We start from the raw sequence: 144,179 nt of genomic DNA on the forward strand, positions 1-144,179 counted from the left end.
TAAAAATCTTCATCATTAAGCAGATTAATAAAAATAATAAAAATTTTGCTATATGCTGTCTTCCAAATAGCTCTTCTCGGTCCTTTTTAATGAATATTAAATCAACAGAATAACGTTAGAGTAAGATGCTGATACCCGTTCGTAATTTCAGTCTTACTGAAGAATAATATAATTATTAATGTGTTTATCTATATGTTAACATGAGTTACAAGACAGACTGCTTAACATTTAGCAAACGTGATTTAGAGGATAAAAATGTGTACTTTTAGGCAATTTATCAAAATTTACAACTATAATTTTAATTAATCTCTCTCTCTCTATATATATATATTTATACATACTATATATTGAAATAAAACTCATTCGACATGGTTGTATAAAAAATGGTTTTGTCCATTATTGCTATCAAAACATTAACTATATTAAAATGCAGCTCAAAACAGCGAACTCAAAAACTGACTAAAATACACCGATAAAAAAGTATTAAATAAGAAATAAATCGTAATAATAATTCCAATATTCTTTATCAAGTGTTTGTAATATTTATATGCTACAAGGGAAAAATAGATTCAGTTTAATCAACTTTACTTAAAAATCATCCGTTCAAAATGGATATTCACAGACCAATGCGAATGTCAAATACTTAGTTATATCATTTGTGTAAACAAATAACTGTCTGTTTAATTATTCCTTAATTTGGCTTTTTTTAATTCAATAAAAATTTATTCATTTGCCTTTATAAAATGAAGGCATTTGTTTGAAGGAAATTAGATCATGAGTTCACTGAATTTTCCCATCTGCAGGCATGGGTTAAAGTGTAATTATCAAGTTTCGCGTGGGAAAAATGTTGATTATCCCATAAAAAAGAATCATTATCCATCAATCACTCGCATTATAAGAATGAGAAATATGCATTCCCTACAGCTTTTCTAACTGTTTACCAAGTTTTCTCTAAAAGGTAATTAAATTCCGTTAATCCTACAACTTTAGCACATATGATACTAGATAAGAGCGCATCTGCTTACCACCACCCGGTGGTTTTGTTGCCGTAAGCAAATTGGGGTAGCCTTTCAAAAGCAGCAGAGATAGATAAGTATATGGAAGTGGAAAAATCAATTACAGAACTGTCATAAGTATCTATCTTTCTTTTTTTATGCTCATAAAAGCATCGGTTATTGCGCTATCTAAGAAATACTTTTCTGCAAATAAGCTTTCTTTGAGAAACTACATTTAAGCAATTTTATTTTGATGATTAAAATGCTAAAGAAAAAAGAGAAAAATATCAAAATAATGTTTATTAAAATTAATTGATAAAAAAAAAACCTTCGCTTTTAAATAGAATAGTAGATGAATAAAAATTTTACAAGATGCTGTATTCCGGTGGATATCAAATCAAAGAATGACATTAGGTCAATATACAGATATGCAATTGTAATTTCAATCTTACTGAAGAAATATATAGTTGTTCATATATTTATCTATACTTTAACATGAGTTATAAGACAGACTGCCGCTTCCAGAAACTGAAAATCTATCAAACATGCTTTAAAAGATGAAAGCGTGTGCTTTGATGCAATGCATCAAAATTTCCAGTTATAATTTTAACTAAACAAAATGTTGATGTTTTCCTCTTATAATTCCCAAAATATATTATTGTACAAAAATGATACTAACACCATTTTCCAAACTTAATATCAAAATCCTTTTATTGATCTCAATTTCATTATCATACAATTGTCTTTTTAATATAAATAAACTAAAAAAATATTTTAGAATGTATTTCTACGATAATTTTTATTATTGTAATAAAATTCATTTCATTCCCAAGACTATCAAAATTTAACTAATCAATAAAGATGAATTTATTCTTTTGTCATTAATTTAAACTTGTTTTTTCTGTCACTCAACATTACGCGTTTGTTTGTATGCAATATAGTGATTACAAAAAAAAAAAAAAAAAAAAAGCAGTATGACAGCAATATTATTTGATAACAATAATCTTTGAAAAAAAAATGGAATATTATGTTTGCAGTAGTAGCTGAAAAATCTACAAAAGAGGTAAACAATTCCTTATGACATCTTGAAACAACACAATTTCTTGTACCCTTCAAGATATTTTATTTGTTCAATAAAAATGCTTAGGTAAATGAACACAGCCATATTCGAAATTTTGTTAAAATACCATTTTATCATTCAGATTTAGTATTTAAAACTTCAAAAAATACATTTGGAAATTATGAAATTTTCTTCTGAAGCATTAACCAAGGTTTCTTTTATTCGCAAAATAATTATCTTTCTTCAAAAGTAAAATTTTCTTTTAGTGCGAGTCGATTAGTGATGGTATTCAGGTATCTAATTTTAAGGATAAATATCCACAATGGTTATTTATTTTTCAATTAATTGTATTCATATAAAAAAAAACTGTATGATCTTATATGCTAATGTTATAAAGAGGCAGAAAAAGTATAAAGATAAAAGAGAGAAAGGGAGGGAAGCATATAATTTTTTTTATTTCATAAAATTTTTAAAAAATTAATAAAAAAACAAAGAATAACACATCATACATTTAACATACTTAATTTAAATTCTTTTTAGTTACAATGAATAATAATGAGGTAGACGATTTTTTAAAAAGTAATTTTAACTAAATAAAAAAGAAAGATTTTTTTTTTTATTATTTAAAATGATATTGGAAACAAAAGTGAAAGATACTGTTTACGGTTTTTTTCCTTCCAATTTTCAGGCTGTGGTTTAAGCATTAATAAGAATCATGTTTTAGAGGTAGAATTTGAATTTTGAGAGGAGTTGTATAGATTATCAGCTTTGATACAATATCTTGAGAATATATTATTCATATATTCCAATTGTAAATGATTGTGCTTTCTCTTTGTTCATTAAGTTTTTTTTTTCCTGTCAAGTTCTCTTTAGAAGTTCCCAATTATATGATACATATCCAAGTTCAACTGCTCTTTCATATGCTAAAAGATTTCTTTTTTCTTCTTTTGTGAATACAATGGCCCAGGAAGTTCTTTCAGTTGCATTTAAAATGTACAAAACTACTTTGATTTTTAAAATACTGGTTTCATACAAACTCCTTCATCAAAACAATGATCAGAACATATTTTGTGATCCTTCTGAAATTATTCATTCTCTGTCCATCCTTTTTTCTGTAATGAATAAAATCTGTCTTCAGTTGATTGCCATCTATTTTCTTTTATTGATCCAATTGATATATGTAAGTTAAACCACTCAGACAGTTTTAATCTACTTGTGTCAGTAGTTTAAAATTTTTACTGAAGGTGAATTGAATCAATATTAAATTATTTTTGGAAATTAGCCTTTCTTTACGTTTTTGTAATGGGGACAATGGAAGTTGATTTAAAGTCTCCAAGTGACTAAAGTCATATTCTCCAAGTTATTAAATTCCTATTGAACAAATGAATTTGCAGATAATTTGATTCAGAGATTATGATTATTTTTATTATTGATTCTAAATTGTAAATAATTTTTTTCAATTTAACATAAACAGTGTTAAAATTCATTATTCCATTGTAATTATTCATTACTTTAAAACAAAAAAGATTATTTTCCAATTTTTTTTCCTAAAATATTTTTTTTCTATATCCTCATAGAAATTGTCTTTTTTAATAATTTAGTCAAAACCTTAATTCTAAAAGATAAAGTAGGTATATAAACTATATAAGTTTTATAGATTTTAAGGATTTTCATCATCTTTTATAATTTTTTTTACACAATATCTCAGAACTATTCATCACTTGGTATTTATCCACTCATTTGAATCAGCTAAAACAATATTAGTATAGCATTTTTTTAGGTGGAGTAAATGTTTATTTTGTTAATGGTTTGGTTAACTAATATACATTTGTATATTACAATAATGAATGCTTGTGAAGCAAATCATTTTTATTTCATGAATTATTATTGAAAATCAAAATGAGAAGAAATAAAGTTTCAAAAAACTAAGAAAAAAAAAATTTCTTGAGAAAATGTAGGTGTTGAATAAAATATGACTTAAATATTATGCAAAAATTAACAAATGATATTTTACAATTTAATTGAAAATTCTATTGACTAATTTAGAATACACTAATATTTTTATATTAAATTAAAAAATAATTTTTATTTTTTGAAATTAAAAATTACATTCCAAATTTTCTTTAAGTTTTAACTTCTGTGCATTATTATAAAAGTAGAAAATTCAACATTTAGAACAAATTTATCCATGATATTAGAATTTTTAACACAAATTTTCTTTTATAATATTATTACACCAATCGTATAATTAGAAATAATTGATTCTATTACTTTTTCAAATTTAGTTTGGCTACTTTCAATCAAAATTCTGATTTTTAGTATTAAAAGAAGAATTAAATTGCTGTATGCATAAATAAATATATTAAGCATTTATGAAAAAAAATTAATAAATTAGAATAAAAAATATATGTATTGAAAAAGTACTTTTTAAAATCATGTAATATTAATCAGCTTATGCATATAATTTTTAATTCAATATAAATCTTATTTTAACAAAAAAAAATTAGTTTTTATTAAATAAAAATATTGAATATTTTGATGATTCATTTGAGGATTTTTGGTTATCATACTTTTTTAACAGAGAATAAGCCATATTTTATCAAAAACTTAGCTAAAATTATATATATATATCTTTACAATGCATATTTTTACAAGTATGAATTATTCAATTTGAAAACAAATTTTAAAGAGTTCATCATGCACATTATCAACATTAAAAAAAAAAAAAAAAAGAATGGACAAAATTGCAAGAAAGAGATTACAGATTTTTATTATTGCAATTTTTAGACCACAAAATATAAATGCTTTATTGCTACTATAAATACTAGCAAATAACAAAATCAAAGCATGCCTGCAGTTATAAAAAATGTTTTAAATGTTCTATAACACTAATTTATTACTTAATTAGGTAAAAAAATATATATATAATTTTTTAAAAGCATCATTTAAAAAAATTTTTAGCTAATTTTTAAAAAAACATTTAGCTTTGTACAGCAACAAACAAACAAAATATGGGCATTAAAATTAATAGTATAAAAAAAACTAAAATACTTTCCAATGAATACAGCCAAATTGCAAGAAATAAAATTAAAACTACATCGAATTTGTATTCCGAATAAAGCATCATTTTTAACTTCCATCAAGAATTTAAATGAAACTTGTAAGTTCATTCCATTACTTTGTGAAAACTTTAAATTTCATTTAACAAACCAATAAAAGATAGAATTTAATTACGAGTTAACATATTAGTTTCTTGCCATTTAATTAATTATAAATAGAAGGCGCCTGTAGAAAATTCAGCTTTCCCAAGTACTCACTGTTCTCAGCAACAGTCAACATTAATTTCTGTTCAAAAGTTAGATTCCTAAAACTTAATTATGAGCAAAAATAAATAAATTATAACACGGTATTATTCTTTTATTAAAAAAGATCGTGCATAAATAAGGTCTGCCTTCATCATATATCCAACCGACATTCGTCCACACTCCACCCTATACATTCCAAAAATGCGCTTCATTCTTGGCGGGTAAATAAATTTTCAAATGTTGGCGAAAAAAGCTTTTCCGTAAGCAACCATACATCGATTCCCCCATTTCCATCACTACCGGAATGAAATCCGTCCTCCAGTGCTGCTTCCCCCCACTTCTCCCCCCCTTTCAACTTCAAATGGGGGGTTCAAGCGTCCTCCGGTTAACGAGTCTCGATAACAGACATTGTAGCTATTGCGATTGAGACGCTAGTATAAATGCCAATAACCTACGTCTTTTAAGTTTCTCCGTTTGTGCTTCTGCTGAGTCCTGGAATATTTTTTTTTAAAAAAAAGGAACAATCATGTCTGAGGAGAATGTGCTGTTAGAAATTGTTATAGGAACTTATGAAAAGTATTTACTTGGTTACAAATTGGAGATGAATCAAGATGTGAGATTTTTTTTTTAATATTATGTTAATAAAGTTGCAAAAATGAAAAGAGTTGATGATATAAGGAGAAAAAAAGAGATTATTTGTCGAATATATTGTGTTAATATATTGATATATTGTCTTTAACTGTATGAATGAGACTAATACTAATGTAGATGATACACATGATTTAAAAAAGCCATCAATTAAAACGAATCAATGATTTAAACTGTTAAAGTGAACACTATTCAAAAGTCTCAACAGAATAATAAATTAATTAGTAAATGCATTTCGATTATCAACCACCTTATGGATCAGATTTCGTTCCATACTGTTTTTGTTTTTTTTCCAACTATGCTGTAAGAATCATTAAAGTGATTACTCTATGTCAAATGAAACGAAGAAACCATATCAATGAAAAGTATAAAACACGGCAAAAGGTATTCTAAACAGTTATAGAGTTTAAATGACAATATCAAAATTAATGAACTTTATAAATGATGAAAATAAGACATTTTATCAAGTAAGGGATAATTAAATAGTTGGCATGTGAAAGATTTCCAAGCCCTGAAATATAACAGTTGCATTGAATACCTTGGTAATAGTTTTTTTAGTAATAAATAAAAGGGACCAAGTCTGGTGTTCTAATGTATAAAAACAAAATGTGTTTTCCTATTTGTTAATTATCACATAGGATGTTAGACAACATGTTTTATTTTCTATCTCAAGTTTCTCTGTATTTGTTAATACGAAGATTTTGTAAATAAAAAGAAAAGTATAAATTTTTCTTAAGAACCTGTTTGTGGCTTACAAATTAATTGTTTTCTAAAATTATTCCAGCATTAAAATGTTTGATCCTAGAATTTGTGATACTTCTAATAAAGATTCTCAATATCAATATTTGGAAATACCATGAATATTTTGTCATAGAGCACTGCTCAAATGAATATCTTTCTCTCATTTTAGTGTATTCATTTCTAAAATGACAAAGAAAATATTATCTGATCACCTTTGTTTTAAAAATTTTATACTAAAAAATTTTCCTTTATTTGCATTTGATATTATGGTATATCTTTTTATTAAAAGAATATGTATTTGTCTTATGTATGTATCAACCAAGAATTTAAAATTTTTTGTATAAATTTTCATATAAAGTTATGATTATTTTTTAATAATTGTGTTTCTGAGAATCATATTATTTCTTGGGAAGAAAATAATAATAAAATAACTTAAAATTCTTTTTTTTTGGTTGATTATTTAACAAAGAAGAAGGAAGTGTTGATGGCTCAGGTATCAGTTTTAAGATGTGCCATAAAAACAAAATATTTTTGTTTTTGTTGAAGTTAACAGATGTGATGAAAAAAGGGAATGGGATAAAAATGAATGCAGTGGTTGAGGCACCTCTTATTCTCACCATACTACCAGCTTTTTTTAAAATGCATATTGATAATTAAGAATCTCTGTGTAGTATATTGTCAACATATTTAAAATTATGTTATTTCAATATTAAAATTTTAATATTATCAATTACATTTTTGGTGCACTTATTTTTGTTTATGCTTATGTTTTTATTTATATTTAATCTTATTTTTATGTGAAAATTTCCATTAATTTATTTTGCAGCAATTTGCCTTAAGACCAAGTTTTGCAACCGAAGCCCATTTGCTACCTGTGAAATGTATTGCATCTTCTGAGAAATATTTAGCTTCTGGTAGTGTTGATGAAGCAATTCGATTGTTTAACATGAAGACCCGTAAAGAAATTGGTGCACTACTTCATCACAATGGTAATGTTCTATAAATATAATAGTATGTAATTATTTTAATGAATATCTACATGTGAGTGCTTCCTCATTTTATTATTAATGGTAATTCTATTTAATACAGTCTTTATTTATATAATACCAAGAAACATGGCTGCAAAAAAAAAAAAAAAGTCTTCCTAAAAATGAATTTATAATCTGGAGTTCATTATATTTCTTATTAATTTTAATTTATTACAAAGGTGAATGTTTGTGTATTTTGATATTCTTGCAGCCTAGAGCCTTGACTTAGAACTATCAAACTTGGCACATATATACTTCTGAATGGAGAATCTTCATCTTAGAGCTTTTTAAAAAATTTATATTAGATTTTTAATTAAAAATTCAATAATTTTTTTTCCATGGTAACTTCCAAAAATATCACAGCACTAAAATGATTTTAATATCTTTAAATTAAAAAAAATTATCTTTTTAATGATGATAATGTTTTTATTGCCTAAATTTGTTTCTACATTTAATGAATTTTCAAATAATATTTTAAGCATATTTTCTAACAAGAATCATAACAATTCTAAATGAATATTAATAATATCATAAGTGATCATGCAAAGGAAAAAAAATTCTGAAGGATAATCAAAGTTAATGATAAAAGTCACTATTAAAACTGCAGTTATATTTTTGTTTTTGTTTTACAATCCGAATTACTATCCTGTTCTTAACCCAAATCATTATTGGCAGATTTCAGGAAAGCAAGCTATAAATTTACTTTAATTTGGGAAGAATCTGTAAAAAGTTTAGTTCTATATTTGAAATATTATTAACATAAAAAAATACCATTTAAAATTTTAGTTAATTAAAAATTAAGCAAAATTTTGGTGTTTTCCTATGATAACATCCGAAAATATTACTGCACAAAAACAATTTTTATATTATCTTAAAATTCAAAAAATCATCTTTGCAATTATCCCAATTTTTATAGCTAAAAATAAAAAATATATTTTTAATCGTTTTTTAAACAAAAAAAATTTTAAGTATATTTTTCAACAATGTATTTCACACAAAATAAAATTTAACCTGCGCGAGCATGTTACATGTGCATTGGAAAAATTAGCTTTTTCTCAATGCATTATTAAAAGATTAATTAATTTTTTCAAATTAAAAAAATTAAGCTAATTTTTTCTATCAACTAAACTTAAAAAAGTATAATTTTTTTTTATCATGCATCTGTAAGAAATTAAAAAAAATGTATCGTAGTATTTTTTAGAAAGATAAATTTAAGAAATTTTTTTCTATAAACTTTTAAAGTTTCTATATTATTAATTTAATAATTCTGTGGTGCATAGTTTATGTATCTTTCACTGTAATCAGATCCTAATACTTAAATTCTAAGAAATATTGTTTGAAATAGCTATCTTGTTTAATTAGGAATGATAAAAAGAATAATATTTATCTTTTTGTCTATAATGAATACATTCATTGAAATTTAATGATATGTTAAGGTGAAGTATAAATTATATATATATATATATATATATATAATATTCCTTTATTATTCAAGTGCTTTACGGTAGACAATATTTTTTGTTTTACCATCTTCAGATAAGAAAAATTTCTGGCATCCATCATACAACTGGCTATGTGAAAAACATGGATTTTGTAGGTTCAATCCACACACTTGAAATGGTTGATTTTGCACCTAGTTAATGGTCATTGAGAATGCAATTCGAATGAAGAACTGTTATCATTGAAATCAAAAGACATATTGGTGGGATTAATGGGAATGTGTGGAATCAGCACATCTTCTCTGTTCAATTTTCTGTTAAGAATAGTCGCGTAGATAACATTGTCTTTTGATTCTTACTGCTTGTTTATCTTGAGATTCTGAAGCATGTGAATTTGCAGTTCTTAAATGATCTGCTTCGTTACTTGCTTGTCGTCTCTTGTTTGTTTCAGAAGCTCGAATTTGCTTAATTCTACATGCTTCACTGGTAGATCTACTAAGTGACAATTGCCTGGCTTGGGAAATCCCCCCCCCTGAATCAATTAGCATGATATATACTTGTATAACCAAAATATCATTTGTCAATTCACTGAATAAATAGAAAAATTACTGTTTGCACTGGAAAATTACCATTATATATAATTTAGCTTGATCAGAATCAATAATAAAAATTCTATTTTATATGTTTGTGATAAATTGTGAAGAATATGTGCAGTTCACCACAACCAAAGTATTGTGCATGCCGAACAACAATATCTTGTATATATGACTATTCATTAACCAAAAGAAAAAGTTAGTGCATGCACTAAATATTTTCAATTTCATTTCAATCACATTGATTGGCATCAATGATAATAATTTTATTTTGTGTGATATATGTGCAATTAATTCCGAATGACATGTGTCATTTGTGATTTATTGTTTGCCTTTTGGTAATTTTACAATAATGTTAAATAATAGAAACATATGAAACTATCTGTGAGCAAATTTTATTTTGCTCAAAATAAGTGCTAATATTTGTACTAAGCCTATCACCTTCGTGCCAGTTTAAGCAATAAGATAGCAAAGTTTTATCACAATTGGATGAACAGTGCAGCAGTGCATAAATTACAAACAAAAGCAAATTCATTTTTATATATTAGATGTAATAATTGTACTAAGTAATTTGTGAATGACAGACAAAATGACCCAGACAACTCAGGAGTTAAATCCTCTCTTTATTAATTTAAATGATTATGAAATAATTCATTTAAAAAGCACAGATAAATTGAATTTATTATATACACACAACATATATTTTTTACATACTAGCCGCCTTTGGCGACCAGCCGGTTCGCCAATCTTAATGTTCGTTAAAATTTTAATAATTAAATATTTTATGCAATTTCTACTTTAATAGCTTCTTCATCAAAATATTTTAAAACTTCAAATTTTGATTATCATATAATTCATTCATAATATTATAAAGGCCTTCAGCCATAACATAATATGTATCTCTCATTTTCTGTTAGCACCCGTAGAATTTATGCTTTAAATTAAAGTGGAAATGATTATTCTGCAATTAATCTGCAAAATATAATAATATTTTTTACTGAAACAAAGCATTTTTTTTAATAATATGATTACTGAAAATAGAGTCACTCAGCGTTTAAACTTTATGCGCACTAAAGAATATCTTTTTAAATTTATGTAATATCTCAAGAGTTGGTCAACAAAATTTTCTTAGATTCATTATGAGCAGATCGATTAATTAACAATGTTTAAATTTAAATGCATCAAACACTAAGAAAATAAAACGAATCGTTTAAAATAAACGGATGAAAACGGTAGAATTTATGCTTTAAATTAAAGTGGAAAGAATTTATCTTCAATTAATATAATAATATTTTTTACTGAAACAAAGCATTTTTTTATAATCTGATTACTGAAAATAGAGTCACTCAGCGTTTAAACTTTATGGGCACTAAAGAATATCTTTTTTAATTTATGTAATATCTCAAGAGTTTGTCAACAAAATTTTCTTAGATTCATTATGAGCAGATCGATTAATTAACAATGTTTAAATTTAAATGCATCAAACACTAAGAAAATAAAACGAATCGTTTAAAATAAACAGTTGAAAACAGGTTTTAAAAAAACTACTTAAAAAACGATGTACTTAAAACTATAAGCATATACAAAAAATATATAACTAACATAAATACAATTTACTTACAAAAGCATGCAACTAATCCAAAAATAATTTAAATCATCCATTGATAACGTTGTCATGGCAACAATCAGAACAGAATGCACATGCGTGAATTTTCTTCGCCAGTTACGTAACGCAAATACGTGATTTTTTCTATGCCAGTTGGGGTAACGCTATGCGGATTAGAAATTTTTAATTTCCTTTATTCTGTTTTATTTTAATTCAAAAGTACTTCAGAATGAATCTGAAAGATCGATTCATTAACAATGTTTAATTTTAAATGCATCAAACATTAAGAAAATAAACAGAACCGATTGAAATAATCCGCCGAAAAATTTTAACCCTAGCCTCATTACTGTTGGGAGAAAAAAAACTGAAGCCTTTCTCGTTTGGCGCTGGGGATAATGGAAGATTTTTTTGGCGGAAAAGTTGGCGGTGGGGAAAATGGAAGATTTTTTTGGCGGGAAAGTTAGTTTTTAATTAATAATTAAAATTCTAATTAAAAATTCGAAAAAAGAAACCCCAGGTGCACATTCCCAACCTCCAAGGTATACATGTACCAAATTTGGTAGCTGTATGTCAAACGGTCTGGCCTGTAGAGCGCCAACACACACACACACACACACACACACACACATTGAGCTTTATTATAAGTATAGATATGTGTGTGCTTGTAAAGAATATATACAGAGGCGCAAAAAATTGAGAGTACACCTTACTTTTACTTGATAAATCCGACTTTCAATATAAATAACAAATTACTGGGAAGTTCAAACATGTTTTTATTTTTACACATAACAAATAGTTTAATTTAGAGTAAAAATAAAGAAAAATCAACAAAATTCTTCTAAATTGAAAAGTTTCAGAAGCATTTTAAATAAACATATGCAGAATTTTGCTTCAAAAAATTGAGATTACACCAATGAAATTCTTGTAATATCTCGCATAGAAAGAACGTGTCACTATTTAGTTGCATGTCTTTTGGCTCTTATGCTGGCCTCTAAACGTCATGGTACCGATTTTACCAAATTTTGGTGGTATCTGAAGATATTTTGCCCCATTCTTCTTGCACCACTTGTTTTAAATGGGTTTTGTTTCTAATTTTGTGTTTTTGAACCATTTTTTTCGTGTATGGCGTCGAATATCTAATGGCATTTTGCACAGTTTCTGTACTGTGCAAAATGCCATTAACGTCAAAATATGGCTTCTTTTTCATTGTAAACAGCAGTTACACACACCACCATAGTATCCCGACATGAATGCTATTGAATATTTGCAGGCCATACTTGAAAAGGTGGTTCAAAAACACAAAATTAGAAACAAAACCCATTTAAAACAAGTGGTGCAAGATGAATGGGATAAAATATCTTCAGATGCCACCAAAAATTGATTGAATCGGTGTCGTGACGTTTAAATTCCATTATAAGAGCCAAAAGACATGCAACATAATAGTGACACTTTGTTTCTATGCGTGATATTGCAAAAATTTCATTGGTGTATTCTCAATTTTTTTATTCAAAATTCTACATATGTTTATTTAAAATGCTTTTGAAATTTTTCAATTTAGAAGAATTTTGTTGATTTTTCTTTACTTTTACTCTAAATTAAACCATTTGTTATGTGTAAAAATAAAAACATGTTTTCACTTCTCAGTAATGTGTTATTTATATTGAAAGTTGGATTTATCAAGTAAAAGTAAGGTGTACTCTCAAATTTTTATAGCCACTGTATATGTAATCATGGAACTTGTCATTACGTAATTTCTGGAATTAGCTACATGTTTTAAGCATTTTTGAAGTAGAAATTAACTTTGTGTTTTGACTATACACATAATTTTATTTAGTTAGATTTCAAACACAAATGACTTATCTTGCATTTTTTTTCTACATATCTTACCTTAGTCATTTACTCATCAGGTGTTGATAATTAATAAAATTGATCTTGCATAAATACAAATAAACATATCTATGAATCTTTAATTAGTGATTGATTATCCCAATCCTGAAATGATATGAAAACAATTTTTTTAATGAATGAAGAATGAAATTTAAGCATATTATTGAACATTTTCGTAATTAAATGGCAAGTTTTAAGAATTTTATGACATTTTTTTAACAAAAAGTAAGTTGAAATGGCCTTTTTAACTCGTGCACAAAAGAAATTTTGTATATTTTAGTCTGCTTATAAAAGATAAAGAAATTTTAATAATGTACTTCTAATTGAAAGCTAATTTATAGTAGAATAAATTTTAACTGATAAAAATGAATGCCATTTAAGAGTATATATAAAATTTGTTTTTAGAAAGTTACTTAAAAGAATTTATTTATTATTGAAAGAAATTGTTGTTATATTCTATAGGAATAAAATAATTAAAATTTGTAAATAAAAAACTTTACTGGTTTTTATGTTTTAAAATTCTTGTTTACATGCATATAATTAATCAACAATGTAATTATTAAACATAAAATAATAGATCTATTTGTTTGTTTGCTTAGGAACAATAACTTGTTTAGAATTTCATGATTCATATCTGCTGAGTTGCAGTGAAGATCACTCGATTTGTGTTTGGTCTACCAGTAGCTGGCAGTGCATAAAAACACTTCTTGGTCATGAGTAAGTCAGAATTTTCTTATTTGGCTTATATAGTTCCAACATAATTTTGGTAAAATTTAATTATTTGTTATGAAATTTTATTGAATAAAATTCAGTATATAAGCTTATAGATGCAAAATGAAACAAAAACATTTGTTTTATAAATTTTAAAATAATGAATAAGATTTAGTCATTTTCTTAAAGTGGAACATTGCATTCTGATTAAGTAATCTGAAGTATAATAACCAAAGATTGTTACTATTAGAAATTTATTAGTACTGAATATTAAAGTGAATCAATGACTTAAAAACCTAAATGGGCTTTTATTTTAAAAATTGAATTTAGTAATAAAAAGTTCATCATATGTGCAAGTAAGTTATCTAATATCTAATTACAATTGAATGCCAGTTTTATTCTTTGATTTTTCCTACTTATAAATGATACTTGGAAATGTGCATATTATTTTCTAAAACCTTTCCAGCAAAACATCCTTCTGTAAGTTTTGTATTGGTTATAATTAATATATTTTAGTTTTTAAATAACTTATTCAAAATGATTAAAATTATGAAAAAATATTTTGTTTTTAATGAATTTTATAACTTTAATAATTATAGAGACAAAATTCAACTCAAAAATGTTTTTCTCTGTTCCATCATATTTAAACAAAGTTTGATAATACTAATGCTTACTTCTTCAGAACTACTTATTTTTCATCTAGCTGATATTTATGTGTTACAATAAAAGTGATTCATCAGTTTGATTGATTATTATTATTAATAATAATCATAATAAATGAATTACATTAACTGTAACATGTACAAAAAAACAAAAAACATCACAAATGAAGACATAGTTACTAATATATATTTATAAGTTTTCTAAGAATATTAAAAGAAAAGTTCCAAAGCAAGCAGTTAACATTTCCCTTAGGAAAAATAATTGTGCTGATGAATCCTCTGCAATATTGCTTTTTATTTTTAATATTTTTATACATTTGATTTTATATCATTTTTATTTTTAATTCAAACTTTTTTTTTTTTTTTTCAGAAGCACAGTTAACTTTCTTGCTGTTCATCCTACAGGTAAAATGGCTTTATCTGTTGGGAAAGATAAGACTTTGAGGACATGGAATTTAATTAGAGGACGATCAACATATGTCACAAATATTAAGAAAAGTTAGTATTTTGCTTTCTTGATATTATTCCAAAAAATGAAAATATATTAATTATGGTAACTTTTGAAAGTACTTCTTAGTAAAGACTGAATATTTCATTATTGGGAAGGAGACAATTAAACAATACTTTCAGAGATAACACATTTAAAATACAATTTTTAAATTAATCCTTTAAGTTCACTATTATTACTATAAACAGATGTGTAAAAAAATATAAATGAAAAAACATTGCTGACTTTATAGCAAAATATTCATCAAAATTTATTCGTATATTAACTAATGGCTGACTTTTTATGGGTTTCATCCAATGATATTTTTAATTTATTCTGGATAATAATACAGTTTTTGTAGTTTTATTAAAATATAAATGTTAAGTTTTATAAAAGTGCTCATTGAAACCCTTGGGATGCTTATGTAATTTAAATTACATCATATTGTCACTTTATATTAGCCTTCAAGCAAATTTTCATTGAATAAAATAAAGATTAGGCTAGAAAAAGAGAGTGAAAAATATTGTCTGTAACAGGTGCTTCAACTTTGAATAAGATTTTAGAAACTAACAGCTAAAAAATTTTTTGACGTTCCTTACTGAATCTCCCGTTTTATTTTGCTATTTTTAAGTATATTTATTTATTCTTTATTAACAAAATCTTTTTTATTAGTTTTAGAAAAAAAAATTAATAGTAAAAAAAAATACATGTCAGAAAATTATATCAAAAATCATAGAATTTTTTATTAATGAATTAAGGATAATTGTTATTCAATATTAAATATTCCTATGTTTTTTTTAGCCCACTTTAAAACTAAATGCTGGTAAATATTCTTTTAAATCAACAGTCATATACCTCATTATACATTATCTTATTTTGTGGTTATCCCTTTATTTATTGAAATGTGAATGAATGAGATCTTTGCCCCTCATGTTGCTTTGCAATAACTGGTTCATTTTTTATGAACAATTACAGAATTTGAATGAGCAAAATTATAATTTTCTGACACTTCTATTGTTGGTACCTTTTTTTTAAGCTTATTTCTCTAAATTATACTGATTGTTTGTGACCTTTCTTTTTTAGATGCTCTCAATTTTATTATTTAATGGCGGAAATAGATGATAAATTTAGATAGAAGAATCAGTAAACTAAAAATCCATTTTTCAAATCTCATTTTACAGTAACTTGATAAATATTAATACTAATTGAAAAGTTCAGATAAACTTCCAAACTGTGTTATATATAATGAATATTCTTTCAAGCTTTGCTTTATTTTTCTGCCATAGCTGATTATTATATTTTACATTTATAAAACTATCATACATTTTATAAAAACTTCATTTTTCCAATGACTGTATATGATACAGATTAAGAATTTCTATGTATTAGAAAATAGCATTCATTTTTTATTACAGTTTTTTTTTCTCAAAATATTACATATATTTTATTATATGTATATACTTTTGCTTATTGTAACATATTTATATATTATATATATGGTGCATCATATTTATAAATTACAGGACCAAATGTTATTTCAGAATTTTTTATTTGATTTTTTATAATTTATAACTGGACAATTAAGAATAAAATTGTAAAGAATACTAAATTTTAAAAAATTGTCTTCCATTCTACTCTTAATATATATACAATTTTCCATTTTGCTTTTTATTGTAATTCAATTTTTATCTATAACCTTTAATAATGACTTATATTTCAGTTGCAGATATTGTTCGTTGGTCACCAGATGGTTCTTATTTTTTAGTTTGTTCTGGTAATACCATTGACATCTATTCAGTTGAGGTATGTTTTTATATAATATACATGGAATTTGATTTTTTTCCCCATAGAAAATGAAATAATAATCTAAGACCAATTTAGTGAAAATTTCTTATTTTTAAAAATTACAAAATTACCTAATACAAATATGATTTTAATCTACCTTGAAATATGAAAAAATGAAATCGAGAAAAGGAATATGTGTTGATGTAAGTGTTATTTCCATGCGTCTTATTTAAAACAGGAAAATTTATATCTGTATCAAAGTTGCATGATAAATCTTCAATTTTACAGTGGTAAATTAGCAGTCTAGGTATCTAACAAAATTAAATTTCATGGCAATTTGTTAGGACTAACTCCATATCACATTTATCTTTTCATAATTGTAGTGGATAAACAAAATAAAAGAGCATAAAATTTTTTAAAGTGTGTTAAAATATTAAATTTAGAAAATCAAAACCATTTTAAATATTCTTTTATCTAACAGTTTATTTTTATTTTTATAGAATGCTACAGTTGTATCAACAATTGACTTTCAACAAAAGATATGTGATTTTACCTTTGTAAATGTAAGTTAAATGTCTTTTTCTTGATGAAAAGTGTTTTCTTTTTCTTAATCAGACATGTAATCCCTGTAATTATGCAGGGTGTGTTATGTCATAAAAAATGCGTACATTTGAAAACCATTTTTAAACACCTTAAAGGTGCTTAGTTTTTAAGAACTTCTTAAAAAGTGCTTAACTTTCTTGAGAAATACAAAGAAAACTTTTTGTTTCCTTTTATATTGTGTATGAAAAATCGAAAGCATAGTCCTAAATAGATCTTCTTTGTTGGATCTATTAAGAAAGGAATCTAAAGTGAAATAGATTTAGGGGGGCCAACATGCATTAAGATTACACTTAATTACTTACCCCCCCCCCCACACACACACTTCCTCTTTCTTCAACAATGTACATAGTTGTTTATTGAAACCGCTATATGAAAGGAACAGTACAAGATACATACTGTGATATATTTGTTATGACTAGAAAAACATTCAAACTTCAGCAGAATTCAAAGACATTGAAGAATTTGTTTTGTAATAAATATATGTTTAACATTTTTATGTTGTTAAAGAAAAATACATAGATCACTCTGACTAACGAAAAATAAGAATTTAGCTGGATGACTTTGGTATATAATAAAAATATATCAACCATGGGAGAAGTGGTACTAAAAATAATTATAGTAAAGCCTTTTTAATCTGTTACACATTCAATCATTGTTCTTGTTAATATGTTATTTTGTAGCAATTTCTTGAACAACTTATTAAAGGGACTTTACTGTACTGTATTGAATTGTAATTCATTGTGGTTATAAATCGCATTAGTTACTTGTATAAAATCCATTATGGTGAAATTATAGCCTGAAACCATAAAAATATTAAAAATCCTTCTAGATCTGGTATTACAAGTTTTCGAGAAATAAAAAAAGAAAAAGAAAAAAAGAGGGGAATTATTTTTGAACGATTTTTGCTTTTCCTCTTTTTTAACTCTTAGAAATCCACCCTTTCCCCCTTTGAAATCTTTCTACACATATGGACAGTTGTTGTGATTACAGAGCAACATACAGCATAAAACTTTGAAGTTAAGGATATGGCATTTAGTACGAAGTTGCCTCTTGGTTATTAGAAGCCTCCTAAAAAAAGATTTTTCAAAATTCAAGTTTAATTAAAAAATAAAAATGGTGAGTAGTGCAGGTGAAAATGTATACTTTTAAATCTTATTTGTTACTGCATAAAAGAAAATCAAATAAAACATTTCTTTATACTGTTATGCTTCTGCATCCATGTTGACATTTTCAAAAATGATGTATTCATCCAAATTGAGGAATAATTTGTTCATTTTTAAATGTTGAAAAAAGATTCAAAATTTTTTTTTATTGTAAATCTTATAAAAATATAAAAGTTGATTTAGCTTTTTTTTTTTTTTTTTTTTTTGCTGATCATTTTTATGTTCCTGTTAAAACCAAGAATTTGTTTTACAATAGAAGATATTTTGCTTCTGCAGTGTTGCAGAAATAAATATTAAAATTATTGTGTTATTGCAGAAATAAATATTAAAATTATTGTGTTATTGCAGAAATAAATATTAAAATTTAAAAAGTATGCATTTGAAAGTTAATTATTTTGAAAATTACAATAAAAAGAATTCATTATTATAAAAGAGAAAACAGCATATGCTTAAGAAATGCATGAATGTATAAAGGTGCTTAATTTCTGCAGCAATTTCTCATTGCACACCCTATTGTATTTATTTATTTTTTTAAAGTTCAGATGATTAAAAAAATTCTTCAATTTTGGAAAGTGAAATAAAATTGCATAAAGAACATATTTTATTGAGTGATTAAAATAAGTTTTTATTCAAAAACAGTGAGAAATTTATAATCAGTTATGAATTCTCTTTAAAATATTTTTATGATACTGAATTTCATTTAAATATAAATTCCTTTAAATGTATAGTATGGTTGTTTGACTGTACCATATTATTATTTGATTGTTATATTTTATAATTTTTTTAAAACATTATTACTATTATTGAATAATAACTATGCAATTTTGAATATTAGGATGATTTGCTTGCTGTAGGAGGAGAAAGTGAACATATTAATTTCTATGACATAAAATCTGAAGAGATGCGTTTTAAATTAAAAACAAAGGCAAATAGGTAAATATATTTTCAAATAGAATGCATTTTATGATTCATTTGCTTCCTCTCCCTCTTTTCAATATTATTATTTACTTTTATGAAAGTTATACTTTGGAATTGACAAGTAATTTTATTGCACATATTTTAAAGATACTTTTTAAATTGTTCTACACATATTTGATATATTAAAATTATAAAGGAAATAATTTTAAATTTTTATCTGTAAATATATCTTAAAAAGGTTTCTTATGTGTGTTTATAATAATATCCAACATTTTAAAAAATGTAAAGATTTTAAAAGCAACTGTTTAAATGAAGAATTTAGCTTAATGTGCTGTGTATCTATTGATTGAATTAAAAAAAATTATGTTATTATTTGGGCAGTGATTTTTAAATATATTTGTTCTACCTTATTGCTGTTACTTTTTTTAAGAAATAGTGAAAGTTATCTTATATTCTATGAATTATATTTAAAGCCTCAATTTTATTTCAAACCTAAAATAAAACAAATAATTTTCGTGATAAGAGGAAATCGCAATTCCATATAATCTTTTATAAGCAAATTGCTGATGAAATTAAATAAATGAATAAAATATATTATAAGCTAAATTATGTATTCTTTACTTCCTTTCCATTTGTTTAGTAGAAAAACAAAGAAAAATTAATAGCTACCAAAAAAATCAATTAAATGCTTGAAAAAGTAATATTTACAATTATATTAATCAGATTTTTATATTCAAAGTATCTATATTTATTATGGCTCCATACCTAACTTTTAAACTATTAAAGATAAGCATGGACTTCAAATTAGGAAAATTCTCAAATTGAAATAAAGAATTCATTCCATTTTATTTAAATGTATAGTTTACAAACAAAATAAAAGAAATGAAATGATTTTTTTTTTGAAAGAATTATAAAATCTAAATTTTTTATGCAGTCTCCCTTTTTATGCAGTTTGTTCTGCTGTGCATTTATTGATTCAAATAAAGTATAAATCATCATTTAAAACATTTTTTTTCAATAGGAAATATAAACCTAACTGTAATGGTTTAGAAATGAGATATTGTATTCTTCCAAATCAATGCTTTTATTCTGATGGTATTATCCTTATACATATATATTGCATCCATAAATATGTGCAGGTTTCAACTTATTCATTGTTTTGTTAACTTATTTTCTATTTACCAGATTTTATACTTATCTATTCCTTTAGTCACCAGAAAAGATCCATCGTATCGGACATCAATACTTCCTTGACTATTATTATAGAAAAATAATAATAATTTTATGTTTTCAACTCCCTGCAAACAAAATTTGTGTTTTACGTCATTTGTTTGATTTTGATATAAGGAATTTCGCCTATTCCTGTTTGATCACATGAGATGCAATAAGCATTTGATGTGCAGAAGAGCACGGCAAGTAACTTAATAGTCTTGCCACAAACTACCACAAATTTGATTTTTTTTTTTTTTTTTTTTTTTTTTTTTGGAAAAAGGCAGGTAATCTTAACAGTACAATTGGTAATCTCTTTATATTTGTATATAGTATGTTTTTATGGCTGTTTTCATTGTTGTAGGCATGTGTTCCACATATGCATTGTATTGCTGGTAATAGGCTATATTTTCGACACATACTATATTAACTCTAACTTACTCTACAATTCCGTAATCTGTGATGAGTTAAAATTGAACTCTGAATCTTGAGATCCAATTTTTATTGAAATATTTTGCAAATTTTATTATTTGATATCTTGGTTAGAATCAAAAATTATTTAAATATCTGGAACATTTTCGGCAGTAATAACTAAATAAGGCATACTGATGTAAAGATAAGATTGCCAAGTTTATTCAAAGAAAAAAAAGTAAGAATTAAACAATTAATAAAAAGTGTTGATTTTAGTGATCTGAAAGCTTTCTAATTACTACTAAAAGGTCAATATTTTGTAATCTTATTACTGTTCTTGAAAAGCAACAAATGCTATTTAGTATCTTAAATAAAAATCCAAAAATATATTTTAAAATCTTCTTTAAAAAAATTTGCAAAAAGTATAATGGTCAATTATGAGATCAAGCCAGAAGTTCTAAATTTTTATCAATTTTAGAAACATATTGCTATTGAAATTAAATGAAGCATAAAATGATATTTACAGTATGCTAAATATTGCACAGTCCACTATTTATTGATTTTTTTTTTTTAATAATGCTTCAATATGATAATTTTTTATAGATTTTTTTTCTTAATAATTAGCTCTCAGAGTAAAATTGTATTTAGAAATCTATATTGCTTAAATTATGATAGCTTTTTTTGTTAAATATATCCATCTGTTTGGCCAGAGTTTTAACCATTTTCTCAATCACAATATTTTAATTTCTTCTCTCAGTGTAGGTTTGAGATTTATTCTCTTTTCTTGTATACTGGCAGAATTTCTCAAACTCATACTTTGTCTTTATCATAAATTGTCGAAAACAATATTGAAAAAACTGTTAATTATTTTTTAATATTTTAAAATTAAGATGCCATTTTAATATTTTTATATCAGTTTTTTTCCCCCGAATCAGAAGAATTATGATGTACATTATTTTCATTATTACTTCACCATTCAGATAATAAGATGCTAAACTATAAATGGCATTCTGTTATTCTGTTTCCATTTTAAAATGTTGACTTAAGATTGTTTATGAAAAATTATAAAATGTTTTTTTTTTTAACTTTAAGATAAAATAAAATTTATTGTAACTTACTTAATGGAATAAAACAGATTAATTTATTTCTGAGATATATTGAAGGAAATGATTTATTTAGACTTAAAATAAGATACAATCTAAATTGGGAATCTAATGCAACGTGTAGCAATTTTGTTGTACTGTGCAACAATTAATTAGTGTAATTGCCTTTATTGCTTTTTCATTTAATGCAAAGATTATGTATTGTAAAAATTATTTATTTCAAGCCTTTTTTTTTTAATTATTAAAAAGTAAAAATACAGATTATTTTATGTTTCAGGATTAAAGCTCTAAAGAGTGTGAGCGTTAGTGATGAGACATTTCTTGTATCTGCATCTAGTGATGGTTGCATTAAAGTATGGCATATGGATTTAAGTCAGGTATGAAAAGAAATTCTTTGAAAATTACATTTATTTTAAAAAGTTTTTTTTAAATAATATAGGGAGCAACCTCTTTTTTTTTTCTTTCTTTTTTTTCCTATGAAAAATGTACAGTTCAGTTTAATTTTCACTGCTTGTTTGAAACTCAGTAATGTAAAATTCTGCTAATTCAAAGCTGACTACAATAAAAGGCTGGGATTAAGAAAAATGGTCTAAAAATGATGATAGTAAGAGAAAATAGCAATTTTTAAATTAGAAAACTGGCAGATTTATTTTAAAGTTTGAACAGAGGATACAAAATGGATAAATAAACAGTAAGAATACTCAACAAACAAGCAACATGCATCTCTTTAAATTCAACAGTTGTGCATTTAAGCTTTGAATTAAGCAATACAGTTTGCATCTAACATATTCACTCTTTGAATTTTAAAAAATTGTTATTCTTTTGGAATACATTGTGCTTCAACTTAGTCCTTGGTTGAACAAAAGGTCTAAATATTAAATGTATCAGCATTTTGTTTATATATTGAACTACTGCTGAAATATGATAATTTGAGGAGTCACAATATATTTAGTATTAAAAAATTATTCATTTAAAATCACTGAGGATGCAAGATACCAATGTATTTCACTAAATAATATTTCAAAAATGCAGACCGTTTTTGGTTTCAAATTGACCAAAATAAAATTGAAATATTAATATCTTAATAGCATATTGTTACAAGTTCTGTAAAGTGAAAGTATTTTATTTTCTTGGCAAAATTTTTCGTGACTGGCTTGGCATTATGGATTTTCCTAGAAAATTTGGGAATCTCCTTAGTATAAAAACCTTGCTGCAATCACTGATAAAGGAGTTGCTATTGTACTTCATTAGTGAGAGTGATGCAATCATCACTATTTCTGATCAAGACGGAATTGTTGAAATTGGCTAAGTATCTTATTCAGTTTAGCAGATAGTGTCTTGAGTTTTCCCCCCATATACTATGCTAGTGGAACTCGTGTATAGCAGTTGTAATCTGTTGAAGACTGGATTTTTTTTTTTTTTTTTTGTCTGATCGACTGTAAAAACTTGTAAACAATTACCATTAATAAAATTTTATGTCATCTTAAAATTCCTTTTGATGTCCCTGTCCTTTTTGGCAATATCGGATTGCATGCATATTTTATTCTCAGACACATATAATTCAACTTTTTATTCCAAATCATGTTGGAATTACTTTGATTAGAAACCAAAAGTTAGTATTTATGATTTCAATAAACGTCTCCCTATATTTTTTTAATTAAAAAAAAATCTGAATGTGTATATGTATTTTAAACTAAAATATGCATCTAACCTTGTTCTCATTTCAAAAAGAAAAAAGTTATAGTACTAATACATTTGATTATTTTTTACTATGCTAAACATACTTTCACCTTGCAGAGTGAAATTTGCGAAATGATCTTTGCTATCCAAATTTTAGAATTGAATTAATATTAAAATTTTTGTTGTTCCTTACTGCCAGCATCCTGGGAAAGTCATCATATAAACCTGAAAAGACTCATAGACTTTTATACAAAAATCATCAAATTCTAGATTTAGAGTTGTATGATTGGCTAGCTCTGTATTACGGTAATAACTAAGGAAAGAATAAATGAAACAATATAATTTTATTTATTTAAAAATCATGTATGGCATCTTTGATTTTTGTAAATTGTAAACAGTTTTTCTTAGATTTCATTTTTTTTTCAAAATGTTAATTTTTATTATCCTAATGACAATGCTTATATAAGTTTGTCCAAGTTTAAATGGATATAGAAATATTGGAGATGAAGACCAGGAATAATTGCTTTTATAATTTTAACTTTAAAGTGAGTTGCTTTCTGGTAAATTATTGTACTACTGGGAAATGTAGTCTTTGAGGGAGCAATGTTGCAATTTTTTATAATTGAATGTTTGGGTTTTGGCCCAAGTTTGCCAACTTTGTGATGACTTCACAAAATTTTGTTTTCTTTAAAATTGGGATATGTTCAAACAGTATCTAAAGGTGTTGCTGCAATTGCCAACCATAAGCATTCCTACTTTTTCAGGTCACAACAAAACTGTTGAATTTGGCAAAGAATCTGAGCTGATTTGTTGCATAGATTCTTTTCTTTCTTCGTTTTTTGTGAATGAACTAGTATGTTATAATTGAGTCTACTGAAAATTGAATTATTATTGATTGATGAACTGGAAAATATTTGGCAATAATTATTGTAAATGAAATTCTGCTTATGTCTTTAAAATCCATTGAATTCACAAACCTATCGAAACTGTAGTAATATTAATAAAAAATTGAAAGCATCAAAAGAAAGATTTTAAAATGTTAGTTTCATATAAAGAAGAAAAAAAAATGTGTGTGCCTGTTTCCTTCCATTTGTTTCAGTTAAATATTCCTCATCCTTTATTCAGTTTAAATATTCCTCATCCTTCTTGATTAAGTATAAGAAATGATGTTCTACATTGGATTTTTCAGTCATGAATATATTTGATAATACAAATATTAATTGACTGCTTATTTTTCAAAACTAATTATAAATGAAAAAAATACAGTTAGTTTCTGTCAGTTTTTGCCAAGAGTTTTTATTTTTTTAAGTCAGCTGAATAATTTTCAGTCTAACTTATATATACATTAATATACAGATGCATAAATTTAAAAGTTTGGTACATTTTTTTTTTTTATCATGGAAATTTGTGGACTTTTAAAATTACTTCAAAGTATTAAAATCTTATCATTATCAAATGCTTATTCATTTTATGCTAAATAAAATTGAGATTTCGTGTTGGGTTGTTTTCCTATACATGTTGCCTTATTGACTGTGAAATTTATAAATGAATAATTTCTGTACTCACCTATCATGCAAAACTGCAACTGGTCAAAATTCATTATGATATCCTCTCTTGATTCCACTCTCTTTGTAATGTAACTAATATTTTAAAATTTTAGTCCTTTCTTTTACTACGATAATTACTTTTTTCTCCTTTGTAGGATGAAATGAAAGCTCGAAAGGTTGCTAAAGTAAAGACACAAAGTAGACCAACTTGTATGGCAATTGTCATGGGAAATTAATTAGGCAAGTGCAATCATTTATATATTTTTGGTAATTTTAATTACTTTATATTATTGATTTCTGTATTCTTTGGAAATCTGTGATGACAATGTGCATAGCATCATGAAAAGTGTTTCTAGTGTGAAAATCATTTTTAAACACCTTAGAAGATCTGATCTGAAATATTACTAAAATTTATCGGTTATGGACTTCAACGATTGCATTTCATAATATGTTACTTATGTGAATTTTGAGTTGAATTAATGGATTATGCCATTCTATTTTGATGTACTTTCTTAGTGTTTTGTATTTCAAACTGAAAGTAGAAAATGGTGCCAGTGGATCTCAAATTTAAATAGGGCTTACATTCAGCCAGCTATAATCCATCCAGTAATACCATGCAAGTGAAAAAATTATATAATAGTATGCACTTGTCTCTTTGAGACAAGAACTTATTGTCCTCTTTCTCAGCGCATGGGCACTCCTCCATTTGTGCATGTGTGACTTACTAGAACTGGCTGAGTTGAAACCCATGATTGAAAAGTTGGAGTCGGCAAGAGATTAGATTAAACGGAAGATGTCTGTGACTTTATTGAGCTATGTTATGGGAGATAAAACTTTGCCGAAAATGGTGGATGGATATGCTGATGATATTGCTTTACCAGAAGTGAATGTGAAACTTGAACTGGTTGATGTAAAGGTACTGCTATTTATTTATATGACATAAATTATGACTATGTTAAAATATGCTGGAACAGCAAGATATTCATGTTAAAAGTTAGTCACTGTTTTTGACTAGTCATTGTTTGCAGCCTGCATTTTTTCATTTGGAATGGAAACGAATTAAGAATATTGCATCATTTGTAAAAGATAATCAATATTTTCATTAAAGTAAATGAAGAATTGCAACCTATTTTTTTAACTGTACTTTATCGGAGAAGTGTCGTTGTTTTGAATAATTTCAATGCTACCACAGGAATATATAGCTTTTAAGACTGTGTTTCTGGACAAGACAACGCCAGAAATTCTAGAGGAAATAAATCAGAACTAAAGGAATGGTCAAATCAAAAGAAACCTATAAAGAATATTATCTCTTGAATATGGACTTGCCGGACATAAACGAATAAATTGTCTTTAAAACAGGAGCAATATTTTCCCATTATTCACTGATATATCCATGCCAGTGTAATTTCACAAGATGACAAAAGTTGGATAGCTAACTAACTCTGGATTATTTTATTTAATAGCAATATATTCGAAAGTTACAAAAAATTTACTGTTCCAGATGTAGTCAAAGCTGTAGAAGGCAAAAACTTTTTTTATATGGTTCTGAACAAACTAATGTAAAGACCCTAGTCGCTGATAAATAGCAAGAAAATTATTTAACAGATGTATGGTATGTACCTAATTTGAAATGCCTTATTGTTTTCTGTCTCTCATGCTTTAAGCAAAGGACTGAATGGTGAATTTAATTACTTCAATTAATTTTACTTCAATAAAAATGATAATCAAACCATTGCAATATGTCAAAAATCAGGAAATAGTCTGTTTTTGATGGAAATGCTAGTAAAGAATCCTAGAAACTATTCTTATTTCAACTACAAGTGGTTTTTTTCAAGTGATGTATGAAAGATTGGTTCATCATGTATGTGACTTTAATACCTGTAACTGTATCTCTCATGTTTTCATGCATCTGCATCATGTTTTTGTATATACTTAGCCATTTTCAAATTATTCTCATTTCAATCTTAACTAGGCGGCAGCATCTTTTTGTCTTGTTATACATTGAATTTTCAGACAAAGTTTACTTTATTTTTTTATTATTATTATTTTAAATTGTGTTACAATGCAGAAGTGGGGTTAGCTAACCTGCTTTGTAATAATGTCATTTTTATCAAGATTATGACTTACAATATATTGCATTTGAGCTTGAAGAAGAAATTCCGAGGATCACTGGAAACCTTGCTTTCAAAAACTTAATTTTAAAAAGTAACAACTACAATGAGGAATTAATACTCAGAATTTTATCTAATTTGAATGATGAAAGAAAATCTGCTGAATAAACAAAAAGATTTGCCACTGAACACGAACTAGTGATGAAAGAAGCTATACGACAGCATGAACTAGTGATAAAAAAGCTAGAAGTTGACGCTCAAATTTTAGCAAACAATAATTAGTTGACAAAACCAAAAGTTGAATGGCAAGTGACATTTTGATCCCGAAATTGATGTTATTGGTTTATTTTAAGTACATTTCGAAAGTAATGAATAGAGTTAATATGGTACCTTCATTGTGGATGGCATGTTTGATTGGAGCTCTTTTGAGTGAAATGGTAGAACTCATCATGAGAGAACCATAAGAATTAGCTGAAAATTAATATGCGTCAAGGAATTGCTACGCTACATTTTAAATTAAGAGCTGAGAAGTTTATACATTGTTTTACTCTCGTAAAATTAAGGATGGGAAAAACTTGGCAAGAATACTTTTATGAACTCAAAACTTACTTCAATGGCTGGATAAATGGATTGAAAATAGAGACAGCAGAAGATTTAAAAGGCTTAATAATTTTGGACTATATCAAACAAAGTGCGCCATCAGATGTTTAAGAATAATTCACAAGTGAGTGGTCATTATTAAAATCGCCTATTGCATTAGTTGAAAAAAATTGATGAATACCTTGAATTACAGGATCAATTCAGAAGTAAAACTGAAATTTTTTCTTCTTGATGGCAAACTCACACTAAAAAGACAGATTCTGCTCAAATTAATTACAGGATTCGATTCAAATATTTGTTACAATTGTTTTGAAAAAGGACGCTCTTCACATAATTGCCCAAAACCAAGACAACCCAAATTTTGTACTGCTTGCTGGACTGAAGGAACCAAGGATTATCGGAAAACATTCTATAGTTCGTTGATAATTATTTCATCATCAGTACATGTAGAGAAGCATGTGGCTACGAAAACTGTTTGGTCATACTATGTTTCTACATCAATGTTGACATTTTCAGAAATGATGTATCCATCTAAATAAACAGGTAGTTTATTAATTTTAAGAAATATTGAAAATAATCAGATTTTTATTGTTAATCTTATAAGAGTTGACTTAATTTTTTGGTATTGATAGTTTTTCATTTCGTAATCTTTTTTGTTTTTGTACAAAACAAGACATAATTTGTTTTACAATAGAAGACGTAGTGCTAATACAGAAATAAATATTAAAATTTAAAGAATACACATTTAAAATTACTTTTTATAAAAAAAAAATTCAATATAAACTATGTATTATTATTAAATACAAAACACATGCTTAGAAAATACGCAGGATTACATAAGCATACATGTACAAAGGTGTTAATTTTAAGAGTTTCAGTTTTAGATGTGATTTCACTATGCGTCCAAAAGCTGAAGTTCTATTTCATCACAAACTGTTTCTAATTGTTCCCGATATTCAGGGAATCAGAAGAAATCCTCAACCAAGATACCATCAACCCCATGAATCATGAGAAACTTTGCTGCAAATTGCAAATTAAAAAAAAAGTGTGGCATCAATGTATTTGTAAACATTGCTAATGACATCACAATCTGCTCACAAGTGCTATAAAAACTTTGATATCTTAATTTTTGAAAGAAAAAACATTTCAAGTGATAATAGTGATGTCAAGAATATGGATCAAACCCCACCCAACAAGACAGAAACAATCAAAGTCTTGGAGAAAGTTTGATGGTACTTAACATCCATTCAAGATGCAATGCAACAGACAAAGAATTTAAAGCCTTCAGTATATTAGAAAAGAAAATTATTTCTAGTAATCAGCATCTTCATTAATCAACACTACTGGATTATTTTCATACACTTGCATGTATTTATTTCCAAAAATACTGTTTTTGTCACCGAAAATATCCCCCCCCCCAAAAAAAAAAAAATCTCCCATTTTGCCTAAATTGTTCCACCACTTAAGTTGTCAAAAATATTTCATCACTTGAATGACGATTTAATGAGGTTTTACTGTTGTAATAATCTTAAGATATTGATTTTTAAGAAACGAAAAAAAAACAAACTGAGATTGAATATTTAAATTATCTTTTATTTTTTTTTATGTTTGAAAAAAAAAAGAATTTTTAGTGTTTTAAAAAACAATTTTAAATATTAGTTAAGCAATGGTAATTATTCTAATTAATATGAAAAGTTTAATATAGTCCAGTTTTGTTAGTTAGTCCAGAAGAATAGCATTACCTATGGTATTAAAAATCAAACATAGCTTGTTGCTTTGAGTAAATGATTTAAGATAGAGCATTTGACGTGAGAAAAAAAACTTTACAAACAAAGGATATTTTTATAAAAACTTAAATTACTTAATTTTTTTAGATGATATGGCAATTCAATAAAATAAGTGCATAAATTTCTTTAATTAAAAGTAAGTTATTTAAAATAATCAACAATTTTTGTTATATAAATTTGCCATATGTTGCTTATATTTATTTAAAATCTGTTAATGATATCAGTATCAGATTTTTATTCCCTCATATTATTTTTTTAATTTTGACAATCTGCTATTTGTTACAATTATTTATTACAATTGTTATAGCATAATAATTATTATTTTCTTTTCTATTTTAGGTTCCCATTGGAAATGTTATGTACATAAGTTAGCTAGCTAGTTCTAGTATGTATGTTAGCTAGTTCTTCAATTCAGTAGGGAGTTGAAAATCCGTAGTTTCTAACCACATTTTTGATGAAGACAGACAACAATGCAAAAGTGTCAAAATTGAAAATTTTATTCTAATGTTTTGCTTAATGGTTCGAAAGAAATGAAAAAGACTGAAATCCCATGCAACGAGCTCGCGATCAGCATGCTCGATTTGCGACTTTGAAAAATGAATACTTTGAGCAGGGGGAAAAAAATCCCCATAATCATCAACAATATACTTTCATATATCATACTGCAACAATATACAATATCAATACTTTCCTTTAAAAAAGCTTCGATTCCAAAGGAATGCTAAAACCAATCGGAAAACATTGATAGCAATGTTGTTAAAAGAAGGGATTTGAAAAACCGGATCACCGATATGACAGATGTCTGAATCTTCATGGTAATTATATCGAATAACAATATATGTGTGCAAATTGTAGCGATAAAGTCCTCACTATTCATGACTTTTTTGCAACCCTTCGGAGACTGAAAAAAGATTCAAAATCTGCAACGTAAAATGTGTTCTGTCATAGTATTCGATAATATTATATATTTACAAGCAATATAGCAATTAAAATCCACCTAGTAAAAAAAATAGAAATTTTTGCCTTTTTTTCATGAAAATTACAATTTATTGAGGCAGAAAAAAATGAGGGAAATCGTAAACTATCACGCTTACAAATTTCATTTTTATCAAATTTGTTGAGATTTTATGCCATATGGTGAAAATTCATTCTTCATCAGCACTGTTTTCATTGTTATTTAAGATTTCCTTAGAACATCCTTAGATTTCCTTAGAAAATCCCCATAGTTATCAACAATTCGTAAAGGAAATACTAGAAGTATTAGAAATCACCGAATGTGTTTTTTTTTTAAATCATAAAATGTGTCCTTATTTTAATGAATGTATAAATGGAATGACTTTTACTATATATATGTAAATAATCGTTGTAAAAACTTATTTAAATTAAAATTTTCCTTCTTACATTTGTTACTATGTTGTTCAATCCCCTGCATGGAACCATAAATGGAGAATTAAGATTAAAAACCATTCCATCTCTTAAGTGAAATTCTGAATTATATTAAAAATTAAATTTACCTTAATAATTAGGAAGTTGTAAAAAGTCTAAACTGTTTGTACTGTAAAATAATAATTCATTGTATCTTGTAAATAAACATTTTCCATCAGAAACCATTTGTTTTTTATTATATGTAATAAAAAATGTACCAACTTATATAATTACAATTGAAATGATTATTATGTTTCAGTATTAATTATGTCTGCTTAGTGAGCTTAAAAATTACATGAAACTTTTATTACTGAATCATTAATGTTTCTTAAAGTTAAGGGGGAAATAACATTATAGAAAACATTTTTAGCCTTCCTTGAGTCCTCTTTTTTAATTTTTTTTTTTTATTTCAATGTTTAAAAAAAAAAAAAAATTAAAGGAAGAAACTATGATGTAATTTATTTTACACCATATTAAAAATTAATGTCTCAAAAATTTCTATATTTTCAACTTTTTTTACAGAATTTTAAATTTTTAGTAGAAGTATATCTAATATTTTTATATCTAAAGAAAATATATAAATAAGTTAAGAAAAAAATCCATTAAATATATTTATGCCTATTGCGATCAAAAAGTATTTATTAATTTTGTTCATTTGGAAGAATATTAATGATATGCATTTTTAAAAACTTTCTCCAATTCTTACTGCAATAGAAGTAAATTCACAAAAGACCAAAAAGTTATTTATGAAAAAACAAATATTTGCCTATGAATCATATGACATTCTTAACTTTGTTCTAAACGTCTCTTTTGTAACTTGAAATGATGTTTTTAATTTAAACTCAGTTAAGTTTTTTTATATTATGGCCCCTAAAGAGATATCTTCAAATATGAAAGAGGAGTACAACTTTATAAAAGACATAAGAAATTCAAATGAAAAATACAAGATGGTTACAAAGTCTTTTTCTAAATATGAAAAATTATTGCCAAAAAAATATGTCATAATTTGACATATTTGAAATTTGCCTTAAAAATATGAAGAATTTTAGAACCAAAATAGGGAATTTTAAATTTTTTAGTTTTTCCATCTAAATAAAAATGCTTATATTTCTGAATACTGCAAGAGTAAAAAATACAACATTCATTACTCTTAAGCTACAGAAAACTCATCTTTTTTCTTCTGCAAAGATCAATTCAAATCCCAAAGCAGAGGAAAAATACTTAAAATAGAATAGTGAGTACAAGCTACGTAAATGCTAATGAAGCTATTAAAATTGAATGTAATATATTAACAGTGTTTTATATTTGAGAAGAATACTACCAACAAAAATACTTGAAGGCATGTCAAAAAATGTTGCTATTTTAAAAGCTGCACCTTGTTTAAATCCATATTTATTGAAAAACATTGGTATATTATATGAAATGCAAGTGGTTCATTTGTTTCAACTTTTTAAATTGAAAATACAAATTTCCACTGTATGTGCAGAACATGCAAAAATCAAATTTCCATGAAAAATCTAAGAAGTGAACACAAAGAACAACTTTATTAATTTAATAAAGAAATTCGTTTAGATTATGTCTATTCTACTGTTTTGAGGTCCATTGATTTTTGTGACACTGCAAAAATAATTTCTAGTATTGTCATATGGCAATGCAGTCATGAAAAGTATCAACAATGATATGCTAGTTGAAAATCTGAAAGACGTTTTCTTTAAGAACTATGTACGATACTATAAACTTTTATGGAGGTATCTTAAATGTTCCAGTCTCAAAAGATCGGCTTCAGTATGCAAGATTAGCATATGGAGGTATCTTAATTATGTATTATGAAGCTTTATAAAAGCATAAAAAAAAGTTTAAAAAATGTAAAGAAGCTTTACAAATTTAATTATTGCAAAAGGAAAAAATGAAACTAATGACTGAAAAAACTTTAGAAATTGATGCTTAAATACATAAATTGACTTTTTTTTTTTTTTGGAATTATAATAATTCAAAAATAATAAAAGATGATCTGCACGAGTTTTTTGGTGGCAGGCATTTTTAAACAGTACTAAGTATAATCAGCAAAATATTTTGATGTTGACAATGGCTTTTCACGTTATCCTACAAGTTTTCGATGTGAAACTGACATATAAAGTAGAAAGATGTTTCATGTAATGTAAAAACTTGATATAGCTATATACTTACTAAATAAATTATATTAACCTTAAGTAAATTTAAGAAATTTTTATTTAATGATACTAAATAATATTTTGCAATCGGAATATTATTTAAACTATCTGTATTTCGAGAATATATTTTGTCTAGTTTAATATTATTTGCATAATTAATCTTGTAATAAAGTGTAAGGAAAAAATCTAAAGTAATAGAATCTAGTCAGTGAAGGCTTATAAGTCCCAAATTCCATCCTCATAATGGCAAGTTTTTCTGTTTGCCAGTTGATTGATTGACCGCAGAATAGAAATCTTATATTGCTGTTTTGTTGAATTGTTTGTTTTAAAATTCAGTTAAATAAAATTATATTTTTAATTTTACCATTCCTTTCTTTTCATCGTTTTATTCCTAGCTACTTTCTAGCAAACTCATTTAATTTTTAACATCCCCATATTTTTTATTTAAAATATGGATATCAAAATTCAAAAAGCTATATTATGTTAAGATTTCCAGGCTTCTTGTAATAAGTAAATACCATAATCTCTCCACTCTCCCATTTCATGAATGGTAATTTACACTCCCTATTTATAGAAGGAAAATGAGAAACTATAGTGATTTTGTAATAAAATTATATGACACTCTTTTTTTTTTTTCCCCCTATCTCATTGGTAGTTAGAGAAAACTTATTACTCCTGAGTATTTCATTTTACAAGAATTATCTACATTAAATATATCCAAAATCTTCTATACATTATGTAAATGAAACACAATATAATTTATCCAAATTTTTTCATCAATTTAAATCTTTTAGCTTGGTAATTGAAAAGGCATTCCAGATGAAGACAAATGATAATTTAAACTGTTTCAACTGAGATTTCTTAAAAAAAAAAGATTTGAGAGAAATTTCAAACACACACATGCTTTATTTTCTTTATGCATTAAAAATAAAAATAGTTAATTACATAACTGCATTTACAGTAAACACAAATGTATGCTTTAAACAATACAGTTTTTCTCATACATATAAGTAAATATGACACTTTGTCGACTATATACATACACACATATTTTGTGTTATAATTTTCTTAAAGAAAATATGTATAACTGATTAAAATATATATTTTTGATATTTTAACTTAGACATTCAAATAAAAATTAACTATAAATGATAAACTGAACAATGAAATGATAAACTGAACAGTTTATATTACAAATATTCTACTTGTAATATAAACTATTAGTTATTTTTATTGCTAATATTTAATTAGGTACATGTTCAATCCTAATAGCTGAAGTATTTTACTCATTCAATGAATATAACTATCTCCAATATAAAATGTTAAGAAATTTGACTGAACTGTAACATTCAGTTAATTGTCAAATATGGTTAATTAAAGATTCATTTGTTTTCATTGATAATCAATGCAGAAGAGAAACAATATAAAATTTTATTTCATGATATAAATTATTAAAAAAAAAAACTTAGCACGGATTAAAATATTATGATCTTATAATGCAGTTTATGAAGTCAAAATGAAGCAGTGCAATATGGCAAATATTCTACTATCAAGGCACAAGATATCGTTTTAACTTGTTGTACTGGAATAATATTTTAATAATTCCTTTTACCATTTAAAAAAAAACAAGAAAATGATACATTTATCTGTACAGGCAGTGTATATCTACACATAATTGTATAGCAATAAAATGCAATTCAACATGTATCATAATTACATGAATATGACAAAGTAACAAAATACTATGGGAAAAATATAAGCTGAAGTAAATAAAGAGATTTGCTATATTTCACACGAAAGAAAGTACATATTTTAAATGCAATATTTTTTATTTATATTTAGTGTATCTTTTTTTAAATAAATCATCTAAGCATTTCATTCACAACAGCAATGCTAAAATTATAACTTTATTAAAATAAATGAATAAACTGGATAAAACCAATGTTTTGTTTTATTTTTTACTCTTTAATATTATCAAAATTGACATTATGAATTCAATGCACATTGGAAAAAAAATCTCCACCATGTATGCGACTTTATTTGAAACATAACTTTATCTGACAACCATTCAAGTAATGATTTATGCTTGATTTACAGAAGTGACATTTTTCAAAATAAATTCTCATAAAAAATTTTCAATAAAATGTTTATACATCAAACTTTCAGTTGGTCATGCAATTTCATTATACCTAGCCTGCATGGACTTTCTCACTGCATCCTTATACGAGTCACTTGCAGTAGCACCATAAGATGAACCTTTCATTCCTAATCCAGCAGATTTTACTCTGCGTTGCACTTCTATTATACCAGACATCCCTTGCCCAGATTTGCCAAGGCCCTGACCTTCTTGCCAACCCATAGCTTTCAGCATTTTGTTTCCTATATTATCACTGCCTATTGCTTCAACTGGTTGTTCAGCTGGAAGGTATGATTCTTTTCTCTCCTTCAGATATTTTGTTTTCAAACGACTAGGTGGTGGAATATCTGGTTGACCAAATTTTTCTCGTCTCTCTTTAGCTCGATCGCGATACCCAGATTCTTTCCGTTCAAGTTCTTGCAACTGTTTTGGTGTTAACTTGGTAAGTTTTAACATATCAACATTTTGCTTATGCAAATCAGACATCTGAATATGCTTTCCAAGGACTTCTTTAGTGGGAAATTGTCTTTTGCACAAAAGACAGGCCAATTTGTTCCAGTCAATAAGTTTAGTCTCTTCAGCCTTTAATAATTCTAAAGCTTTAGCTCCTTCATCTTGGGATTCAGTTTCGACCTCAGAATCACTTTCACCACCATAGGCAGCTACCAATCCACCTGCAGAAGATTCTTCTTTGTAGTCAGAAGAAAACAGTTTTCCATTTGACGATTCCATTTCAATTAATCTTTCAATTTCTACAGGGATTTTCTTATCTGCATTTGAATAACTTGTACTAGCAATTTCAATCAATGGCTCTTTTGCTATAGATTTTAAAACAGGATTTGTAAACTTAGAATTTTCTTTCTTTTGATTGAGAGTTTTAGCCCATTTTTCCATATCTTTTACTACTTTTTTAGCAATTTTCACCTTATCATGAGAGTTAGCTTTCTCTTTAGGTTTAGATTCCTCTTGGTCTTTTTTGTTAGTCAAAACAGGAGCATGAGCAATAACAGGTGGGCTTGATATTACTACTTCTGACATTGATTCAACTCTTGTAGCAGGAGCTTCAATCACAGCTGAAGTTGTTACAACATTATTTTCAATGGTTGGTACAACCATATAGGTTTGTTTCTCTAAATCCCAATATAAATATTCTCTGGTTGTTGAATTATAATAATATTGTGAATTAGGATCATAATAATACCCAGTAGTTGAATCATAATAATAACCAGATGTTTCATCATACTGGTAAGTAGAAACATCAGGAGTAGAATTTTTTTGAAATCCTTCACAGTATCCAGCATTGAGACTTTGAACAGATTCCATTTGTTTCTCACGAATCACAGAATCCGAGAATACACTCCTATAACTTTGATCACAATTTAAATCTTGATTTGTCCACTGAGCTGCAGCTAATGCTGCACAGGCTGCATTTGCACTTGATGCACTATTTAGAGAAGTTAATGATCTTCTAGAGTAAGAGACTGTCACACGACGACCATCAACGAAAAAATTTCCTGACATGTTTATTAAAAGATCATAAAGTTGCATTGCTTCAGAAATGGAATGCAACTCTACATAAGCAAATCCTCTTGAAGTATTAGTTAAAGAATCTTTTGCAACTTTTAAATTTTTTATAGGCAGCACAGTTATTTGACCTAACATAGACAGAACGCGTTCTTCTGTAGTCAAAATATCAAGATTGCGAAAGAGTAATGTGCTTGATGGAGAACTTCCAACTTCCTCAAATCCTTCACCATTCATATCCCTTGAATCAGATTCCTCTCTAGGAGCACGACACTTAAAACACACATCTCGCTTACGAAAATTGTTCAGTCCACATTTAACACAGGTCCAATCAACTCTGTTTGACATGATACGATCAGGAGCATCCCTCGGCATGAAATAATGAAGAGTAGCTCTCATCTGGCCAAAGTAAATAAGACCTTGAGTAAGTTCTTTCCATCTGACAGCATCAGATAACATCCGAAATTCTACAAAAGCACAAACTTGAGACTCGCCAGTAGATTTTCTCCTTTTCAGAACAATATCAAGTGGATACAAAGTAAAGCGATTTATCTCTGAGCGTATGTCCTCTTCTGAGATATGCGGTGGCATGCCTTTTATTAATATTGTACTACTGGGAATATCATCTCTAAAATCCTGTTTATTTTCAGGCCAATATCTGTCCCTGTCTCGATCTTTTATACGTTCTTTCGTTCTGTCTCTGTCACGATCTCGACTTCTATCACGATCGCGACTTCGATCTCTATAACTTCTGCGATCATATCGATTATCACTTCCTTTGTTTCTGCTCCGATATCCATCACCTGAAGAATCTTTTAAATTTCTGTAATCTCTATCGTGCGATTTACTGTGATCATCTCGATCAGATCTTGAATCACGTCCACGATCATGGCGAGAACGATCCCGATCATAGTCTCTCGATCGAGATCGACTGTCAGTTTTTTGACGATTATGATCCTCGTAATCCACACCTGGAGGTGGTGGCACAGAAATGTCACTAGTTGTTCTATTTTGAAAATTATAATCCATATTGAATTTTAAATGCTATAAAAAAGGGAAGTTAAACATCCAATAGTTGGTCGTATTTCAAATACTAGCCATTAATTATATCTCGAAAAAATTCAAGAAAAAAGTTTCTCATTCAGTTCCAGTATTTGTTTATTCATAATTCTTAGGCCTTGCCATAACAAACTGCAACGTTTGTATATCATGGAATATAAGCAACTTACTTTTCAAAATCACTATGAAATTTATATTTCAAATCTTTAGAGAGTACTTTGAATACTGAAACACAAATAAAAGCATCAACAACGTTAATCAGACACATTTTTCTTCATTTCTCTGTTTTAGTTTACTACGATCACATCTCTTCACTTCAAAATCATCTTCATCAGTTCCCAATATTTCTATAAGTAATTCATTGCGTAGGTGTGTAAGCCAAGTTGAATAACGTGGACCAAAACATTGATTTGTATACGAAGTAAAAATTAAAAAATTTTCAGAACTTAATTTTCTTGTAAAATCCTTCATGTTCCAAAAACATAGATAAAGTAAAAATTAATGAAATAAAATCATTAATGCAAATATCATGCAATATACAGTATTGTCTTAACTCAAGTACGACAATAATTAAAGCACAAGTTTTTTTTTAAATTTTATTTTAAGAAAAAAGGAAGGAAAAGATCAAGAAGATAATCACTACATCAAAATTTTCTATTTTCTATGAAAATTTAAATTTATTTATAGAATTTAATTTTATTTATAGAAAATAGAATAGAATTACATAGAATTTTAAATTTACATAGAAAGAACAAAAGAGATATAATTCTTGTTGTGAGAGAGTGTTTCTTCTAAGAAAAGATTCGATCGAAACGAGAAATTTTTCTCGTGAAATGCAAAAGGTTTTTAAATAGGATCCGCGCCTCGAATCGTAATAGAAAGCCATCTTTCATTAAAGGAATATTAAATGAAAAGCTTTTAAAAAAAGATTTCAACATATTATATTTGGACACAAGCATGTTTTGAGCCGTTCGAAATAATTTAGAAAATTAAAGAGGTTACTTTAGATTTGCAATTCAGCTAAGAGAAGGTATGTCTTTTGACGTGACAGAAAATGATCGGATTAATTTACCGAAAGGGTAAGCTCCTCTAACAGGCATTTTAGGAAAATTGAATGTAGTAAGATCATAATCAAGGAGATATTGAAGAAGTTTGTTGATGTCTATTGACGATGTGTAGTACTGGCATTAAGGAAATGTTACATCAACTTATATCACTTCATTTGAGGTTAAATTATCAAACTTCTTTACTATCAAAAATATACTTTATTCATCTCCACACATCACGCATGCCAGTCGAAGGCGAACTCTGTTCCGTTCGCTCTGACTCGTATGATTATGTCGCCGTTTTGCCATGCCGTGATCGGTGGTGAAGCAGCGAAATACGTCACTCTCCGTTAGAAGGAAATGACAGTAATGCGATGTTTACACTCGGACAGTTATAAGACGGCCAGTAGGCAGCGCATACGGAAAGAGACTTATTTACATCTGCCACAATTTCATAAGACTTACAATTACTTGCCATGGACCGAACAGCAATTTTCAGTGTTTCTACAAACGCGCTGCCTACTGGCCGTCTTATAACTGATGGAATATAAACCCGGCATAAGAGCGAATGGCTTCAAGCTCATTGCAAATCTTTAATTTTGGACGAAAAAAAAAAAAAAGATCTGACCGAAATATTTTTGATATGATCTAAAATATATAGTAGATGTGATCGAAAGCTTGCTTTGTGAATCAAAAGCTTATACTTGATCAATAAACTGCTCTGTTAAGCCGTATGAGTTGAATCAAATGAAACATGACGATGATTTGAATTTACTTGATATTGCTTTGATGTGGAAATCGAAGGTTAATGCATTGCTTTTTCAGCCGTATTCACTAACACAATCTAACCCTGAGTTGCAAGTTAAAGAAGGAGAATAAAAATAACTCGCAAGTAAGAAACAAGTCTTAATTGTGGTTTGCATGACTTTGAAATCCATATAGTTAATTTAGAGTTTACTTACACATCTAGATTCATGTATCCATTCATTCAGGGAATGAGTTAGCAGAGTGTTTAGTTTTTATCTAGTGGTCGAATATGCCTTTTTTTTTCAGTGAAAATGAGACAAATATATTTATTTGAATGAACTTTGATTCTACAATCGACCAACTAATTGCTCTAACTGCAATGATGAGTTTTAATGATTGTGGGTCAATGTGTTCAGTCATAACTGCAGTTCATCAGCAAATATTGCTAAGTATCAGTGTGGAGTCATAGGAATATCATTGAAATAGAAAAAAGTTGTAAGACTGAAGGTAAAGGCTATATTTTCTTATGTGTCGGATTATATATAGCTCTAAAATCTCACGTATCTTTCAACTCTGATGTTGGATTTTCTGGGTTCCTTCCCTTGTTCTTTTTCCATTTTTAAAAGTTTTTTTGTAGTCGAGTAAGATTCTACCATTTTATTTCCTCTTTTTCTTGGTTTTGGATAAACACTTTTACAATAATTCGAGCAATCAGAATTACTCATTTTTTTTTTAAAAAAAAATCTAAACGATGATTTTTCACTATTGAATGACATAGAAGAACTCACCAATATTGACAGATATTCGAAGTGGTAAACCCAAAAATGAATTTTTTCTGGACTTATGTTAAAAGTAGTTCGAAATAATCAACATAGTTGTCGTTAATAAAGACAGTAAAATACAAATATCTCGTTCGAACTCTTTTCAAATCCAAGCATTTATCATACAAAGCACTCAAATATCACTATTATGAATAGTGATATTCATAATAGCACTAATGCTATTATGAATCAACGCTATCTTCTTTTCCTGAACTTGGATCCTGTTCGTGCTGCTTAACTTCTTACCCTCTAAAAAGTTCTAGATATCTCAGGTGATGTATCTAGTACTAATATTAGAATTAGATACATCACTAGGTATTAAAACTATTATCAGGTTTCGATGTGATATGGGAAAATACCCATACCTCCCAATTCCTCATTCTTAAATATCAACGAAAACCTGTCTGGAAGAGAGGTTTCTAGTAAGAACATCGTCATGACCAATAAGTGAAGATCTATCAAATGAAACTCATCGTAGAAGCTTCACCGATTCTTGTAATTATTTTTGGAATCTGTTTTCATATTCTGTCAAAATCTAGTTTATACATCAGAAAATCAATTCATTCATAGACCAACCCAGGTAATTTGTAAAAGGTTTAAGTTGTTTTTGTTTTGTTCATCTAACTGTATTAAACTCCTCAGCTTACCACTTTTGTGCTGTAGTTCCCGTTGATCCATGTCAAATGACTGTAAAATGCAGCAAAGGCGTATTCCCCCATATCTAAAGCATCGAAAAACAACCAATTTTTGAGTTAAAATGTAAAACCATTTTACAACAGAAAAAACTATATATATATATATATATAATCCATCGTGCTATCTCTTCAAGAAAAAAACTGAACGACAAATCTATTGCTTTTATAAAAATGATTTAAAAAAAAACAAAAAACCTGCTCCAAAATTTTGTTGAATTTGATGCATCAAATTGGAATTAATATCAAATAGCCAAAATCTTAACGTTAAGAAAATGTGTCGAAAAAGGAAAATAGGATTGTTCAAATTCAAGATCTATTTTTTTTTTTTCTTTTTTAAAATGCATCCATTTTAAGTCTAAAAATGCACAAATAAATAAGAACATGGGGAATATAATATACAAGTAGCGCATTTTTCATGTCTTATCAAGTTTTACATAAAATAATAAGTTTGTATCTATATTTACAAAATAATTTCTTTGCCTTTCTTATCGAATAACATCATCGTATTTTTTCCGTATTCTATATTGCTCGTGTCAGATCTGAAGTAATTTATATTCATATACGCAAGCTTATTCTTCTTAGACACATCCGAATTACACATCCGAATTCCATGTCTAAATATTATATTAAATAGGTAACTACGCTTAAAATAAAAATGATTCTGAGAGAAAATATCTAATATTTTTTTAAATTATTTATTCCTGATTTCTGAAAAGTTTCTTTTATAAAATCAATTGAATTAATTTCTATGTTCATTTTATATAACCTCCATTAGAAGAGCATATCTTAGTTTATTTAGCTTGACATGTCACTCAGGCGCAATCGATACAAAGATGAATGCGTCTTTTTTTAAGAATGCTTTGTCATTGACTACGACAAAAGGCACATGAATGCGAAACAACCGAAAAAAAAAATCAAATAGTCCCGGTCTTAGAAGCGGAAGTGAAGAAAAAGAAGAATCCATGATAAATTATTTCATCAAAAGTTACTAGCTTGAACACGACGGAAGTTCTAATATTCATTATGATACCGCTATCAAAGACAAATAATATTTTCCCCCACTTCTGAATTAGAAGAGTTTATAAGAATAATCAGACGATTTTTTTAAAAAAATTTCTCTTGCGTCGACTGTGTCATATACATGAATTCTTTTCGTATATTTATATACTGTAAAATTCTTATTCACTTTCAAAAAAACTTTTTCTTAACTTTTAGATATGTTTTATATACAAATATTATCATTTTCCATTCATTTACTAATTATTTTTGACCTTTTCGATTAATTCATTTCTGTTGTAATTGAAATATTTTATATTAACAATTAAAAGGAGATCTTTAAGATTAAGAATTTTGTTAAATGCGAACTTATTTCAAAGTAGTCAATCTTTATTGGATAAGGTTCTTAAGTCACCATTCAGGTGACAGTAGTGCTTTGCCGCTGTGGTTATCATTGCTCTTTGTCATATATCAGCAATGGAGCAATTGACATTTGCAGTGATATAACAACTTTCTTTTGTACTCAATTTTCAATATATTGAGACCAAAAATACACAAAGAAAATTTTATAAATTTCTATAGTGATAGTGAATGTTTCGAAAACAATTCTTCAACTGATTTTGATTCTAGTCATGAAATCATCAGCGACATCATAAAATTTTATTTAGGTAAACTTTAGTCCGAAAATAATTATTTCACTAATTAGAAATTTACATGTAAGTGAAACTGCGCGATATGCAATACCAACAACAACAGACAATGAAGTGCGATTAAATGTAAAACTACATATATTGCAATCTGATGCAATAGGAAAACACAATAATTGCTTAGAGTGTTCTAATCCTAAGTTGTCTGGTTTAAAGCAACATTAGGATTATTTTGAGACGGACCTCGTAATTTTGAATTAGTATTTCACTATGGAGAGCGGTTAGATAACGAGGACGACACCTGAACTGGCACCCTCGTCTCCAAACTTCTGGATCACATTTCCTATGGTGCCTGGTGGAAGAAAAACAGCAGCATATGTCTGTGAAACGTGCAACAGAAAACCATTCCTTCACTATGGAGATCGTTTAAAAAATATCATACAATAAAAGCTTATAATTATTTGAACTCATATTTGTAATGCTTCTTCAAAATATAAATAATTTCCAATAAAAATGTTATTCTGCTAATATTGAAAATGTTTCGAATATTTACTGAAATCAGTTACGATCTAATAAGAATCACGTATAAAAAGCTAGCATCCAATAAGAATTTAAAACGTATACCTCGTTAAAATTCGATTAAATATTTCCATGAACATTCTACAACAAATTTCAATGCTTTATATCTACAACCTTTATTTCGATTTATGTACTAAAATCTAGAATGATATATATCTACATTTTTTTCTAGAATTAGATCTCTGCGGAATTAAATCTGAAAAATCTCATAAAAAATAGGTTTACGTATTAACAATCTTTTGATAATCAGTAAAGTAACAGAGAATTTTTTTTTTTTTTTTTACAAATATCCTAGAAATTTTTAACAATGAGAGGAAGAGTCAATATCTGAACAAAAGAAGAAAATTAAGAGGGTGAAGAATTTTACTGAGCTAATTAATACTTAAATTTTATTTAACTAAATGTAATATTAATTATTATGAGTTATTCTGAATTTAAATTAGAGAAATTGTGCTTGCCCCACCGGTCGGTAAACCTCTGCGATTGTGTGTCAAATGCGCACACTCATTACTATAATGAGTGCTCAAGTATTAAAACAGTTGTTACATTACAAATTTTACATTTGTTTATTTATATATCAATTATTATATATTATTATATCAATGCCAGTGTCATGAAACGAAACTTCCGTGAGAAATTGCAGATAGCCCTAATCATTGTTCTCTTGATAACGAGCGATTCACACCCCCGTATTACAAAAGCGTTGGAAGTAATAATAAAATGAGAAAAATCTGTTTCTAAAAATTTATGAAATAAGGAACACGTCCATAACCTTGCTATACAGAAGACTTTATAAAAATTATAATTTTATGTGCATAATATTAATTCAATCAAACAAACTGAGATATAATTTTCAGTTTAATGGAGATTTAATCTTTATATTTTATTGTTTAACTTCATTTCTTTACATCTTGCTTTATTTAACATAATGAAACAAAATATACAGAAGGCATATTAAACTGAATCTAAAAAAAAATATTGATATTTAACTTTTTAAATTGTTCTTAAAATGTTTCTACAATACACTGTCTTTTACTGTGTGCTACATACCTACTAAATGATGCTTTATGAAAAGTTTACATTCGTTTTAGAGGGTTAAACATAGGAAAGACTGTTTCATTCTGTCATCGCAGAGAATACTATATTAATGGACAAAGGAAGCAATATGGATGGTTGTTATATTCAAAAAATGATTAATGCCCAACATGATTTTGAAGATTTGCATTTAAATATAAATCAAATGCTAGAGATTTATTATTTCCATTTTATTACTGAAAGTTTGATCTTTCTTTTGATCTTGAGGCAAATCTTTCATGCAGATTTGCCTCAAATGTTTTCAACATTATTTCTTTAAATTGCTATAAGAAGTTCCAGAAATTTTGAAAACATGCAAATCTTTTAATTATTTGAATACATTAATTTTTTTTAAATTTATTATAAGTAAGTAAGAAAGAAACTGCTAAAAAATAAAAATTAAACTAGAAAATTCTTTAAATTTTAACTTTTTTTTAGTCAAAAACAAAAGCGGTGAATTGGTAGTCAAAAGAAATACTATGCAACTTATCATTTACCATGCCTATGATGTAGTATGCGCCATTTCATTTTTGAAAAGTAGTTTTTTTTCAATGCATTCTTATTAATCACATATGCCACAAGCTGACATTTGAAAGTTGCTAATGAATGCTTTTTTACATTAAAGTTATCCGAACAAATTATATTAAATTCCTTTTTTTTTTCTTTTGAAAATAATTACTCTGGCTAAAATAAATAAGGCTGGACTCAAATTAATAATTTTTTTAAAGTGCTAGTTAATTCTTAAAGGACAAAAAATATTCTTTCAATAAGAAAATGATAAAAAAAAGTAATTGAATTTCGTTCAAATCTGTAATATATTGTCCAATTTTATTCTAAGTAGGAAATTCTATCTAGGGTGCATTTTATTGCTTTTGATTAATTTACTGCCATATTTAAATGCGCTATCACTATGTATGAGTAATCAACAAGCAAATGCAACATCTACACATATAATAGATTTAAAAAACATAGTCTATTCCTTAAATCTATTACTTAGCTTAGTTCTCAGATACAGTGTCTGAAGTTAAAAATTGATTTGCTAGTAAACTAGAAAATTACTGCCTATGTTCTTAAGAGAATTGCCAATGTTAAGATTAATTATTAAATTTATAATGGTAAAAAAAAAAAAAAAAAAAAAAAGGTTAGTATTCCATGAAAAACAATCCTCTACATCAAGCACTCTCTAATCAAAATAAGAAATATGCATTCTCTATAATCTTTCTAATTGTTCGGCCAAACATAATTAATTTCCAGTAGATCTACAAGCTGCGCACAAGTGCCACTGTTCCACCTCTGTCGCCGCCTCTAATGGCATTGATGAACAATAGTTTTTTTTTTTTTTTTGATGATTCATTGCTGATATGAGGATAAACACAATATCAGAAAACCGAATATATATTGTAGCCGCTTTTTATTCTACTCCATTGAAACTAAAATTAAGGCAGAACTACAAATGTAGGGTGGAAAATAATAAATAAAACCTTCAACCTCGTTACTATGGCGTTATTTTTTTAAGTACGTCAAAAACGTTGGAATAAAACATATAACATAATCTAAAGTTCCTTAATGATTAATCTATACTTGTAAAAAGAAACTGTATGCGCGTACATGTGTTTACGATGTTCAAACAAATCTACTGCACTCACAGCTATGGAACATTTCCACGCAGGTACTCGCAATAACGTCTCAATGTACTTTGAAATTCGAATTTTAAAATTTAAAGCAGAATTTTTTTTTATTTGATGTTTTATTATAGTTTGGATGATTTTTCGGACCTATTTGTCCATAGTATCGTTTCTAATGATGTTAAGGGGAAGATTAATACCTCGTCGAAGAGAATAAAAAAACTATATTTCTAGAGAAACTTTTGTGTTTTTGATGTAATTCACTAAATTTTGAGAAATTTTCAAAAATGAGTCGCTTTTTCAGAAGATTTTAAGAACTGAACGATCAAATTACTGTTATTCATTGTTTCTTAATTATTTGTTTTTCTGATTTGTTCAAATTGAAGAAAATAAACGCTGATGCGCTGAGAAAAATTTGCTTTTGCTTGCGCGCCAAATCAAATCTGCTTTAAAAATTCCATTTCCATTGGGCAGATCGTTTTCAACTGTTGTATAGGCATCTGATTTTGAAGCCACGTGATCAGTATCAGATTCCCGATTAAACACTTACCTAGGAACACTTGGTTGACGGGGAGAGGGTGTGTGGCACAAACAGATCGATTAAAAACATTGCTGTTATTATCCTGGAGGAAAATAAATAACTTTATAAAAATGAAATTTCTTTGAATCATAAAATATGAATAGCACCTGCATTTTTCAAATACATTTGATTCAGATCCTTGTTTGTTTCACTATGTTCCTTTATAGTATTTATAACACCAAATGTATGGTTAAATAATACTGGATATAAATGTGAATGCCGTGCAGTTGTGAGTCATAGTAAATAAAAAAAATCCTAATAAATTTTAACAAAGTTATTTAAATGAAAAATTAATGTAAAATATATAATAAGCATTCTGATTAAATTAAAAAAGTTAAAGAAATTTATTAAAACCAAATACAGAGCCTAAGGCTGCCAATGCCAGCGATACCATCCAACTGACGTCAGATTCAGAACGAGCCCGGCTGAAATGCAACAATAATTGTCTCTAATCCGAATCCGTCGAATACTAAATATTTTTTCGCTCACTGAAGTTTTTTGATATATAGAAACTGCAACTCTCTGACGTTAGGGGATGACAGCCTTTGCAGCTAAAAATCCCAGTTCATTCATTTCAATAATAATAATCTACATATTACGGTCGAATCTTTAGAAATGGTAAGCAGTAAATTGGAAATTCGCATTTACCATAAAATTTTAAAGGTATTTTCACTGTTAAGCATTCATTAGATTTTTTTATGTGTGCGGAGAAAACTAAATATGCAAAATCAATATTACTTTTACATCGCTTCCATGACTTTATTTCATATTATTGTGATTTTAATTCCTCCCATAAGCTATTTGTTACCGTATCTTGTATCCATCCAAGATGGGGAGGGGAGCTTTTGGCATGTTTTTGGAAACTTAATTTTTTGTCATGGTTGCGAGAGACTAACATTAATTTTAAGTCTTAGTGACACATCAGTCTCTCAATATTATTGAAGATTCAATATTGTCCTTAAATTATTTGTTGCCGAAGGATTTGGTTTGATTTAGTTTTATGGCACAAGGATCAGATTTAGTCATTCTGTGCTTATTCCCCAAAAAAGTCAGACATGCTCTTTAAAAAACAAGACATTCATCAATAGGAGCCAATGACATTTCATTCAATTGCCTAAAAGGAATTAAGCACCCGATACTTAATAAAAATCGCTTTCATTTTCCTAGGAATCTTTTCAACATCATTTATCTCAGATTATTGGAAATGCTCATTTATTATCTCAATTATATAATTAAATAAGAACAAAACATTAATTCATACATGATGAACATTTACTGTCATAGCTTTATTATTAGAAATGACAGTAGAATTTATTTGCACTAAATATGACTTTTATATACATCAACCCACAACTTTGTCAAAAATGACAAATTAACTCATTTGAAGTTCTAAAGATAAAGTTGTAACTGCCTTTTCACGAATTACAGCAATTTTGGATATATATATCAGCCATGGCCAAAAATTAACAGCTGAACATCGCAGTAGAATAGATGTTCATTACATTATAGCAAAAATTGAAGCCAGAAATACAGGGTGTTCATTAATTATTGTCGGGGTTTCCGTACCTCATAACTTTCGAATAAAAAATATTACGCAAAAACCGATTACGTATTCGTAAATTACAACTCAAAGAATTTTATTAATGATATTAAAGTGTAAAGCTTGCACAATTTGCACTTTGTAGGTATTCAGCTGAAGGCGATTCTTTACGAATACATAATTCTTTGAGTTGTAATTTACGTATTCATAATTCTTTGAGTTGTAATTTACGAATACATAATCGCCTTCAATTGAATGCCTACAAAGTGCAAGCTGAAGGCGATTCTTCGAGTTGTACTTTACGAATACATAATTCTTTGAGTTGTAATTTACGTATTCATAATTCTTTGAGTTGTAATTTACGAATACATAATCGCCTTCAATTGAATGTCTACAAAGTGCAAATTGTGCAAGCGTTACACTTTAATATCATTAATAAAATTCTTTGAGTTGTAATTTACGAATACGTAATCGGTTTTTGCGTAATATTTTTTATTCGAAAGTTATGAGGTACGGAAACCCCGACAATAATTAATGAACACCCTGTACATAACACGGAATGAAAAAGATAAGTTGAAATCTAGTTTAGTATGCCCCTTCACCTCACCAGATATGTCAACAATGCCATGCCAAGTTTTTATTCGAAAGTTATGAGGTACGGAAACCCCGACAATAATTAATGAACACCCTGTACATAACACGGAATGAAAAAGATAAGTTGAAATCTAGTTTAGTATGCCCCTTCACCTCACCAGATATGTCAACAATGCCATGCCAAGTCACAAAAGTCAAAATGGCTGATAATAACTATTTTACAACATTGTTTATTTGGTCAGCTATATTGATTGACGACTTAGCATTGTTGGCTTCTTTGGAGAGATGAAGGGTTACCTTTATAATTTGCTTTTAACTCCATCTGACCACCAACATTTCTATTTTTTATAGCTATCACAATATAAGTTTAAAAATGGGCAATGTTTCCAATTAGAAATATCATAAAAATTATATGAAATTTTCTTTTCTTTATACTTTAATGTCTAATATTTTTTATGCTTGAGAATTGGAAGATAAAATGCTCAAAAAGTAATTGGCCAGTAAAAAGTAAATAAAATTCAAAATTAAAGTACTTCCTTATATTTGTTTATATATGCAAACTGAATTTAATGTAAATTAATTTTGAATATAAGAATAAAAAATCCATTCAATCAGTTGTAAATAATAATTCCGAAAGAAGCATATTAGAAGTTTAATTTCATTATTTCTATTAAAAACATAAACAGATTGTAAGACAACTGACTTCCACAAAATGCATTATGAACAGGATTAATTCTGATGTAGTCTGCTGAAGTTTTTCATTTTATAAGGAATGCATTTTACAGTAACCATATTGCAATTTCAACTGAATTCTGTAATAAACATTCCTTTTGAAAATCTTATTCATTTCATTTTTTTTTTCTCCAACAAGTACTGCAGTATTAAATTCAATCTGTGCACTTAGGAATTTCAAAGTTGAAATATTATACTTAATTCATTACTAGCAATTCGTTGTTAACCTGAAATCATAAAAGAAAAAAAAATTACCTTTATCTAACTGATGTTAGATAAGTTTATTTGTGAAAATAATTGTTTGGATTTCAGCTTTAAAAAAAATTAATGTATAAATGAATTTGGAAAGAAGTAACTTCTGTGTCTCAGGTGAAAAATTCATTAGATTTAAATTTCTATTCTTTGGAGGATTCATAACAATTATTTTTCTTAATTCTTAATTTTGATTTATGTGGTTTACTTTAAGGAATTCTTAATTGTATTAATCAAGGTCAGTTGCACAGTTGTCCTAGAGAGGAATCCCTTCACTTAAAAAGAAATTATTGCTGCAATTCCACAAAGAGCAAAGAAAGTAATAAAGCAATATAGATGAAATATCAAGAAATAAAGTAAGTTTAAATATTATTCTGCATGTATCAAATATAATACTTATAAATAAAATAATTTATTACATTGTAAAAATATATTTATTTTACAAGATGAAAGTTTTTCTTGAATCTTATTTCTTATTTTACATGTAAGAATTGTCATCACAATTTTTCATCTTCATATTTAGATGCTATACCTTTTTGTCCTTCTTCTATTTCAGCAACTGGTGTTTCACCAAGATGTTGTTCCAATCCTTTCCAACTTTTCTGTGTTAAGAATTCACCTGGCAAAAACAATTAATTAAAAATTTTTTACATGAATTCATAGATTAGAATGACAGAGATGTTTATCAACAAAACAATCAAGTAAAAAAAAATCAACAAAATATGCAAACATTTTTAAACCTAAAAGTATTTAATACCAACTTTTTTTCTACATAAGCAGATTTTAGATTTATATAAAGCTCTCATATATTATGAAGATGATGAATTGTATATAGTTCTGAAAAAAAAGTATAACATCAGATGAAAAATAAAATACAGAAACAACTATAGTTTCAAACTATGAAAACATTTTACTATTGTTTGCGAATGTTATTGAATAATAAACTAAGATCTATATCAGTAAGACTACAGATTAATGTCTGCTTTCAAGTCAAGCACGACAAAATCGTACCAAAAATTTGGCAAAATCGTCAAAAGTTCGTCATCTTGGAATATTACAAGAAATAGTTAACAAACGTATTTTAGTGTTACAATAATAAAGAAATAAAAAAAGTACTTGGTTAAAAACTGCCATCCCAAAAATCAGCTCTGGTGAATAGGTAATATTTTAATGTCAGATCTCTATCTGCCAAGAAACCGATATACTTCTGAATTATGCACAAATTTATCCAAAATCAGAGGATGGCAACATGAAAATAAATAAAGCAAAAAACAAATTAAAGATAAGCCAATCGCCAATTTTCTAAAGAATTTAAAATAAATACTCTGTTTTCTGGATTTCTGATACAGATTCAGTATGATGCCTCACAGCCACGGGTTGAATACAGCAGTTTCTCCATTCCATAGTGACTTATGCAATGCTGGATTTTGATCTTTTCCGTGAAAACTGCTGACAATAAACAAGCACAACTGATATATTCCTCGTCCAGACCTTCTGTAATACAGCGAAAAGAAAATTCCACTTCTTGAAACTCAGCAGCATGGCTTTGTTCAAACTCAGTAAGCTGCTGTTATTGAATTTTTTACTTTCATAAAGATATTTTGGAAATCATTATCTATCCTCACAATGTTACTTCCAATGTAAAAGATAAATAACGCCCATGAAGTTTAAATTGCATATTCAAAGTAAACGTGATTTCAATGCTCATAGTGGCGTTGCTAATACCAAATCTGAATAGATATCATTTTTCAGACATGCAAACATGACTACCGAATTTTGTTTACCTAGCACAATTCCTTGGTACTGGGGTTTTATTTTCCAACAGGGAATTTGAAAATGATTATTGGAGTGAATTTTGTATTTTAATTCATAAAGCAAATAAAGGGACTGATAAAAAAATAGTATATTTATGAACAAACCTGCAGCATTTGAATGAATAGCGGATAACTTCATATCGTTTCTTGTGACTAGAGAAGTAGCTGAATCATCATTAACTTCATTTGAGGTAGGTGCTCCTATACGACGAATTTTCCCAGTAACTAACGATACATCGCTTTCTATTTCAGTATTTTTTTCAGAAGGAATATAACTTGCGGCTCCTACAATTAAAGAATTAATTTTTGTAATAATATATACACAAAAGAAAACATATCTCAAATGGCGGTATGCCCATCGGAATTTCAACACTTTCAGCATTTATTTCAAAACCTTATTTATAAGTTTATTTTGTAATATTTCCAGGTTTCTTTCACCATGTTGCTAGCTGAAACATCAAGCAAATGCATATTAAGCCATTTGCAATTGTAATAAAGATATGAAAGCCCATTAACACTTTACAATATTACCATATCTAGAATTTAAAAGAATAAGACACAGCACTGAAAAACTTAAATCAGTGCTCATGGTAAAGCATGGCATAAAGGCAAAAAATAATGTTTCTAAATGAAACTCCTCTCCAATTACAAAGGAAATCACAATTTCGTATTACGTGCCCACTTTTAATATATTTTAAAATTATATTGGTGTATATTTAAACTATAAAAATACAGTTTTACCAGACATGAAATAATATTCTTGAATGAGTTTTTAAGACAATGAATCTCAACTGTATACGTTTTATGAACCATTAATCAGATGATGCTTCTGTATCAGAGAAACAAATTATAAACAAATGTAAATAAAAAGAAAGTAACTTGTCTTATATATAAATAAAAAAATAAGATAAAATGCATGCCATGTTACTCCATCAAGATCATCCAAGAATTATTTAATACAACCTGGGAAAAATATTGCAAACTTGATTTACATCTTTCAGAAACGCACTTCGTTTATTTTTGCTATTGTAAATAGAGCTGATTCATTTATAAACACATTTGGAACTATAGCTGACATCTTCTATCTTTATTAAATACTAGCTGGATTGCCGGGCATATTAATTGTTTTTAATTACAGTCAAGTCTCAAAGGCAAAACTTCATGTCGGTGATTCTATCAACCAACTACACCACAGCATCGCATGCCATTGCTTTGTTAGACGCATTTAAGTCATGTTATCTTCGTACAGTTACATATGAACTTTTATAATATCAATATACAAATTTTTTTTAATGAAAACCAGTCCCATGACATTATAGTGCTATTAAAACTCTTTATTGGGTTCACCTATTTTTCATTTTTTAATTCATTAGGGAAGTTATATAGATATTAAACAGAATCTTTCTTTCTCAGCTTTTAACAATAAATGAAAATCAAAAGAATATCTGATGAAACAATGAAAATGATGTAAATTTCTTGGCAATAATATAATATGTTATTGAAAATTAAGCCTTTTTTAAGCATTTTTTTTTTTAAAATTGCCACAATCCAGGAAAAATTAGCATTATTCTTAAATAGGTATCTAAAAGACAATCTTCAAAATTTAAAATGGAATAAAAATCATTTTTGTGCAATAATATTTTCAAGAGTTATGTCAAAATTTGGTTTAATTTTTAATTAATTAATTAAATTTCAAAAAATTGCTCTGAGGTGCACATTCCCAACCTCTAAAATATATCTGGGTCAAGTTTGGTAGCCCTAGGCCAGCTGGTCAGGTCTGAAGTGCACCAACATATATATTCATTTTGATTATTAGTAGAGAGTAAACATATCATTTTATTGATAAACTACCAAAGAAGGGGGGAAGGAGGGGGGGGGGGGGGTACAAAAGAAATAGCTTCATAAGAAACCACAGTTCCTGAAAGTCTTAAACAAACTTAAGGTTTACAAAATTGAAGTGAATAACAATTTTTCCAAAATTTAGATGCTAAGAAATCATTTATCTGGAATAGTTAGAAACCGACATTCTTAAAATTAATTCAGATTAGATAATTATGATTAACTATGAATTTGACATACTGCATCCATTGCTAAATGCATTTTTCAGGAATATTAGATCAATAAAATTTTCATGCTACTCAGATTAAGTATCTCCTATCTGCATTCATTTAAGATGAGATGAATTTAGATTGTATAATTTTATTTAATGAAATCCAAAAAAGCGAATAAAAACAGTTAAAACAGAGGGGGAAAAACAAAAACATGTATAGTAACAATTATAGCCATAGCTGATTTTTTTATTGTTAATAAAATTATATTTAAGCATCTGCCTTTATAAGTATCAACAAAATTACAACTAAATGTTTGCTTTTATCAGTATTAACAAAATTGGCTGAATGATGATGATTGTTATAGTGATGGTGATGATTACATGGTGCCATTTCTCAGTTAAGATCCAACAGTGATTAGTCATCAATTCTCCAGTTTTATCTAATTTACATTGATACATGTTATTATCGAAAAACATTATTACAAGATAATATCATTATTTCAGAACAGAAATGTTCTCACATTCAGAAGGGAGGAGAGAAAAGATAGAAAATTTTATCCACTTTAGAGGTGAAAGTTTGCATCTTACCAAACAAATACTTTAATAGTGAATGGTTGTGAATTGGGAGTTGCCAGCATATTTTGGATGGATGAATGGTCAGAATTTTATAAGCATCTATTATTATATATTTAGAATACCCATTTATAATACTAACAGCTCATATTTACATATATATACATTAGATATAATTAGGAGTTGATACACCACCGTATTTGATCATTTGATAAAATTCTATAATTGTTATTTTAATGTTGTCAACTCTAAAATATGAAATAAAACAAAGATTATAGATAGTTCTAGATATTCAATCCATTTTTTAGAAGAATACAATAAAAGATAATATTATTTCAGAACAGAAATGTTCTCATATTCTGGAGAAGAGAATAGATAATAAATTTTACCCATTGTAGATTTCAAAGTTGGTGACTTACCAAACAAGTACTTTCTTTCTAATTTACAAACACCACACATTGTGATGCATAATATAATTTTTGACTGGTTTTATTTTTAATTGAAAACTATAAGCTTACATTATATATAATATTTGCTGCTGTACCAAATACAATAGAAAAAGCTTGGGAAAGTAATGATAGAGTACCAGGGATAAAAGCTTAAAAAAATTTTAAAAATTAATAAGTAATTATGAATTTGTAATTATAAAAGATTAATTAATATATAAAATTTCAACAAAAATCAAATTATTTTTATCATATTATAACAGATCTTATAGAATTTTTCTTTAAAACAAATTTGGGTTTTGACCCAATAGTTTTAATTTGCATAACTTTAATTGAGACCATTCTTTAACAACAAAATTATCACTGCATCTTTGAAAGAAAAGAGCCACATTAACTAACCAAAATGCTCATTTGAATATAGCTGAAAACAAATTCAGAGCACTAAATAATCTTTCACAAGATATTAAGATAAAAACGATATTAGGAGAAATAGGAATAATTTTAGAAATTGCATGTGGAACATTTTATAATTTGAAGGCTACTTTTGAAATATCTACAAAATTCAAGATTATTTACAGAATTTAGAAATATTTTCAATTCAATGTATAAGCATTTTTATTCATCTGGGAAAATTTCTGAATACAATTTCAAGTCAAGTTTATTAATTCACTCGAACTATTATTTTTCTTGCCTGGAAATAACAAAAAGAAAAAAAAAAAAAAAAAAAAAAATCAAACAATGAAGATCTAGAATAAATTTGTTTGTATTATAGTCAGCATTCTTAAAATTTTCTCACTATTTTACTGATAAATTTCATCTAAATGCATTCAGTGTACAAAGGTTATAAAGTTTTTTTAAAACTAGAATATCAATGTGCATGTTTTCAAAGAAACTCATAAAAACTGATCAGTATGATTTTATTAATAACATTAATATAGTTACCAAAGACAACAGTATTAATAAGATTAATTTAATCATATCAATCAACTTTGATGAACTGCTCTTACCAAAAAAGCACATAAAAAAGTATAATTACAATAATATAAGTAAAAGATTCATAAGTAATTGTTTATCTATACTTCAAAGTGAAGAAATTGTCAAGTTGATGATGAAAATTGGGGGGGGGGGGGAATCTGTTTAGTTGTTGATGGTTCAGTTAAAGTTTTATTTTGCAATATATTTTATATAATATTTTGAAATAATTTTTATTAAATGCTAAAAATTATTAATGATATATTAAAAAAAAACTTCTTTAATTTTTTTCACTCGGTGTTTGTTCTTTTGATAAAATTACAATTCAATGCAATAGTTTTCAATTTAATTGTTGTTGTTTTTAGAATTATAATCATTAGGCAATTAATCCCATTTATTATGCGATCCCATATATACTGACTAGAGAGAATTGATAGATATGTGTAGGTTTGAGACGCGTGAGGATAGAACTTGGGACCTTTGGGTTAGCAGTACAGTAACATTCCGATTTTGCTAAAACAGCTGTTCGGGCAGAAGCGCTGTTACAGGGTTATATGCGATTCACCACAGTACTCTCCCTCCAGTGAGGCGAAGGGGAGACAAACGATATGGCGTTGAGTGGTGATGTATTGAGTAGTAGCTGTTGTCTTAATGGGCCGTACCCTTATTTGAGTAGCACCAAGCATTATGGCGAGAGTTTGTGGGTGCTAATGCACCAAGTGTGTCTGGCGGCTTTGGGGTTGCTGCGTCACGTGAGTCTGACGACTTTGCTGTGCCAAGTGAGTCTGGCGACTATAGTTGCGGGTAGATGTCGCCACAACAGCTGTACATAGGTTGAAGGTTCAGTGTCCAAGGTCCCCAATGTGCAGGTTTGGGACGAGTGAGGATAGAACCTGGGACCTTAAGGTTAGCAGTCCAGTAACATTCCGATTTTGCTAAAACAGCTGTTCGAGCAGAAGTGCTGTTACTGGCTTATATGCGATTCACCACAGATATTTAAAATAGTACTATGAACTATGAGTAAATAAAGAATCTAAAAGTAAACAGACAATGCTGAACAAATACCAGAATTGCATTCAGAGTGGCATCTTGATGGTAACTAGTGTCCTGGATATGATATGATTTTGTCTCACCCAATGACAATCGGTGATTAAACAAGTAAAAAAGACATCTGGGTGATGGGATCCTTTTTCCACCTCCCATATTTATTTAGAAAAGTAACATAAGTACATTAAAATTTTGCCTTATAGGTATTCCTTAAAACCAGTGGATCTATACACCTTTTATCCATTGGTCGATAAACCAAATCATTGTACACATATATGTTTATATTTTTATGAACTGATTATATGAATACACATATATAAACTGATATTTTCCTACAGAATAAACATAGCTGCCTTTAAAGCAAGCAACAATTTTTTCTTTTGATAACTAAATTACTTCAACAAAATGTCAAAAGAAAATATTAACTTCAGAAATTAATTTCTATTACTTTTTTTTCTTTCTTTTTTTCACAATAATTATATTTTCTCAAATGTTCTTTTTATGCAGAATAAAATATCACATTTGCTTATCCCTTCAAATATTGCTAACTGATTACTTTATCTCAGGTCAAAAAAAGAATAGAGAAGTATATGATGGGGGATCATACCAACTCTTTACCATATTCTAGTTTCAAAATAAATTTAACACATTTTAATGATTTTAAAGAATGTTTAAGGAAGAAATTTTTTAAAAAAGTATTTCAATGTTTTTATTTTAAAAATGAAATTTTTCTTTAAATCTGAAGAATTTAAAGAACATTTTTTAATAATACGCATTTGTATTATATTGAATACATATTGCAATTACATTTGTTAACGCAAAGTAAATGTATTAGTATCATGAATATTATAGGTTTAATAAATAACTATATTGAATTTTATTTATAATTTCAAATTAATTAGAATTATATTTCATAAGGACATTTCAGTGCATTAAATTAGTAAAACAAGTATTAACAATTACAAATTATATGCCCTCCATTTTATTCGATAATTTACAGCTTTTTTTTTTTTTTTGAAATTATAATTCATTTTCAAACTGAAAATAAATTTAAATATGAAATGAGATAAAAAATTTTTACTAACAAATTGTTGTTAATTTGAAACTGAAGTAAACATTCAGTATTATATAAAATTTTACTTAGATTAATTGATTTTCTTATGCAAACAATTCAATTATAAATTGGTCCATTGCAAATTTAAATTGTTCATACTTTTAAAAACAGTTTTATAAATATCTTTAAAATGATTTATCAGATCTTAAAAAAAATCTTTATTAATTAATATAAAAACTAACACAACTACAACAAAATGTAATAAATACATGATTATGCATATTCAACATTCACCTGAAAATATTTCATTAGTAGAAAAAATAATTTATAAACTAAACTATTAATTTATATATTTAATTAACTAAATTAATTGGCATAATTTCACAATTTAGAGAAAAAGTTGAGTCTCAATTCCATAATAATTTTTTTTTCTACCCAATAGCAACAAAAGCCCCCTATCAACTCTATTAAGAAGCAGTAATAATTTCATTGTGGTGTGAAATAAAAGGGGGAAAAAACTATTATATAAAAGTTAAACTTATACCTTAATCAATAGGGAAATTCTTACCTGGAAGTAATTCAGCAAAATCTGCAATATAATCTCCAGTCCATTTTCGGGCTTGATTTAGTGCAATTTCGAGTTCATAAGGTGTAATTATTGGTTGATAAAAGTCTCTACTTTCAATTAAAGATGACTCAACACAAGCAATATTAACAAATATTTCAATTTCAGCAAAATTTGCCAATTTTGCACTGTTTAATTTGCCAACAACGAGAGTATACGACTTTTTGCCAGCCTGTTTTATTAATTCCTTTAAATGTTTGATGATTGACATATATTCTGACACTCCAACAGTTCCAACCAGAATACCAATAATATTGGCATCCTTGGCTTTTTCAATATAATAATACCGTCTCTTTAGATGTTTGTTGACATCTAATGTTTCAACTTGTGCAAGCTTCAGGACAGGATTATATGAGTAAAACAGACAATTCTTCAGTGTTAACATGAAATTTGTAAGTGTCACAGGTCTTGAGCCAACATAAAAAACTTTATAATCATTTAATGATAATTCAGAAGGAATCAGAAAATGTCTGTGTAATTTTGTAATGACAGCTTTTCCATTTACTTCTGAATCACTTGAGATAGTTGAATTCTCACCAGGAATTTCCAATCGAGACACAACCAGGTTATCATATTCCTTTAATCTATCTGTTAGAGTATCTGAAAACAGGCATTAAATAACATTTATAATAAATTTTACTTAAATGTACTGTAAAATACAGTTTTCACTAAGCATGATCTATAAAATAAATATGCATGAAATAACTTTTAAGTTTTACATAGTATAAAATAAAATTTTCTTTTTTTAGCAACTGATGATATTTAGGATTATCTAATATATATATGTATATGTATACTATTGATATATATATGTATATTTAATATATATATATATATATATATATATATATATATATATATATATATACACACTCATACACTTTAATCTAAATATGTATTTAAAATAGTTTTATAGTATAAATTTTTTTAAAGCTTTTGAAGCAAGGTGTCCTTACCTATAGCATATGAATACATCACTTCATAAAGTAAAATTACAGAACTTTTCTTATCAGAAAAGATCTTTTCGAAAGCATTTGTAACATCTTCAATATCAATATCCTTTTTACCAAACACATATAAAACCGGTAAACGCTTTGTAGGACTTAAACAGGAATGACCAAAGTGAATAATAGCATCAGCTAATACATGTTCAGCAGATATTTCATCAACACAACAACTGAAATGAAAAAAAGAAGGATAATATATTAAACATTTTAAATTTGTCTCTTAAATTTTTTAAAAAGTATATTCACTCAAGTTCTTCTGTCTGTGCTCTTGTTAATTAAAGTTTTATAGAGAAAATCATTCTAAGGATCTAAAGATTCCAAATTTAGTTTGAATATATTTAAAGAATGAAAATGTAAACATTTTTGTGAAATTTTAAATATACAATAAATTTTAAAAAATTAATTATGAAATCTCTTGAACATAATTTCAAAAAATACTACAGTTAAAAAAAATTAAAATCTTAAAATTCAAGAAAATTATTTTTTAACTATAGCAAATTAATTGCTATAAAAATTTAAACATATCTAATTTTAATTAATGTAAAAGATTTTTTCGAATATACTTTTCATCAATGCAATCAACTTAAATATTTTTCATTGCTATTACAAACATTTTATTTTGTACTTTTCTTCTATTTCTGATGATCAAAGTATGAAGATTCAACTTATTTTTCCATACTGAATAGGTTTTTGAGTAAAACATGCTTTTAATCAAACTTTTAATTTCTGAATTCTGTGCTAATTACAGTTAAGATTTAAGTTCAAAAATAAACAATGATGTTTAAATACTGTCAATTTTTACACACAGTTGCTGTTTCTTGAAATCTACTTCGAAATATAAAAATATATCATTGCGTTTTTAAGCTTTAAGTTTTGATTTCTTACTGCAGTGCAATAATTTTTTTTAATTGAATAATCATCTGAGATATTATAAAAATTACGAACCATATTCAATAGCAGACAAAAAACTTCAACACTGAATGATTCTATTTTCTATCCTTGTATATATCTTTTGATTCAGCAAAGTTATGTTATCGAATTAGTTAAAGTTAGTTATCTCTCATCTGAAATTTAAATTTTAGGTGAGATTACAAAAAAATTAGAATGCACAGCACTGAACAGTGCAAGGCCTCTAATATACATTAGTACAAGTTAAATATCTGTCAGCCTAAAATTCAAAAATACTTTGCCATTGAGGATGTTGAAATAAAATTACATATAAATTATTTAATTGAAATTTTTCATAGCTATTATTCCAGACAAATAAGTTGGAATATTAGCTTGTTTGCCTGTAACTAAAGGTGAATATGACAGAAATTTGTGTAACTATATGCACTTATCAAGGAAAATTATCTTAGTAATTCCAAGTAAACCTAAGAAACTGAAGGACGAGAATTCACTTGATTTCTTGGGGTTAATTCCTTTTTTTTTATGCATAATAAAATAAATCTTTATACTAAAAACATATCATCAAATAGTTAATTACATATTCTGTTTTGAAGATACATGAAATCCATTTTTGAGAGGAAACTTAAAAATAAATTTCACTGTATATTTTCAATAAGAAAAACCCTTGACAGAATCCCATGGCCAAATGCCATCAATGGTTGCCTGCCCCTTTTTCCGTTTAAAAAACACAGTGAAATAAAACTTTGACAGAGATCAAGGCTCAATAATTAAACTGATTTTGCTATTTTGAAGTCATAGAATCAAATCAGAATGCTCTCTATTTATTGTGCAAGTACAATGCTGCAGCAAATTTAGACTTCGTGGCATCTTAATGATTTGTCAACTGAATTTAGCCCCCACTGCTTGTTTGGGAAATGAGACATCTTGAGGCTTGAAGAAACTTAGTTTTCAAAATACAGGGAAATTTCCAGAAATTCCTGTCACACTATCTATAAAAGAGACAACTACTCTGGAGTTTAAGTGGAAGGTATTAAGATTTCAGAAATTGCCAAAGTACTGAATGCAATAAAGCCAGTGAGCATTTTAATATCTGGAATTAAAGTTATTATATATTTATAGCCTGTTTTATTGAGATTGAATCTTATAGGCATACTTTTTTTTAACATTTGAACTTATGACTTTTAACTGTAAATTACATTATCTTAACCTGCACAACCTATTTATTCAAAGAATCAGATGAACTGCAACACTCATATATCAATGCTTCCCCTGACCTATAGAAATGCTCAGAAAGAAGCAAATGGCTGTACTCTTTCAGAAACTGTTATCAGCAGAATCCTTTGCCTGCCATGTGACTTTTTGTTCAGAAACTAAACTTCTCACAAACAAATTTGAGGAAAATAAACATGATTTGAAGTATATCTAAAAAGTATACATTAATTTGTCTGAGAATGGATAAATCAAATGAGTGTTTGATTGAAAAGACACAATGCAACTGATGAAGCAGTGCTATAAATGAGACTGTTTTTGATTTTGGAACTCAATCCGACACTAAGGTCTGAGTCCAAAGTTACAACCTGGCGAAGTCCCATTACAAAGCCTTAAATCATACATGATGCCAAACTGGCTCCATTCTAGGGAGATGCATCCTCAGCTGTATCATGAAATGGCTTCAAAGAAGAGAGAAGTGTTTTGATTTGATGATAAAAATTCTTGTTTGAAAAAGATGAAATCCCAACACAAGTCGATTCTCAAGATAAGAGGAAATTTCTAAAAATTTTAATTCTTCATGTTGCTAGAGATTAAAAGGCAGACAATCCTTTAGAAATTTTGTTCAGACTCAGGAATTAAAAATAGCAAAATATTAGTGAGCTACGCAATTTCTACTGTTTATGCACTTATATAATTATAACTTATGCTCTATTGTGAATGAATTTTGATTTTTATGAGCATGTTTCTTCAAATATCTGAATTTGTGATTTTTTATTGTAAATTAAAAAAAAAAATTTGTAGCACATTTCTCAAATAATGCAAGAAATAACTTTAAAAATTATTATACTTTATAAGAATCAAGCAACAAAGAAAAAATTAACTTTTTTAAACAATCAAATGAAACTGGATGTTTTAAATTTAGAATAAATAAAATATGTAAGAAGATTAAGAATCTTTTTTAGAACTTCTTAAAGTGTCACATACAATTTGATATAATACCATTATTTAATAACAAATTATATAAAAAAACCCATCAACATAAAATTAGAAAAAAAAAGATTTATTAAAAAACAATAAATAATTTAAAATTATAAAAATAATGTGAAAAATTTATTATTTATATAAGAAACTAAATTTCTTTGTTCTGTAAAATAAGGCCAGTTACTCTAAAAGTTTACTGGTGTGCCATGAACAAAAACCACTTAAAGATAAATAATCATATTCATTTGTTTATCACAGCACCATAATCTTCCCTACTACATCTCCACAAGGGGGAGGGATTCCTTTTTTTCATACTGTTGCATATTTTGCCAACTTTAATAACAGCAACATCATTTTAGTAAATTGATCAGATATTATAATTAAAAATTATTCAAAATAAATTTATTAATTATAATTATTTTCTGGACAAGTTTTAAAAAAGTTGCATTTTAAGAAAACTAACCTCCCATAAGATGTGTCACCAAGTACAAACACTTGTTTTCCAGTCATTTCGCCAAGTGTTAAAGAAACAGTCATAGCATCACCCAGCATGCTATCAGGAAATTGCAAAGCAATCTGTAAAGCATAAAATTTAATATAACAGAATAATTTATAATCCGAAATACAAAAAGTAGAATGTAGCTATAATTAGTCGATAAAAATAACAATTGTATAACAAATATGGAAAAAAAAAAAAATGATTTTATTTTTCTGGTCTTGAATATAATTTAAGCCCTTCAATTTATATTACTGAAGCTGAAAAAAGTATTCTATACTATTATTTGCATAAAGTAGGCAGGCATTATCCAAGAAACTATTCAATATTTTTATCTTTCTGTTCTTAAACTTTAAAGTGTTATTTTTTATAATGTATTTGGTAATCTCTAAAATTTAAATTTTAGAGATATTTGAAATCGATTATGCTTAAAGGTATCCAGCTAAAGAATTTTAAATTGTAGTTTCCAAACCAAATACTGTTACTTTTGCAAGGTAAAATATAAAGGAATAGCAACAATAAACTAAGTCAAATGATTTTTTTAAAAAAAATCTGTCAATACACTTTGAAATCACACTGAAAACATCAATACTTACAACTTCATATATATCCAAAATCAATCAGTAAAAATATAAAGCAAAAAAAAAAAATCATCTATTAGTGTATAAGTTTAAGCTTCATAGATAGTTAGCGGTCAAATCAAATCGAATCAAGTGGTCTAATCAAATCGAACAGCAAAGGAAAACAGTGGCACATTGCCATTTTCATCCTAATTTCTTAGCAAATTATAGAAACAATTTTAAATGAATTTCACAGCCCAATTCACCCCTTGCCATTCACAGCAGCTTTCATCCATACAAGAGAAAGACTTAAAAAAAATAAATATATACAAATAGTAAATATTTTTAAAATGATAAATTTATACAGAAAATGATGAAATTCTTGAAAAAATTTATAACCTTTGAAAAATAATTTTGCAACATCCTTTTTTTTTTCTTCCTTTGTGGATGTTCTAATCAATAGTTAAGAGATTTTGCAAAATAATTTGGAATAAGATTCAAAAAATAATAAAACCGGACAAAAAAATTCATAAGGTATTATCATTAGAGAAAGAATAATTTCTGTAAGTTGATGCTTGTGAAAACTGATTTATTTGATAATAACCCTAAAAATTTTGTATGAAAACCAGTGAAAACAGCAGAATTTTATTTAGCATAATGAAACATAATTTATTAAATTATTAATATAAATTTAATTAAATATCTTAAGATTAGTCAATTATAAAAATTTATATACCAAAAAATTTTAAAATGCATATTACTTTTGAAAAATCATGATCTTTTATCCATTTGACACATTTATCAATTTCATACATTTCTTCAACAGAAATCGATTCACTTCTTCTTTCATCGTTAGCTATATCAACTCTGCGATTAATGGCTTCAGAATCGTCACTACTAAATGCAACAGCCATCCCTGCAGAATTAATTAAAATTTATAAAATTACAATAAAATAAGGTACATATTTATAAGCATAGATAAATTAATGAATGTCATTTTGTAATAAAAAAACAAGGTATTTGTGTATTAATTGCATGCCAGTGAATAATTATCAATAACAGGCTAATTGATGTTGATTATGTTCACCAATGACAAACAGTAAAAACCACAAATTCTGCCAATGGTATGTGGTTAATGTACAAGAATATAAAAAAGGAAATATATCAAGACATTATTCAAACATTGAGCACAATAATATTCTAAAAACATGCTCCATTTATATTAGGAAAAATTAATATACATTTTTTTATATAAAATCTTATTTAATAAGACGCTTTTCACAGAAAGCTTAGGAGAATATCACCATTTACAACAAAAAAAAAAGATATCATATAAATATATATATCTTTTACTCAGAAAATATTTTTTCAAACCACCTTCCATATCTAGGTATAAACCAACATTTGTTATTTAAGTATTGATAAAAAATTAACAAAGAATAAAATAAGCAAAATTATTTATGTACTCAAGCTTTTTTGTTTGATTTTTTTTTCTTAATGAAGCTATTGGCTGACTTATTTACATTCAATATATATATATATATATATATATATATATATATATATATATATATATATATATATATATATATATATATATATATATATATATATATATATATATATATATATATATATATATATATATATGAGGCATTCAAAATGTATCATTTTTGTTTCTTGACTTAACTTACCACAAGACAATAACTTTTGAAATACTTATCTAATTAAATCTCTTTTCGTGGCTTCAAAAAATTATCCGATAGTCAACTTAACCAAGAATTATATAACAGATTTGTAGGGATCTTTCTAGATCAGAGAATTTCAGTTATAAAAGATGAGACTGCAAGATCATAATATGACGTTCCATACACACACACACACACACATATATATATATATATATATATATATATATATATATATATTGGTATTTGTGCATTAACTGTATGCACACAATTAATAGCCATAAAATCTTCAAAGTTGTCAATTTATTATGCTTGCCAATCAGATATGATTAAGCCTAAAGTTTGCCAATGGCATGCAGTTAATAAGCAAATACCATAAAAACAAAAATAAGAAGCACTGCTGTACCAGAATTAGTGACCACTTTTATTTAAAGTATCAGGAAAGCTAGTTAGTAAACCAATATATATAATTAAACAAATATTAACCCATCAGCATATGCACAAGGTCTTTTTTATCCCATCCTTTCTCTTTTATTTAGAAATTCATAAAACTGTACACCTGTTACTTCCTATGCCCTTCATGGGGAGATAGGAAAAGATTAGAATAGAAGAAATCAATCAAATAATGTATTTCTTTTTTCTTTTGCCAAAGGTTTGGAGTCAAATTGACCTTTACAATGCTAATGTTTAACATACGTTTAATGTTACGGCAATAACATCATAAGAATTTGAGCAGCAGAGATCTTGCAAGTGTTCACATTGATACAAAAAATGTCAGCTCAGATTCATCAGATATTGATGAAAATTTGGAAAATGATCACGATACAGAATTAGAAGAAAATGCAGATTCTGAATACTTTAAAATATCTGACCAAAAATATCTCCTTGTTTGTGAAAAAAGTAGCGAAATCTTAAATAAAATGCATTATCTTATAATATGAATAAACTGTCAAGAAATTTAGGTTAAAATTTTTATCTCAATAAGAAATGATAACAGTGTTTTGTTTGTTTAAACTTATTTTTTCAAAATTACAAATGTCAATAATATTTAAAATATAAGATTTCTTATTCTTTCAATATTTTTAACAGAAATAAAAACTATGTATTTAAAAAAATTAATATAATTCAATTAAATTAATAAATTATTAATATTAAAAGTTTTAAAATAAAAGAATTTGGAAAAATTAAATATAGAAAAGGTATGGAACAAAAGGATTAAATTCAATTTTGGTTTTTCTTATGACAAATCATATTTTATTTTTATAAAAATAGCCAATAAGATAAGGAGTAAGTGCCTGACAATTCGGGGTCAAAATGACGCAGTGCCTATGCTAATGTTAAAAAAAATTTATGTGTGCGTACAATGAAGGATTAATGTAATCTTAACACATAAACCTTTCAGAAATCAATTATTTTTCTAAATTTGGTGTAAATTAATAATTAACACCAAACAGTCAATTATTTTGGTGGAATAGCTTTCAACTCTGAAAAAAAATGAACTTTTAAAATGAATCAAACATACTTTTTTATATACTTATTCTGTGAATTTTTATAATTTTTTAATAGATTTCCAAGTGCATTTACAAATAAATAAGAATGATGTTGAGTATCAAAATTGACAAAAAACTAGTTAGTCTACATGAAAAGTTAAAAATAAATGATATATTTGTTCAGAATTTAGTTTAAATATCAATATTTTAACAAAACTCTATATTTTAAATTAAAGCTGCTTATATAATTCTATCAGAAGTTTCGGGTCATATAAAAAAATTACAGAATCTTGTATACCAGTAGCGAGATTGCATATAGCTTTCTATGTATTGTTAAGTCTGTGTGTTTTCAAGCTTTTAAATGTACTGAATTGTCACTAGCTACAGAAAAAAAGATTAAAGCCATGTTAAAAAAAAGATACAAAATATAACAATGTCAACTTTTTTTAGGAAGTTCACAGATGGTTGTATAATAATGATAAAAAAAAAAAAAAAAATTAGAGCAGATGTATGATTTTTGATAAGATGTTCAAATGTGAAATAACAGCACAAAGAATATATGATTTTCATTATTTCTCAAAAGCTCTGCATAGGAATGAAGAGTAGGAAAGGTGGAAGATAATCGGATATAGAATAATATCAACTACTTTTTGAAATAAGTGAATAATTGTTTTGAATGCTATGCAAGGTATCATAAATTAATTTTTTTTTCTTTAAACACAGCATTAAGTAGAATTGACATATACAATCTAATCAACCACAAGATCCTTTACAGTTTAACATGGTTGAAGTTTCCTAGCATTAAATCAATGCCTAGCATAAAGAAATTTAAAGAAAAGTCAAATATTTCCATCTGCCAAAATAAGTAATACTGCAGTACTTATTAAGAAAATTAATAATGTACAACAAACTGTGTCTTACTGGTAGATGTATTATCTACTAATAAAATAAATCAACATTTATCTAAGAAGTTTACTTTAAAATGCAAACTGATACTAATTTTCAATATTTACAATTGATTGTTATTAAAGACTAATGATTAAACTATAAACTAAAGAAAAATTGCATTAAATGTTTAAATAAAATACATTCAAACTATAACATTGTAGCTCTGATTTTGCTTCAGTTCACATTAATGATAATTTATGATTTGATTTTTAAACACCTAAAATTTTGTATTAGAATGCAAATTAGATCTGGAAGAAAATTCTCTACATAAACAGATATATGGAATTTCACTAAATTTTCATAAAACAAATAATGGTGTTTGTTTTGAATCATACATATATGTCATATATTTCAAAATTTATTGAACTTATAGACAATACTGCTATAACTTCAAATTTGTATCATATTTAAAAAAATAAACTGATAAGATTGCAAAGTTATAGAATCCAACCGCCATATAATGGCAACTAGCTGAAAAATTCGACTATATGCTGAAGAGGCTCTAAAGTACTGGCTGTAAAATCTGTTTCAATGATATAGTAATAAACAATTAATACAAGTTCTCTAAATTGAACATAGATTAAAATTTTATGTTCATCATGCTCATGCATTTCAAAAATTATACAAAAAAAAAAAAAATTCTCCTACAACATTTTAAATATAATAAGTAAAAGATTATTTCTAACCTTTCACATATGCTAACTCATGAAGTTTTAAAAGATTTATCACATCAACTGAAGAACATTCTTTTTGTTTTTCAGTCCAATCAATAATAGTTTTAAATGCAAGCAACAGTTCATTACTATCAGATGCTTGTTCAAAAGTGTCATTGCAAGAAATTTCCTTGTCATTTGAATATGATATACTGCTTTCATCAGGAACATCTAAAATAACATCACAATTAGGAAAGCAAATATTGTTTTGGCTAGAATGAACACTATCACATTCAGAAGAATTAGCATCATCTTCTTCCAGATAAATATCTGGAGGATTGAAACTGTTGATTTTTTCATTTCCATTATCATTTATAGATAAATGAAGGCCATGACGTGTTTTAAAGTTTTGTAGCCAGCCAACACTAGCTTTAAATTCTGGATCTCCACCAAATTCTTTATTTAGTTCTAATGCTTTATCACAAATTGCTGGACCAGATACAAAATTGCCATGCTCAATACAATCAGAATACCACTTATAAACAGCCCGATCTAAGTCTTTGTTACATGCAGACTTCATGGTCTTTCTTTGGTGTATATTATCACAATTTGGAAAAGAACTCACATAATTCAATAAAGCATCTTGTTTCGTTTTAATATCATTTACAGTAGATTTTCCAATATTATATTCTCTGGCTAAATTTGCAGCCATTTCACCCTTATGAAGTCTAGTTATGATATCAAGTTTATCTTTTAAACTCAACATTACATGTTTTCTCTTCTTTCGAGGCCAAGCCTCTACTGTTGTATCATTTGAGGCAAAAGATGTATTGCAGATATTATCAGAAGAAGATTGTGTGAAATGTTCAGCTGAATAATTTCCATCAACTTGTAAGTCTAATGCATTACCAGAAACTGGCATAATGCCATGACGGTATTTAAAATTTTTCAGCCAGCCATAACTGGCTTTGAAGTCTGAAGAGCCACCTAGCATTTTATTTATTTCTAATGCTTTATTACATATATCTGGACCAGATAAAATTTTCCCTTTTTTTGTATGGGTTAAATACCATTCAAAAACTGCTTGATCAAGCTCTTTATTATATGAAGTTTTCATAGTTTTTCTCATATTCATGTTTTCAGCATTTGCAAAAGATGATACATATTTCAATAAAGAGTCTTTCCTCATTTTTATATCCAGTACACTTGACTTGCCAACATTGTACTCCTTAGCTAAAGCAGTAAGTTTCTCACCTTTATCCAGTCTGTTGACAATTTCTAATTTTTGCTTCAAACTCAGAACAACACGTTTTCTTTTCATACCAGTAGCCATAATAAATGTATATAAAACTTTTAAACTATTTCATTTAATACATGGACTATTAATTAAATTGAATAATAATATGAACACGGGTCGAAGTTCAGCAAATCTCAATGAATAATATTCAACTAATCCTTGAAAAAATTAATATAAAGCTGAAATATTGTTTGGATCCTTTAAAATTAAAAGTAATTTCATATACATTATTTAAAAATAGTTTGCATTCTGTCCATTAACTGTTTTAAATAACATTAATAAAAGAATAAATAAGAAAATAATTCATATTAAAATTTAGGACTTGTTTGAAAAATCTTTAAATGTGTGAATACAATTATGTAGAAAGTAATGCTTATATAGTTACTTTTTAATATCTGTAATTTCTTATGAAAAATTGTTACTTTGAATCAATTTGAGAAATTATTAAAAGTATGATACAAATGGACCTCTTTGACTTGAATGTAAAGAGCATGGGATATACAGCAATAAAGAGGCTCTTAGTTTATAGACCTCCTTGACATGGACCTACCTATCAATTGATTGATTGATTGAAATGAGATGAGGATGGAATATTTGGGCAACAAAGGTTGTTATCCAATAACGACAAAAGAGTTCATTCAATTGAGGAAGGATTGAGGTTTGTTTTTCGGCATATGCTCCTGAACGGGTTCTTAGCTTGTGCTGGGTTAACAAAATCCAAACACGAATATCACAATTCAATAGAGTACCTACCTATCGAGCAATTTGTAAACATGCAGAAAAAAAAATTCTAAAAGATTTAGTTGTATTCTTCCTGTTTTCACACAAAATATAGATACTTTGAATTGAACTTAAAATTTAGCACATGTGCCATCATTATTATTTAGGAAAATGAAGTATAACCTACGTCATTCAAGTTCAAGTTCAATGAAGTAATTTATAACTTCGAAAAACTAAATTTTCGATATTGTTCTCATGGTAATATGAACTGTAAATCTAGAGGGTTATTTTTTCGAGTTCGACACAATATTATTCAAAATTCGCCGTGTGCACGATCAAGCGAGCCTAGTGAACGTTAATTGCACTGATGTTCTTATAATTTGTTCACTATTTAGTGCTTATTTGATCACTATTGTACGAGCCTATTGGGCTAAACTTTGATATACAGTCATGTAGCGTCTTGCGAGGTTGGCAATTTTTCGGTGGTTCTTTTGCTACCGTTACGCTATTGCTGTTCGCGCCACATTCGGCCATTTCGTTAAAATTTGTTAAAACTATTATTGTTAATGACTGCATATCAAAGTTGCTCCCTATATTGCCTTATATAGTATCTAAAATTAAAAAAATACGCCTAAATACCTATACAAAAGGAGAGGGGATGTTTAACTTTTCCTTTTTTCCCGATATATTTTAATTATTCTTTAAACAAGAGTCAATTTTTTCTTTTTCTGACAACTTTATTTGCGGAAGGGGAATTTCAACAAAGGAAGATCTCAGATATCATCTCAGAACTCAGATATCATCCTTTTTTACGAATCATTATTCAACTTTACGGAATCAACTTTAAAATAAATATCTTTTAGGTTTAAAATAAAAAATTAAAAAAAAAAAAAACGAATCATGCCAACATTTCCAATGTGAAATTGGAAAACGGTCATTTGGGTGATCACAGCACTTTAGTGTTCAATTAAAATAACCTCAATTCGTTACAATGGAGAGAAAGAATGTCCATTTCTCTCTCTTCATCTGATCTTAGTAATAATTCAGAAGTATCAGATTGGAAATTATTTTTTTCTATGAGTTAATTTGCAAACATTTGATAAATTATTTTTTATGATTTAGTATTCTACTCAATATTGAATTTACCACATTATGAATTAGTACTATTAAAGGGTAGTGACATAATGAAGTAAGTAGATTCCCTGATGTGATTTCTGCCCCCCTAAATCAATACTGGCTAAAAAGTATGAACAACTCTCACAGTATCATCTTTCTTTCGTCCTTTACATTTAGCTGCAAAAAAAGACTCATTCACCCTCATATTGTTCTGATGGTGCCTAGGATGTCTACATCCTCCCTTTCTTTTTACAGATCTAAAATACTGTTTAATGGCAGCATTAAAAAGAAATTATATTTTGCTGAATGCTATAAAATAAATATCACTTAAGTTTCAACTTCTTTTTTTCAGTTAATTTAAGTAAATCAATAACTCATTTAGATTAATATCTCATAGATTAATTATAGATTCACTCATTAGATTTATAACTCATAGTTGCACGAAGGCCATGTTATGCCAAGCTTAATAATTATTATCACCAAATATTGAAGAACATTGTTAAGATATTCAGAATATCGAACAACATTGTAGAGATATATCATATTGCACCAACATGTTCAAGTAATGGGGATGACAAAAGAATAGATAATACTACTTTCCGTTCTTTTACATCATATGAAAGGGAGGCATAATCCTAAATAATATATTGTGTAATATCAGACTCTCACATGCTCAAATTAAGCTTCTATAGTATGTGATGGTTCAATGGAAACCAAGACTACAAAAGTTTCTGTTCCACTAACATCAGGACTCAAGATATAATTAAAAATATATTTTTAAGATATTGTTTTGATAAATAATGATTTTTCTTTGCCTAATAATTAAAGTTATGAAGTAAGAAACAGGATATTAAAAAAAATAAGAAAAATATTATTTCAAGAGAGAAAAATATGAAAAGGTAAAAAATAAATAACGCAAATAACATTTTAAACAAAGAAAAAAAAAATGAAAGTCAACAGGCTGAATATCCACCTGTAATAGAAAGAGTCTGAATTTATCAATTACTTTAAGAAGAGAGGTAAGTACCAATTAGAACTTGAAATTCTGCAGTATTAAAAGGCTCACTTTTTTTCATTCAGTTCCCTCCAGTTTGAGATGGTCCTTGATTCTCTTACTCATACTATTGTCTCAAGATAAAGTTAATACAAGATTTCAGCTGTATTTGCAATTGATAATCTAATATTCAAGGCAGAAAAATGAAGTATGGCTTAAGCAAGTTCTTCAGCTTAATGCAGGAGACACCAATGGGAATTTACATTTTATATTTACTTTTACACTATTTCTTCACAAGATATGATGTAACAAAGTACAAGATATTATATTAACTTTTAAAATCTAATTAAGTATAAAAAAACTGTTATTGATCTAAATTTATAAGTTAGATAGTGATTAATTTAATGAAAATAAGCCAAACTACTCTTTAAAATTTCTATGCTGAAGAAACCAATAGATTATAATCCATTATAATGTTTATTTTCCAGCCTGAAATAGTGAAAACATTTCAATCATAGTGAAACTGCTTTTAAATATAAAATGGCATATTGCTAAAAGAAGGAAAAACAGCAATCTATTTCGAAGATTTAATTAATTTCTTTGTTTTCTTAATTGTAAAATTATAATACAAAAAGAGATAATTATAATTCATTCTATAAAAATGAGTACAAAGTTTTAAATTATTTTAGATCAAAAATTAAAAAGATAGAAGAGATCACATCAACTTCGTTTATAAAAGTAAAAATAAGTATACCTTTTAAAACTAAAATAATTTTCTTTCTTTATTTTAATAATTTTTTTCAGAATCTGAAAAATTTTAAATATGGCCAAACACTGTATAAAAAGCATCTCCTGTAATGAATGATTTGCATAACATGCAAAACAAAATGTAAAAATAGTCATTTATCCTAAAAATTAAAAAGATACAGCACATGCTTCCAATACAGAAAATACAATAAATTTTTAATTTTTTTTTTACCGATACAATAAATTTTTAAAAAAATCATAAATGCATTAATCTTCTCTCTGTTGACAAAATTTATTGCCATTTTTTCAAAGACTTTCAGAAAACATCTAATTTAAATGAATAGGAATGACATCACACAAGTGTGATAGCAATCCAATTTTAAAAGTCTGAATAACTATGCAATTGAAAAAAAAAAAAAATCTCATAATTTCTGCTAAAAATGTTAATATTATATATATATATATATATTTCTAGTTGTAAACATAAGTGTTCTAAAACAATTTCATCAATGACACACAAAGCATTTTGGAAACAATTTACACTGATTTTTAAAATAATATCTTTTCTGCTACTTAATATTTTAAAGAAGTAATTTGCTTCTTCATCTTGTTTTTTAGAACTTTTTTTAAAATAATTAAAGTTTGGGAATGAATGCTTTCATAATTTTTTATTGTTGAAAAATTAATGCAAATATTCATAAAATGTAAAGAATTGCGGTAAGAGTTGCCAAGTAGGATTTCTGATGTAAAACGTTTGCATTTATTTTGATTAATAAGAAAAATTAACATTTCTTTGTCTATTCTCTGTGGATGTTTTGTATTTGAATATAACATCAGCCATGAAATTCATATTTAAGTGATATAACAATTTGAGTTAAAAAAGAAATGTATTTAGATTTAACAAATCTAGATACAAAGAAATAAAATAGAAGAGTATATAATCCTTTCTGTTAATCATATTTCTTCAATTCTAAATAAAAATAATATTTTTATATTCCTTGTTCTAAAATAGAGAGCATTTTTCTATTATCCATGAAAATAAAAAAAAAGTTGAAATATATTTTTCATTAAAATTTCAAGGGTTTTCAGAGATCACAGAATTCAATGTACAGATTTTAATCCCACACTGCATAATTTTTTACTCTTCAATAAAACTTGTTTAAATTTATATAAATGGAATGCAAGAAATATAATTAAAAAAAATGTTTTTGTTTTAAAATTCATTAAAAATATATTTATCGTTATTTACAATTTCACACTAATGCATTTTTTTTCAAGTAAAAAATGTAGTGAAAAATAATCAAATGCTTCAATTATTACATTATTCAGAAAGAAATAAAAAAATGATAGCAATGTAAGTATGAATCTGTGGGCAGGCGGGGCTAAAATGAAATCTGAATATTATATATATATATATATAATCCAAAAACAAAAATCTGAATGATCAATTGAAACAAGAACTAATATTTTCATTTCTAATCTAAAAATCAGTAGAAATAATTTGTGGAGAAATCAGTTAAGGCAAAGTAGTGTGGAGAATTTAGTATTTCAAAATCAAAAATTTTAATTCTGTGTCTGCTTCAAGATTACACGATTATTCAAGATTTTCAATTTCATTTTAAAAGCCAGTTTATTAGAAAAATAGCCCTCCCCCCCAAAAAAAAATGGACAGCATGTTATAGTTAAAACAGTTTGTTTATTGAAATACATGTGCTGCGAATATTAACACACCCTTCCAATTTTAAAGAGAATTTCAATATATTTTCATTAATTAATAAAATTTATTATTTAATAAAATGTATATTCATTTACATAAAGCAACACAGAGGACAGTAAAATCGTTTTTTTCAAATGCAAGGTATTTTGTTTTTTCAAAAAAAGTGGAAAACAGCACCAAATTGCAGCTTTAGACTTACTTAAATGTCTTACTTTCAGATCACTTTTTTTTTTTTATGCAAAAAAAAAAAAAAAATAATTTACTTTTTGATTTTTGATAGTATAGCCTAAAGATTTTCATATAAATACAACTTACATAGATAATCATTGCTGCTCTTTGAAAATACCATTCTTTGCACCCATCATAGAATAGTATAATATTTTCTTTTTAAATTGATTTAAACTGTGTAAAAATAGGGAACACAAATATATATATAAAGGATTGATGAATAAAACAAAAATGTTTAATAAATAACTTCATTATTTGTTAATATTTTAAGTTAGAATTCATAAATGATTTTCAAATAATAATTCAAAAATTCTGCAAATAACTGAAACGAATCTGTAACTACTTTGTTTACAAAAACTGTTGCTATCAAGTCGCGTAGCACATTTAATACTAGAATTTATCCTTGGTATTTTTAGTAAAATGTTAATATGTTTAGTAAAAAAAAAAAAAAAAAAAAGTAAGTATGCACATAATTACATTTGCCTTTCTTTTGCTGATACTAATTATTTTGAAACCGAAATATACAGTCATATTTTCTTCTTAACTTATGATATAAATTTTCACAAGTAACTCATAATCTGATTAATTCTTTTTTTTTTTTTTACTATATGTATGATTTAAATGAAAACATGATATTCCATTGGTCCTATAACAATAAATAATAATAATAACAAATGCATAAGCAAAATCAGAACAAGAAGTAACTACAAAGTATACCATGACTAAACAATTTTTGAACAATAAAAACATTTTATTATCATGAAATGATTTACAATATGATATGATAACAATGACAGAAGAGTGGTTATTCATTTAATATTCATTATGCATAGAATAAATAAGAAAAGGAGGAATGAATATATCTCTTGTAATCTTATATATTTATTGAATATCCTTGCTTATACAAAGCTAAAAAAACATAAAAATTATTCTCGAAACTTCACAAGAGTAAATTATACTGCACAAGTGTTGGTTCATGTTAGATTGTTCATACTATTGTATGAGAAGCAAATACACAAACTTATGTAGGTACACTTAGTGATGCAGCTGTCATAACCAAAATTTGTTCTGTCTTTTTCCTCCAGTTGAGAATGTTTTTAGATACTTTACACCAATGTTCACCATGCCTTGGTTCTGCATGAACACATCTTTTCTTAACATCTTCTTGTTGTTCCTAAAAACGGAATGAATAATTTAACCATAAAAAGTTATGAATTGTGTACAACAAAAGAAATTATTTTTCATAAACATAATTAATAATATTTGTGATATAATTTTAATATAAATATAAGACAAAGTATTAAAAATTTCAATGATTTACGATAAATCATATTTTGCATTAAAATTTTTTTTAAAACATTTTTTTATTTTTTTTCAAAAAAAAAAAAAAAAAAATTAATATGTTTTATAAAATAAAAGTGATTGTATACCTCGGTTCCATGAATCAATTCAAATTTATAATAGTATGCCCAAGCATCTCCTAGATCAGGATCAATCTTAACTGTTTTGTTAAACCATTCTCTAGCTTTATTTGTCTTCCTTTCTGTCCAAAACAATCTAAAATACATAAAGAATGTTTATTAGCTTTATTAATTAATTTAACAATTTAATTTATTTGTTATGATGATATATTGTGTTATTAATTAAAATTACTAACAAGAAATTATTTTTAATACATATACTCTATATTAAAAACAAAGTTTAAAAGCTAAGTAAATAGACTAACTTTGATACAGCCAGAAGCACATGTGGGTCATGTTCACATCTCTTTAAAGCATCAACACTTTTCGTTTTTCTTTGAGGACGTGGTTCAAGAAAGATTGCTTCAGCCCATAATATTCCACTGTTTGGACACTCTTGCATAGCTAAATAAATAATAATAATAAAAAAAGATATAATGATATATTCAGGTTTGTATATTGATGCTCTGTTCTGAGGTTATTTAATTATTAGAGATAGATATTATGATTTTGTAAAAGTAATTTGCCTTCAGAAGAAGGCAAAGAAAAGCTAGGCTAGAAATTATCAGTTAGAGATACCCAAGTTATCAAAATTTGTGCACCAGATATTTTTCAGAAGAGACTTATCAGGGACTTGTAAATTGTCTAAAAATAACCAAGACAATTCCAAAAGATCATTATAGTCTATAACAGTGATTTTCAACCTCCTTGCCATGGCAATTTGTGTGCTGCCAAATACTTAAAGTGTGCCGCCAAATTTTAGAAATGTATATAGTAAATATGTGTATAGTATGTAAATAGTATGTAAAAATGTATATAGTATAATGCTTTTTTTAATTACAAGTAAAGTTTATTTAAATTAAAGAATGAACAATGTAAAAGAACACTGTTGTTTTTGCAACAGTTTAAAAACTGTTTTCTAGAAAAACAATTTTTAACTTTTTTTTTTTTATCTTCGATGACTATTAAAAACTAATTATAAAAAAACATTAAGCTCAAATTTTCTCATTAAAAGTATTCTTATAATTAAAAGTACCTTGTAATTAATCCCTTAATAAACATACTGTTATTTTTGTAGTACATATTACATTATTTTATTTTACATTCAAAATTATTATCATAAACTATTTTACACAGTGTATTACAGGTAAGTAAACAACTTTTAAATTTATTTTTTTCTTTGCGTGCTGTTAAATTTTAAAATCGTTAAAAGTTGTCTGAAAAAAAAAAATTGAGAATCACTGGTCTATGATATTGCTATTCTTAAAATTCGCATAAGCTTTTTTTTTTGTAGTAGAAATGAGAAAAATTAGGAATTCAGCATCATATAAAATAGTACAAGAGAAAGATGTATATTATTAGTAGAATTGCTCTTTAAAAAGAAAACCTGATCCCAAATATTTTATATACATGGAGTTACCAATTAAATAATTACAAAGAATAAAAACTGGATTATTACAAATCAGAGATTTGATATGTTTTTAGCTTAATGTTTCATTTACATTTTTTTATTGTTAATTTTTGACATTTTTATACATTACAGTTAGAAATATGAGAAAATAATTCAATGATTCCAATAAGGATTTCAATGTAATCTACTTTATAAAAAAAAAACACATTTAATCCATAATATTTACATCATTTTAAAACACAATTTTTTTTAATGGCAATTTTGTTGTCACAAAATTAATTTTCTATTTTTAATTGATGAAATTGTTTTGGTTAATTTTCAACAACAGATTATATTGTTGCACTGAAATTTATACCAATTTCACTCTTTCATCAAATATCAAAAGCTAAAGGAGAACGATTCTTTCATGTGAGTGTCACTCATGTAAGGAATAAGAAAGTGAAGCTACATTTACTATGAAATTAGAAAACAAATTAATTGGATAATTATATTTTTAAGAGTTATGGGACTTGGCCCATTTAGGAACATAGTAGCACAACTCTAAATTCTGACATAATCTGATGATTAAAAATAGATTTTTGAGGAAAGTTATGAATATTAAGTTATGCAAAAGAAATTTAATTGAAAAAAAAAATGGAAAATCGGCTGGTTATCAAAGCTGGATATAATATATATTAATATTATAATCTTATCTGCATTCTAATATGTATACAAAACCAACAACAGCAAAAACAAGATTACATTTGGACATACATCAAAATCCCTCATTTTTCTGCTTTTATCAACATATGTCAAATATGATATAAATTCATTTATCAATGTCTTTCTCCTTTCAAGTACCAAATAAAAATGGCAATAAGTCGATTTATCCAATTCTTTTTATTCCTAGAATAACTTGATATAGCATTGTCTTTATAATTTACTAGTTGATATGAAACATTTTGATATTTACATTCAATTGATGTTAAATATACTCTAAGATATTAATTTTATGCTTTGATTTCAATAAAAAATTTGCAAACTATATCAAGTTATCTCATTTAAGTTTACAGTGAAAATAAACAATCTTTTATCATTACATATTTTAAAATTCCCATTGCTGTATCATTTAAGTATACTGAAAATTCACAAAAGCAAAATATATCGATTTATATCTAATATTAAATTATATTGAAAAAAAAATTACTTGAGAATCAGCAGATAAAATTATTTTAGTAAAACAAGCAAATACCTTTTGCCATCAGATTCATAGCTATATCTTTCAATCCACCATGTAACTCAACTCGAATAGACTCTAATAAAAGTTGTGGATTCTTCGGATTTTTTAATCGAGCTTTTTCAAGAACTGAACGAGCTTTTATTAACGCCCCATTTCTTAGTTCCAGTTGCGCCAGCAGCAACCACAAAGGTATTGAAGTGGGACATTTTTTTATCTATAAAAAAATAGCATTCAAATTCAAATATAAATAACAAAAATCAATCATACATTTTAAAAAAATGAAATAAATAAAATCAACTTACTCCCTGATTATAAACATCTCTAGCTTCATTAATACGATTTTCTTGTTCTAAAATTTGACCTCTCATCATCCATAATTTAGCAAAATCTGGATACTGCTTAATACCTTCATCAAGTAAAGTATTAGCTTTTTTCAAATCTCCCAAAGCCCATTCCAGACGAACAGACTTCATGATAACCTGTTTTCAAATCATAAATACATGTCATTATTATTAACAAAAACCACAAAAACAAAAATTTGCTCTCATAAAATAAAATGAAATTGTTTTAATATTTTGATATAAAAAGCATAATTTACTCTGGCAGTGGGTGCACTGGCTCTAGCTTTTGCTAACAGACGTCGAGCTCTTTCATATTCATTATTCTCACTTTCTAATTTTACAGCAGCAAGCCAAATTTCTTCACTATTCGGATTTGCTTGAAAGGCTAAAGATAAAATGCTGCGAGCAGCTGGAACATCACCCTGAAAAACATCAAATTAACAAAATATTACTAAACATAACTGAGGTAATATTACCAGTTTAAAAAAATAAAATTTCAAAAACAAATGCATTTTAAAATAGAAAATTTTTTTTACTAGTACAATACTTTAAAAATTAATACCCACCTATTAAAATTTTAAATGATAGTTTCCTCTTCATGAAATAATAAACTGAAATTTTATTCTCTCAAAAAGCAGAAGAAATAAAATATTTAATGTATACATTTAAACAATCAGAAGTTCGCACAGTATAAACAGTGTCTACATTTTACAAGTGCATGGCAGGAGCTTGTTAACAGTTCCATTTTTTTAAAATATAATATGCTTATAAATGTGCTATTTAAATTAGTAATGGCATTGTGACAAATGTGACAGAAAGAATCTATTGAAGAAATTAAAAAGCTTAATTTATCAAGATTAAATTACCTAAATATCAAACTTTTTTTAAATATTATTAATTTGGATACAAAATTTATATGCAGCAGTTCTTACTTTTACTGTCATTTAAATTTTCTTTGGACAGAAATAGTAGATTTTATCTCAGCCAATCAAGAAACATAATTTTTCTTCTTTTCTAGTGAAGCTCTGAGTTAACAATGATTTTGAAAACAAGTAATTTTTAAATTAAATTCATAAAAGTAAATTTACTTGAAGTTTAAAGAATACAATAAGCTTTCTAAACTTTACTATAGGTTCTTAATTTTATGTGTACTCAAAAAATGACAAATTGATTAAATTCCACATTTACTTCATAGACAACCTATACTAATAAGAATTTTATAATGTAATAGTTTGATCTACAGTTTGACTAATTTTATTTCCTGATGGAGAAATAACACAGATTTTAACACAGATAACAAGAGCACTTAATAATCTCAAAATTTTAGAATATGAAAATTTACATAACAAAGAATTAAAAGTAACTTACAGCAAGCCACTTTGACTTAGCTCCCATGAGCCATAGAACTTCAGCTTTTGGACAATGTGCAACAGCTCTTTGTAACAAGGCTTCAAGAGATTCTCTGTACATGAAATAACAATTTTGAATTAAAAAAACATTATTTCTTTATATGCAATAGAAGTAATACTAGTTATTCAGAAATGAATCAAAATAATGTAGAAAAGTAAGTAGACAAATCTTATAAGAATAAGAAACCATTAATTCTCATTTAAGACAAAAATATAATTAATTCAATGAAGCCCATAGAAAAAAATTAGTTGATTGTTAGTTTCAACTAAATTTTTTTAATTAAAAATGTTTTTTATTTTTATTTTGACTAAGCTCATTTGTTCTTCACTCAAAATAAAAGTAATCGGAAAAAAAAAGCATTTGAAAGGAAACAGAGCTTCAATTCACCAAGTCTTCAACAATTAAGAACAATCAGATTTGAAGATTAACGAAACAGTAAAAAAATAACATATAATTACATACTACATACAATTTTAAATTAAAAAATGCTAAAATACTTTTTCAGCTATAATTTAAGAAAATGTCATAGTAAAATAGTAACATAGTAAGATTTTTAAACAACAACTACAGAATCAGTTGAATGCGACTGAAAGTATGAAGCTCATTCTAATATCAAGAATATAAAATAAAATAATAAAGAATAAATTAGTCATTTTCAGTCAGTCAATTCATCATTATTCATTAGAAAATATGAATAATTTTCATCTGTTTATTGGAGAATTCTTACTGAAAACATGACTATAGCTAATTGATTTATGTTGCTAATAATCATCATCTCAGCAGTGACGATCGAAATATATAAGCGTAAAATATACAGTGATTGGAAGCAGGGTGGGGATGGAGAAGCAATTCAAAATTAAACAGGGGAAAAGCATTAACAGGATATTAATAAACTGAATAAAGAAAATAAAATCAATGAGAGGAAGCCAGGAATTTCAGAATTATAGTTTTTTTTTTCACAGAGTGAGAGAGAGTTAAATGATTATCATATTCTGAAATCTTATTAGCAAAACTATCTTTTAAAAGACATTTTAACAGAAATTTTAACTTATTTTTAGGAAACAATTTAACTAAAATGAAGCATAGGATTTCAAAACTTGGTGAATTTTAATTGATGTTATCTACCACTATTTAGAAAAATATTTTAATCATAATAGCAAAAGAGTAGTAATGATACACTGCTTATAAAATAAATTCAGCTAAAAAGACGTGGTTAAAAAATGTCTTACCTGGTACCATGATTTTTCTCAAAATAAGCAGCTCGTAACCATATGCTTTTCTTACTAGGAAACATTGATAAAGCATGTGCATAAATGGCTCTAGCACACTCATATGCTCCTTGATTTGCACACTGAAAGAAACCAAACATACAAACCAATCATATAAAATCAGTAAAAATTCTAAAAAATCGAATGGTCTAAATAGAAAGAAAGAAAAAGGGAATTGCATTAGAATATATTTAAATATGTAAACACACTATTTTGTTACTATTTGAAATTCCTAAAATAAGTAAAGTATTCCAAATAAAATAATAACAATAAAAAAATATAAACTTTACAAAGTTTCTTAGAATAGTATCAGTTAGCGCATTTGGAATGAGTGTCTATGCAATATCTAAATTAAGAAGGAAATGGATAAATCATCACCCTTCTTGGGCTTCAGCAAACGTATTTCATTATAATTTCATTCTAAATGAGTGATGTTAAGTGCTGCATGCAAATAAGACCCTTATAAAATATTTTTAAAAAGTATTTTCTTAAAATTTATGACATATTCTTGAATTTTAATAACAGTAAACATATTATTTCAAAGTTAATAAACATCCTAAAAATAATTCGTTTTTTAAATTTCATTAATATTTAGAAACAAATGTACATATTTTTAGTATGAAAAATAGATTTAAAACAAATGCAATTACTTTCAAAGCAACTGAATCAAATTCCTATAAATGGGAGGGGAAGTATTTAGTAAATAAAACAAAAACTTCTACACAAGAATTATTGGCAGTTATGCATTATATATTTAAAAGATAAAATTTGATTTTTTTACAAAAACTAAAACAAGTAAATATTAAAATATGTTACCAACCAACTAATGAAAAAATAAATAAACCCCTCCTTTTTTACATTTCAGATTTTTTTTCAATGCAAATATAACAAAATAATAATGCAAGTGGGAAAAATCATGCATTCATCCATATCATTAAATATTTTAGAAAGATGCTTTGGTCTAGATCCTTTTAGATTTTTGTTCAGTGAAGAAAAAGATACAAATATTTTATTGACATTAAATAGACCTAATAATTTTTAAAAGCAAAAAGAGTGTAATTATAAAATAGCAGAAACAACTTATTTAAAAACATCATAATTACCGAGTCTGCATCTTCCATCCAAGCATGTTTGCGATCTTCATCTTCAACACCAATACCAATGACAGTACGAACAATTGCTTGGCATGTTAAAACAGATCCAGCCTTTTCACATTCAACAGCATCATTAAGCCATTGTTCTCTGTTGATTTCAACACCATTAGCCCTTAAAGAAGTTACAGCACGATCAATAATTTTTTCTACCATTCTACTATTTCCATTTGCTTCTTCTAATTTTGCAGCAGTGATCCAAATAAGTCGATCAGTAGGAATGTTTTCACGAGCTTTATTAAGTACCTTTCGCGCATTTTCGTAAGTTTCCAATCGTGCTAAAGCTAACCAAAGATCTGTATTGGTAGGACAACATTCCACAGCTCTGCTCAAAAGGATTCGAGCATCTTCAGGTTCTTCCAATTCTACAGCAGCTTTCCACAAACGAACAGAATTTGGAATATGAGCAAGTGCCTAAAATTAAAGGTATTTAAATTTAAGTTTCTTTTTTAAAAATCCAATTAATAAAATCCAATAATTAATTTTACATTGAAGGAGTCATAAATACATAAATAATCTTAACCGTCTTCAGTGATAAGTGTGATTTATAGTAAATGAGTTTAAAAGGATGAAAAAAGCAATAAAATATAATTGCAAATATATTTATAACATGCCTGGTCATCTAACTATTAACAAATGCTGGGTAAATAAATTCAATTACTTACAACTAAAACATATTAACATATATAAACTTATTAAAATATTATGTGATAAAGGCTGCATAATTTGAATTTTATGTATATTTATTACTTCTGATTGATTCGTTTAATGTTTGTTTTAAGCAGATAAAGTAACTTTTTGTAAAAATATCAATGAATAATTTATTTAACAAATGTAATAATAAAACAATTTACTAATAATATAAAATATTTAATGTTTAAAAGTATTAAATATCTTTGAAATTTAAACTCAATGATATTTTAAGTTAAGAAAATATGTAAATTTACAGTATGAAAGTTTTGGCCAGGATTTCAATTATTCAAATAATAATCCAATACATTAACAGTTGAAATAAGCTCACCTTTTTAAATACTTTTTTCTTAGCTTTAAGTTCAGTCTCTAAATCAGCAGCTTTAATCCATGATCGCACAGACATTGGAATGTGACGTAGAGCTTGAGATATAACAGCTTTTGCTAAATCTGCAGGCTAAAATGAATAAAATTTAATAAAAATACAAAGAAATATTACTAAATTAAACATCTTTATACTTCAGTTATATATAAATAATTTTTAAAAAATTACTGGCGATAGTTTATTATCTCATAATATTTTTGTTTACAATAAACTTTTGATTGTATTTATGATCTTTTGCTTATTAACATAAAGTCTACAATGGCAGAATAAATTAAGAAATTGCATATACAACTAAACATTTCAGCCAAACTATCTTTCTTTTTATCAAATTTTTGCTTTCTACCATTACACTTATTATCTAGTTAAAGAACCAGAGCAGAAATGCTTCGATGAAGAAAAAAAATCCTGAACAAATTTACCGCAATAAAATGGGGCCTTTCAAAAAAATTCCATAATTTTTGACAGCATTTTGGCATAAACACTTTTTAATAGCTAATTTAGCACTCTACATTAGGAAAGTCCTAGAAGAAGATTTCATCAAATGTGAAAAATATTTTGATCGAATCTGTAGAGGAAGAAATGATGATAAAGATAGCAACAACGAATGAATTAATTGTGATGAAAATGATTTAGACTTTGAACAATTAATTGAATGACAAATATTAGGTAACAGAAACCAATTGAACATATTTTTGTTAAAAAAGGAAACCAATAAACTTCCAAGTACAGAAAAATAATATTTATTAATCATAACTGCATATGCATACAAGCCTCCCTCTAACATAGACAAAATTTGTCTAAAAAATCTTTTATGAATTAAAAAAAATCATTAGAAATTATTCTTGTCAAAATGTCAAAAATAATTTCTAATGATCAAAATGGATTAATGACCTTTTAATCATTAAAAAAAAAAAAAAAAAAAAAAAAAAGATTCTTCTTACAGCAAGTAAAAATATTTTCATTTTCAAATGTGGGGAAAAAATGCAACATAAATAATGTAACTTTATGCAAAAGTATTGATTTTATTGTTAAAGGTCCTCCTTGATCATGGTTGAAACTTCCATTACTTTTATATATATCTTAAAATGTAAACTTTTAAAAATACTTAAAAATAATGGGGGGGGGGAAGGAGGGAGAGGACTGACCTGTAGCCTTGCAGCTTCTAACCACACATCTTCAGATTTAGGACACATTTCACATCCTTTCATAATCAAGTTACGGGCTGTTTGTAACTTGCCAGTAACTTCTTCTAAACGAGCTGAAGCTATCCAAGCTAAAAGTAAATTTATAAAGTCAAATACATTTCTTTTACTAAATAGGTTAATAAGGTTTTAAAAATCATTCTAAAGTAATTAGTAATTTATGAAGTAAAATAAAATTACATTATACTTTATTCCATTTCTGTAAGAAAAAAAATCTAAGAATCTTAAAATATGAATCAAAATCTTAAGAAACTCTGATGTATAAATAGCATTTTAAAAAATTAGAAATAAAATGGAATTTTCTATTAAGCATAACTAATTATTACCACTATGCCTATATAATTAACATATAATACAATCATTATCTTAACTAATGTTTTTTAAAAAGAGAGGTAATAAAATGAATAAAGGATTAAAATCTTTTTTTTTCGTTATTAATTTGATATGCTTTATGTCCTTAAAAAAAAATCAATATACAAGTAATACTTTCACAAACCTGGAGGATGGTTGGGATTAGTTTCTCGTACACTCTTCAATAATAGTCGGGCCTTTTTAATATCACTGTAAGGAAATGTATTGGCTAAATAAATACTAGTTTTAGAATTAAAAGAAGAAAAAATAAACATCTGTAACTAAGCCTAAATGAAAAAGTATAAATTAAAAACAATAAAATAAATATAATGCCAAAACATAATCATATAAAGAAATGCTATATTAAACTAACAATGTTTTAACAAAAAAATGCTGCATAATTCAAAAAATGTTACAAAGAAATTTTATCTTGAAATATAAGCAGCATTATGCATGGTTTATGAATTTCCAAGATGACAATTCTTCAAAACCATTATCCAGATATGCAAGTAAAAAAATTCGTTCATTCTTTAAAATAAGAAATGATAGTTACTTAAAAAGGTGCTTTTTTAAAATTACGCAAGACATAATCTGGGTATTTGAAAAGGCCTTTCCTGAGATTGTAAAATCAAAAGAATCTTAATTTTGCATAATTTTAATGCATTGTTTATTATTTATCTGTGTATATATATAAAAAATAATTATAAACAATTCATTAATAAATATGAAATCACATTAAAGTATGTGTATATTTATTTATTCTTAAATAAAAACTTTTAGAGAAATGGCATTTCTTAAGCAAAACAATACAAAAACAAAAGATAAATAAAAACATAACATTAATCAGGGAAACATTAACCAAAAAACCATTTTGAGAACAGGTGAACATAATGTGATAAAGATTTTTTAAAAAAATACTCATAAGATTTGTACCTAATATCAGCTCCATGCATAGGAATCATTGATTGTAAATCAGTAAGATACCCTTTTGGATCAATAACAGTCTGACCACTAACAGAATCAGAAACCTGAAACACAATTCCTTTTATTATATCAAATATTTAAAAGTCAAAATCCCAAATATAAATCCATATGTCAGAGACATATAGTACAAAATATATTTTGCTTTTAATTCAAATAGAATAGCTGCACAATTATATATATATCTTTTTTAATCAACATGTAAAGAACATAATGTTCTCATCAAATTTAAGAAGTACACTATTTTAAAAGAACAAAATCCATTATTGTCCTTGCAAATCAAGCATACTCAATCAAATCATCTGGAAATTTAAATAAAAGTAATTTAGAATCCTTTATCTGACAATCACAGAAATAAGTTCTCTCTATATATAATAGAAATCTTGTTAAAATCTATTTCAAAATGGAAACAAACTTAATATATAGAAATAATGAGTTGTTGTAATGAATATAATATGTTGATTGTAATTAAAACATTATTAGAAAACTTTAGATAAAGATAAAAGTATAACTTTTACAAAATATTAATGAAGAATATTACACAAATTCATAGAATAAAATAAAAACAGCACAATAGATAATGTTAATAAAGTTAGTCTTTTGACTGTATTCATTCAATAATTTTCAATATAAAAATAATATCAGCATTTTACTTTATGACATAATTGGCACATGTTTATAATCTATCAGAATTTGAAAAGAATGTTTCAACACTGAGAAATTTTAATAACAATGATGGAAATTTCTATAATAACCAGAATGATACAATTTATAATTTGAGTTAACAATGTGAAAATATTCACAAATAGAAAATGATAAAATTTCTTTTCATAAAAAATTTAATATTTTTTGAAAAATTAGAGTATTAGGGGAAACATATGTCTTTGAAAAGAACAGAGTAAGCCACATAAAAATTTTAGAAATCAGAAAGGTGATTTTAAATTAACATTCTTTATATGCACAATAAAGAGTAATTAATAAATGAAAGAAAGCCTTAAGAATAATAAGTTATTCTGATATAATTTTAAAATGTGTGCTCCATATCTATTGCTCAAATTAATTGATGCATAGTAAAAATTTGAAAATTTGCTAATATAAAAGAGAATAATAATAGTTAATTAGTAATTTTATACTAATATATTAAGTACAAATTTGAATTTTAATAAAATAGAGAATACAAAATGTCAAGTTATATAGCATTAATACATTTTTGATTTATCCTTCAAATTTAATTTAAAAAATGTAAACTTCATTGAAATTTTAAAATTTTATGTAAATAAATTAAAAATAATATTTATTTCACACATAGTACTTAAGATGAAAAACATATTAAAATTTTTGTCAATATTTTCTCTTGCATACATACATATTTTTTACTTTAATTCCTTTTCTTCCTTTTAATGAAACAAATATATTTTATTCATAAAAGAAGTCATAATATACAAAGACATGTATGCAAACATAAATAAAATATTTCAATTTCTAACAAAGATAAATTCATCATACATTAAACAGAAATACAGATGTAATTTAAACTTAAACTTCAGGACAGAATAAAATTCATTCTACTTTCATGTCTGTATATACAATTTTAAAAGAAATATGGCTAATATATAAATTACATTAAAAAAGTAATAATGATCAATAACCTGATTAAGTTTGATATCCATTAGAGCATTTCTGGCTTGACCTATTTTTCTCAAATCTAGATCTACAGTAGAAGTAGCCCAACCTGGAGTCATGATACCACCAGGAGTATTTGTTCCAGGATAAGGAGTCATGAGACCAGATCCAAATCCCTAATATATATATATATATTAATTAACAATTTGTTAAAGTTGATATGTCTGTATGATTAGAATAGATCTTGCTTTTATCTTTCTGTATAAGCATAAAAAACATATAAGCATTATTATTAAAATAATTAATCCAAGGCTTTTAAAATATAAAAAAAGTATATTAGAATTAACTATACTAATTTGTAAGCTAATTAATTGCAAAATTTAATTATAAATCAACTATCTACCAGAAGTTAAAAAAAATGTTAAGATTATTTTCTGAAAAAACATAGATACAATTTTAAATAAAATAAAAAGGAAATATAATTTACTATTATTTTCAATTTTAATAGAAATATAAGCACAGAAAACAGAATTTAACAAAAAGTTTTAGAGTTAAGATTTTTTTTTTTTTTTTTCTCCCCTAGGAAGGAAAAAAACTGATTTGATAAAAAGAGTGTTTATATATAAGCTTGATACATTAGTATCAGATTAAAAATTAATAAAAGTTTAAAATATCCATATTAAATGTTATGTTATTTAAGTGGCCATTTCTGTTAACAAATAATCATTTTCTTTAATAATTATTAAATGAAGCAGTTATGAATAAAATTAATAGTAATAAAATAATTTGTCAATATTTTTATTTAGCTCTTTATCCATCTAAACATATTTGATTTTTTAAAAATAATATTTCAATACAATTCTTTTTATGCTTCAAAAAATTCTTTCTTAAATATCTATGGATATTCTTAAAAAAAAAAAAAAAGAAGAAGAAGAATTGACTAAACCCTAAAAAAAATTAAATCTTGGATTTTTTTAACATACTGAAAATGAAAATCACATTTCAGATAAATTTTATTTATAGAATTTTTACTAAATAAACTTTATTACTGCTTACATTTTGGTAAACAAGGAAAAAACATTAATTTGAAGGAAAAAATCTGAAAAATTTTAATCGATAAAAAAGATACCTGTTGCAGTGGGTCAAGAGATGACTCATTTGACATACCAGCTTTGGCTAAAATAGAATCTGGTACAGGAGTGTATCTAAAAAAAAATCATAGCATAAGAGGATTTTTAGCACTTTTAATATTTGATACTGAGAGGAAAAAACTGTGTTTCTGTTTGTATAAAAAATAATAAATATTTTTAATTATATAATGAGTGGAACTATAATCAAAATACCTTAAACAAATCTTATCCATATATGGCAGAAAATTACATTCAAGAAATATATGCAAATAAGAAATAAAATCATGATGCACCTCCTACTAAATAAAAAAGTAAATAAATCTTAGAATTTAATCTTTAGAATTTAAGCCTATTAATGTATAGTAATTACAAATCCAGTACTGGCCCAATCTGATTGTGCAAATTCTATACCAATGGGTCATTATGGGGCTGATTTATAGAGCAAAAGAGGAGTCCAAGACGTAAAGCGAGGGCACCTTTCTTTCCCTCCTGCAATCTTCATTTAAAACAGAAACAGACTCATAGTATAGAACTTTAATCACAATTGGATTGAATTAGTTTTGTGTTAAATGAATGAAGAAAAAATTTCACGTTTTTTTGACAATGTATCTTAGAAAACTTTCAATAAAAACTAAACTAACATAGTTATTTTGTGTAAACAATTTTCATTCATTCATTCATTCATTTTTTTTTTTTTTTTTTTTTTTTTTTTTTTTTGAGATTCAATGTGAGAATTTTTGTACATAGACATATATATAAGGTAATGCCTAAATAAGTTCAGTATATCTAGACCTTCACCCTATCAATGGAATATATTTCCCTTTCACAAATATCTAGAAGAGTATCTTTAAATGTTAAATTACATACAGTATGAATTTTAATGAAAGTTTTTAGATTATAATATATATATATAAACATTTTCATAACAAGATATAAAAATTAAATGAAAATGAAAATAAACTACTTTTTAGATCTAGCAACATGGATTCCATTTTAAACCATATGCATACAATATCTAAAACGGCATGTTATTTAAATAATTTTATTATTGCATATAATAATACCCCATTTTTGTCAGTAATCTTTTCATGAAACACTTTATTTGATTTTTTCAAATTTTCTATGTTCATAATATATTAACATCCTCGATTTTATGGTTATTAAATTTCATGTTTCACATTAAGGCAGACAGTTTAAGTGGGAGATAAAAAAGGCTTCCTAATCAACATAAAACACTATAAGTAACGATGGAGTCATGTATGGGATGGCAAAAGTATACAAATTTTATAAAGCAGGAAGACTAAAGAAAACATAACAATAACATAAGGAATAAGAATGGCAAACTGATATCTATTTAGTATTTCAATAAACAGCAATAACAGTTTTTGTCTTGAATAAATGTTTGTTAATATTATAACAAAATGTTAGTTAGTAAAATTTTAATGTTTTATTCAGGAAAACATTTTAGCAATTTTGTACTCATTCTATAAAAGGTGTCAAATTAAAAGAATACACATCATACAAACAGCAAATAAGTGAATTCTCATTTTTATTGAATGTGGGGGAGGATTCCATGATTTAACAAGGGCCTTTTTTTAGAAATTTTTTTTTGAAAATTCAAAAACCATAAAATTACATATTTCAAATATAAAACTGCAAATGATAAATTTCAATAAAAGTTTTATCAAAACATTAAGATTCACTAATAATATTTTGCTTACTGATTCTAGATGTTTAAGTCAAAACCACAAAGATACTTGTTTTACTTATTTTGCAGTTAGTAAGCCAAAATTTAAAGCAAAAAGTTGGCTTTAAGATCACAGTGCAAATACCCTACTGTAGGCTACTATTAGATGCTAATTTCAAGTTAATTCCTATTTGGTGTTCATTTCATATACATAATCATACTCTAGTTTTGAAAAAATTCATTAAAACAAATGTTACACTCATAAGAATCTCAAATCTTATTTTTGTTTTGTGATTCACAGAATGAAGAGAAAAATTCAAGATAAATTAACAAATCTTTATTTACAGTGAAACAAATTAATCAGAAACAATATGCTATTAAAGCACTTTAAAATTTACACTTTAAATTAAGGCTTTAATTATTAAAATTATTTGATTTGCTATCCATTGAAAATCTCTATTTTTTCCTACCTTTACAACTTATTTGTAAAATTCTGCAATGTAGAAACCATCCCTTCTTCTATCTTTTTGATGTTAAATAATTTATTTATCAATGTGCATCCTTCTTTTACTCTTTTCATCATTTTGAGAGTGTAATCTTTGCATCTTAGAGTTTTCAATGTATTTAGAGAAGGTTTTTTTTTCTTTTTTCTTTTTATGAATAATCAAAATTGTTTAGTGATATGAAAATTCTCTATTATACCACATTTTTTCAAATCAACATTCAATCAAACAACATATATTTCTTTTTGCAACACATATTTATTTTTTTAATTTTTCAACCTAAATATTTTTATTTAAAGAAATTCTCCAACTATGGTCTGGCTATGAGATAGTATCATTAGAATCTTAATTATACCGTAGAACTTCTGAAAAGGCTTTTGATTTTCTAAATATTTGATAAAAAACATATGTCTAATTGCACAAATTCTATTACAAATTGCATCATTCTAAAAATTTTTAAAAATAGAATTGCATTTTTTCTGGTTATTGCTTTCAATTTGTAAAAAATGAAAAAAAAAGAAAAAAGAAGACTTTAATCTTTTTATGGTAGGAGTGCACTTATTTAGCATTCTTTTTAAATCTAAACAACTCAAATATTTGGTAAATACAAAACCAAGAAAGACTTATCTATAATTCTATAAATAAAAATATATACAAAATTCTGACATTCATGTGTTCCACTTTTTGGGCTGTTTTTCTAATTAGAAAGAATTTTTAAAATTCTGTCCTAAAATTTCACACTTACTTTGCTAACAGTGATACATGAATCTATGACATATCAAACTTAGAAATACTATTTACAGTTTCAAGAACATTCATGACACGAAGTTTTCAAACAACCAGTATCTTTCCAGAACCCTGAGACAAAAATGAAAAGGGGGAATAGCAGAATGCTAAAAATGGTTAAATAGATTAGGTTTTGGTCAATAAGAAGTAAAAGTTCAGTTTCATAGGCAGGGTCAGATTTTTGATACATTTTGCAACAAATTTATATGATTTCGATATAAGTGAAGGTAAATAGTCCTTTTCAACATATAACACCAAGCTGTTCCACATCTTAATTTCTTTTTCAATAAAAACTTTTTGAATGCTTTAATGAGTTTTTCTTGCATATTGGCAACTCCTTCAATAAATAATAAACATTAAATTTTAAAAAAAAGTTCAATATCCTACATTATACTAAGGATGTCTAAATGAATTGTTGACAGCATGAAGATTATAATTGCCCACATCTATTAATGATGATTTTTTTTGGCCATTTATCATTAACTAAGTCAAAAAAAATTCCAGTTTATAAAAGAACCATTTAATGAGATAGATTACTTTTTTTTTCAAATTGAATTTTTCTGCAAAGTTAAAAAATTCTCATAAAATATCTTCAGATGTAGATGGCCCATGAAAACCAAAGCTACATATCTGATTTGAATCTAATCAGTTATTTCTTTTTTTAAAACTGATTGTTTAAATCCATTATCTCATCCATTAATCCATCCTTTGATGAATGCTTCATTAAATATTAGAATAAACACATTAATATCAGATATTTAAAGGTATATTACAATACTAAATGAAATTAAGTAAGAGTATTCTATTGGCCCACAGGGTAATTTCTTGGCAATCTTACAGTAATGGACATTTCTCAGAACTAGTTTGACATTTTCTAGTAAGAATAATAATTCTCCCCACTCTTGAAAGATCATATTGGTTCTATATCTAAGGACTGTGAAGATACAATGAAAAGCATAATAGCATCTCTCCAATTGTTGAGACTGTTGTAATATTTTTTGACATATATGATGGTGTTGTTCTGCTTCACCCACTTTCCCTTCCTTATATTGATAATCATTTTCTGCTAGTAGAATTTTCAGGCAAAAATGACAAACATAATTTCTCTTCTCACTTCAAAATATAATATATGTATATTCTGTGAATGAGAAATCAAGTACTTCTCTTGGACTCCAAACAGCAAAATAAAATTAAAGGAATTTTTAAGGGCTGTGGGAATCCTAGACAAGTACAAAGTAAGCCGAAGTACAAAAGTAAAATACCAGAAATAAAAATGAAACACTATTTTATATTAATAATGTATACATCTGAAACATTAAAATTTTTTCCAGCATATTTTTATCTATGTAAGTGGTTCTTTGCAATTTACACTGTAAAAAAAGATAATGCTCTACCATGAACTTAAAATATGTATAAATAGTAGTTAGGCAAGAAAAAGAAAGATGAGTAGAATACAAAAACTCAATTTTTTACTTTTCTGGTCTTGGATTTCTCTGCCTCTTATTTCTAGCATCTCCAACTTCAGGAATACTTTTCCATTCCTCCTCACTCACATGAGCTAGATCTCTCTAAAATTTAATAAAATGAAAAATTAATTTGTAAACATTGATACTTCTTACAAACCAAATAAAATGACGTACAAAATTATAAACAACAAAAGTTCAACCTTTAAATCTGAAAACTGCATCTGGATTTTTGGCCTCTCTTGACGATATCTTTCCAATTCCACCTTCAACTTCATTTCCCTGGAAAAATAAAAAATTAAATACAATAAAAATAAAATAATATTCAAATATTCCAAAAATTTTTGAAAGCAATCTTTTCAACAGTTTTCTCTAACTTTCAATTTATGAATATTTTAATTAATTATACAAAATGACTACTGCAACAGATAATTCATAGGAAACTACACCATAGATGAACAATAACATGTTCATGTATCTTAAGACTAAAGAAAAAGTTCCAAGAAATTCTAATAACTCTATTTTAAAATATAGAGCTTCTTTTTATTTATAGATAGGTAAAGAAATTAATCACTGATACATATAAGAAAACTAAGTATAAAATTAAGTAATAAAATTAAGCATGTACGCATCAGTGGTTAATTTACTATTATATTATATATATTTACTATTTTAAAGTACCTTAAGAACATAAAAACTAATTCTGAAATTTTTAAAAAATATCTTTTTAATTATAGCAATTTTTATTATGTGAATTTCAATAATTTTTTAAGAATATTTTCATGCATAAATTTCAATAACAAATTTGACTGTCACAATAAAATTAAAACTATTTTCTGTTTTCCATCAAACATTTAATGGTAAGATTTTCTTCCATCATTGAAAAGTAAAGAAGGAAGATTCCACTTATTATTCTTTGACATGATAGTTTATGAGCAATAAAAAAATAGTGAAATTACATTGATCGCAAAAGACAATAAGCAGTATGAAGAAAAATTACAGACAGTTATACTTTACTGACATCAGGATGCCATGTGAAATCAGATAAACTAGGAGAGTTCCTTTATAAAATAAACAGAGCAAGTGTAAGACTATTAAAATAACACACTCCAATGAGCATCATAATTTGATGCTGGAAAATGCTTATTTTGAGGGTATCATGACGACCAAGATATATGCAAGAGATTTGATCTATTATTAAACATAACCAATATTCCTGATGGACCAGAGCCAATAACCAAAAGTGATTAATTTATAAATATTTTTGGAGTTGTTTCAGAATAATAATAATAAAAAAATAAAACATGCAATATAAGATTTATATATATATATATATATATATATATATATATATATATATATATATATATATATATATATATGGAAAATGTTGTCATATTTAAGAAAAAAAAATTAATACATTTTTATTAATTATAAATTTAATTTAATTTATTTATTTTGAAACTGTGAATCCACAAAAAATATTTTTCAGCAAATAAAAAAATTTAAAATATGATTTCTGGAACTATGTTTTTAAATATTCCTATCTGTCTTCAAAAAGCAAATTGAAAAAAAATTGATCTGATGCTATGATTATGAATTCTTCTGATGCTTATGATTAGCTTTCAAATTTAAGTACTTTTTACAGCAAAAGTTTCTACTGCAATTTTCATACAATGAAAATTGATACTGAATGAAAATATTTTTCTAGATCTTTCTTAATCTGTGAAAATTCGTTTCTTAATCCGTTGCCATTGTGTTTGCCTTAAAAACTAGAAATGCTGAAAGAAAAATTACTATTTTTAGATTGTCAATAGATTTAAATACTATATATAAAATTAAATAAATCAGTGATTAAATTTATATTCTGCGAAAAGCTAAGAGCTCCACAGTGGCAATGCATGAACTATTTATACAAATAAACAAGTTAAAGTAGTAGAGATAAAGGAAGAAAAAAATATGAATAAAATTAATGCCAATTTTTTAAAAGATTTTTTATACACCTGTATTCTTTTCTTTTTTCATCCATCCTTTTATCAATGGCTTCATAGATTGCATCAGCTTCTTCATCATCTTTATCATAAGGATCTTTACTAAATAAACTGCCTCCATATCCAGCAAACTATAAATTAAATGACAAATTAAGACAATAATTTTTGGAATTTCAAGAATCATCTTTAAATATCAAAATGAAATCAATATTAATAATAACACCATTTTTATAAACATTAAATGAAACATTAACTTTAAAAGTAAATTTGTAAACATAATTAAAATTCAGAAGATAATGATAGAAAAAAATTGATTAATTATATTTTTTGTAGTATAATATTTGTTGATAATTATAATACTTATATTTATTAAGAGTTCATATAGATAAGGTCAACTTTATACCAATTATTATTCATATTATTAATTACTAATATCATAATCAATTAACTACTGATTTGCACTATAAATCACTAAGGTTTCTTTAATGCTCTATTATCATATTACTTCAGAAATTTATTCAACAAAAAATAAATAATTTTAACCAAGTACATATGAAATATTACTTATACTAAAATCTATACTCCAGTCAGAATAGTTATTAAAAAGCAATTCATTAAACTTTTATTAAAAATACCTCATCATAATTTGAGTCATTCAAATCTTCATCATCTTCTTCTTCTTCATCTTTCTGTTGCATCTTCTTTCTTTTATTTGGAGGAGCATGGCGATCATCTCTAAAAGAAAAAAAAAGGATAGATGGGAAAGAGTATATAAATAATAATTTGAATAATTAAAATATATACATATTCATATTCATTACATTCATGTATAAAATACTTTTAAAGCAGATAATGATGAATCAACCATTAAATTCTCCTTAAATTTGAAATAAAAAATTACATACTTCTTCATTAAAAGAAAAAAAGTGAGAGAGAGAGAGAGAACCCTTGTAATTTAATAATGCAACAGCAGAAAATAAGAAGTAACAAAATTAAATAAACTGCAGGAAAACTAAATGCAAACTAAAAATGACTTTTCATCTCCATTAAACTCTTGCTACAAAGAACATGTTTTTGCCTTTTTTATTGTCTCAATTTTTATTTAGCAAAAAAAAAAAAAAAAAAAAAAATGAAGTTACTATTGAAATACATGATTAAAATTTCAAAATATTTTAATTTACAACTGATTTAAAATAATCAGGTTTCGTAAAGGACTTATTTTATTATACATGATGAAAATATTATACATGATTTACAAGTTTGTAGAATCATACAGGATAAAATGATGACATATAATATCTTTTTATTTGAAGAAAAAGAAGTTTTTAAACAAATACCATTCATGAAGTTCATCTTTATTTAACATTAAAAAACATGCAAAAAAATTATTTTTTCAAACATAAAAATTAATTTAAAAATAATAAAAAGAAATTTAATACAATTTAATACTGTTACAGAATGAATGTAAATAAAATGTTTTATTTTGCAACAAAGAAATTAAGAGAAAATGATGACATCATAGTTTAATTTTTCTGTTATGTAATTTGAGACTGAGTTGCAATATATAGTTAAGAGTTCGAGATCAATAGTTAAAATAACTTTATAAACAGAATATCATACGAAATTAATTAGTATTATTCAACAAATATAGAATTTCTAACTTTATAAAAGATTCATTCATAAACATTTTTACCCATCAACAAGTTGATAGCTATACAGTTACGATAAAATATTTTTAAAAAAGATTAACATGCTTTTTTTTTTGTCATATTTTTTAAAGATATGTATCAATAAGTACAAAGTTTAATTTTACAATTTTATTTTTTTAGATAATCAAACCAAATACATTAATAACTTATTGATTATCAAAAATGGAGGCAAATCTCAAACTGAATTAGATTAAAAAATTGACGTATCTCTAACTTCTACATACTAGACTAATCAGAGAATGTTTTTCTCATAAGAAATAGTAATATTTAACCCCATATACTATGACTGAAGAGATTTAGTTTATGTTCTTACTAATGGAATACAAACCAAATATACCCAGTATGTCAAAGAATTTTATGACTTGGTCAATAAAATGAAATAGAAACTGCTATTTCATTTGGTCCATTATTTAAAATAAACTCTTGCAGCTTTCACCAGTTTTAGCAATTTAATAATTACTTGAATGTACACTCCACTTTAATGTGTACTTTGAAGGAACTGCCTTCAAAGTACACATCATAACTATTTGTATGGTCATAATGTCATCAAAATAAAGCTCTTTAACTTCAGTCTAATTTATGGGAATGAAGAGAAGTTGTAGTGTACTAAATCAGGCAAATATGGTGGATGATTTAGATTTTATATATTATTTTTTGGTTAAAAAAATGAAAAAAGGCAAGTTGTGATTGAATGCATTTACATACAAAAAGCATTAACTGTAACTGATAATAGTTTGGATGAATGTAACGAAATTATGTTATCTAATGTTTCAAAACATTTAAATATAACTGAATAGCAATAGTGTATCGATTGGAACAAATTCTTTGAGGACTATTAAAGAATGTAGAGAACAATGTTTTGATTTTGAAAGGAACATTTCTGTTTTTTGGTTTATTTTAATTGCATTCCTTAACTTATCACCTTGTCTTAGAATTATATTGAAATCTCTAGTATAGATTTAAAGAACCATCGAAACCTTCCATCCAAAATACTTATTATATTCAAATGTAAATTCTTGACTCAAAAAAAAGTTTGCACCACTCGAAAACATTTGATCTACTTGAATAAAATTCACTATAAATTTGTTTTAAATTCCCTGCTACAAAATTTTGCAGTATATTTAATTACAGTTTTTTAAAAAATAAATTTACACAGCACAATCTAATAATTCAGCATGAGAAATTTTCTTCTCTAATAAATGCCTGCTAGTTTAAAAAGTGCACAGAACTTTTCATATTACACTAGCAGAAGACCACAGTTTATCCTGCATTCATGATTACATTCCTGGTGCCACTATAAGCAAAGATGAGTGTTATTCAATACACTTTTATTTGTATGTAAAAGTTTATATTATATAATTAATTTTAAAAATTAATTTTCCCACATCATAGCAACAAATTAAGAGAATTAGGGAACATGAAATATTTCAATAAAGGTTAGAAACTTAAAAATGATATAAATTCCACATAAAAACAATATTAAATTTCATAATAATGAAAAGCAATTAAAAAAAGTTATATAATTATAAAATGATAAAAAATGATAAGGGGCAATAAAACCTAATGTAATAAAAATTAGTTATTAATTAAATTTAGAAAAAGAGATATCATACCATTCAACTACAAAATAGCATTAGATAACATTCATGAAATCAAAAAATTTATCTCTACAAACTGGTAGGCAAAGGTAGATTCTTTAGATAAAAATCAATGGAAATGACCTTCCCAAAACATTCTCCCATATCCTCCAATTACTCCCCCCCCCCTCTTCCTGCATAAAACTGTGGACCATGAATAAACTTGCATGGTATTCACTAATGCCATGCAAAGTATTACAAATTAGAGATCTTAGAAAAACTTGACACAGTTGTAACCACAAGACAATACAACGAATTACACTGATTTAAGTCGTTGCGTTTATGAATTACTGCATTTAAATGCACAAGAAAGTATGGACTGACAGATAGCCAACCGCTTGACAGATGCGGTTCAAAATTCGATACGAATCTCTATGTAAGATGCTAAACTATACCAAATTTTATTTACACAGGTCTTCATATTTTGTAATTAATGTCCATTTGTACTTAAACAATCAGGCACACAAACTTCCTTTGAGTAGATTTTATTGAATCAGGGTGCGTAAGGAGAAAGTGTTGCAGGAATTAAGCAGTTTTTAAGCACCTTACAGCCAAAAAATGAAGTTATCTTTTTATATTCAAACATATGCAAACCTGCATATTTTCTAAGCGTGGGATGTTTTCTGTTTTATAATGCATTGTTTTTATTTAAAAAAAATGTTTAAATTTAAATGTGGATTTTTTTAAAATTAATTTCAAACGTGTTAAAAATAATTTTAAATGTTTACTTTTTTAATTTTAATATATATTTCTACAACATTACAGATGGACAATGTTTGCTTTTGTAAAACAAATGTTTGGTTTTGGGAAAAACATAAAAATGAATTATTTATTTATTTATAAAAAAGAGTAATAGAAGAGAGTTTAGAACTGTCCAGACTATAAAAAAATTATCTTATCACTTTGTACTTCTGAAATTTAGTAAAGGACTTTTTAGGATGTTCCAAATTTCTAAAATTTAATAAAAACCTGTTTTTAAACCTATATGCAAAAATATATAATTTTTTATTACTTTAGTTTAAAAAAAATTGCAGAAAAATATGATTATATATTTTACAAAGAAATGAAAATGATTTCAAGATTCCTAGCTTTCGTAAGTAACGAAAACAAATTCACAAAACCAAAAATACACCAGCTATGTAGTTAGAAATAAAATGAAAATAAAAAAATTATAGTTAAGGCATTTTTTAAAAAGTATTTTTTGAAGCTAGTGTGAGATAATATATCCCATTGTCTTAAAATTTATCAACATTTACCAAATGAAGAATCTTAGTCAGTAAACAGCTTTAAAGTTTTGAATTTTAAATTAAAATAATGAAAGCACTTTTTTATGCTAACATATTTAATGTGACTACACTATTCGATAAAACAATGACATTATTTGAAATTTCCTTAAAAAAAAATCATTGTCACAAACTGCATCTAAAACTAATTTTCCAAAATTACTAAAATTTTTTAAAAATGCATTCATTTAAACAAAATTTGGATAATAGAAAAGTTGCCTTTTTAATTTTTTAAAACAGTGTGAAAATAATTTTTGTATGATAATAAACTTTTATGTCATGGTGAAACTTCTTGAAAATTTTGTCCTTAGCAGGCCTCTAATATCAAAGAAGCAACTTCATGCCTTCATGCAAAATTTCAAGTTCCTAACTTCAATGGTTTGTGGCCCACATTTCTCTGTCAAAAAGGACAAATCTCTTTATGTATCGAGAGATTTCAATGGGAAAAATATATATATGTAAGAGTTTTTTTTTTAAATAAAAGAAAAGAGAAAAAATCATTAAAAAATAATAGAACCTAAACCCTAAAGAATAAAAGTTTGGAATTACTTTTATTTCTTTGAAAATTTCAAATACCAGATACTGCAGTTTTTTTATGCATAAAAAATAAAATTGTCAAAATAGGTCCAACAAATAAATTTTTTTTAAATGAATGGGGACCTTAAAAAAAACATGAAAGAAATAATGATAATTGAAAATCTATGGCTTCAAGTTAATATTTCATCATACTAGATTTATGCGATCAACTAACGTAATAACACATAGCAATGGATTGCAATAAAATAAAATCCCTAGAATAAGTTGTTCAAAATGACATATTAGTGAGAAAATGATCGAATGAGTAACGAAGTAAAGAGGTTTCATGGCAAATGTTTTTAGAGCAGCTTCTAACTTGTTTAGTCTTGAGCACACCATACTCAACCTACTGTATTCTTATTTTCTGCTCATTAAACCAATATACATATTTTTCTTAAACACATAAACAGATTAAATGTATTTATCAGGAATAATTAAAATAAATTCTTCACCGTCTTTGAATTTTACTGGAATTCAAATATTTTTCGAGTATGACTTAGTATGTATTTTGTATCACCCTTTGGGATAACCTTCCCAATATTTCAATAAACAAACAAAAATGTACAATGCTGAAGAGAGAATAGTGGAAAAATACATTGTCAAAGTGTTATCTTAATATATGTTTATAACTCTCAAAAAGTTTTTAATGTTCTTGAGAAAATTAAGCACTTTTTAAGGTCTTTTTTTTTTTTTTAATTAAGCACATTTAAGTTGTTTATCATTTTTTTCAAATTTAAGCACTTTTCACAATGATACACACCCTTCTCAATATTTGTTGAAACTCTACAAATTTGGTGATAAAATGATATATAAAATTTCATTTGGCTACTACAAATCGTTTTTGAGTTATCTTTGTGACAGATAGATAACCATACTTTTTCTGGACACAGTGAGGTCTAAAATGAAGAATTTTATCAAAATCTTGAGAATTTTTTTTGACAATTAAAATACTTTCTCTATACTTTGTTTACAATGAAGTAAAAATTAAATATTACATATTGAAGCAACCATAGATAATGCTTATATTACTATTGAATAAATCAGTATTTATTGAAAAATAAATAATATCAAAGTACAAATATTATAAAAATAATATACAAATCTAGGATTGTAACAAATTTTATATTATTGAGGTTTATTGCCAAATTGAAGTTTTTAGCAAATACCATAGGTTTGTATTAGTTGACTGAAAGTTTATTTTAGCATTTTAAACACATTTGAAGAAATTAATCATTTGCAAATATTGTTCTTTCAATTAAATGGAAACAATACTGTTTTATGGTAGAATGGACAAATTTATTGTTTGATCTTTCATTCATACTGCGAGGAGAAAAAAAAAAAAATCCTTCAAATTTTCTTAATATTGGAAGTAAGATCTTATTTTAAGCATTTAAATGCTTCAATTACAAATATTAATTATGGTAAAAGGTAATTCATTATCAGGCTTTAAAAAATATTCTTCTACTGTACTACTGTACTTATAATTAACTGCATGCCATTAACAAACTTTAGGCTTAACTGCATGTCATTTATGAACATAGTCAATAGACTAACATGATATCTTTGCCAATCTTTTTGGTGATTAACTGCTATTAGTCAGTTAATAGAAATACCCATCTTTTTGTTAAAGCCATAATCATTGTAATTATTTATATAATTTTATTATTATAATTAAGATTCGAAATTATGGCTTCAAAATCACTTTCTCTATAACTTCCTAACTTTTAAAATATCGCAATATTATATAGAATAACAAATGCTATAAAAATGCTTATGATAAATGAAAAGTGCTAAATAAAAAAAAAGGTAATTATAAGGTTTTTATTTAAGGGGCATTTATTCCACGAAAATAGAAATTTTATTTTGTAATAAAAAGCCTCATTAAATTTTTTAGAAATTCAAAATACATAAGAAAATAATAAAGAAAATTTGAACCATGAAAATAAATAATTTTACTTTGATTTGCACCTAATTTTATCTATGAAAAAAATAAAAATAAAACAAGATTAGTGGATATGGAATTCTATACCTTGTCAGTTTGCCATTCTATAGAATAGGTAGGAAATTTGTGAAATATTAATAGTTTCATACAATGCCAACCAGTTTTCAATATTCTATAAAATACTGAAGTATTCTACAAAATGCTGGGTTTCAAATTTTGCTAATAACATAACTTCAAAAAAAAAATAATAAATAAACGAAGAAATGCATTATGCTGATACAAATAAATGAATAAGTTTTGTTAATAAAATGCACTTGAGAGTGAAAAAATATAGTGAAGACTTTAAAATACCCTAATTTATAATTAAGACATATAATTATTATTTTATTCTTCATTCATAAGTAGCAGATGGTATAAAGAAATAGATAAATTATAGGTTGCAAAATTTATAAAAAATCAATGTCTGGTAGTGCAATTACATCTTTCAAATATGCATTAATTTTTCAAATTTTATTGCTTTAATAATAAATTTAAAAAAAAATTATTTTACATATTATTTCTAAATATAAATAACATATAATACTTTTTATCAAACAATTTCATATAATTAGTTTATTTGAATGCTAATTACACTAAATATAAAATACAGTTAGCAAAAAAGAAAAATACAATTAACTTACGGAACATCACTGGCATCTCGGGCAGGTCCAATATCTGAACGAGTTGTAAAACCAGTTGCTCTAAAATAAAAAAAAGGGGGGAAATTACTTTTAAAATTTTTATTCTATATTTTGAATAATAATCAAACATTAAGTGTTTCAATTATTCACTTTTTAGATATTAATGAATACAAATGTACTCAAAAAACTCACCACAAAATATACAAATTACCATGACTAAATACATAAGAAAACTGAAATTGTTAATTGAATCATCAAGAGAAAAAGTTAAAAAAAATATTTGTTTAGAAAAAACAGATTTTATTAAAAGCTTACCCTCTTCCAACACCAGCAACATATCCTAATGGTGCTGGAACACCAATAAAATGTTTTTTCTTCTGACTTACTAAAGCAGTTGGAGCAGGAGTAGCCATTTCTAAAACTTGAGTATCTAAAAATATAAATATGAATTATAATACAAACAAACAAAAATATTCTTAAAAATTGCAATCAATCAGTATTAAAAAGAATGTATATCTATTTTATGGAGTGGATCTTTAACAAAAAATAACAGAAAAAAAGTTTTTTAATTACTTAATACACTTATGGTGTGATGATTTTTTTTACAAGAAAGGTTGTGATGTTAAAAATGTGCGATTTAAAATAACAGGGGGTAGTTACGAAGATATGGATGGTCGCCAAGGGTTATCACCATGAAAAGAATGAATTATAAATTAGAGCCATAAATTAATATCGTTATAAGAATTTTAAAAAAATTCAATACTGTACTTCAAAAATAGAAGGAGTTTACAGCAATAACACATGAATGTTGGGAAATTTTTCTTTCTTCAAATAATGAATAGAAAAAAAATTTCTTACTGGAAAATGAAATATTATTTCACACAAACTTTTGGGAATTTTTATCCAGTAAGAATTTTTCTTCATTTAAGTTAATTAAGGAAATAGGCAAAACAAGAACACTTATTTCTTTTAAAGTTCTCAAAGTATTCATGAAACACAAATGAAAAATAACATTAATGTGGGGAAAAATTTTTAAATGAGCAAAAGTAGTTAATATGTTGCTTTTAATTAAAAAAAAGAGCAAAAGTACACATATTTACAGTTATTTTATTAATACTTTAGCAACTGAGAAAAAATTACAAGTACTAACCACGGAATAATTAAAATGAATAGTATTTTTTGGTGTTAAAAAAATATTTTTTGAAAAGTTTCATTTGTTGACAAACATGCATCTGCTTATAACTTCAGTAAAGTTGAGATGTTCCATGATAGGCTACTATACAATCTTTTCATCAGCTGAATTATTTCATTGCTTGAATTTTCTGGGCTACTAGAAGAGCAAAGAAAATTTACAGTTAAAAAAAGGCTCGTGAGAAAAAGGAATTAATATTTCAAAATTCAGCTGTAGTATTATAATGCACAAAATAGTATTTTGCCCCTGAAATTAGAGAGCATTGAAGGTTGCATAGATGAAAGATGGTATTTCATTCTACCAGATGGCAATTCTTTTCTTTATTATGATTGAAAAAATGTATCTAGTGACGTCTGTTCAATGTTTATGAAAATTGAGAATAATGTTTAATAAGTATTCTGTTTTCCTCCTTTGATAAGATTTGATTTCGTTCTTAAATTTCACTGGAGTTATAATTTCAAGTGTGTTGCTTTTTTATATGTTTTGTTACTTTTATATACATATTAGAATACTACAAATATTTCGTGTTGTCGGATTTCTTCAGTAGTATGCAATTACGTTGGGAAGCCATATATTGGTTTCCTTTTTATAACCATTGTAATCTCATATAATTATTTTAAATTTTATATCTAATAAAGTTCTCATATTTTTATTGCGATGGTAATTACATAACAGCAACTGATTAATCATGTAATATACTTTAAATTCGAAGTCGGTAAAAGCCTGTAGATTTAAAATTTTCATTATTTTTTTTATCGATAAATTTATTCTTCATCATATTCTGGTAAATATATCATTGAAAATTCTACGTTTAAGAATCTTATCGCAAATAAATAATTTTGTTTTCGTAATGCAAAAGAGCTTAAAGGAAGTACGGCCTTTCATTTTCTGTATAATCATTTATTTGTCTGGGACTGAGACTTTGCAATTATTTTATAAATGATATTATGCATTCACTGCTTTGAATAAATGATAATCGTTTATTTAAACTCATTATCAAGCATTAAAATAAAATTAAATGTTATTTTTTATAATTTTGCTTTTATTCTATTCTTTTAAAGCATTTATAAGAAGATAAACTTAATAGTTTTCTTGTTACTAAATATTTTTTACCATTTCATCACATTGTTCTCTATCAACTGAAGAGAAACTAAATGATTTTATTGGTTCAAATTACTTGATGTTAAGGATTTAAAATCATTAACTACTTCTAATTATCTTACCAATAATTACAGTTTATGTGCAAGTTTATATATATATATATATATATATATATATATATATAATTGCATTATCCATATTATTTGTGACTGATGATCTTTTAATAAAAGGATTGAACTTAAAAAATTTATATCATAATCGTCCTTCAGTGATTATTGTTATGGGGAAGCATGGAACCTTTTATTATATTAGTGGCACTCATGTACATTAAGACAAGTGATGATGTGAAAAATATTTAGTTGCATTATTTCTGGATCTCAAGTATAAAATGTGCATTTATACTTGACATCTCATTTCTTTTATAATTTCTAAGAAAAAAAAAATATTCCCTTTCAGTGTAATTTGTGTTAACTTCTGGAATCTCCAGTTTTTTGTTAGGTATTATTAATTCTTAGATTGTTAATTCTTATTATATTACTGATTGTTAGATATTTGGTTAAATGAATTTAAGTTGAACCAGTATAAGTTGTAATGCAAAACGAAATATGAATCTTTTTTTTTAACCACTTTCTTAGGAATCAAAGAATAATTGCATATTCGATCCTAGATTCATAATTGTAATGCTTCATTTTATTTTCACCTCCCCCCCCCCCCGTAGACTATTTTACCAATTTTCTTTTAGATTCCAGCAATCTGATTTTTCAGAAGCAAAATTATTTTCTTCTATGTTTTCAAAGAGATTATGAAAGATTATTTATTTGGCACTCGAAATAATCATCATTTGTCTTGTAAAAATATTCAGAAATCTAATCTAAAGATCCTGAAAATTTTATGCATATAGACTTTGGAGGGGGAAAAAAAAAATCAATATATTTTCTGTTAAACCACAATTTTCTGAGTAAAACTTTTTTTTATATCTTGTGTAATATTGAAAATGTTTTTTAAATTAAAATTTGTTATTAGTGTAGATTTCATTAAAATGTTTAAATTACCAAGCTTATAAAAAATCATACATTTATTTTATATCTGGTAATTTTTTACTTAATACAATGTTAAATTAAAATTATTATTTTTTTATATATATATTGGTAACATTATGCACCAAGAGTATACATTATGACAAATTGTACTTGCTGCAGGTTAAAGCATTTTATAAAGATTCATTAAAAGAATTTTATTTATAGTGTGCAATGAACTTTTTATTTAAAAACTAACTGTTCCCTGCCACATGTTGCTGTATTTAAATGGAAAAGAGAAAATGCACATTTCTAATATGTTTAATTTCACAATGTTTGTGGGTATATAATATTTTTTATTGCCCCATTGTCAATGTAGATGGAGATTGTGTAGTTTGAAGACTCAAGAGCATGCAAAATATAATTGTGCATATCAAAAGCAATCCATGTCTAGATCTAAATTGCACATTTCTAAAGATTGGCCTTGAGTTTTGATGATGATGCTTGCAAATGTCAATCGAATTGGGAATTGCATTCTCTCAAACTGAATTGCCATGTACTTGAATGAAGAAATGAGAACATCTTCATTTTTAATAAGATCCTGTCAAGATTATTACTTCTATGACTTTTTTTATGGCAAGCTGTATGGTGTTGCAAATCTTTAGCTGGTTGATATTTCTCAACATGATAATTGGTATTACGATTTTCAATTCCAGTATGTGTGGTAACATTCCTGGCAGATTGACTGAATTTAAAATTTTTATTGGATAGTTAACTACTTCATCTACTTCTACAATAGTTTCAGTGGACCTGTATGCAGGGGTGTTTGTGCTCCGGGGAAACCCCGGAATTCCGGGGATTTTGAACTTCGATACCCGGAAATTCCGGGGATCGTCGTTCAAAAGGAAGTAGGAATAATAATGAATTATTTATTTTGATCTGGGTAATTTTGTTTGCTTTGAAAGCAGAAAACGCAAGGTCAGTGTGTGTGGTGAAAACTTTTCCTTTCTTTCTCCAAAGGCAGTGATAATGCGTGAAAAGGGGGAAAAAACTTCTTTTTTGTTCTTTCCTTATTGCCAGTTATGACTCATTCCCCCGGTTCTCGGACATTCTCTTCTAGATTCTTTTCGGCAAGTAGGCGCGGCAGAAAAAAAAGGGAGAGACTTCGTTCGACCAGATGTGCGATCACGTGACCTGGGTTCAAAGGTCTTAATTTTGCAAAAAAAGTAATTCATTGAACTTTTATAATTAGGTCATTCAATACTTCATAATTGTAATTTTTCATTTCTCCCCCCCCTCCCCTTCTCGAAACTCCAAAATGTCAATAGTAAGTCCGTAAAAGTTTCAGGGGATTTTTTGGGGTCCCACAAACACCCCTGTGTATGTGACTGTCTCAATCTGAATGTTAGTTCATAAGTGTCTTTGTCCTTGGCCACAATAATAACTCATTCATTCGACCAATCTTGATTCTTATAATTGGTTTGAATATTGGGACATACTTTTTTAACCAATTGTACTTTTGAAATCACTAAATTATACATAGGAGGCAAGTAAATTCGTCTTGAGATCATTTCACTTGTCTCCTTTCTGTTCCCAATTTCAAGCAGTTGATTTGAGAATATCTCAGATGATTTATCATTTTGCAAATGGACCTACATATTGTAGTTATTTCAAGTCTTTACATTTTGTCACAAAGTAGAATATTTCTGTCAAGCATTTATTTCATCCACTGGTTTGATCAATGAATTACTGGTAATGCTTGCCTAAAATCTCCTGCAAGCAATGTTAATGAGTTCCTACATGGTTTTGATGTTTTCATTAAAATCTAGCAATGAGGAACAATCAATAGCCTTGAATAATTTTTTTGTGCACTATTATGTATTCACACAAAAAATAAGTTTGCAATGTTTTTTACTGCCGGATGCTGTGGAAATGTTGTATATTTCAATGAATGGCAGTTTCAAAGTGGAGTGAATTATTCTTCCATCCAGTGGCAATGTTGTAGCTATTTCTAATGATGCAAAAGCTAAGATTGTCATATTGGGATCGAATTGCTGCCAGTATCAATCTAATTAAGAACATTTTACTAGTTTCTCTTCATGCATCTAAGAGGAACATTTCTTCAAGCCAGCCTCTTATTAAAAGTTTACACTATTTTATTATAAATACCTTTTGGTGCAAGCATTTGTTTAGGAATATTTCATTGCATGTGCAACAAAAGATCACCCTTGTTGCAATTTTTTTTCATAACCCTTTTCTTGTTAAATAAATGATGGCATTTTCAACTGATTGAAAACTTTGTTCATAATATCTAAGCAAAAATCTTCAGTCATATTCAATGCTTCACTATAAATTTCTCCTGTGAAATCCATGTTCATATTTGAATTTTTCTTGTGTATTCAACAGAAAATATCTTAATTCATTTATCATCAGGAGAATAAACAGTCAATATAATTGCAAATGATACACAAATTTGCTTTAGATGCAATGTGTTGCAAATGGTATGAATGCATATGTTCTGTTGTCGATAATTCTCTAATAAATTCAAGAGTTTGCTTCTTGACATGCACTATGGAAAGTTATCATTGGCAATTCTCAATTACTAGAAAGACATCGAATGGTGCACATTTACCAGCATCATGTGAGAAAAAAAGCCTTCATCTTGGCTTGGATGCATGATGTACAATTTATCTATTGTAGTTTCTTTGAATATGCTAGGTTGTAAGATATAAAATTGCAAAACATTAAAATAGAGAAAAAATGCAACCTAAAAAACGAAGATAAAAAAATATTAACAAAATACTTCAAATGCAGACCAATTGACACAACTCAATTCCATTGCAATAAGAAAAAAATATTTCAATCTGTTCAGACTCCAAAGTGTTAAATTTCATAATATAATTTTAATTCAAATGAAAATCAGTCAACATAGCTCAATTCCACTGACAATTACATTATAAAATGAGAAAAGGAGTTAAAAAAATGAAAATATAAATTATACTCTGGAAGTTAACACTATGATAAATGACATAGCTCAAATCCAACACTGTGTCACACGAAGCAATTAAATCAAAATGAAAATAAATCAAAATCTATAAAAATGCAATCAGAAACATTTAAATGGAATAGAAAAATATTTAGTGTAGCGTTTGTTGTTTTTATTTCTAACAAGAAACTTTTTTTTTTTTTTTTTACCTATCACAGGTTTGATGTTTATATAATAAGTGTATAAATAAGCATGTACTAGAATGTAACTTTATGTCAAAATTTCAAAGTAATCATTGAAAAAGCTTTGGAAGGTTTAAGATTTTAACTCTATTGTCGAATATCTATTTACAAGAGCTTTAATTTTCCTGCTTTCATTTGAGTGATTGACTTCTGCCTGCTTTTAGGCATATTAAATCATTATTTTCAATCAGATGAATGCTTGGTAAGAAGCAATATAATAAAATAAAATGGAAATTTATAAAGAAATTGTAGTAGCTCAAAGTTGAATTTTTTTTTTTTTTTTTTTTTTTTTTAAGGATTTATAGCAGTTGAAAGAAATATTGTTCAAAAATTAAATTGATTTCGTCGGAATATATTGAATTGAAATTTAGAATGTTTAGTTGTTGTTTTTTTAAATTTGTTGTTTAAGATATTTCTTCTGGAATAATTTCCTCTGAAGTAGATAGAAGGTGGTAGTTGATAAAAGGTGTAAATTTACTAATTTCTTATTAATTGAATTTTGAAAAGACCCTCTTCTTGTCTTAAATAATAAATATGCAAATTTTTTTTGAATTTGACTTGGTTATTTAGGATGGGATATGGAATGTGTGTGTGTGTAGTTACACATGGTGCATAGTATCATGAAAAGTGCTTAAAAGTGGAAATTGACCTTTTGAAACAAGGTTCTTAAAATGTGCTTAATTTTCTCGAGACAGCATTTTATTCTTTTTGTTTCCCCATATGTTGAATATGATAATTTGAAAGCATGGTCGTAAGTATTTGTTTACCTGATGCACCAAGAAAGTAAATCAATAAAAGGGAAGAATTCGGAGAAGGAATTCCAGGGTGAAATAGGTCCATGGATTCCAACACATATTAAGATAACACTTAATTTGCTTTCCTCCCCTCTCCACTCCTTTCTGTGCATCACCATTTATTGAAATACTGGAAAGCTTATCCGGAAGCTGCAGTATACAGCAGAATGAATATGGTACATGATACAGATATGTCGGTAAGAAGTTGCTGTAAAAGCATTTGCAGTGAAGTGTCTTTAGTATGTTATACATTCGATTATCATTGTTGTTTTGGAGCAATCCCTTAAACGACTTATTAGATTAATTTTAATGTGCTATACTGAAAAGTAATTAACTGTGGTATGCAATTATGTTAGTTGATCATATAAAATGTAGTACGATGAAATTTTAACTTGAAGCCATAAATGATTGTGATGGTGTACTTTTTAAATGACACTAATCATTTGAAAATCATCATTTGTTCGACCAGTCTTGCTAAATTTTAGTTTTTACCAAGACAAAAAACTGCTAGTTCTGGTATTTAAAATTTTTTCTGGTATTTAAAATCTGGTATTTTAAAATTTTTTTACAAAATAAAAAAGTTTTCAAAACTTTTATTCTTCAGGGTTTAGATACTATAAGTTTATAATATTTTTTTTATAACCCTTATATAATTTTTCCTGAATGAAATTTCCCTTTACATATAAAGGTTTGACTTTATTGAGAGAGCAATGTCATCATTGCAAAAACATAAACCATTGAAGTTAAGAGTATGAAATTTGGAAAGTTACTTCTTGAATATTAGAGGCCCATTGAGAATGGATATTACAAAACTTTAGAATTTTAATTTAAAAAATAAAAACAGCATTGTAACTCTTCATGCCTGAAAATCAAAGCATCAACGCACAGAAATTATTTTTACATCGTTTTAAAAGTTTTTAAAAAAATAGTTTTTTTATTTTATTAATTTTCTATGAATGAATGCATTTTTACCCCCTTCAGTTTTAATGATTTTTGAATAATTATTTTTGGACATAATATATAACATGATTTTTATTATAATGAAATTCAAAATAATATCTTTAGTTCATTGAGTCACATTATTTTACCATTGTTAAATTCTTGATAAAAGAAGAAAAGATAAAAGAAGAAAGAATGCTTTCTTTGCTTTAATTTAAACTTAGTTAAAATTTTCAGAAAGTTCATTTAATATTTTTATTTAATTTTCTATTCAAAAATCTTATTTTTCAAGGTCTGGGTTATATCATTCTATAACAATTTTTCTTTCTTTCTATAACAATTTTTCTTTTCTTTTTTCTTTTTTTTTTTTCTTTCTTTCTTTTTATAACTCTTATAGAAATTTTGTTCCTAATGAAATATTGCTTTACGTATAAAGATTTGATCTAATTGATTGACAGAGCAATGCTGAGTATGAATCATTGAAGTAGGAACATGAAATTTGGGAAGTTATTTTGGGGATATTAGTGGTCTACTAAATGCGGATTTTTCAAAATTTTACTTCAAAGTTTGATTAAAAAGTAAAAATAGAATTTTAAAGTATTTTCACCATAGCATCAAAGCATATTGCACAAAAATTATTTAAACACCATTTTAAGGGTTTAAAAAATAGTTTTTTAATGATAAAAATTTTCTTTGAATGAATGCATTTTTTTTTCTTTTTAATAATTTTTAAAAAATTAATTTTGAACTCAATTTATAACAATGATTTTTACTATAATGAAATTCACAGCAATGTCATTTCTTCAAATCGCCATGTCGTGTTATATTACTGCTGTTAAAGCTATGATAAAAAAATTAATGTTTTTTTTCTTTTATTTAAAAATTTTTAAAGGTGTTCATTGAATAAGATTCTTTGAATTTCGTTAAATTTTGAAGCATTGTGATATATTGTCTTGTGCTGGCTTCAAAAAATACTTTTAAAAAATGCTACAACTAACTTTTTTTTTTTTTTCATTTTGCTCTTGATAACAGGACTGGCTTTTTTCTTTTTTTTTTTTTTAATTTCAGGAATTTATTTCCGTTATTTATGGGAACTTCAAATTGTCAAAGCATTTTCATTTCTTTGCAAAATATATAAGCAAATTTTTCTACAAATTTTTAATGCTAAAGTAAAATTATATATACATATATATTAAATAAAAAACAAGTTTTTATTAAATTTTCGGAATGCAAAAACCTTTGGAAAAAAAAAAAAAAAGATCTTTATTAAACTTCAGAAGTAAGAAACAATGAGGCAATTTTTTTAATAATCTGACCATTTCTGAATGCTGCTATTCTTTTCTATTAAATAAATGATTTAAGAAATTCATTTAGAACATGGTGTTATACTATCGTCATGTCAGTTTTGCCAGTCTTATGAGGATTAGGCATTCTGGAATGCTTAATTCTTAGCTTTATAAAACAGCAATTAAAATTTCTAAATATAACAAGTTAGTACATGTCGAAATTTACACTTTCCATCCTGAATCTTAGTTGTTGTTACATATATAAAAATCAGATACTAACTGTTTGGTCATGCTATGCTTCTACATCAGTGTTGACATTTTCAGAAATGATGTATCCATCTAAATAAGCTGGTATTTTGTTAATTTTAAGAAATATTGAAAAAAATCAGATTTTTATTTTTAATCTTATAAGAGTTGACTTAATTTTTTAGTACCGATAGTTTTTCCATTTCATTTTTTTTTGTTTGTTTTTGTTTTTGTCAAAAACCAAAAACAAAATTTGTTTTACAGTAGAAGATGTTGTGCAAATACATAAATAAATATTAAAATTTAAAGAATACATATTTAAAATTAATTTTTAAAAATGTTTCAGTATAAACTATGCATTATTATAAAACACATGCTTAGAAAATATGCAAGTTTGCATATGTGTACATGTACAAAGGTTCGTAATTTTTTTTTGGTGAAAGTGCTTTTAAAAACGCTTTAAAGTACTTAATTTTTGTATTAATTTCTCACTAAACATCCTGTTATAATGATTTTTATTTATTTTAAGATTGTACATTTACATTTCTTATTCTGATTTTTTAAAAATTCTAAGATTAATAATGTAAATTGCTTTGATGTTATAATTTTATAATTATATGCATATTTATTTTTTTAGAATGCCTGAGACAGAAGGGGCTACTGGAGGTGAAGATACTTCTCAAGAATCAACTTTTGAATGTAATATTTGCTTAGATACTGCAAAAGATGCTGTAATCAGTTACTGTGGGCATCTTTTTTGGTCAGTATCTATCTATATATTTTTTTACTTCAGACATTTATCAACTTTCTCCACTTCAACTTCTTTTCTATTTTATAAAATATTTCTGTTTCTAAAAACATAAACAACTTCAAAATATCCATGTGTCTAAGATTTTCCTAATGTACAGAAGCAGAAATATATAATTGGATAGAATATTATTATCAAACTTTTGGAAATTTAATTAAATATCTATGTATAGAAAATATAATGAAATTAATCAAATATATTAGCATAAAAAGAAAGAAAGAACTACTTGACCTTGTTATCCATCATTTATTATGTATGGAGGCTGAAAATAACTTTTTAAATTAAATAATGCCATTTGGATTTTAAAAAAGACGTAAATCTAATAGGCTTAAGATTAATATTAAAAAATATAAAAATTAATATTTAAACATATACAAATATGAACATTTTACTGAATCGAACGACCCATGGCAATACTCATTTTTTAGTATCATAAATAAATTTTTCATGGGGAAATTATCTGGTGTAAAAAATTTTCTTTAATATTTCATGACCTCAAGATATTTAACATTTTTGTCATCCATGTATAAACATATAAGATCACTGTTTTTCTTTAGTCATCATTTACAACATTTTTATATTTGTGACACTTAAAACGTATCTGTAAAATTATATCTACATGCTACAATTAATTATTACTTCATACAAATGCATTATTATTAAAAAAGAAAAATCTTCCCTACACAAGGTAATCAAGTGCGTCAAGAGTTTTATGCAAAGTGTATTTGAGCTTTAATCTCCATTATGCTCAAAAAGATAAAATTTAATGTATAAGTTTTATAATGTGAGTAAAAGAATTAAAATCACTCTTTTATTGTTTTAAAGAAATTTTAGCATTAACATTAAGATTAATAGCTTGTTCATAGAAAGATGAAATTTATATTTTTTAACATTTTATTTTTACATTCTTTTATCAGTGCATAATATTTCTGTTATCACTACTTTGCTCTCAGAATGTTTGGAAATGCTATCCCATTTTATTTTAAAGGCAAATAAATAAAGTGATGTTGCAGTTCATTCACGTGCAAATATGAACTCATTTTTATCCATGCTTTAGTTGTAACTTAGTATTTTGTGTAAATGTGTTACCATAATGAAAGGCTTCATAATATGGAATTGATACACAATGTATGCAAATTACAAAGTATTACTGTGAATGTTCATTTAGCTAGTATTCTATGCTAGCTTTGTCTTTGTTAACCATTTGATTTGCTAAGTTTGGTAGTTGCTAAAAATTTTAATTAAACACTTAATGTTGCTTGTTAATAATGATTTACCTCAGCAAAGAATTTTTGAATATTAAATCTTAAAAGACTGTAATTATTTTAGAATATTATTATAATTATTTATATTATTTTAGCAGCTTTCCTTTATCCTGTTCATTGGGCTATATACCTTCTTAACTTTGTTATCACACTTAAATTTTGAACTTTAAGTTGGAATGGTAGTGATTAAGCATCAATTAATATTGTATCTTTCTATCTGAAATCACATATGCTTTTTAAAAATATAAGGATGAAAATTAGAATTGCTAGTTATTGAAATTTTGTGTGTACTACAGAATATGTTTCATAATTTATTATATCTAAGAGGATTATTTTCTTTGATTCAAGAAAAATTCAGTTACAAACCAATAGCAGTAACTTTCTTATAATTTTCTCGAATGCTTTTAATATTGGTGTAATCCCATTTGTTATTTACTCAATATTCTACTCAATAAATATTTCATTAGTATGTTTTAATGTTAAAATGTATATATTATGATTTATTTACTAGTCATTATAAGGCACCTACTTTCATATATAAACTTAAGTAGATGTTTGATGTTTATAAATGTTTTAATAACTAGAAGGATGTAATTAAACAAATAAGAACTTGACAGATTATGCCTGGCAAACTGTCAATACTATCCTAATGTTTCATAATTTATAGAATTTTGTTTTTATAGCATATAATTTGTGTCATTTAATTGATATTGTCATTTAATATTCTTTTTTTTTTTTTTTCCCAAACCTTATTTTGTTGCTTACCCACCATGCCCTAATGGTTTTAGACAACTACCTAGTTGTAAATTTGAAATTGTTTTAACATTAATAAGTTGAACTAAAATCAAAATCAATGTAAGTGAAGTTTTAATTAAATTCCTTATTTATTTTTAATGTATATAAATTGATATTATTAGTTGATTTTATTTTCATTATTTGTTAAAATAATATTTGATGCATCATTTTTTAAAGTATTAAGTGAACTTATTATTATCTTCATTAATTAGAATGTTGCTTATGATATTGGGCTGTCTTGAAAATGTAGTATACCCTAGTAATGTACTCTTATTCACTGTGGCAGCATGTTCAGCAACAACAAAAAATAGCCAATTTTATAAATTCTGTAGGTTCAAATTTTTTTCACATCATTGGAAAAAAAGATGCTAGTGGACATTTCTGGTAGCCTATTAAAAATCTTTAAATCTATAAAATTGACCACAAATTCTGCTTGTGTTATCATTTATCAGTTTGATTTTCATATGGTATGATTCGAGAATGTAAAAAAATTTACTATCTTTCTCTATATTTGAATGTATGGATGGATATTTAAATTGTTTGTATTCTATGGTGTTGCGATCATTAGCTGGCCATGCTTGCACCGATGGCTGGAAACTCGACCGGCACGACAAGTATGTCCTGTCTGCAAAGCTGCCATTAATAGGGATAAAGTTATTCCGCTTTATGGCAGAGGGGGATCTCAGCAGGATCCTAGGTATGAAAAATATTCATGTTTCATTTAACAACAATATATATTTATATATGTCCTGTCAATTCAATTTATTTAGATTGGTGATATTCTAAGGAAGATGATTAGTATAAGAAGAAATAGAAAAGATAACAATAGAAGAGATAGATAGTTTAAAACATAACGTTAGTAATGTAAAACAGTCCGATATATATTTTTAAGAGTAAGCACCTAAATGAATAGATACTGAGGTATTTATTTTCAAGTTAACTACAGTAGTGGCACCTACATTGGTGTGTGTGTGTGTATATATATATAAAGTACAAATGCATTTTAATGTATTTGAAGTTTTTGTTTCTGTTTGATTTAACAAATTAATAACATTTTCTTATATTTTCAAGTTATGTGTGGTATAATAGATATTATTGGAAATGTTCATTCAGTTTGCTTGCAGTTTTTAAATTAACATCAGATTTCATTTTGTTCCTTAATTTTTAGATATTAATTACTTATATAAATATACGCTGATATTGAAAAAATATATATTTTTTTTTTATTTGCAGATGTAAGTTTATTTATTATAAGTATTTTTTATTAATGATTATAATTATAAGTTATTTTTCTACTTAATTACTTTAAAGTTTCTCATAGGCCGGGATAGCCTGGTTGGTAGAGAGTCGGATCCGCGTCCCTTAAGTTGCGAGTTCGAACCCCGCCGGCCGAAAATTCTCCGCGTGCTTGGTGGCTGACGCGCGTTAAATCTGTCATGGTCACAAAGTCCTCCATGTCGAGAGTAATACCACTGGGGGTACTGAATCAGGGGTGATTGTTCTCTGATTCAGGTCTAAATTACAATCTCTGATTGAGTGAAAGAATTCTGCCCCGTAAAACGGGTTGTGATGTGTGTGCAGCTAAGTCGTTCTCTTGGCCCTAGATACTATAGAAACAAGAGGCGCTCCCCCTCAGGCTTAAATCGGCTGTCTTCGAACAGCGGGCTTGTCCATGGCAAGTGCCATAAGAAACAACAACAAAGTTTCTCATAGAGATACTTCTTAAAAATTTCCTAATCCTAATATCTGCATACATCTACACAGCATTTTACAAGTATTTAAAAAATCTGTACATTTATCATTATAACTTGTTTCTGGATGCTTTTGGAATTAAAATATTTTTAAAAAAATGGAAATGTGAAATAATATTATAATTTTAAGACAAAACCGTATTTTTATATGTATCCATAAAAGATCTAGCTGGGTTTTTTTTTCTATTGGTTTGGTTTTAGTATGTTTCATGAAATCCATGTTGAGCATTTAAAAATATTTTATTCAACAGTAGCTATAGTATTGATAAATTCATTGAGTATAGCATTTTTTTCTTTGTAAAGGCAAAAATAAATCACTTTTTTCCAACCTTGGCTTATTAGACTCTCATTTCCACTACTGTTGGATTTTGGAAAAACACTAATTTTCAATGCATCGTTGTGATAAATTCTTGAAAGATTTTTTTTATATGTAAAAATCAGAGAAATGAACATTCTTTATGTATAAAATTTTATTCTAACTTAAATTAGGCGATCCTCAAAAATGTTTTTACTTAAATTGAAGTTGCTGATAATTATTCCAAAATGTCATATTTTCTATTTTGATGTTATTTTACTAATTGATGAGTTGCTACAGATTTAATTGCATTTGATAATTTCTTGTTAAAGTTCTGCTTCTGAGGCTTAAGCTGAAAACTTATTTGTTGAAAATTTTATTGTTGTTTACATGTGGGTTAGTGAATTATAAGCTTTGAGTATCTGACTATTAGTAGTTAATTTTGTAAACTGAATTTATTTTCATTTAAAATCTCATAAAATATTTTTAGAAATCACAAATTAAGCTAAATTATGATGAATTACATTGAATAAATATAAAGAATTGAAGTTTATTTTATTAACTATCAGAGATAAACATAGGCATAGATTTTACTAGAGATTGACCTATTATTTTACTGGTCAAGTAGTTCCAATATTCAGTAGTGGAAATTCCATTTTATAATTGGATATCAGGGATTATTGCAAGATTTTTATGTTTTTATTAATTTATTTAGCATTTTGATTTAAAATTAAAATGTATCTCATTAATGTGTTATTAAAATTATAAAGTGCCAAATATTACATTGTTATAAGTTTAACCATGTTTAATATTTAGCTGCTTTTAATTTTGATGCTAAGCTGAATAAGTTTAATAACAGAACGGAATTATTAATTAGCATAGGTTCATATTTTTATTACTTGGCTCCATATGTATGACTTGTTATATGTTTTATGGTAGCTTCTACCCTGTTTATTTAACTTATAAAAATGATTTTGAATAATTTTATTAACATTTATTTTAGAGATAAATTGCCTCCAAGGCCACCTGGTCAAAGAACAGAACCAGAAAACAATGCAGGGGTAATTATTATTATTATTTGCACTGTAATTATTAGAATTTTTTAAATCAGATTTGTTATAACAAATAATAGCACATTTTTTTTTTCTAGATTTCTTGATTTTTTTTATATTTAAAATAATTAGAAGAGTATTAAATGGCCTTAAAGAAATCTGTCCTTTAAATAAGAATTTTTTTTTTCATAAGTTTGCATTTGCATAAATTTTGCTTTATTTTTCAACTTTCAAGATTGCATCAAATTATGATTTTTAATTAATTAAAATTTTTTAGCAAACATTTCCTGGGTTTGGTTTTGGTGATGGAGGTTTTCACATGTCCTTTGGAATTGGTGCCTTCCCATTTGGAATCTTTGCATCTTCATTTAATTTTGGAGAAAATCGACCAACTCCAGGTAAATTTAATTTTTAAACCCGAGAAACTGTTCTTAATTTCTTTAGATTTATGTAAAGTGCCAAAAAAATCAAGTCTGGCTACTTATTATTTTTTAAAAGACTTTTTATAATGGAATGCAGCAAACATTATTAAATTCGGTTTCATTTTTTAAAGCTATATGTGTAGAATGTACGATTTATATTTTTTAAATAAATGTATGAAATGTCAAAAGCCAAAATTATTTGAAAAATTTGTCATTTTTTATGTAGATGCATAAGTTTTCAGTGAAATGGATTTAAAAATTTCTTTATAATTTTTATCAACCTTTAATAAAAATTTATATACTTTGTTATTTTAATTTTTTCAGCTCCAGGAACACCAGAATTTGAAGAAGATCAGTTTCTATCCAAGGTCTTTCTTTATGTAGCTATTGCTTTTATCATTTGGTTATTACTTGCGTGAAAATGGAATTAAAATTGTATTAGGTTGTATGCGTTATACTATTTGAAATGAACTATATTATTGAATTCAAGTTTTTTTTTTTTTTTTCACTGTATTTAAGAAAAAACTGTCGCTACTTTTCCAAAATTTCATAGAGCACCTGGTGAGTGTAATGGTTTATTTTTAATATAAAAAGATCAAATACTTTGCTGAAGTGGATATTTTAGATTTTCAATAAATAATTCCCTGCCTCTCAATTGTATATTCCTCTTGGGCTTTCCAGCTTTCTCATCTGTTCATAAGCATAAGAAATAGTAAAAGAAACTGTCCAACTGACTGACAAACACTGATTTATCAGTATTAGAGTGCAAAAATATGCATTATCTCCATTATAGAACTATTAAGAATTTTAACATGAAACTTTTTCATATACCATGCATTCCAAGTGTGTTGTTTTAGAATCGTAAAATATTTAATAATGCATAATAGAAGTGTGAATAAAGTTACTTTAACTGAATTTATTGAGTAACAAATTCCAAATTTTGTTGTTCAGAAAGTATTTCATTGTGCCTTATCTTCAAATTAATTTCTATCAGTGGCAGTTTATTCTCAAATCTATACTTGAATTGATACTGTAAGACAAAAATGCCATATATACGTTTCATTTTTGATGTGTTACGTTTGGGCTTTTGGTATGTTTATTTTAGTGTCTTGTGTCCAAGAAAAGATTTTATTTTTATCATAATGTATTAGGGTCTAGTGCTGTGCGGTTTGTAATTTAAGTATGCCTTTTTCTTAAAATTTTTCCAGATTTCTCATGGAATTTGTATAAACAAAAATATTATCTCTTCAAATTATATTTGTACATATTTTGTATGAATAAATCATGTATTCTTAACTATATATATATAAAATAGATAGTATTTATAGTTTCTTATATTTGTGTGAAGTGAAATTTTGTTATGATGTTATATTGTACAAAGTAATAATTTTTTCTTTTCAAAGTTTTTAGTGCTAGTACAAAAAGAAGAAAAAAAAAAAATCATATTTTAAATAGCTGAAATTTTATAAGTTAAAGCATGCACCTATTTCATTGTTTTTTGCAAAATGGCGCATGATTTATTCATTGTTGAACTTGTAACATATTTTAGGAAAATTTCCTAAGAACTATATTTAAGAATTATTAAAATCCAATCTTTTATCTTAAAATTTAAATTTGTCCTTCTTACTTAGCTGATGCTGTAAAATATGATTTTCCATGGGCAAAAACCGTATCATTTTTTTAAAACTGTGACTCACTCAATATATATCTAATTTTATATTTTAAATTAAACTTTTATTAAAAACATAAGATTTGAGAAGTGTATTAGATGAATAAAAAAGTATTCATAGCCTCATGTCTATCTATTTCATTATTAAATTTTTTGTGCTAAATATATATAGTATAAGTTGGAATGTATGGAATTTCAAAAAAGATTACAGCCATAAAAAAATATCCAAATCAATTTTATCAATTTTTTTTTCTTAATTTCTTATTATTCATGAAAAATTATTGTCTCTAGAAAATATTTTAAATAAATTATCATAGAAGTTTTATATTCAAAATAGGTGTTATCTGCTGCTATCGAGATGTAAAAAGAGAAAGTTAAAAATGTTTTATGGTTATACTTTCAGAGCTCAATCGTCACTTTTATGTGGATTAAGGAAGCCAAAACTTGCTGTAATTAATAAGATCAAATAGAGATTTTTTTCTTTAAATTAAATGGCACGAAAAAATATTATCTCACATAAAATAAAAATGGGAAAATTTACTCTTGTAAAATTACATTTTGAATATATATATATATATATATATATATATATATATATATATATATATATAATATGATTCATTCATTTGAGACAGATCACACACCTTGTATGCAAAGAATTTCCATGTTGAAAGTGAAAGTGCAATGATAGTAAATTGCAATTATCAATCAGCTTCTGGGGATAATCTTTAAAAGAACATGTCATTTCAAATGTGTTTAGCAACAGTTTGTTTACATTCCTCCTCTGCAGGAGAGAGTACCCAAAAGACAGTAGTTCAGTGGTAGCAAATATTTAAAATGAAACTCTAGAATGTAATACACTTTATTAATTCAATATTTTTAGAGTGATTTCCATTCCATTGGAATGGTTGTAGTTAAAACAGTTAAAGGAAGGCAAAATAAGTTATATTAAAACTAAAATCTGTTTCATGAGAAGAAAGATTTATCATATATATTTTTAATGACTATTGTTTCCACTATTTATATTTATCTATTATAAAATGTAGCATTTTTTAAAAAAATTTTTTATTGTAAATTCTTTCTAGCCAATGCAATTGATTGTTTTTTAATGCTAGAATTTCATGTTTTTGATCAAAAAATCTAATTCTTTATTTAAATTTTTTTGGTAGAATCATTAGATAGAAATTATTAGAATCTTAATTATGGGAAGATACATTCTTTTAATAAAAAGATAAAATGCCAACCTTAATAATAGATAAATAAAAACAAAAATTAGGTATAAATATACTTAGCCTTCTATTTCCCTTTTTCTTTCTTTAATTAATTCTTTTGTATTTCATTGTGAATCTGAGAATATGATGAGGTTGTATATTATCCGAAGCATAATGTTGTTCCCTTTTTTTGTTCTGTTCCCTTTTCATAATTGTTTTTAAAAATATCCTACTTTTATACAGTGATATTGCACAAAACCTAAAATAATTTATATTTTCTTTGTCTTTATCTTACATCATCAATGCAAAATGGCTATTAGCATCCATGCATAATGACAAATGCAAGACTTGTATTGTTTAAGAACAGCTTACCTTAACACTAAAACTTAGCAAAACAAAAATCTATCGCATCAATTGTTCTATTGGATCATTTTTTGCCAAGTACCAAGACAAAATTTGCGATTTATTAAGTTGTGCTCATATAAATTGCAGATATTTATATTGTTTTATTTTCAATTATATTTGGTTTGAGCCTTGATTAAGATTTTGGTTTTGCATTTTCTGATGCATCTAATATGTCCTTGTTCTTTTATGTTTCCCTTATTTAGGTGAATTGGTGCAGCAGATTGATTATGTATCATTTACATAGAGAGAACATCAATTTTTTTTAGATTGTAAAAATGATTGGGATCAGCATCTACTGGTGCCTAGATTTTTTTTTCCCCACTAAATTATATATATTAACAAGCATATGCTGCATGACTTGGTCACACATGCTATTTAATTGTACTGAACTACTTACTTAATTAGATATTTAATCCAAATACCAAATGTCAGTTGTGGCAACAAATTCATTAATTACTAATAACTTTTTATTCATTTATTTTATTTTTATTTTTTTAGTTTCTGTATACCCTTGCCCTTTTCCATTGTGTATAATGCTACTGAATGCCTTAATCCATTGCCACATTACTATTGCACATCTTGTTTTATTATTATTTATTTTCTTCTCTAAAAAGCAAATTCTTCATCTTTTATTTCGACAGCTTCAGTTTTGTCATACTTTTTTTTTTATCTGCCGTATCTTCAGTTTCTGTTCTGTTATAATAAGTTATGATGCAGTACTAACTCTTCTTTCTATAGTTGTTATTCCCTTACTGTTATTAGGTTTCGTTTTTCTTTTGACTCATTTGTAATACATTCTGCAGAATGCATTTCAAACATTACCTTTAAAAAAAATCATTCATTCTTCTTTTTTTACCCATGTTTAAACAGCACTAACAGCTATTATGTCAGCCTCCCCCACCCCCCTCCCCACTTGATTTTTTTTAAGTTTTCATTTGATAAAAAGTTATATATCTTACAAAATTTGAATTAAAAAATCATTTATTTTCTAAAATGTTCTGGCAATTTTTAAAAGCCAATTTAAAAGAGTAAAAGTGTTGTGTGTGCGCACACACTAACAAGCTTTAGATTTGCCCCAATATTATTGCAATAAACAGATGAATGGAAACACAATTTTATGTTTAAAATTACATAAATGTTAATTGCCTTGCTTTGATTAATGATTTTGAGCTATCATCTGATAAAAAGTTTTCCTCCAGGTGCCTCTTAATATATTCAACACACTTTTAGTTTTACATAATTTTTGCTTTGAGAAAAATTGGATGTTTGTGTCATTTAAATCTGCCATTACACTAACAATGTTGACATCATTTAAGATATTCTAACGCCTTTAGTAGAAATCTAGGGAACTTCGCTATTGTTAAAATATAACAAATTAATTTTAAAATATCTGGATTTTTGTTTTATCACCAAATAGATAGAACATCGTCGAAAATAAACAAGCATTATACTCCTTATGAATAGTTGAGTGTTTGCAGTTTCATAGTGATTTGTCATTAATTGAATGCTTTATACATATATATATATACATATATATAACATATTTTTGGTTGAAGCATAATGCAGGTTTGAAGACATAAACGAGATGTTGTATTTTTAATTTAGTGTTATTCTCTCTTCTCTCCCGGGAGACAAACATGATTATTTACAAGAAGGCACATAAACAGAAGTAAAGAAGGGAAAAAAAGCGGAAATAAATGATCACTAGTCTTATATAAGATGGGATTTCCGGCCACGCGCCAATTCAATACATGTGTTGACCTTAAGAAGGACAACAGAAGTATCACTTGCTCGGCGCATTATTTTTTACAAAGGAATTAAATTAAATCGAAAGTGGAATTAGATCAAGAAATAAGACAATATTTATTATGGGTTAAATTAAGAGTTTAAAATATCATTACATATATATATATATATATATATATATATAACAGGCTCTCGTGATCCATGAAAATCTTTGAATTTAAATTTGCTGTACTCGGGGCCATAGAAAAAATACTCGATATATTTGTTAGGTCCTTGAACAATAATATATTTTCAAATAAAATTTACATCCATTTTTTTTCCCCCCGATTCGAGGAAAAAATCGGGGAAAAAATTTTTTTTGTGCTTTAAAAAGGTGCTATACGATTTTAAATAACATTACAATTCATAATTTTCAGAATAATTAGATAAAAATTGAATTTAATGTATTTTCTCAATTATTAAATCTGAACACATTTTTCAATAACAATTACATTCGGGAACCAATACTATTTTATGTTTTTCGAAAACCAGTTACCTCTAAGTTAGGTTTTTTTTTTTTTTTTTTTTTTTTTCAAAATGTATTTCCATCATTTTTTTCTGACAGTTGACCATTATTATACCATTTGAAATCATAGGACAACAATTTCTGAATAATACTTATTCTTTGGCCTGCAAAGTTCTTACAGGTAGAAAAATAATAGAATAATAATAAAAATAAAAAATAATAATCATTATTCTTTTTTTCGATGAAGTTGAATTTTACAAAAAATAATGCAGATATCAATCTAAAATTTTTACTGGGCATTTCTTTCTGTTTAATACATTCTTAAATGGAACTACAAAAATTGAATTCAAATTGGGGAAAAAAAAAAATGTTTTGCCAAATTTAAAGCTTTTAAAAATTTATTCTCGATATATGTGTCTAAATTATCTTAACAGCTTATTGTATAAATGTTTTTAATATATATTTATATCTTTTTAATTTCCTCTCTGAGATTTATAGCAATTTATTTCAACACGAAACTTTACACCCCGGTTACATAAGCTAATGCTAATGTAATTGGTTTAAGTTTTTGAGAGCCAATTCAACAACTTAAACCAATAAGATGGCTATTATGTATTTGTTCCACATTTTAACACTTCTCATAAAAATTCGGTTGGATTGGAGAGGTTGCATTGAGAATTCCAAGTAAGTCGTGGCAGTAAGTCGAATTACCACGCAAGGAAGGAATCTTCAACAAGCGGAGCTACTAAAAATAATTTTATACCATACATTATGCCTTCACAATTCTTAAATTCAGAACTGAAATGGTCTTCGAAGTACAGGGAGAGTTATTACTAGTGTTGCAAGTATGCATTTATATTTGCATTGTTCCACACATTCGAAATTACCTGTGTGATAGTCTAGATGATCTTTAATGTATATAGTCTAACATTTGATGAACATTCAACCAATTCTTGAAACGAGGCAATAGTATTCATATTTTTTGATTTGGAATGAAAAAAACAAGGAGACTAGATATGTAGCTTCAACTTTAATGGGCCATTCCACATCTGAGAATAATTTACCAAATTTTCGAGTTCTATGGAAAAATTGGATTTAAGAAAGATTTTATTTATCTCAATAGGTAGTCCATCAGTAAGGTGACCATTCGTATTGATTTTAACAGTACAGTACTGGTTTTCAGGGCATAAGTCATTAAACAAAACCAGTACACGAAAAGTACTGGTTTTAGATTAGAAAACATTAAAACAAAAAAAGTAGTGAAATAAAAATAATAAAATTAGAACTGGCAACCCTGATAATTCCATGTGATATCGTCAGGTGTCGTATGAGCAGGACCGCCACGACGTCATACAAGCCAGTGGTGGTCTGATGTACTAACTACTGTGATGTACCTACCTTATTATTATTATGGCGGCAAAACGACGAAAGTGCGTATTTAATGATAATTTAAAATTAAAATATATATTTATTAAAGAAAGTAATAATATTGATCCTAGTGAAGTATATTGTGAAAAATGTAGAAGTACGTTTTCTGTTGCAAATAGTGGAAAAAGCGACATTGGAAACCACATAAAAACAGTTAAACACAAACGAGCAGTGTCAGTAGCAATTGCAAGTTCGAGTATGACATCATATTTTAAGAAAAAAGAATTTGAAACTGCCGAGAAGAAAATAGCTGCAGCTGAAGGTTTGTGGGCATATCATACAGTTATGCATAATCAATCTTTTCGATCAATGGACTGTACCTGTAAACTTATTAAGGCATATTTCGATGCTAAATTCACATGCTCTAGGACCAAATGCGAACTATAATCACCGATGTACTTGTCCCTTATGCAAATCAAATATTGGATGAAGATTTGAGAAACGTAAGTTTTATATCAATGTATTCAGACGCCTCAAATCACAAAGAAATTAAACTTATTCCTTTACTTGTCAGATATTTTTCATACAAGAATGGAATACAGGTAAAAATTATTGAAGTAAAGGATTTGCCAGGAGAAAGGTCTGACATAGTTACCGAATATATTGTAGAGATCTTAAAAAAACATAATTTAGAAAGCAAGATATTAGGGTTTTGTGCCGACAACACCAACGCTAACTTTGGAGGCATGCGAAGAGCCGGGAAAAATAATATTTTCACCAAGCTTAAAGCTACTTTGGACGGACGGGAGCTTGTGGGAATTGGTTGCTCAGCGCATATTTTAAACAATTCTATACAAACCGCGGCGGACTGCCTTCCAATTGATATACAAACTTTAATTACCAAGATTTACTCTTACTTTTACATTTATACTGTGCGCGTCAATGAATTAAAAGAATTTTGTAATTTTGTAGACATAGAATATTAAAAACTTTTGGGTTACAGTGCTACGCGGTGGTTAGCGTTACGACCAGCTATTGAGCGCGTGTTGGAAATATTTCCTGCATTAAAATCGTATTTTGCGTCTAATGAAAAAACTCCGACAATTATTAAAAATTATTTTAAGAATACTAAAACCGAGTCTTGGCTTTTCTTTCTCCATAACGTGTCGTCAATGTTTCATAACACGGTTTTAAAGATAGAAGGACAGATATTTCTATGTTGGAAACAAATATCATTTATAAGGACCTTAAAACCAAAATTGCTGACAGGATAGCAAGTGTGTTTCTGCCCCTGCAAGTTCGACAAAATTTAAAAAGGCTAGAAGAAGACGGCTTAGTTAAATCGAATATTTTCAAAGAAAAAGTGGAATTTTACAGCACATGTTTTCAGTATCTGGAAGAATGGGAAGGCCATTTTGAGGGAATCGAGAAGTTTAATTGGATTACATTAAACATGAAACCTACGCATCAAATGGTTCAAGTATGCAGTGACTATTTAATTCAACATTATCTGGAAATAAATTTAATTGAGCTCTTTGATGAAATCTGTTTCATTCAGCGCTACACCACAGATGAGAAACCTGGGCATTGGAAACAAAATTGTGTTTCGGTATCAGATAGGTGGATTGAAAATTTTAAAGCCTTTAAAGAAAATGATGTGTCCAATAATATTGCAAATTGGTAGAGTATTGCCTCTGTATGCCAGGAACTAATGCACCGACCGAACGGGTTTTTCTTTATTAAACAACATCTGGATTAACGAGAAAACCCAATTGAAAGTGGAAACTTTGAAATCCTTGTTGATTGTCAAAAATAATTTAAATGCAACCTGTATGGAATTCTATGAAAATATACAGGAAAACAAAAATTTGTTAAAAGCAATTCACTCCTCAGAAAAATATTAAAAAAAAACTAAATTAAATAACTCCTTATGTTTTATTATGTTATTATATTAGGTATGGTTTATCATGTTATGTTATGCTTATTATGTTTTATTTTTATATTGTAAAATCATATTTTAGTTTTCACATTTCTTGTGTTTAAATAAACGCAACATTTTTTGATATCTAAAAGTTTTTTATTTACTTAGGTATACAGGTTGGCCGTTGGGTGAATTTTTGATAAAAATTTATAAAAGTTGGGCGTGGCTGGTCAAAATTCATGTTTTCCTGGTTTCAGGTTAAAAAAAATGGTCACCTTATCCATCAGCAATTAGTAAATGTTTGATTTATTGAAAGACGAAATGAAGAAAAGAATCAATTTTGTTAATAAATGTGAGTTAGTTGTAGCTTGCATGTTTTTTTTTTTTTTTTTTTTTGTATGTCTGTCTAATGTGTATGATTTATTCAAAGGTTCGCAAGATATGAGAGAAAATTATATTTCAAATGTTGAGAGAACGGAAAAGTTATAAAGGGTTTTTGGAGAATCAGTTGATTTGAGAATGCGGCTGTTGCCAAATTTGATATTGATCAAAAAGTGCACATTTTTAGTAACAAAGTCTAAATTATATAAATTTGTTGCTAAATGCAATAAAGATGGTACTTGTCAGACAGATTTTTTCCGTCATTGATCAAAATTATGTCGCCATTTTTTTACTCTCTTCTGTATAGACTGTCCTCTTTCACTATTTTTTGCACAGGATTTCAGAAAGGTGATCACTTTCTGTTTGAAAGCTTTCAGTGATATAAAAATGTTCTCCAAGAGCTAAAAATTGTAAATAGTGTTTCTTTGATTTTTTTTCTTCTTTCAAATAAAGATTTGAATGCAGATATAAGAAAAACTAATACTGGATTCTTTGGAGACAAAATGCTAAAAAGGCTTACTAATCAGAAAAACAATTGTGAGGAAACAGCCGTCAAATTTGAAATATTTGAATATTTAGCGTGTACTTTCATTCAAAATTTTTAGATAATTTCCTTTACAATTTTATACTTGCCAGAAGTGTGAGTTTTTTTTATATGAAGAGAATAGTTAACAAACCCGGCTATAACAAAATGAAAGCCATTCTTTCTGTCTTGTGAATTGCAGGTGGTTACTTGAAAAAGAATATGGTTCAATATTAATATAATAAGATAACTTTTTGAATGATGTGACTTGCAGTTCAGTAGAATTGAATTAGTTTGAAGTATCCAAAAATTGAATTTGCTAGTTTTCATCAAAATACTGAAAAGATCAGAAGTCTTATTAGAAATTGTGCGAAGTTATTAAGATTATGATGATACAACCCCATTCTAGAACTAACTGAATAGGAATGTCTCTTAATTTAGTTTATTTCAGTAGTTCTTTGAGATTTATGCTTGCCATTCGGCCGCTTTATCTACATTTTTATGGACTCCCCTAATAAAAGATGTTGTGTTGATAAGAAGCTTGACAAAAACTATATAAAGGAAACTGTGGCCCAAAACTAAACTTAAAACGGCAATCAATTAAATTTTTTTATTATTAAAAGTCTACTCTTATTATTACTTGTTATATTTTGTTAATTTATTTATTTTTAATAAAGTTATATTAAAAATTATTTGACCGGGATTTTCCCCTGTGTAATGCATTTCTACACAAAGCTGGGAGATTGGTAGACTTCCCATGTAAAAATATTGTCGAGATCAGAGACTGATCCGGCAATTTGGTGTCCTGTTGTTGTATTGATATCTGCCAGAGTTGATAATTCCTTATTTTTTGCTGCACCCTTTGCAATTAAAACTTTATCAATTCACGCAGATGTTTTATGAGCTTGAAGAAGCTTTCCTATGATTTTATTTAGTACATTTTTGTTTTGAAATGATAAATCGTGTAAGTGAAAAGCAATTTTGAACAAATCTTAAAAAAGAATAAATTTCTTAACTTGAATGTAAAGAGTGTAGGATATAGCGACAAAGGCTGTTATCCCCAGGGTACTGAGAAGTTACAGTTAGTTGATGTCAAAGTATTTGAAGGCTTGAATAAAGATACTTAATTGATGCTTGCTTGCGAGAGCTTGAGACAAAAGAAAGGCAAATGATATTTCAGTTTTTAAATTTTTTCCAAAAGCGCAACTTTGTAGGTTATATGCTTTGAGCACTTTAATAAAATGTAGTAAATGTCATTATCTTGATTGCACTTGATGCACAAGGAGTGTCAGAAAGATTGAATCTGTATAAGAGATATTTAGTTATGAACTTTTACACGTGCAACTAGTCTATTTTGAATTCTGCTTTAAGCCCATGTATTGATGATGTTGATGTCTGAAAAGTTCCCAATGAAACTTTGATATTTGCTTCTATGATAAATTGTCTAAGGCTAGTTGGATGGATTTCTCAGATTGAAGATCATGTCCTCCGCAGAAATCCAGTCTGTAAAAGGCGAGGACTTTAGCAAGAGCGTCTGCTTCTTCGTTTCATAAAATACTCGTGTGGCCAGGTATTCATAAAACGGAAATTATTTAGTTCAGTTTTTGAATTTTTGAGACCAGACGTTGAATACTTTTAGGTGAGTGGAAAGTTTTTGAGTATGATGAGGGACGAATAATTGTCTAAAGAATCAGAATATCTTTATCTGGGACAATCATCTCATCCAAAGCTTGACAAATCATCGAAACTTCAGCTGTAAAAATGGAGTTTATGGAATTGATACGATGAGTACATTTCTGGACACAGGAAATACCAGCAACTGAGGTAAGGCGATGCGATTTCGAGCCATCACTAGCTGAGATGAAATGATTCGGAAAAGTCTTTGGATGCATTCAGTGAAGTTTACTGCAATAACGGAAGCTGGAAATTCGCTGCTTTGTAAACTAAATTCATTCAGAAAAATTTCACAAAGATCAAGATTAGAATGGGGGAAAATTGGTATTTTAATTATATGCTTCAGAGAGCAATTAAGATTTTGAAATGTAATTTGAAGAGATTTTTCATCTTTTTCAGTTATTTAGATATGCAGTTCATAATAACTGTTGATTAAAGGTAAAAAGGAGGGATCAACAAATTTTTTGATGAAAAGTTGAATTAATAGGCATTTAATTTTTTCAAAAAATATTTTTTGCCCTTATAATTTTAGTAGGATGGTATTTGGAGTCTCCAAGTGCTATTCTCAAGGCCATTGTTTGAAGTGTATTTCAGAAAACTTGCTGATGATGGGACATCTGTAATAAATTAGACTGAGAATGCTGTTGTTTACGATTGTGATTAAGTTTTTTGTTCTTGGACCATGTGTTTTGGAACCTAAAATCTTGAGATCTTGCATTTTTTTTAATTGCCTTATTTCTAACGCCTTTTAAAATTCTGCCATTTTGATTAGTTTTAGTAAACGTAATTCCAAGATATTTGACCTATTCACACCATGAAGTGGAATTCCAGTATAGGTTATATACGGAAGTAAGGTTGAGCACCTTTTGAAAGATCAATAATAGCACTTTTTTCAGCACTAATGAAAATTTTATAAAAAGAGCACCATTTATAAATGTTGTATTGTAACTTAGTTTTGATATAATTCATTGTAAGATAAGAGTTGTAAACAAAAATATCATCTGTAAAAATAGAGCACTAAAACATTTGTATCCATTTAGCGATGTTGCCTGTGATGCCATTAGTAAAACATATTTCTAATCAATTTATATATTTTTAAATTATCTGATAATAGCTGTAGTTTGCGCTTGACCCTGTCAGATATAGTGTACAGCAAATTCATATGTTCGGCAAGTATTTAATGGTATTAACTCCATGAGCCTGCAACTTACCATAACCCATATCAAAATGTAGCATTACGAATTCAGTATAATATTTTCCGATGAAGAAATGAAATCTTTCATGCTTTTGCGAACATGCAAAGAAATCACAAAAAATTAAGATTGAGCTTTGCGTCAAAATTTTCCACAAGATTCAGATTCTGCAATGTGCTTTACTGCACAAAATCGACATTATGGTGATTGTACCAATTAAATGGATCTTTCGACATTCACTCTCGGCTCCGTTCATTGACATTATGAGGATAAGCCAGAAAGACATGCATCTTGGGCATTATTAGAACGCGAAGTTGAGTTCAAGAGCTACTTTTTTCATGCTTTCTCGTGTACAAAGGAAAATCTTATAATCGTCAACAAATTCAACTAGGAGATTTAAAAAAATTTCTATGGTTTAATTCTTATATCTGAAAAAATTATTAGATCAGTTTGGTTATTTTTGAAAACAATGTATGAAAGGAACAAATTTGACATGTGGCATTTATACCAAAGTTATAATTTTGTTTATCAAATTTCAGATTGAATCTGTCAAATGGAAGCCTTTACTGTATCCATTTGCAGTGAATGCAATAAAATTTATCTTTGTATTATCAGGATTATACTTTTACTCAAATTTTGGACCAAACCAATAAAAGGGTTGATTGATTATCATATATCAACATATGTGCAACCACAAAGATTACAAACTAGGTAAATGAAATTTGATATGTGGTCTTTTCTCTGAAATTGTAAATGGGTATGAAATTTCGGTTTCAGTCGGGAGATAATTATGCTTTCAAATGATAAAATGAATGCTGAACTGTTTTCATTATTCTGTGAAACACAAAACATGGTATATGGGGTCAATTCATCTGACGTAAAAGTCACATGTCATGTACCTCTTGCGCATGGCATTTAAGTTTCATCCGCGCCGCTCTCATCGATCAGTCTGCCATTAACGTTCTCCGCCAAGTATGAAGCGGATTTTTTGTTTACATTTGAAGTTATAATTTTTGAGTCATTTTCTTTCCTCTTATTATGTGTTAACAGAGGTAATACTGGTGTGCTGATGGATGCATGCTTTAATGCGAAACACAAAAGTGTTTGTCATGATAAAATGTTCTTTTATTTTCCTTTCAACAATCCTGACTTGGGTTGATAGTTTTGGTATAGATTTTTTCAAGCCTTCGAAGTCGGTGATATGCTCCGATCATTTTGAAGAATTCATGCAGTGTGTGTCCATTTATTAAATATAGCTGTTCCAGTAATTTGTTAGAAAAACTCTTCGAAGAAAAAGAAATCGGTAAGCGATTTGCCACCAAAAACAATCAAACAAAATCATGAGTGCATTTCTAATTTACTTCATTCACATTTGATGAAATTTCTGATAATTTTGAATATGCTTAGAAGGTTTTAAAATGTTTACATGAGTATTACTTTGCATTTTTTTACAAAATCTTATCTAAACTTAATTAATGTAAGTAAACAAACTCCTATTGCAAAAATAACAACTACTATAATGCTTAACTTAGGTGGAAGTGAATATTACTAGTTTTCTAATTACATTTGCAGATTTTTGATGGATTCAAAGTGAATTTATATCAAACTTTATTTCCATTGTTAAAAATGAAATGTCAATAGTTTATTGTATTTAAACTGAAATTCACTGTTATCATAATATCCTGTTATAACACTGTGCACCTCAGTGATTTCTGTTTTAATAAATAAAGGTCTTTTCATTGAAAATAAATTTCCTTATCAGCATTTATTATATAATTTTTATTCCCAACTTCATTGCTACATGCATGTTTCACTTTTTTTTTTCTATTTCTTTAACATATCAATTTTGAATTATAAAATTCTGTGAAAGCATAAAAGTGTTTCTTTCAACTCCTCTTTATATCCTATTTAACTTCTCTCTCTCTGTATATATATATATATATATATATCATGACCTTATTCTTGTTTATTCATTCAATATAATTTTTATCAAAGTAACTTTAGCACTTAAAAAAATTTCATAAATGTTCTGCTTTAAAAGTATACTGTTCAACATTATGTTTTTATTAGTGATAAAAAAAAACTGTTCTTTAGTGTCTAGGATGTTTCTGTTGAATAAAATTGATTTCATCATTTACATTGACATTCTTGTCATACTGTGTTTATATTATTTCTAAGTGTCTAGAAAAATAAATGTTGATAAAGAGTAAATAGTTCTATTTTTAGTTTTTTGTATTAGTGAGTACATTGAAACATACATTTGATCATATTTTTTTCAAATAATTGTCACATATATTTTATCTCTCTCTCTCTCTGTATATATATATATATATATATATATATATATATATATATATATATATATATATATATATTTGTAAATAAAAATTATGAAAGCTTGATTTTGTTTGTTTTCCTCTAATGATTTCTACAAATTAAAATGAAATTATTTATTCATAAGTTGCATAGATTTAAAAAAAGGTATCCATACCTTTTATATTTCATAATTTGAAATTGTAAACATAATTTATTCAATATATACTAATTTGAGTTTCATGTTCTTTCTTCTAAGCAAACTGAAAACATCAAAGTCTCAATATTTATAGAAGTAATTACATAAGGAAAAAAAAAATACAATAATTTCATTAGTAAGCTTTAAAATATTAACTTATCTAAGAGTAATAATTATTTTTAAAAAGAACTAACTGGGGGAACTATATTCATAAAATTCAACATTCAATACTATTTAAAGGAACATATGTAATTTTTCAAAAACACTGCCATAGTCATTTGTCAAAATGTATCCTTCGGATAAAAAAAGGGGGTGGGGGGATATGGGAAAGGAAAGAATAAAGCGGCACCAAACGAATTAAAAAGCGATATTAATTAATTTTGCATAAACAATAATTCCATTGAAAATACTGGAGCAGCTCCCGTATACGGCCTATTGGCGCCATTTTTTTCGCCAAGAAGTCGCCAATAATGCGTGTTTGTTTAGGATGTTGTGATTCTCACCCGGAAGTTTTGAAGCCACGTTAGGCTTATTTCCAACACTGATAAAATACAGTCAGGGGGTGGCGCTGCCCCCCTGACCCCCCCTTTTTAACGAAATTATTTTTTGCTCCGATTTTTTAAAGTGATTTCTTAATTTTATGCTGAATATGTTCTCATGAAAAGATTCATATTTTTTCAATTTTAAAAGCATAGTTTATAAAAGTTAATAGCTGTATATGTGAGCTGCTCCTTATAAAAACACATATTGACCTCCCTTGTTACTTATCAGAGATTTTAATGGAGTATTCCTCCCAAGGAATGTCTCTGATAATTTCCAAGAATTTATTGAAAACATGCACCTTTTTATCTCGACAAGATCTTTCAAAAAGAAACATAGCCAAATAAAATTTGAAATCACCTTGCCGATTATATATTGGCAAGGTATTTTTGACAATATTCCACAGGCTTTCAACGGTGTTTGTGTGGACAGCCGGAATTCCATTCGCTAAATCTGCCGGCTGAACAAAATGTAAACTGTGGTTCACCTTTAAATGTTCGTATCCTTCCTCACCTAAACTGTCATAAGCCTTCCAATAATCACTATATATAATCGTACCCGGCTCAATCCACTGTTTTATGCAAGAGACTAACGTTTCAGCTTTCCTATCGTGGACAGCTACAAGAAACGTACGTCCCGATCCTCTCTCCACACCACCAAAAACCCATTGTCCCTCAACTCGATGACCTCTATTATATTTCCTCTTCCCGAATTTCGATTCATCCACTTCCACAATTTTTCCAACACCTCCAATTTTTTCTGAATTCTCCTCCACATACTCTAAAATTCGTTCGTTAATGAACTGCCTCCAATCTGATAAGGTACTGTTGCCGAAAAAGTATTGCTCTTTTATTTCCCCTGTCCTTGGGCCTATAACAATCTCAAAAGTGGGCAAAAATATTTCCTCTATGGTCAACCTACTGCTGTTGAACCAAGAACCATACCTCAAACTTACCTGCTTCCCACACATTTTCCTTGACTCACCCCTAATTATACTGTTCCGACAAACAAAGCTATAACCATCCGAAACATCATTTCTAGTTCGTACCTGCAGTAAAACATTGCAAATAGGGCAATTTGGGGTTTTAATCAAACCCGATTCCTTCAAAAAAGCAAAAAAATTATCCCTATCCCGCATCAACTCTGTGACAAAATACCTGGTCGCAACTCCAGGATTTCCAAAAATAGGCCTCGCTTTATTGTCTGACATCTTAGAAACCCTAAATCCAAGCCCGTTTTTCTGCAAAACATTTTGAAATTTTTCAACAACATCCTGAATTTGTACATTAGCAGATGCCATAGTAAAAATAGAAAAATAAAAATGCAAAAACAAAATAAAATGGAAAAATACAACCTGGCCACGTGGGAAATGATGGGAGCTAACAGCCGTCGACTGATACAAGTGGATAGTACAGTGTGAAATGAATGAAATTTAAAATTAGAGGTTAAGGTGAAAGGTTAAGAGATAAGGTTTAAGGTTACCATAAAGAAGAAAACGTACGCCGATAACGGCAGCCAGAAATGACCGTTTATCGCCAAATTTCTCGCCAATTTAGCGGAGGCCGTATACTGGAGCTGAGCCTAATATCTTTAAAAAGAATCAGAAGTTTTTAATAATTGAACGGCTAGCTTAATATTTACTAAACAATGTCAACAACAATGTAAACAGTGTCAACGTTATCGGCAGACATCACGACATGCGCAGTACGGTTGAAAATTGAACAGAAGCGGTTTGTTTGGTACCTGACACGTGACCGTGAATTGACCCCATTGTGTTGTAGGAGAAAGGATAGTTCGCTTTTTTTTAGTAACTCTCAATCCCTAAATTCTATCAAAGTAAAACAAAAAAGACATTGACTAGAATTCTTTCTAATATGCTCTTACATTTTAAGCTTGCCCTTTATTTGAAAAGTGATCACATAAATATATCCTATAAAATTGAAGACTAAATTAAATTTGTCGATCAATTTTATACGTGAACAAATTTTTCCTATTATAATAATCGCAAACTGTTCACTTTTCATGAATGTCATTTAGCTTCTTCACTTCTGATCAGAAACACGAAACATATAAGGCTAATATGGACCAAAAAAGTCAGAGTAAGCATTTTTTTTTTTTTTTTTAATTATATGAAATGTTTTTCGTTTTTGTCAATGATTTGGATTGCAGATCATAATTTTTTTCCATTGATGTGCATGGAGGTTATTGTGATTCAAATGTTTTTAAAAGCTGAAATATGAGAAAGGATTTGCTTGAAATTTTTTCCCACTGCATTGTAGAAAAAAGTTGTAAAACTACCATTATGAAGAAATAATGCTTTTTCGTATTCTCATTAGTGATGCGTTCGGGCATTCAAATAATGTGTTGTATCTCTATACTAAAAAACAATTTATAATATAAGAAGTAAATCTACACTCTCTACAAAATTTTTATTTTTAATTCTATATACTGCCTCCAAATAAATCATTATAATAGGTTAGAGTATCAGAAACACGAGATAAAAAAAATAGTATCATTTGCAAGTAATTTCGACTTTTAAAATTCTGAACATTTATTCCTTAAATAAAACGAATTGCAATGTTACGCTCTTCCAAATAGCAGCGATTCTACGGTTGGAAGATTAGTACGCTATCTTCGCTTTTAAGCTGATTCCTTTTACTTTTATGGAAGATTCTGTTTGGGTCGCATATCAAACAAACTGTTCACTTTTCATGAATGTCATTTAGCTTCTTCACAGTTTTAGAGGATAAAATTACAAATAAATATATGTATGCCATAAGACTTTTGGCCCACAAGTTATAAACTGATTTTTGACAATTTTTGGTCAGATATGAATTTCACTTTCACTGAAATTTCTTTCTTTACGAATGACATCCCAGTTAACAAAAAACGTTTAAACAGCTTGATAAATAAAATAGTGGATAAATATATAAAATATTTCAGAGCATTTCGATCCATAGATTGGAAAAAAACTAAAATATATATTGCTCGGTGACATGTCATAATGTCAACAAAATTACTTTTTTCATGAATGCCATTCCAGTATTAAGAAAATGCTGAACTAGCTTGATAGAATGGAATAGTAGATAAATAAATCTATATTATAAATATTTCAGCATATTTAGACCCATAGATTATACAAGGGGTGTTCAAATGAAAAGGTACGAAGCGATACTGTGAGTATAAATGAAGACTTTATTCAAAGCACAACGATCGCATTTATTAACGAGCCGAAGACTTCCTTTGTTCCCAGAATTCCTGTGGCCGTGACGAGACCCAATCCTTCACAGCGTCCTTGAGTTCGCCGTCCGAGTTGAAGCGCTTCCTTTTCAGATGTTTTTTCAGGGGACCAAACACATGAAAATTGCAGGGCGATAAGTCCGAGCTGTAGGGCGGATGGTCGAGCTGCTCCCACTTGAACTTGGTCAGTTCCGCGTGTGTGACTCTGGTGACGTATGGACGCACGTTATCATGAAGCAGTACCACACCCTCCGTGAGTAGCCTTGGTCTTTTGTTCTTGATGAACTTTCGGAATGTCTCACAATACACATCGGTTAATGGTTCTTCTGTGCTCGAGAAATTAAACAAGTATCGGACCTTGGACATCGATAAAGACAGTGAGCCACACCTTACCTGCTAACGCCACGGCTTAGAACTTTTTAAGGGGATGTGACGACGTATGCTTTCACTGCATGCTGTCCCGCTTTGACCCTGGCCCATAGTGATATTTGTTTGTTTGTTTGGGGTTTTGGCTCAAAAGCTATATTTGGCTATTCTGCGCCAAGAAAATGGTAGAGGCCCGTAGTGATGACACCAGCACTCATCAACTGTGACGATCCGCTCCAGGAAAGCGAGGTCTTCATGATACCGAAATAGATGTTGAAGTGCTAGCCACATAAGAACTTCCTTGTGCTGGTCGTTCAGCTGCTTCGGAATCCACTGCGCGCACACCTTCCGATAACGTGTAACCTATCGTGAAGAATTGTCCACACTGTTCCAACGCTGACATCCACCAGCAATATCAGATTCTGTGATTTTCACGAATATTATTCCGTTTTTAATATATATATATTCGTTTTTAATCATAGAATGAAATTAAAGACAAATATATGTATAGTAAGCAACTTTTTGTTTATTTCATAGCATAGGCTTAAAGAAACTGGAAGCCATATTTTTTGTACATCTCACAAGTCTACATCATACATTTCCCACAATATAATATATTAAATATCATAGATATACCAAATCTCCTTCGATCACTAAATGTATCATCAGAAAAACTTAAATTTTACAAAACATAAATACTTTTCAGTTCTTCCAAGTAGAATCGTATTGCTTTTTTTAAAAAAAATAATCAGAAAAGGAAATTTTATTGTCGATTATTACATATATATATATATATATATATATATATATATATATATATATATATATATATATATATATATATATATATATATATATATATATAAACTTTAATTACAATTTAATTAATTTCCAAAATTTTATCTTAATTTAGCCCATAGTAAGTTCATTCTCTTATTTCTTGATCCAATTCCCCTTTCTCTACTTAATTAATTCAAGAGAAACTTTATAAAATTGTTGAATTGGCTACACGCCGACACATTCTCACGCTCTGCGTGAAGGGATAGAAAAATAAGTAAGCTAGTAAGCACATTCTTTTTAAAAGATCCCTGTCTTTCCATTACTTGTAATTGGCATGCATCAGAAATCCCTATCAGAATCTTAATAATATATTAGCACTGTAAAAAAATATTTTCCCTTTCCATATCGCATGTTATATAAGACGAGGGATAATTTATTTCGTTCTTCTTCCCCACTTCTGCTTTTGTGCCGCGCTGTGATGGACATGCTTTGTCCGCTCCTGATTGTAGATAATGCCTGCGTCTCCAAGCTGAAATAAAACGACGTCACGAAATCAAAAGTCTCATCACTGTCATCAAACCTGCCTTCTTCTTCAAACAAAATGCTTACATACACGCACGCACAAACACTATTTACCAATAAGTATTTGAATACTAATGAAAATAAGGTTATCAGCTGTCCTGATCTGCGTCATGCCTCCTGTACTTAAATATCTCATACGAAGCAGCACTGGATTAGTCACATGCCAGATACCACGAAATTCAGAGCTGTTTGACTTCAAGAAAAGAGTAATTGTCGGATATCATAAAAATGGCCGATTCTTATTGAACATGTCTAGTAAGTTAAACATTCGAAAATCCAAAGTGGCTTTTTCGATTAAGAAGTGGGAGGTAAGTAGCAATTGTCGGAATGTGCTCCTCCCCGACAAATGCTGCCCAAATAAATTACAAAAAAAAAAAAAAAAAAAAAAAAAAAAAACCGCACCGAACTGATGGCCCACATACCCTAGGAGCTCCAATAAGCATCCGGGATTGTTGTTTCCATAAATACCATCAGCACGGAATCGCATTTGCTTGGTTTCCATGGTCGTGCTGCCATCCATAGACCTTTGATTACAAAACCTACTGATCAATGGAAACAGGTTCTCTGAAGTGATGAATAAAGGTTCAACCTCTACCATTTGGATGACAGAGTCTGGGTTTGTATATGCATTATGAACGCCTTTTGCCAGAATGCATTGTGCCTACTGTAAAATTTATCAGAGATGAAATTATGGTCTGGGGATGTTTCTCGTGGTATGAACTGGGACCCTTGATCCCAATTCATGGTAAGGTCAAAGCCGACCCCTACTCCATTATTTTAGACAGCAATGTGCTTCCAACGGTGTGGCAATTTTATGGGTTGGATCATTATTATTTTCAGGATGACACTGTTATGAGGCAGTATGAGATGCGCGAAAGATAGAACCTGGGACCTTGTGGTTAGCAGTCCAGTAACTAAATCATTATACCAAAACGATCGTTGAGGGTAGAAGAGTTGTTAACTGGCTTATATGCTTATTCACCACAGTACTCTCCCTCCAGTGAGTCGGAAGTGAGACGAACGATATGACTGTTGAGTGGTGATATATTGAGTAGCTGTTGTCTAAATGGGCCTATACCCAGTTGATTAGCGCCAAGCGTTATGGCGAGCGTGTGCGGGTGCTGATGCGCCAAGTGTGTCTAGCGACTTTGGGTTGCTGCTTCAAGTGAGTCTGACGACTTTTGGTTTTGCTGCGTCAAGTGAGTCTGACGACTTTGGTTGCGGGTAGATGGTGCCACAACAGCTGTACGAAGGTTGAAGGTTCAGCGTCCGAGGTCACCAATGAAGCGGTATGAGAGTTGTTAACTGGCTTATATGCTTATTCACCACAGTTGTTTGTCATGTTGCGAGATCCACCATGGATTGGTATAATATCAATAGGGTGAACCGACTGGACTGAACTGCTCAGAGTCCAGATTTGAGTTTTTTTAGAAAACCTCTAAGATGAGGTGGATAGCCGAATTAAGGGGAGCAGCAACCTAAATCGGTGAAAGAATTTGCATATCTTTTCCAAGCCAAGTGGAAGAAAATACCATTTTCCATGATCCAAACACATGTGAAAAACATGCCCCGGAGAGTTACGGCTGTAATTGTCTCAGGAGGAGACTCTACCACGTATTTAATATGAAACAATTATGTTTATCTCTTTTATCACAGGTGTCCTATTCAGGTGAAGTTGAACTCCACTTCATGGGAGTGACCTTGATTTTCCGATATTTGCATTTGACGATGCACTATTCCATATAGATCATTTTTAATTGCTTGCCACATGACTGCATATATTCTGTTTACTGCTGGCACCATCTATTGGTAGAATATATAACTAAATTAAACATTTTAAAGAAATGACATTTAATTTTAGTTCAAATTTTTCAGAAAAGGGTTTACTTCAATAAAGAAATTAAATAAATAGTTTTGAAAAAAATCAAATTTAAGAAGGAAGCTGAAATAGATAAATTAATTCAATCACACGTTACCTAAATTAATAAATTAAGTATTAATTACAATTAATAAAATTTATATTTAATACTAATTAATAATTTTTAATTAATAATATGATTGAAATAACAGATATTTGGAACAAATATTTAAAAATAACAATAGTAAAGTTATTTGCTATTCAAAAAATCGTGGATTATGCACCTCTATTTGAATCACAACCCTCTTTGAAAAGTATTGATCACTGGTATTTGTGACTTATGATATTGGTTACGTAATAACCGCACGTAAAATATTCGTCATCTCTAGAATATTTAAAAATAACAATAGCAAAATTATTTGTCAGTCAAAAAATCGTGGATTATGCATCTCTATTCCATAGAAATCTGGAAGATATTATAATCAAAAATACAGAATAGTATAATCGTCAGAACTACAGAAATTTATAGTATTTTTTTTCTTTTTTTGTAAGGATGATCAGTATGATCATCGTTTTACTATTTGCCTTTTTTTTTATTTGAAAGGCAAGAAATGAATTTTCATTAAAGGATTAAAACCATCTTTTTTATGTCTTCCGTGTTTTCCCCCTTAATTGAAAAGCTAATCAAATAATAACTTCATAAGTAATTAAGTTTGCTTCTTTTAATGAATGGTCATTTGAATGTTCTTTCAACCAAGTATTGAGACACTATTACTTTATAGAGATTTTAATTATATATTAGCTTCATGAATATTTCAATTATCCAAAAGCCAGAACAAACACAACTAAACAGCAGAATATTTTTTTCTGTCTGTTTACAAATCGCTATATGGTTTTTCAGTATTAGCAAAATGAATACACTCTTTTAATGACTTAAGAGAATTTAAAATGAGAAATTATCTGTAAGAA

The 144,179-nt window shown here is 27.0% G+C and overlaps 5 protein-coding genes across 5 annotated transcripts; 2 read left to right on the forward strand and 3 right to left on the reverse strand.

Annotated features, from left to right (window-relative positions):
- The first annotated feature begins 5,742 nt into the window (after nucleotides 1-5,742).
- On the forward strand, nucleotides 5,743-31,686 carry LOC129961574 (p21-activated protein kinase-interacting protein 1-like). Its single transcript, XM_056075072.1, has 10 exons — nucleotides 5,743-5,973; nucleotides 7,576-7,738; nucleotides 13,902-14,019; nucleotides 15,046-15,173; nucleotides 16,883-16,965; nucleotides 17,448-17,510; nucleotides 19,549-19,646; nucleotides 22,632-22,731; nucleotides 25,737-25,821; nucleotides 30,419-31,686. The coding sequence occupies exons 1-9, from the start codon at nucleotides 5,887-5,889 to the stop codon at nucleotides 25,815-25,817; spliced, it is 921 nt and encodes a 306-aa protein (XP_055931047.1). The 5' UTR covers nucleotides 5,743-5,886; the 3' UTR covers nucleotides 25,818-25,821; nucleotides 30,419-31,686.
- Nucleotides 31,687-34,907: 3,221 nt separating this feature from the next.
- Nucleotides 34,908-38,707, reverse strand: LOC129961829 (RNA-binding protein 5-like). Its single transcript, XM_056075410.1, has one exon. It carries the CDS (start codon nucleotides 38,363-38,365, stop codon nucleotides 35,846-35,848), a length of 2,520 nt encoding a protein of 839 aa, XP_055931385.1. The 5' UTR covers nucleotides 38,366-38,707; the 3' UTR covers nucleotides 34,908-35,845.
- Nucleotides 38,708-50,734: 12,027 nt separating this feature from the next.
- On the reverse strand, nucleotides 50,735-70,337 carry LOC129961853 (2-(3-amino-3-carboxypropyl)histidine synthase subunit 2-like). The gene is made up of 7 exons (XM_056075448.1): nucleotides 68,882-70,337; nucleotides 64,831-64,985; nucleotides 63,477-63,589; nucleotides 59,861-60,081; nucleotides 58,848-59,504; nucleotides 52,243-52,422; nucleotides 50,735-50,942 (listed from the first exon to the last, which is right to left on the reverse strand). The coding sequence occupies exons 1-7, from the start codon at nucleotides 70,179-70,181 to the stop codon at nucleotides 50,821-50,823; spliced, it is 2,748 nt and encodes a 915-aa protein (XP_055931423.1). The 5' UTR covers nucleotides 70,182-70,337; the 3' UTR covers nucleotides 50,735-50,820.
- A 6,109-nt stretch (nucleotides 70,338-76,446) lies between these two features.
- LOC129955063 (pre-mRNA-processing factor 6-like) lies at nucleotides 76,447-105,831 on the reverse strand. Its single transcript, XM_056068192.1, has 22 exons — nucleotides 105,697-105,831; nucleotides 104,862-104,976; nucleotides 104,547-104,606; nucleotides 97,355-97,454; nucleotides 96,732-96,850; nucleotides 94,932-95,010; nucleotides 94,739-94,833; nucleotides 90,289-90,364; nucleotides 89,186-89,335; nucleotides 87,489-87,583; nucleotides 86,701-86,765; nucleotides 86,148-86,275; nucleotides 84,949-85,074; nucleotides 83,880-84,341; nucleotides 82,738-82,859; nucleotides 81,467-81,560; nucleotides 80,356-80,520; nucleotides 80,060-80,236; nucleotides 79,770-79,971; nucleotides 77,394-77,532; nucleotides 77,098-77,224; nucleotides 76,447-76,841 (listed from the first exon to the last, which is right to left on the reverse strand). The coding sequence occupies exons 2-22, from the start codon at nucleotides 104,957-104,959 to the stop codon at nucleotides 76,689-76,691; spliced, it is 2,832 nt and encodes a 943-aa protein (XP_055924167.1). The 5' UTR covers nucleotides 104,960-104,976; nucleotides 105,697-105,831; the 3' UTR covers nucleotides 76,447-76,688.
- Nucleotides 105,832-106,043: 212 nt separating this feature from the next.
- On the forward strand, nucleotides 106,044-121,391 carry LOC129955079 (E3 ubiquitin-protein ligase RNF185-like). Its single transcript, XM_056068193.1, has 6 exons — nucleotides 106,044-106,199; nucleotides 114,986-115,108; nucleotides 117,785-117,913; nucleotides 120,266-120,323; nucleotides 120,592-120,712; nucleotides 121,061-121,391. Exons 2-6 carry the CDS (start codon nucleotides 114,987-114,989, stop codon nucleotides 121,153-121,155), a joined length of 525 nt encoding a protein of 174 aa, XP_055924168.1. The 5' UTR covers nucleotides 106,044-106,199; nucleotide 114,986; the 3' UTR covers nucleotides 121,156-121,391.
- The last annotated feature ends 22,788 nt before the right edge of the window (nucleotides 121,392-144,179 follow it).

This window comes from Argiope bruennichi, chromosome 2 (assembly GCF_947563725.1).
Source record: "Argiope bruennichi chromosome 2, qqArgBrue1.1, whole genome shotgun sequence".
NCBI lineage: Eukaryota > Metazoa > Arthropoda > Arachnida > Araneae > Araneidae > Argiope > Argiope bruennichi.

Bases quoted from the DNA above. Each gene is read 5' to 3' on its own strand.
- LOC129961829 (XM_056075410.1), bottom strand. From the start codon at position 38,365: ATGGATTATAATTTTCAAAATAGAACAACTAGTGACATTTCTGTGCCA.
- LOC129955063 (XM_056068192.1), bottom strand. From the start codon at position 104,959: ATGGCTACTCCTGCTCCAACTGCTTTAGTAAGTCAGAAGAAAAAACAT. The intron at 94,834-94,931 runs GTTGAACTTTTG...ATTAAATTTTAG, and splicing joins TGCAGTTTTCAGATTTAAAG to AGAGATCTAGCTCATGTGAG. The intron at 77,225-77,393 runs GTTAGTCTATTT...TATGTATTTTAG, and splicing joins GTGCTTCTGGCTGTATCAAA to ATTGTTTTGGACAGAAAGGA.
- LOC129961574 (XM_056075072.1), top strand. From the start codon at position 5,887: ATGTCTGAGGAGAATGTGCTGTTAGAAATTGTTATAGGAACTTATGAA. The intron at 14,020-15,045 runs GTAAGTCAGAAT...TTTTTTTTTCAG, and splicing joins AAAACACTTCTTGGTCATGA to AAGCACAGTTAACTTTCTTG. The intron at 17,511-19,548 runs GTAAGTTAAATG...TTTGAATATTAG, and splicing joins GTGATTTTACCTTTGTAAAT to GATGATTTGCTTGCTGTAGG.
- LOC129955079 (XM_056068193.1), top strand. From the start codon at position 114,987: ATGCCTGAGACAGAAGGGGCTACTGGAGGTGAAGATACTTCTCAAGAA. The intron at 117,914-120,265 runs GTATGAAAAATA...CATTTATTTTAG, and splicing joins GGATCTCAGCAGGATCCTAG to AGATAAATTGCCTCCAAGGC. The intron at 120,324-120,591 runs GTAATTATTATT...AAAATTTTTTAG, and splicing joins AACCAGAAAACAATGCAGGG to CAAACATTTCCTGGGTTTGG.
- LOC129961853 (XM_056075448.1), bottom strand. From the start codon at position 70,181: ATGGCTACTGGTATGAAAAGAAAACGTGTTGTTCTGAGTTTGAAGCAA. The intron at 64,986-68,881 runs GTTAGAAATAAT...TTAATTCTGCAG, and splicing joins TGAGTTAGCATATGTGAAAG to GGATGGCTGTTGCATTTAGT. The intron at 50,943-52,242 runs GTTTGTTCATAA...TGTTTTTGCCAG, and splicing joins TATTCATTCAAATGCTGCAG to GTGAATTCTTAACACAGAAA.